The following is a 123,768-nucleotide window of genomic DNA, read 5'->3' as shown; positions in this document are numbered from 1 at the left end:
TGTTCTAATTGATGAAGTTCCTCTTTCCAGCTCATCTCTTAACTCGGCCTAAAGACCCTGGAGGCAAAGCATCCCCAGATGGGAACCCAACCATCCCCTTGAACCATAAGTACTGCCCTGAGCCCGCATGACCCTGCCTGACCGACCCGAAGACAGTGGTCCAGCCACCTGCCCGCACACACCATCTTTATTCCAATTTTCCTTCCGTAAACCTACAAGTCTTTTCAGCACAGTCTTGGAGACACTGTGTATGCTCTTGGTGCCGGCCTCCCTGAAATAAAGTCCTTTCTTGCTTCACCACCACGGATCTCTCTGCCTTTGGATTTGTCAGCAGCGAATGGCTGAAACTGGTCTGGTTTTACATAGCTTTATTTATTTTTAAAAAATGTTTATTTTTATTTAGAGAGAGAGCGCGCGCACATGTGCAGGGGAGGGACGGAGAAAGAGGGAGAGAGAGAATCTCAGACAGGCTCAGCACTGTCAGCGCAAAGCCCAGTGTGGGGCTCGAACTCGTGAACTGTGAGATCATGACCTGAGCCGAGATCAAGAGTCCCGTGCCCAACCAACTGGTCACGCAGGTGCCCTGAGGTTTTAAATAAACTTTATTTTTATTTTGTTTTAATTTTTTAAAAATATTTATTCATTTTTGAGAGACAGAGCATGAGTGGTGGAGGGGCAGAGAGAGAGGGAGACACAGAATCCGAAGCAGGCTCCGGGTTCCGAGCTGTCAGCACAGAGCCCGATGCGGGGCTCGAACCCACAAACTGTGAGATCACGACCCAAGCCAAAGTCAGACACTTAACCAACTGAGCCACCCAGGCACCCCATAAACTTTAAAAAAACAAACAAAAAAAGATATTATATAGGTAAAGAGTACAAGAAGGAAGAAAAACAATTAGAATCTCTAGTAGAAAAATTCCAAAACTGAAGAAGAAACTCTTTCTTAATTTATTTTTTTAGTAATCTCCACACCCAGCATGGGACTCGAACTCACGACTCCAAGATTAAGAATTGTTCTTCTGACTGAGCCAGCTGAGTGCTGCTAAGATTTTATTTTTAAGTAATCTCTACTCCCAATGTGAGGTTTGAACTCACCATCCAGAGATCAAGAGTCACATGCTCCATTGACTGAGCCAGCTGGGTGCCCCAAGAAACTCTTCATTTAAATGAAAAATAAGATAGGGATCCACGTGGGGTATGGAGCCTACCTGAAAAGAAAAGAAAAGAAAAGAAAAGAAAAGAAAAGAAAAGAAAAGAAAAGAAAAGAAAATCCTTACGTAATATTGATATGCTTTTTTTTTTTTTTTTTTTTAAGTAGGCTTTATGCCCAGCACAGAGCCGAATGCAGGGCCTGAACTCAGGACGCTGGGATCAAGAGTTAGGAGCTTAACTGACTGAGCCACTCAGGTGCCCCTAACTGATACACTTTTAATGAATGACCTTGAATGCTTGAAACGTTCTCCTGGACTGTAGGATTGCATGCGGGAAGTAGGACATGTACGGCTTGTGTTTTAGAGTCAACCTGTAGAAAATTCCAGAACACTTGGTTATGGTTGCAGGAAAGACTGTTGATACTCAAAATCTTAACTTTGTAACCGTGAGGCAAGAAGAGGTTGCCTGTGGAAGTGGAGAAAGAGGAGTTACGAGCTGGCTTCTCTCGCCAAAGACACTGATAAAATTAGAACAGAGGCTCACCTCTTTAAGAGAAATGAGTAATACAAAAACAAAAATATTTATACAAGTAGCGATCACTGGAAAAAGGGGACGAAGAAGTAGGGGTGAGTTAAAGGCCTCGCGTTGTGTGTCGGAAAGTCAATATTCGCTAAAGGCAATACAGAAAACAAATCCAAGTACGCTCGTTTTAGCTAGGGTTTTGGACATAACTTCCAGAAGAAGCAGGAACAGAAACCTTTAACGGTGCTTGTGTCTAGGTCGAAGGGGTGGGGTGGGGTGAGACTGGATGGGAAGGCGTGAGGCAGTGTTGTTTTCCATGGAAATCTCTGTTCTGCTGGATTTGCTATCAAGTGAACGCAGCATTTCAGTTGGTAGAAAGAAAAAAAAATTGCAAAAGAAAGCAGGAATCTTGCTGAGCGGGGGAGAGCCATGTGGCCTCCACCAGGCCTGGGGTCACACCTGCTAATGGAAAAAAACAGGGATTGGACCCTTGGAGACCGCACATCACCCTCTGAGCCTTTAACTTTGGCTTGAAAAATTCATTCAGTACATTTAACCTTTTTGCTCTTGGTTTGTGGCCAATGCGAGAATTAACTTGCATTTTTTTGGACACCAAGTGGAAGCGACTGGGGAAAAGAGGGAATCGTAGGAAAAATACCGAAAGGAAATCCGTCACTGTGATTTGTTTTCCTCTGGCTTTTTACGCTTTTCTTCTCAAATTTTCTACCATTATCACGAGAGAAAATAAGGCTTTAGGGGTTTGGGGGTTTTTGTTGTTGTTTTTTGTTTTGTTTTGTTTTGTTTTTAGAGGCCCAGTTTGATTGATATCGCTTATGTGCAGAGAAGGAATTTCCCACGGTCTGTAAGGGTGGGGGCTGGGAACGTTCCGCTGGCCTCGTATTTTCCGTGCCAGCGAAAGTTTGTTGAACGTGTTAAAAAAGACATCGCAGGCCCCAAATGGTATCACTCAGAGTCCCCAAAGCAGTGTTCTGTACACCATTTCTTTTAAGCTCCCCCAGAAATGTATGTAGTCCTAACGTCATCCAGGGATTTGGGGTCTGGCGGGAGAGGGCCACCACCCCCCTTCCTCATCCCTGTCGTTCAGGGAAGGATGAGGCCCTGTGCACAGTGAGACACCTTGCTCCCCACTCCCCCGCCACCCGAGAAAGCAGGCCTGCCTGGAACAATCCTTTCTTTTGCCAATAACTTTCTGGCCCCACCCTCCTCCCATAAAAGCCTCCTATTTTGTACTACCCTTCCCCGTGTCTCTCTCCTTGCTGGATCCCGTCCTGCTGCCCCATTCGTGAATGGTTTCTCTTTAATGAAACCAATGAGAGGGACCCCTGGCTGTGACTCTTGATCTCTGAGTCCTGGGTTCGAGCCCCACGTGGAGCTAAGAGATTACATAAAAAGAAAAAAAAAAGTGGGGGTGCCTGGTTGGCTCAGTCGGTTAAGCGTCTGACTTCGGCTCAGGTCACGATCTCATAGTTTGCAGGTTCGAGCCCTGCATCAGGCTCTGTGCTGATGGCTCCGAGCCTGGAGCCTGCTTCGGATTCTGTGTCCCTCGCTCTCTGCCCCTCCCCCGCTTGCACTCTGTCTCTCTCTCTCTCTCTCTCTCAAAAATAAATAAAACTGGGGCGCCTGGGTGGCGCAGTCGGTTAAGCGTCCGACTTCAGCCAGGTCACGATCTCGCGGTCCGTGAGTTCGAGCCCCGCGTCAGGCTCTGGGCTGATGGCTCAGAGCCTGGAGCCTGTTTCCGATTCTGTGTCTCCCTCTCTCTCTGCCCCTCCCCCGTTCATGCTCTGTCTCTCTCTGTCCCAAAAATAAATAAACGTTGAAAAAAAAATTAAAAAAAAAAATAAATAAAACATTAAATAAATAAAAAGTAATGCCAATGAGCTCTTCAAATTTACTTGGTTGCAATTTGTTTTTTTAACAAGAGTTTACATACACATTCCATAATTGATCGCTGAATTCACCCTAGAGTATTTTACACTGGGAATGCTTTAAAAGAAAAAAATTTTAATTTATTTATTTTAAGAGAGAGAGGGAGGGAGTGCTCGCATGCACACAAGTAGGGGAGGGGCAGAGAGAGAGAGAGAGAGGGAGACACAGAATCAGAAGCAGGCTCCAGGCTCTCAAGTGTCAGCACGGAGCCCGACGCAGGGCTTGAACCCATGAACAATGAGATCACGACGTGAGCAAAAGTCAGACCCTTAACCCACTGAGTCACCCAGGCACCCCTAAAATGTTTTTTAAGTTTATCTTTTATTTTTAGTGACCTCTACACCCAACATGGGGCTCGAACTCCCAACACAACCCCAAGATCAAGCACTCCATATTCTACCAGCGTGAGCCAGCCGGGTGCCCCTGTGACATTGATTTTTTTTGGGGGGGGGTTTATTTACTTATTTTGAGGGAGGGAGAGAGAGAGAGGGAGCACAAGCAGGGGAGGGGCAAAGAGAGTGAGAGAGAGAATCCCAAGCAGGCTCACGCTCTCAGCCCAGAGCCTGACGTGCGGCTCGATCTCACGAACCGTGAGATCATGTCCTGAACTGAAACCGAGAGTTGGATGCTTAACCGACTGAGTCAGCCGGCCCCTGTGACATTGACATTTTTGAATACAGGTCTGTTGTTTTCTAGACTGTGCAAAGGACTCACTCACTTCTGCGTGTGTCTCCTCTACTCTCCGTGCTATACGGCTTTACTTCCGACGGCAGGCACGTGGGTTTCCCACCCATCGACCAATTCTGCGACACCGACTGAGCGACCCATGTGATGGGTTTTTGGAGAGATGGGGGTTCGGAGCTGAGCTGACCCAAGGAAGAATTCTTGAGACGTCTTTGGTGCAAAAAACGGTGATTTTATTAAAGCACCCCTGGGGAGAAAGAGCTGCCCTGGGGCTGTGAAGGCTGCTTATATACTAAGGAGTTGGGGAGGTTTCCAGAAGGACTTTGATACGCCAAAGAGGACTCCTAAGATACCCAAGGCCCAGCCATGGTCAGGCTAAGGGTGTTTTCCCCTCCAGTGAGGCATCGACAGGAGGACGGTAGGGGCTTCCTGGAGAAATGTTCTCTGGATTTGCCTCAATGGGCTGCCGGTTATCAGGACATTTAACATCACTGCCATTTTTTTCTGCCTCTGTTCCCCACATCACTGTGGAGGGGAGGGTGACACTGGGGCTCCAGGAAACTGAGTCTACAGGTGTCTGGAGATGAGGCTATCGATAAGATTGCCTTTTTCTTGTATTTACTACGGTATTTGTAAACTGGTGGGAGGAGACTGAGGGCCGGCACGATTACTGTGATCTCTATCAGTTAACCATTCGTTTTTCTTTCCTCTCCTTTCTCGGGTGGCCGGGAGTGCCTGAGGAATGTCACACACATCCATCTGGGGGGCTGGGCAGGGCTAGCTTGCACTTGGCCCTGGGCTGGCCCGAGGCTCCCTCATCAGACGACCGACTCCATTCTGAGAGACAGCTGTGGGGCCTGCAGGTGAAGGAGGGGCTCTCCCCGCCCCCACACACTCCAGACACAGTCAACAAGTCCAAGTTGGCCCCTGTGCTTCTGGCTGGCGGGCTATCGGAGGTTCCCAAGACTTCCTCCTCGGGTTTGATTAATCTGTTCCAGCAGCTCACAGAACTCAAGAACGCAGTTCACTTACCAAGGTTTTATTACCAGAGGGCACGACTCCGGGACAGGCAGAGGGAGAGGTGCACCGGGCGAGGCGCGTGTAGGGGGGGCGCCCCCCTCCCCACACCTCCCCGTGTTCACCAGCCCAGGGGCTCCGGGGGTTTTATGGAGGCCTCGTTACACGAGGCCCCGTGGGTTAAATCCCCAGTCCTTGGTGACCGGACTCAATCTTTTAGTCCCTCTTCCCTCCCCGGAGGTGGGAGGCGGGGGAGAAAGTCCCAACCCTATCATCGCCAGGATTCTCCTGGCAACCAGCCCACCTTTAAGAGCTTCTATTAATCTAATTCATTAACATAAAGTCGGGTGCGGTTGACAGGGGCTGTTAGGACACCCGACACGCCTTTCACCTCTTTTGGTTCGGGAGCGATTTCCCCGGAACCCGGATGACAAACCCAAAGAGCCCAACAGATGCTCCCGTTGTCCTTATTGTTCCAAGGGTTTTAGGAGGTCTGTGCCAGAGATCAGGACAAGAGTGAAATTCTATATTTATTATAAATCACAAGAGCACAGAATGTCCCCTCATTTTTCTCCTACGGTTAAATTCAGGTTGCGCATTTTTATTTTATTTTTAAATATTTATTCATCTTTGGGGCGCCTGGGTGGCCCAGTTCAGGGTCCGACTTTGGCTCAGGTCGTGATCTCACGGTTCGTGGGTTCGAACCCCGCATCGGGCTCTGCGCTGTCAGCTCGGAGCCTGGAACCTGCTTCGGATTCTGGGTCCCTCTCTCTCTGCCCCTCCCCGCTGCTGCTTTTTCTCTCTCAAAAATAAATAAAGATTAAAAAAAAAAATGATGTCCTAGCCCAGGACATCAATTCACTCCATTACTGGTGATGCTAACTTTGATGCCCTTGCTCAAGGTCACGTGTACCAGGCTTCTCTACCCTAAAGTTACCATCGTCTTTGCAATGCACAAATAGTCTGCGGAAAGACATTTGAGACTTCTCCATCCTGTTCTCCATCAAACTTCTACCTAAAGATTTTAGCATCTGTAAGTGATTCTTGCCTGAATCAACGATGACTCTGTTGGTTTGAGATCAGATTTCTTACTTCTCCCTCTACACGTATTAAATACTTTCGACGGTAATCACCCTTCTCCCCCATCTATTTATTTTTGGCACAACCATGCACTCCTTACTCGGGTATTTTTTAATTTGTATTTTATTATTTTTTAAATCGTATTGCTTTATTTTGAGAGAGAGAGAGAGAGAGTGTGCACAAGTGGGGGGGGGGGGGCGGGGGAGAGGGAGAGAGAGAAACCCAAGCAGGCTCTGCACCTGGGGGGAAACCAAGAGTCGGAAGTTCAAACGACTGAGCAGCCCAGGCGCCCCTGTATTTTTTAATGTATTGTAATCCATTAAATTATTATCATTTTAATATTTATATTGTTCCCAATTTTTCCATCTGGTTCCTAGGTCCTCTACAGTTTCTGAGCGCTTCCTTCCCCGCCTACTGCCTTCGTCCTCCTCCTCCCCCCCCTCCTCTGTCTCTGCCTTCTCTCTTCTGTCACCGTACGATGTTCTAGGCACGCTTCGTCCTTCTGCAGCACCAGCTCTGGGACCAGCAGCCATTTCTTCGAGGAACTCTGTTTCCCGTCACGGACAAGGTTATTGAGAAGCCAAGGTCACAGAAGAACTCAGTTCTCCTGGAAGTGTCACTGACTGTAGGCTCCTTTGTCAGACAGAGGTAGGATATGTAAATAGTATATAATAAAAGTGTAATGTCACCCGTGATCCTGGTCCGACACCTCCAGGTTCCTCCTCATCACCCGCGCCGTGTTCGCATCCCCTCCCCCGTATGCCTATTCACGACACTGTGTTTCTACCACTGTTTACCACAGTTTATATTTGCTGCCCGTCTCCCTCACTTGAATGTCAAGTTCCCTGAGCGCGGGGGACGTGTCTGCCTTGAGCGCCCTTGTGTCTCGAGCGCCTTGCTTGGTGCGCGGTAGGCACTCTGTGTATTTGTTGGATGAACGGCTGCTTTTCCTCGGCTGGTCCCAAGGAGTGCCCCAAGGGGCCTTTTCAGGGGCTCTGCCCGTGCTCTCCCTGGTTAGGGCCTCCCCCTGCCTTGTGCTGCCCGCGCTCAGCCCGACCCTCGCCACCCCCATCATGTCACTCACCCCGCCGTCCTACTGTCAGCTTCCCGGGTGCGGGAACTGTGACCTATTTGCCTTTGTGTCCCCGAACCCGGCCAAGTGCCTTACCCACGGCAGGTGTATCCCGTGGACGTTCGCTGCATCAGACGAGTGATTTTGCTCAGACGCCACAAGCTGGAAGTGAAGGCACCAGAATTCAGACCTCCTCTCTCCTCGAAGCTTCCATTCCTTTCCACAGGGGAAAGAGGACCCAGCTTTGAAGACGAGGGAGGATGTCGTGAGCGAGGAGGCGGGGTCAGCATTTCAAGGCCCGGTGGGCAGTCGCCGGCCTTTCACCGGCTTCTTCGGCCTTTGCGCCTTCTCTGTTTCAGAGATTCCTGGGTCACGTGGTTTAACTTTTGTCCCAGCTCTCCATCCGTCACACACGTGTCGCACAGTAAGGAAGATTGAGCCCAGACAAGAACTGGGTGTCAGGAGGGGGCCAGGAGGTGAGTCTACCCTCTGGCCTTCTGGCCTGAAGCTCAGACTGGGCCGTGTCGGCCCCTGGCCCTTGGCACCTGCCGTAGCCTTGGCCCTGAGCTGACAGCTTCGCTCCGTCCGGGCTTGGCTCTATGCAGGAGGGAATGTGGTAAAAGGAAACATACCTCCCGACACCTCAATGGCAGCTGCCTCAGACCATTTAGGGAAGTCAAATGTAAATGCAGAAATTAGTTAAAAAAAAAAATCAAAAGCCTGTATGGCTGACAGCCATTCACCTCGTGGCCAGAGGTGAGCTGGGAAACGAGGAACCTGGATTCCGGGCTCCACTGGCTTCTGGACTTTGGCAACAGCCCTTTGGGTCTCGGAAGGGAAAACGAGCTGGAAAGAAATCCGACCTGGGTGGGGACAGCACTCTGCGGGAGCGGAGAGTTGGGGTCCCCTCGCGGCCCACTCTAAAGCAGTGTGTTTTTTCATTGTACGACTGTTTGTGGTAGAGAAACCGGACAAAACCTAACGTACACGTGCACCATTTTAGAAACAAGCTCTCACGTACACAGCAAAGTGGAAAACAAAAACGCGGAACGCACACACGTCTTGCACTCTTGTGCGTGCACAGCCTGTGCGTCTGGAAGGAGACACAAGAGACTGCTACCAACAGCTTCTTCGGTAGAAAAGGAATTGGGGGTGGGGCGGGGATGGGGCGGGAGGGGGGTGCCTGGGTGGCTCGGTCGGTTGAGTGTCCGACTCCTGATTTTGGTTCCGGTCGTGGTCCCAGGGTTGTGGGATCGAGCCCTCTGTCAGGCTCACGCATGGAGCGTGGAGCCTGCTTAGGGTTCTCTCTATCTCTCTCTCCCTCTCTCTTTCTGTCCCTCTCCCACTTGCACACATGCGTGTTTACTCTCTCGCTCAAAATAAATAAATAAACATTTAGAAAAAAAAAAAAAGAGTAGTGCCTGGGTGGCTCAGTCGGTTAAGCGTCCGACTTCGGCTCAGGTCATGATCTCGCGGTCCGTGAGTTCGAGCCCCACGTCGGGCTCTGTGCTGACAGCTCAGAGCCTGGAGCTGCTTCGGGTTCTGTGTCTCCCTCTCTCTCTCTGCCCCTCCCCTGCTCGTGCTCTGTCTGTCTCTGTCTCAAAAATAAATAAAACATTAAAAAAAAAAAAAAGAGTTGGACGCTTAACCGACTGAGCCACCCAGGCGCCCCTACACATATACATATTTAACACAGAGAGAGACAAATGTATATATATAATGGAGAAAGAGAGTTTTGTAGTTATAAATGTATATAAGCATATTTGTGTACACACCTATATATAAATGTTCCACTGTAGAAATATAAGCGGTCTAGTCAGGTCTGAAGGAGTTGAAAGTGAAATTACAAGCAGCCTCAAGGGCAGAGAACATATCTGCCAGGTCACTGCTGGTCCCCAGTGTCTAATGCACGGTTCCCGTGCTTGGGAGGAGCCCAGGGTCTGCTAAACAGCACGCCCACAGTGATCCCCACCTCATCTTGTGCTCGTGTCTAGTAGGCGGAATATTTCTTTTCCTTTTTTGCTTTTCCCTTTTTTTTTTTGAAGTAGGCTCCACACCAGCGTGGGGCTCAAACACACAACCTTGAGATCAAGAGTCACACGCTGTCCTGACCGAGCCGGCCGGGCACGCATAGGCTGGATATTTTTTAACTTTCGTGTTTTACTTCCTGTTCCACAGTTGTACATTTTAGCTTAGATAAAACACTGCTTTCTTATTTTATCTTTCTTGAGCCTTCCAAACAGGGCTGGGAGGTGAGGGCTGTTATCTGCATGTTACAGAATAAAAAATAAAATGAGGCTGAAAAGCTGGAGGCCTGGCCCAAATCTGCACGGCTGTGTACGAAGGGGATGGATTCCAAGCAGTCTTAACGGCGACGGGTGACATTCACTGGGCCTCTGCCGAGTGCCGGGCACTGTATGGATACAGTATTATTTAATTAAAAAAAATTTTTTTTAATATTTATTTGTTTTTGAAAGAGACAGAGGAGGGGAGGCTCAGAGAGAGAGGGAGACACTGAGCCATCAGCACAGATCCCGATGCAGGGCTCGAACCCACGAACTGCGAGATCATGACCTGAACTGGTCACTCAACCGACTGAGCCACCCAGGCGCCCCAGTATTATTTAATTTAATCCTTAGAAAAACTTCTCTGGTGATACAATGATGCCCATTGTACAGATGAAAGAGTAGATTCAGAGGTAAGGCAAACGTGTACAAGGCCAATGAGTCAAGGGCTAGAAATGGGTCCCTGGTTTTTTTTTTTAAGTTTATTTATTTTGAGAGAGAGAGAGGGCCTGCCAGTGGGGGAGAGGCCGAGGGAGAATCCCAAGCAGGCTCTGCACCGTCAGTGCCGAACTCTATCAGGAGCTCGAACCCATGAACCACGAGATCATGATCTGAGCCAGGATCTGATGCTTAACCACTGAGCCACCAGGCGCCCTGAGGGTCTCTGATTTGTGTCTGTTGCTTTTTCTGGAGCACGCGGCTCCTCCTTGAGGCGCTAGGGCACATTTTGGGGGGCATGTGCATCACTAGAGGGCCTGTGAAAACACCAGCTGCCGGGCCTTCTCCCCAGGGTTTCTGATTCTGCGTGGCTGGAAGGAGAATTCGCGTTTCAGGAGATGCTGCTGGTGAGGCTTTCTCTGCCTGTCCCTGCAGCTTCGGGGTCCTGCTCACGCTCCACTGGAGGGGGCCCCTGGATGGAGTCTAGGCCCTAAACCGATGCGTGACCCTCAGACCAGCAGGACTAAAAGCCTCCAGCTCGAGTTCAAGTTTGTTTGTTTTTTTTTTCACGTTCAAGTTCTTGTCTGTGCTGGAACCATGGGAGTTTTTACAATTCAAAAGCACCCCGGTAATCTTCAGCAGGAAAGGAGTTTACTGGAAGGCCAGAGGTAGCTTCTGGAACCACCAGAAAGGCTGGGTAAGAAACCTGCAGCATGGACAGGGGCCAAAGCTCACTGCCGATCTGCCCTGATGAGGACACACCTGCCACAGGCCGGGCAGGACAGACACACAGCCAGGAAGGCCAGCACCGCTGGCCCCAGACTCTGGAGGGCGCCACTGGCCCCAAGACGGATGATGCCATGTGCCCCCCCCCCCCAACCCCTGGTCAGCTGCAAGGGATGCTGGGAAAGCAAATCTCTGGCTTTGAGGCCTCCAGCGAGGGTGCAAAGCTCCATCTCCTAATGCCCCAGACGTGGTGATTAGACCTTGGGCCGCCATTGAACACCAAATGTCCACACCGATGGCAGCGTTGTCCCCGGGCTTTTGCTGGACGCTGAGGTTTGCTTCTATTCTTATGTTCTTGAGTCATGCTTGGGCTAGTCAGCCAATTCGTGAGGCGCTGTTCCCGCTAGCAGTCATTTGCTGAGCCCTCACTCGCATGCAAGGAGCTGTAAGAGGCAATTTGCTCGTACGGTTTTCACACACAGGAAATGGTAGCTGGATACAAGGAACGTATCCGGTGTCCTGCCCGGCCAGGCTTTATTCTGAGGAAACCTTTCAGGCTTCTCTCTTAAAGTGCCACAGAAGGACAGGCCCCGTTTTGCAGGGAGCTGAAAAAACCCCTGTGTTAAAGCATCCATCCACCTGACCTGTCGTTCCGGGCCCGCAACGCATCCCACTGGAGGGTGCGGGGGGCGGCAGGCGACAGGGACAGAACCAGCAAAGAGCTGAATCAGCAAAGAGCTCTGCAAAAGCTTGAAAGGCCACAGCGCTGAAGGAAAAGGTTTGGGGGGTGCCTGGGGGGCTCAGTCGGTTGGGCGACTTCGGCTCAGGTCATCTCAGGGCTCGTGGGTTCGAGGGTTCGAGCCCCACGTCAGGCTCTGTGCTGACGGCTCAGAGCCTGGAGCTGCTTCGGATTCTGTGTTTCTCTCTCCCCCCACCCCCCACTCATGCACTGCCTTTCTCTCTCTCTCAAATATAAACATTAAGAGAGAAAAGGAAAGGAAAGGAAAAGGAAAGAAAAAAGAAAAGGAAAGAAAAGAGAAAAGAAAGGCAAGGAAAAGAAAAGAAAAAAGAAAGAGAAACGAGCTTGGTTCTCAGTGCGGAAAAGGTTTCAAAGGAGCAGAGGCTTCCATGCTGGCCTCTGTGTCTCCAGCCCCTCCCCCACTCACAGCCATCCTGCACCCTGCTGCCAGAGAATCTTCCAGAAGCAGCATTTTACAAAAATTTGTTGGCTTATTTATTTACTTTTGAGAGAGAGTGAGACAGAGCATGAGTAGGAGAGGGGCAGAGAGAGAGGGAGACACAGAATCCGAAGCAGGCTCCAGGCTCTGAGCCGTCAGCCCAGAGCCCAAGGCGGGGCTCGAACTCACGAACTGTGAGCTCAGGACCTGAGCGGAAGTCCGAGGCTCAACTGACTGAGCTACCCAGGCGCCCCAAGAAGCAGCATCTTAGTCTGTCACAGGGTGGATCTGACCCCTCGCTGGCTCCCCTCATCCCTCTGGTCAGACTCATGTGCCCAGGGCAGGCGGGACCGCCCAGCCCCCTTCGCCCTGCTCCTGCCAGGCTGGCCGCCTATTGATGTCAGATGGCCTTGCTCATTGTCATCTCCGTGGCTGTGCTGTTCCCTACGGCCAGAAGCCCTTCCCAAACTTCTTTTCTTTCCAAACCTTTCCTGGTCTTCAAGGCTCAGCTCAGATTTCTCCTCTTTCTGACCACAGACTTTACCCTCCCCCTGTGGTTGTCTGTCCCATTGACTTGACTCATGCATTCATTCAGCCATCCATTCACTCAACAAAAATGTACCCGGGAGGTAGCAGGTGCCGTACTGGGTGTTGGTTGTCGAGAACAAGAGACTCCTATCTTCAAGACCATAAATGCCCGCCAATTAAAAAAACCTCAGCACACTCGTGCAAAGGGCCACGAAGGGAAGGATGTACTGTGTGGGCCATGAGAAAATGTCACAGGGCAAGTGGCAACATGGCCTCCCGGGAAGGAAATTCGTCACGCAGCAAAACTGGAATTGGAATTAGCCAGGGAGAGAGAAGTTTGTGAACATTCCCAGCTACGACTCTAAAACTCTTGGAAGAAAACACACCAGGGAAAAAGCTTGGCAATGATTTCTAGTCATTAGGAAAATGCAAATCAAAACCACAGTGAGATACCGCCTCACACCCATTGGAAACCTACAAAAGACCCACGAGATAAAAGTGTTGGCAGGGAGGCAGGGAAGGTGGGACCTTTGTGCCCTGATGGTGGGAACATAAAAGGGCGCAGCTGCTATAGAAAACAGCATGGCGGGGGCGCCTGGGTGGCTCAGTTGGTTGAGCATCCAACTCGGGCTCAGGTCATGATCTCGGGGTTCACGGGTTCGAGCCCCACGTCGGGCCCTGTGCTGCCAGCTCGGAGCCTAGAGCCTGCTTCGGATTCTGTGTCTCCCTCCCCTGCTTGTACTCTCTGTCTCTCTCTCTCTCTCTCTCTCTCAATAAAAAAAAAAAAAAAAAAAAAAAAAATTAAAAAATTTTTTAAATGGTTGAGATAAAAAATGGGTACAATGATAAATTTTATGTTATGCGTCTCTTACCACAATTTAAAATATTTTATAAATTTATTTTGAGAGAGAGAGAGAATCCCACGCAGGTTCCATGCTCATCACGGAGCCCCACGCAGGGCTCGAACTCACCAACTCCCCGACTGAGAGATCGTGACCTGAGCTGTAAGCCAGTCCGGCACTCAACCGACCCAGCCACCCATGCGCCCCCTACAATTAAAAAAAAATTTAACAACCAGTAAGAAATATGTTAACCTAGATAATATATGGGGCGGGGTGGGCAAGAGCATCCCCAGATGGCAGATGAAGGCCCCCCCCTGGGGTCCAGATGAGGGAACTGCCCGCCTTCAGACCGTCCTCAACGGCTCGGAGTTTACCCTGAGGACAGAGGGAAACCATTAAACCGGCCGGGAGCCCGGGAGGGAGGAGACTTGATCCGACAAAGATCACGCGAAGCAGCCGGGTTAGAGGCCCCGCAGCTGGCCGGGCGGGGAATGCTGGCGGTTTAGGCAAAGTGGGAGGCGGTGGGAACGGAGGGTGTGGGCTGCCTGGAGGCGCATTCGGCCTGAACCGGCACCGCGCACGACCTGGACGCCGTCCCGGAGGCGGAGGCGGAGGCGGGCTCTGGCGGCTCAGGCCTCTGGGTGGACGTGGGTGCCGCACGGACAGGGAGCCGCGGACCCCGGGGGAGGAAGGCATTGCAGACAAAGGCGCTGTCCTCTGCGAGATCTGGCTGGCACCCCGGGTGTTCCGGGCTGCAGCCAGGCTGAGGGTAGAAGCGATATTTTAAATACGTGGCATTTAAAGCCCAGGGAGAGGATCAAGGGGGGTGGGGAGAGTCAGGCTGAGCTCCCTGCACCCGGGGAGCTCTGAAAGCCTGGAAGGGGAGCAGTGCCCCCACCCCCACCAGCAGAGGGAGGCAGGGAGGGGGAGGGGTCCGCCGTGCAGATCTCACAGGCCGGTTAGGACAGCCTGGGCGCAGGTGGGGAAGCAGCGGTTGGACCCCAAGGGGAGAAGGTGGCAGATATTGGGGGCAGGGGGTAGCCAAAGGCCCCCCCCCACCCCGCCCCGGGGCCGGTGGGAGGGTGTTATCTAGATCTGATCAGTTTGTTGTTGTTGTTTGGGTTTTTTGGTCAAATATTTAAAATTCTCCCCTTCTGTTTTACTTGCAAAAGGAACGCATGCTTCTGGGACATGGCGGGAACCCTAGGGCCCTTCATCATAGAGGAATTCAAGGGCGCGGAAGGTTTGCACCGAGAGGGGACCCCATCCGGAGTTTCCGGGGTTGAAGCGCAGTTCTGTGTATTTGGGCTGTTGGGAGCTTACGTGGGAGGGATCAGAGCCGGGCTGTGTGTTGAAGGCGAGGGCCCGCAGGATTGGAGGTCTGGAGGGGGGGGGGAGGCTAAGTCCAAGCTGACAGCTGCCGTTTTTCAAACTCTGGAGCCCGAGGTGAGGTCCTCAGGGGAGAGAAGACTCCAAACAGGTGGCCGGCTGGCTCCTGGGGTCCCAGCATTGGCCTCCTGTGGCTCCTGTCCTGCTACTGACACAGCCCTGTCTCCCCGCCTGTTCCCGACCCAGCAGCCAGCTAAGCCTCTAAAACATTCCCTGAGATGACATCACTCCCCGACTTCAGATCCTTCCTCTTGTCACAAAGAGCGCCGCCGTAAAAGTCCTCACAGGGCCTCCCTGCCCTAGGTCGGGTGGCCCATCCCCTCCCAACTTGGCTGCTGTTGTCTCCCTCCAGCCCCGTGGGCTCTCAGCAGTTTTGCAAGCACCAGGTACGTGAGCCACAGGCCCCTTGCACTGGCTGTTCCCTGCACTAGGCCGGAGTCTCTCAACCTGGGCACTACTGACTCTTTGGGCCAGATGATTCCTTGTTGTGGGGGCCGTCCTGTGCATTGTAGGATGTCGAGGGCCCCTCCCTACTAGACTCTCCTCCAGCCTCAGTCGTGACAAGCAAACACATGTCTTCAGACATTGGCAAAAATCACCCCTTTGGGGTAAGAGGGCAGAATCCCCACTGGCTGAGAACCACTGGCCTGGGGCAAGCTTTCCCTAGACACCCACCTTGCGTCCTCCTCTTTCAAATCAGGGACACGTGGCAGGATCAGTGGGTACAGCATGTGATTTTTTTTTTTTTTTTTTTTAAGTAAGCTGTATGTCCAGTGTGGGGCTGGCTTGAACTCACAACTCTTGATCTTGGGGTTGTGAGTTCAAGCCCCACATTGGGCGTAGAGGGTACTTAGGGAAAAATCAAAACACAAAAAAAATTTGGGGTGCCTGGGCGGCTCAGTCGGTTAAGCGACCAACTCTTGATTTGGCTCAAGTCATGATGTCATGACTTGTGGGATCGAGCCCCACATGGGGCTCCGTGCGGAGCCTGCTTGAGATTCTCCATCTCCCTCTCTCTCTCCCCCTCCCCTGCTCGCACGCTGTCTCGCTTTCTCAAAATAAACAAACGTTAAAAAAGATGGAAAGGAGAAAAAATGGGCAAAAGATTTTCACAGACATTTCTCTAAAGAAGATGTGAGAACGGCCAATGAACACAGTTCCTCAAAATGTTAACTACAGGCTTCCGTACGACCCAGCAATTCCACACCCCGGTGTCTATCCGAGGAAATTAAAAACATGTTTACACAAAAGTCTGCACATGGAATGTTCAAAGCAGTATTCACAACCGCCAAAAAGTAGAAGCAACCCAAATGTCCATCAACTGACGAAAGGATACGTAACACGCGGTGGGGCCCCACAACGGAGTATGATTTGAGCATAAAAAGGGACGAAGTACGGGGCACCTGGGTGGCGCAGTCGGTTAAGCGTCCGACTTCAGCCAGGTCACGATCTCGCGGTCCGTGAGTTCGAGCCCCGCGTCGGGCTCTGGGCTGATGGCTCAGAGCCTGGAGCCTGTTTCCGATTCTGTGTCTCCCTCTCTCTCTGCCCCTCCCCCGTTCATGCTCTGTCTCTCTCTGTCCCAAAAATAAATAAACATTGAAAAAAAAAATTAAAAAAAAAAAAAAAGGGACGAAGTCCTCATGTGGGCTACAACATAGATGAGCCTTGAGAACATCGTGAAAGAAACCAGACCCAAAAGACCGCATATCACGATTCCACTTATATCACACTTCTGGAACAGGCAAATCCATAGAGACAAGGAAGAGCGGTTGCCTAGGGCTGGGAGAAGGGGGAATAGGGAATCGATTGCCCCTGGAGTTTCTTCCTGGGGTGATAAAAATGTTCTGAAATTGGCTGGTGGTGACGGTCGCACAACGTCGTGAATATCCTGAAAATCACCAAGTCTTAACACCCCAAAAGGGCAGAGTTGATGGCATACGGGTTACGTGTCGGTAAAGCTGCCATTCAAAAAGAGAGAGAGAGAGACTTCCGGTTGCCCGTCCTGCGTGTTAAGGAGCTTGGGGGTTGTCACTCCAGCCTAACAGGTAGAAAGCCGAACAGAGCAAACATCGACAACCCTTAGACTCATCTGAGAACTGAGGTCACGGCAGCAAGCTGCTGTCACCTCGAAATGGAGAGACGGACGGGCAGATACCAAGAATTACAACTTGCGTCTGACTTCCACTCTCAGGTCTCGATCTCACGGTGTGTGAGTTCGAGCCCGGAGTCGGGCTCTGCGCTGACAGCTCGGAGACTGGAATCTGCTTCGGATTCTGTGTTTCCCTCCCTCGCTCTCTCTCTTTCTAATAAATATTAAAAAAAAAATTTTTTTTAAGAATTACAACTTACCAGAGCAGAAACCTCCATCAGGTCGGGGGGACAACTGAGTGGCTCTTGAGGAATTGCTGGGGGCTCAGTGTAGACAAGTCCGAGAGTTAAAAACCCCAGGGAGAGGGGTGCCCGGCTAGCTCAGTGGGAAGAGAACTCAACTCTCTATCTCGGGATTGCGAGTTCGAGCCCCCCTCCTAGAGCCCCACTAGGTTCTTACAGCGAAGATGGGGAGGAAATCCCCCTCTGCGCCTCGCAGGAGAGGGAAAAGTAGCCGTTTTGAAATTCATCCGGAACATTCCGTCCTTCTTGCCAAGGCCTGGCCCCCAGAGAAGCTATTTTACCAGAGCCTAAACTACTGAAATGTAATCACAACGTAACTCACCTGGCAGAAGGGAAATACCCACTCCCAGCCCTCCCTGGTGGTTCTGGCCCTCCCAAGGGGGAGAAAGAACTGGAAGCTTGCTGCACCTGAAACTAATGTGTGTGATACATGTGGGTCAACTAGGCTCCAGGGTGGCTAGAGTATGCGACTCTTAATCTCCAGGTCGTGAGTTCAAGCCCCGTGCTTCAGGGCCTGGAGCCTGCTTCGGATTCTGTGTCTCTCTCTCTCTCTCTCTCTCTCTCTCTCTCTGCCCCTCCCCCACTCGTGCTCTGTCTCTCAAAAATAAACATTGAAACAATTTTTTGAACAAACAAACTTGGGGCGCCCGGTTGGCTCAGGGGGTAGAGCATCTGACTCTTGAATTTGAGGTCGTCAGTTGGAGCCTCATGCTGAGCGTAGAGATTATTTCAATAAATAAAACTTAAAAAGTAATCAACGAACAAACGAAACTCCAGTTAAAAACAGTAACTGAGAAGCACCTGTGAAGCTTACAGCCCAGGGAACCCAGGCTCACTAACAGGGCTCCCCTCCCCCACCCCTGGCGGCCGCATCACTAAAGGTCTATTTATAGCCCTCTCTTTCACCCCGAGCCTGCTGTCTGGCTTGCGGACAAAAATTTACAAGCCGTACTAAAAGTCAAAACACAGTATGAAGATAGACTCAGATACGGCAGAGAGGAAAATGTAAAACTGCGGCCGCCACTCGGAACCCTGGCTCTCTTTCTCTGCTTCCAAAAAGGATTCGCGTCTGATGTTGCAATTTTGGAAATTTGGACACAGAGTCGACAAGATCACATTTTTGGTGCCTTCCGTGGGAACCCGGCAGAGGCCTGCTTGGCAGGGGGCGTGGCTTCTTCCCGAAGTCACCCTTCTGCTTCTCAAGTTCCCAATGTCCTTTCCTGCCTGTCACAAATGGGATCTTTTTCAGAACTTGCCAGCAGAGGAGGCATTTAGGGTTTGTGGGAGTCTGGCATTCTGGTGTCTCTGTCGCGCAATTCACATAAAGGTCACGAAGGAGTCTGAGCAGGCTTTTTTCTTGGAGAATGAAGGCAACAGAGGCCACACTTGTCTCATTCCAGATCTTAAAAAGAATGTTTCTCCAGTCTCTTTTTTTTTTTTTAAAGCTTTTCTTTTTAAGGGAAGCCTGAGTGGCTCAGTCGGTTGAGCGCCTGACTTCGGCTCGGGTCATGATCTCAACAGTTTGTGGGTTCAAGCCCCGTGTTGGCTCTGTGCTGACAGCTCAGAACCTGCTTGGGATTCTCTCTCTCCCTCGCTCTCTGCCCCTCCCCCACTCACACTCTGTCGCTCTCAAAAAAAAAAAATAATAAATAAATAAATAGGGGCACCTGGGTGGCTCAGTCGGTTAAGTGGCCGACTTTGGCTCAGGTCTTGATCTCGCCCTCCGTGGGTTCGAGCCCCGCGTCGGGCTCTGTGCTGACAGCTCGGAGCCTGTTTCAGATTCTGTGTCTCCCTCCCTCTGACCCTCCCCTGTCCATGCTCTGTCTCTCCCTGTCTCAAAAATAAATAAAACATTTTAAATAAATAAATAAATAAATAAATGCACATTTAAAAAGTTAAAAATAGGGGCGCCTGGGTGGCTCAGTCGGTTGAGCGTCCGACTTCGGCTCAGGTCACGATCTCACGGTCCGTGAGTTCGAGCCTCGTGTCAGGCTCTGGGCTGACGGCTCGGAGCCTGGAGCCTGCTTCCGATTCTGTGTCTCCCTCTCTCTCTGCCCCTCCCCCGTTCATGCTCTGTCTCTCTCTGTCTCAAAAATGAATAAATGTTAAAAAAAATTAAAAAAATAAAAATTAAAAAAATTAAAAATAAATAAAAAATAAGAAAACACTGATTGTAACTCGTGTCTACCTATGTGCCTCTCACCAACCAGCTTCCCTGACAGCCCCAACATACAGTGATCACCATCCTGAATCTTGCATTAACTCTTTCTTGCTCCCCCGCCTTTATTAAAGTATGATCGACAGTTTAAATTATATATATTGAAGATATACAACATGGGGGCACCGGGCTGGCTCAGTCAGAAGAGCATGGGGCTTTTGATCTCCGAAGTCATGAGTTTGAGCCCCACGTTGAGTATGGAGGTACTTAAATACATAAACAAAACACAATTTTTAATGTGCACAACACAATAATTTGATATATGTATACGCTGCGAAATGATTACCCCCATCAAGCTAATTAACAGATCCATCACCTCATGTGTGTGGTGACAACAGGCGAAATCTGTTCCCTTGGCAAATTTCAAGCGCACAATACATCATTATCAAACTCTAGTCCCCGTGTTGTACATCAGGTCTCCAGAATTTGTTCATCTCATAACTGTAAGTGACCAACCTGTTCCCATTTCCCCCTTCCCCCAGCCCCTGGCCACCACCATTCACCTTTTTAAGATGCCACATGGGAGTGAGATCGGGTCGTTTTTACCTTTCTGCGTCTGGCTTCTCTTAGCATTGCGTCCTCTAGTCTCATCCACGCTGCTGCAAATGGCAGGGTTTCCTTCCTTTGTGAGGCTGAAGAAATCGCCATTGTATATACGCACCCCATTTCCTTTATCCATTCATCCATCAACGGACATTTGGTTCACTTCCCCGCCTTGGCGATCGTGAATAATGTCGCCGTAAAGATGGGGGTGCGGCTACCTTTTCGAGAGTGTGATTGCATTTCCTTTGGGTATATACCCAGAATCGCGAGTGCCGGATCATATAGTGGTTCTATTTTGAAGTTTTTGAGGAAACGCTAGACTGTCTTCCACGGCAGCTGTAAGCAATTTACCTTCCCACCAAACGCGCACCAGGTCGGCCTTGCTCCACGCTGTTGTCCGCACTTCATACCTTTTGCGGTTTTGATAGTAGCCATCCTAACAAGTGTGAAATGATGCCTCGTCGTAGCTTCGGTCAGCATCTCCCTCAGGTTCAGTGACGTTGAGCATCTTTTCGTACACCTGTTCTAAGCGGCGGGGGGACAGGCTTCCCGACGGATGCCTTGAACACTCTGAGGTTGGCAGCCCTTTGCTGACTTCTGAGCCTCGGTTGCTGTGCTCCCGGCCTCTCCCCCCCTTCTCCTGCCAATACCTCAGGATTGCGGGAGGGGTGGGGAAGTAGAGTGTCCCTTGGGCAGTGTCCTGCACCGCTGAGGGAGCTGGGTACCCGCTCACCATGCGTTCGCCTTAGCCCCTGGGAGACATCGCGGGCTGGGGTGGGAGGGCCTCTCTCCGCGCTGGGCTGTGCTGCCTTCGGGAAGGCGCCATGAGGGAACGTGAAACTGATCATCTTATCCATTTCAGCGTGTCTCAAATGTTTTCTTCCAACAGGGTGCTGGAACTTCGCTGGACCCCTGGACTCCCACAAAGGTACTCTCATCCCTGGCTGGTTTCCAAAATCAATATTCTGTGCCGGGATGATGTAGGTAACCTCTCTTCTGCCAACTCGTTGACATCACTTGGCATGGCTGTCTCTTGCGTGTATCACATACGTGCGTGGTGCTAAAATATTGCTTAATTTTAGTCAGCTATTAGCTTTATAAAAACGCTATCAAAAAAATAAAAATAAATAAAAGCAGTATCTTCTGAGATTTTTTTTTTTCGTTTAATATTCGATGTCTAAGATTCAACCATGTTGTCGTGGTTCAAATGACTGTATAATATTCCATTTGGCGATTACGCCATGATGTACATATTCGTTCTCCTGCCTGTAGACACTTGAGTTGTTCTCATGTGTTTGCCATTATAAACGCTGCTGTCGTGAACATGTTTGTACATGCTTCCTGGTGCTCAGATGAACTCTGAGCACAGAGTTAGGATTGGAATCCGAGGTCCGAGGTGGATAACGTCCAACTTTGCGAAGTGACGTCAAACTTTTCCAAGCAAATTTACACTTCCTCCCTTGAGCGGGACCCACCCTCTTGATCCTTATCCCCTCGATACTCGCTATTTTGCAAAATTCTTTATTCTGCCAGTCAGTTGGATGTAAAACAGTATCTAACTACAATTTTGATTTGAATTCCCTACTTACAGAGAAAGCTGAACATCTCATTGTTTGTGGCTTATCTCTGAAGCGCTGAGTTCTGTGTTTTTGTCCATTGTTTCTATCGGGTGATTAGTTCTTTCCTTATTCACTTCTAAAAGTGAGTAATTTTTATCCGAGCTGTCAGCACCGAGCCTGACGCGGGGCTGGAACCCACGAACCATGAGATCATGACCTCAGCTGAAGTCAGACGCTTAACCAACTGAGCCACCCAGGCACCCCATTTTTAGAAGTTTTTTTTTTTTTAATTTTTTTTTCAACGTTTTTTATTTATTTTTGGGACAGAGAGAGACAGAGAACGGGGGAGGGGCAGAGAGAGAGGGAGACACAGAATCAGAAACAGGCTCCAGGCTCCGAGCCATCAGCCCAGAGCCTGACGCGAGGCTCGAACTCTCAGACCGCGAGATCGTGACCTGGCTGAAGTCGGACGCTCAACCGACTGCGCCATCCAGGCGCCCCTAGAAGTTTTTAATGTATACTTTGTCAGTTGTATGGGTTGCAAACCTCTTTCCCCAGCTTTGCAACTTATTTATTCACTTTCCTCATGGCGTCTTTTGATGAACAGATGTTCTTAATTCTAATTTTTCTAAAAGTGATCTCTGCACCCAACATGGGGCTCAAACCCACAACCTGAGATCGAGAGGTGCATGCTCTACTGACTGATCCAGCCAAGTGCCCCCTTAATTTCAATTTCTTCAAATGTATTTTTGTTTTAGTTTGCACTTTTTGTGTGTCATATTTAATAAAATTTTCCCTAGCCCAACCTCAGAAAAACAGTCTATTTTAACTACAAATTTAAACTTTTTCTTTTGACATTTCAGTTTTCCATCCATCTGGGATTGTTTTTTTGTTTTTTGTTTTTTGTTTTTTAAAGTTCATTTAGTTATTTGCAGGAGGAGGGGCAGAGAGAGAGGAAGACAGAGAACCCCAAGCAGGTTCGGTGCCGACAGCACAGAGCACGATGTGGGGCTCGAACTCATGAATCGTGAGATCGTGACCTGAGCTGAAATCGGGAGTCTGATGCTTAACCACCTGAGCCACTCAGGTGCCCCTGGGATTGGGTTTTGAAGGTAGGATCCAATTTCATCTTTTTTCCCCATTTGGCCAGTTTTTTCCCCTCGTTAATGGAATAGTGCCTCTCCTCCCCACCGATCTGCCATTCCATTGCTATCATGTGTCATAATCTGTGCACGTACTGTAGGTCAATTAAGTAGGCTCTTAATTCTACGCCAGTACGTCTAACTCTCTGAGGGTACTAAGCCATTTTATTTACAATAGAATAGAATAGAATAGAATAGAATAGAATAGAAATAAATCTTGTTCTTTGGGAAGGTTCCCCTTTCTTACTCCTCCACCCGGTGGGTGTCCGGGGTTGGGAGAAAGGAGAGCAAGGAAGGACGGCTAAAAGGTACAGGGTTTTCTTTTGAGTGACGAACGTATTTTGGAACGAGACAGAGGTGGTGGCCGTGCCACCCCGTGAACGTACTGCACGTGCCCGACTTGTATACTTTAGTTCATTTTAAGCTTTGTGAATTTCGCCTCAATTAAAAACAAAAACAAAAACACATGGATTCCTGATCCACAGAAACTGTGATATAATAAATGCTTTTAAGCCATTAGATTTGGGGGTAATTTGTTACACAGCAATAGATCATATAATACACTCTGGTTACATTATTGGACTTCAAAAATATAGAAATAAGGGACGCCTGGCTCAGTTGTAAGGGCATGTAACTTTTAACCTCAGGGTTGTGAGTTTGAGCCCCACGTTGGGTGTAGAGATGACTTAAAAATAAACAAATAAATAAACGTGGGGCACCTGGGTGGCTCAACCGACTGGTTGAGTGTCCGATTTCTGCTCAGCTCATGATCTCATGATTCATGAGCTCGAGCCCCACGTCGGGCTCTGTGCTGACAGCTCGGAGCCTGGAGCCCCCGCTTCGGATTCTGTGTCTCCCTGTCTCTCTGCCCCTCCCTTGCTTGCTCTCTGTCTCTCTCTCAAAAATAATAAACATTAAAAAAAAATTAAAAAAAAAAAAGATACTCCTGCAAACCAACGGGACAGAACTGAACTGGTTTTGATTTGCATTTCCCTTCAACTTGTGATGTTGACCACCTTTTACATATACCCGTTGGCCAATCATATATCTTCTCCAGGAAAGTGTGTATTCAGGAATAGAACTGAGAGTCCAGAAATAAACCTATGTTTTATATCATCCATACAATCTATGGTCACTTTCGGTGTCTTTAAACAGACACACATAAAAACCCAGGTTATATATTGATCAGTGGATGAAAATGTTGTGACCAGAAGCTCTTAGGAATCTAACCCTGCTTTTCTCATATGAGTAAAAGTTCAACATTTGCTAATTCAGTGTCCATGGTGACTTCATAAAACATAATTATCAGGGGCACCTGGGTGGCTCAGTTGGTTGACCGTCTGATTCTTGATTCGGGCTCGGGTCATGATCTTATGGTTTGTGGGTTTGAGCCCTGAACTGGGCTTTGCACAGGCAGTATGGAGACTGCTTGGGATTCTCTGTCTCCTTCTCTCACTGCCCCTTCCCTATTCATGTGTGCTCTCTCTCTTTCTCTCTCAAAAATAAATAAACATTTAAACAATAAAAATATTGGGGCACCTGCGTGGCTCCGTTGGTTAAGCATCTGACTTTGGCTCTGGTCATGATCCTGTAGCTTGTGAGTTCGAGCCCCATGTTGGGCTCTGTGCTGACAGCTCAGATCCTGGAGCCTGCTTCAGAGTCTCTCTCTCTGCTCCTCCTCAGCTCATTCTCTGTCCCTCTCTCTCTCTCAAAAATAAATAAACATTCAAAAAAATTTTTTAAAAACCCAAAATATTAGTAAGAGCCTCAGAGACATATGGGGAGAATCAAAAAGTCTAATGTGCATATTAGTGACTACCGGAAGGAGAGAAAAGAGTGGAACAGAAAAAAAAATATTTGAAAGAATAATGTCTGAAAAGTTCCAAATATGGTGAAAGACGCACATTCACAAGATCAAACTTTTCTCAGGGAAAGCCAAACAGGATACATTTTAAAACTATGCTTAGGCACACCAGCGTCAAATGGCCGAAAAATCACAGATTTAGAAAAAAAAAAAAAAAAGGCTTGAAAGCACCCAGAGGGAAATAACACGAGGAAGCAATAATTCTGCAAATTTATCACAAGCTATGCAAGCCAGAAATCTAGGACATCTTCAAAGTGCTGAAAGATGAGCCCCAAAGCACAAGCAACATAATGAAAAACAAGCAGAACCACATCAAACCAAAAAGCTTCCGCATGGCAAAAGAAACCATCCGCATAACGAGGGACGCCTCGGGGGCTCATTCGGTTAAGCGCCCTAGTCTTGACTTCGGCTCAGGTCATGATCTCACTGACGTGGAACTGAGCCCCACAAAGGGCTCTGTCTGAGGGTGGAGACTTCTTGGGATTCTCTCCCTCTCTCTCTGCCCCTTCCCTGCTCTCTCTCTCTCTCAAAATAAATAAAGAAAAATAAATAAAATAAAGAAGCAATCGGCAACATGAAAAGACAGCCTACAGACTGGAAAAAGTATTTGCCAATCATACTCTGATAAGGGGTTCATATCCAAAATAAAGAACGCATACATCTCGATAGCAAACAAAATAAAACCCAAATAATCCAAGTAAAAAATGAGCAAAGACCCAAATAGACATTTTCCTGAAGAAGATATATGACTGGCCAACAGGTACATGGAAAGACGCTTGATCAAGATCACTAGCTGAAGGGAAACGCAAATCCAAACCACAGTGAAATTGCCTGTCAGGCGTATCGGAATGGCTATCATCAAAAAGACAAGAAATAACAAATGTTGGCGAGGATGCGGAGAAAAGGGGATCCTCACACATTGTTGGTGGGATTGTGAATTGGTGCACCCACCGTGGAAAACACCATGAAGTTTCTTCAAAAAATTACAAATAGAACTACATAATTCCACTTCCGGGAACATATCCAACGGAAACCAAAACACTATGTAGAAGAGGTGTCTGCACCCCCGTGTTCATTGCCTCATTTATTTGCAATAACCAAGACATGGAAACGACCCAAGTGTCCATTGGCAGATGAATGGAAGACAGATAAAGAAGTTGTCGGGATATAGAGATAGATAGATAGATAGATATAGATAGATATAGATCTATATATAATGGAATATTATTCAGCCAGAAAAAGGAGAAAATCCTTCCATGTGCAACAAGATGGGTGCATTAAAAAAATTTTTTTTTAATGTTATTTATTTTTTAGAGAGAAAGAGATACAGAGCACAAGTTGGGGAGGGGCGGAGAGAGAGGGAGACACAGAATCCCAAGCAGGCTCCAGGCTCCCAGCCGTCAGCACAGAGCCCGACGTGGGGCTCCCGCCCATGAACAGCGAGATATTGACCTGAACCGAAGTCAGACACGTAATGAACTGAGCCACCCAGATGCCCCAAGATGGGTGCATTTTGAGGGCATTCTGGTAAGTGAAATAAATCAGAGAGAGTAGAAACTGTACAATCTCACTTGTATATTGAATCTAAATAAACCAAAGTCCAGACTCATAGAAAAAGAGATCAGATTTGTGGTTACCAGAGGAGGAGGGTGGGGTGGGGGATTGGATGAGGGTGGTTTAAAGATACAAACCTCCAGTTATAAGACAAATACGTACTGGGGCTGTAATGTATCGATGACTATAGTTACCACTGTATGGTATATTTGAATGTTGTGAAGAGAGTAAATCCTACGAGTTCTCATCACAAGGAAAAAACTTAAAAAAAAAATCTATGAGATTATAACGTACTGTGGTGATCACTTCCCAATATATGTAAGTCAGGTCTTTATGCTTTAAACTTCTATATGTCGATTGTATCTCAGTAAAACTCGGGGGTGGGGGTGGGGGTGGGGAGAATGGGAGCAAAGAAAAAAAAGGGCTAAAATTAAAAAATAAACCTCACACCAGAATCTAATATCCAGTGAAGATACCCTTGAAGAATTAAAATGAAATAGGCAGGGGCGCCTGGGTGGCTCAGTCGGTTAAGCGGCCGACTTCAGCTCAGGTCACGATCTCGCGGTCCGTGAGTTCGAGCCCCGCGTCGGGCTCTGGGCTGACGGCTCGGAGCCTGGAGCCTGCTTCCGATTCTGTGTCTCCCTCTCTCTCTGCCCCTCCCCCGTTCATGCTCTGTCTCTCTCTGTCTCAAAAATAAATAAAACGTGGGGCGCCTGGGTGGCGCAGTCGGTTAAGCGTCCGACTTCAGCCAGGTCACGATCTTGCCGTCAGTGAGTTCGAGCCCCGCGTCGGGCTCTGGGCTGATGGCTCAGAGCCTGGAGCCTGTTTCCGATTCTGTGTCTCCCTCTCTCTCTGCCCCTCGCCCGTTCATGCTCTGTCTCTCTCAGTCCCAAAAATAAATAAACGTTGAAAAAAAATAAAAATAAAAAAAAAATAAATAAAACGTTAAAAAAAATTAAAAAAAAAAAATGGGGCGCCTGGGTGGCGCAGTCGGTTAAGCGTCCGACTTCAGCCAGGTCACGATCTCGCGGTCCGTGAGTTCGAGCCCCGCGTCGGGCTCTGGGCTGATGGCTCAGAGCCTGGAGCCTGTTTCCGATTCTGTGTCTCCCTCTCTCTCTGCCCCTCCCCCGTTCATGCTCTGTCTCTCTCTGTCCCCAAAATAAATAAACGTTGAAAAAAAAATTTTTTTTTAAAAAATTAAAAAAAAAATGAAATAGGCATTTGCGGATAAAAGAAAACAAAGATCACTCGTTGACAACAGCCTGACTCTTTAACAAATACTGAAGGAAGTTGTTTCGGCTGAAGGGAAGATACCAGAAGGAAACTCACACTTTGGGGGAAGAAATGAGAGCTTGGGAAATGCTAAATCTCCAGGCATAAAAATCAATTGATCAAGCAATCAATCAATCAATCTCTAAGTAAATACAAGACTCTTGTTTTTCTGTTCATTTCTTTGAAATACGACATGACTGTTGACAGCAAAAACAAAAACAAAACAAAACAAACCCCAAATTAACGAAACCATGAAAATAGTGGAATGAATCCAAAGAAAGTAGGAAACAATAACTAAACAGAGAAATTAATTAGAATTCAAACATGTAAAAATCAACATGGCCAAAAATTCATTGTTTAGAAGTAAAGAGACAACCCTATGGCAATATGGCTAAACGAAGAATAAATAAACAGTACAAGGCACAAAATGGTAGAACTCCAGAAACAGAAGAAATTAAGCAGATAATAATAATAAATAAAGATGATGGAAATAAGATAGAAATAACTTTATTTGATAACATGTTCCTAGGGAAATATGCCATTTACTAAAGCTAAGTCAAGAAGAGGGGCACCTGGCTGGCTCAGTTAATGGAGTGTGCAATGCCTGATCTTGGGATTATGAGTTCGAGTCCTATGTTGGGTGTAGAGATGACTTAAAATAAAATCTTTATATATACATATATGTACTTAAAAAAAAAAACTAAGTCAAGAAGAAACAGAAAAGATGACTAGTCCTATTGATAAGGAGACTGAATGGATATATATCTGTCTTCCCACAAGGAAAACACATCGCAGTTGGCCCTGACTATTTAAGGACAGTGTTGCCAAATAGAGGACAGGTAGTCTTGTATTATTCTGAAAGGTCAGGAAGTGGGGAAATAATCCCAAACACTTTTGAGGCTAGGAAAGCCTTGGACAAAATAAGTTTCATAGGAGTGCTTGGCTTGTTCAGTCGGAAGAGTGTGCAACTCTTGACCTCAGGGTCGTGAGTTTTAGCCTCACCTTGGGTGTAGAGATGACTAAAAAAGAGAAATAAACTTAGAAAATTTTTAAAAAGAAAAAAAGTATGTTTCATAAAATTTGATATTTATTCATAGTTAGATCTTACGGCAAACTAGATGTAGAAGGATACGTCCTTAACTTGATAAATGTTTATTTAAAGAAAAATAAAACTAGGGGCCCCTGGGTGGCTCCGTCGGTTGAGCGTCCGACTTCAGCTCAGGTCACGATCTCACAGCTCGTGGGTTCGAGCCCCACGTCGGGCTCTGGGCTGACGGCTCGGAGCCTGGAGCCTGCTTCCGATTCTGGGTCTCCCTTTCTCTCTGCTTCTTCCCCACTTGCACTCTGTCTTTCTCTCTCTTTCTCTCAAAAATAAATTGAAAAACATTTAAAATATTTTTAATAAAAAATAAAATAAAACTGTAATGTACATCATACTCATGGTGAAATAATGAAAGCATTCTTTTTTAAGATCATGAGCTCACAAAGGTGAGTCATTCTAGTAAACAACTTGTGCAAATTCGTCAGAGTACATAGAGTAACACAGGGAGTAAAGGGTTTTTTTTGTTGTTTTCCTTGTTTGTTTTTTTCTAAGTGAGCTCTACACCCTACGGGGGCTTGAACTCATAACCCTGAGATCAAAATTTGCATGCTCCACTGACTGAGCCAGCCAAGTGCCCCAGGAATAAAGGTTTTGATAACTGGGAAGGTAGAAACAGAGTCGGCATCATGTGTATGTGACATGACTCTTTATGTATGGAGCAAAAGTACTACATACAAATTAAGAGATTATTGAGAGATTATGGAGTTTGCTGGATATAAAATCAATATACAGAAATTATTTCGTTTCTGTACATCAAGATGTGAGAAGATGAGGTATGAAAAAAGATACTGTATTATATCTACAAAAAATATAAAGAATCAGAAATATAAAAAAATATAAGACTAGAGAGAATATAAAGGTGAGAGTCTGACTCTTGATTTCGGCTCAGGTCATGATCCCAGGGTTGTAGGATCGAGGTATGCGTGGGGCTCTGTGCTGAGCAAGGAGCCTGCTTGAGATTCTCTCTCTCCTCTGCTCCTCTTCCCTACTTACATGCATGATCTCTCTCCCTCTCAAATAAAAACAATTAATACACATAAACTATGATATATTAACTATATATAAATACACTAATTACATGAGCTATAGATTTAATGAAACTTTATTTTAAATCTTTATGTATTTTTGAAAGAGAGAGAGACAGAGCACGAGCAGGGGAAGGGCAAGAGAGACAGGGAGACACAGAATGCGAAGCAGGCTCCAGGCTCTGAGCTGTCAGCACAGAGCCTGACGCGGGGCTCGAACCCACGAACCGTGAGATCATGACCTGAGCCGGAGTCGGACGCTCAACCGACTGAGCCACCCAGACGCCCCCCGTTTACCTTTTTAAACTGAAGCATAGTTGGCAGTGTTCCACTGAAGTCAGGTGCACAGTAGTGAGTGGACGTGTCTATACGTTATGTTGCCTTCTCCACAAGTGTGGCTGCTTCCTGCCCCCGCAGGATACCGGGGGCTAGAATTCCCACGCTGCTTTTCATCCCCCAGGACTTCTTCATTCCAGAACTGGAAGCCTGGATGGGCCTCTCACCTCCCCTCCACCCACCATCCCCTTCCTCACCCCCTCTGGCCACCATGTTTGTTCTATTTATGGGTCTGATTCTGCCTTTCGTTTATTCATTCGTTTTGTTCTCACACGTATGTTAATGGGGGAGGGAACTTTTAGGAAGACTTCTCGTGGAGATTTATGAATTCACCGAAGCGTTTTCTTCTTAAACATGATTGAGTTTATTAAATAGTATGTGCCATGTGCTGAATGTTGGTCTCCCCCAAATGCCCACGTTGAAAACAAATCCCTAACGTTATTTGGAGGTGACGCTTTGGGGAGGTGCTTAGGTCACGAGGGTGAAGCCCTCTTGGGAGGGGTGTCTCATAGAAGACCCCCAAGGGCTCCCTGCCCCTTCTGAGCGTGAGGACGCAGTGAGAAGATGGCCATGTATGAACCCTCCTTGGGTACCAAATCTGTCAGTTGCCTTGATCTTGGATTCCCCAGCCTCCAGAGCTGTTTCGAGAAATCGCTGTTGCTTATAAGCCAGTCTACGGTATGGTTGTAGCAGCCCAGATCCAGACAGTATGCAAACAATCCTATTCTTACATGACTTCTGTGCAACCTCCTATCTTCCTACGCAACCCGAGAGACGTCTGCACTTACATTCACCAAGTGCTGGCGCTCAGTTTTTGGTGGTGGGATTTGGGAAGATTTGGCATTTCTTTCTACAGTGTTTCGAGTTTTATAATAAACGTATACCCTTCTTATAAAAATAAGTCATTTCTGGGCGCTTGGGCGGCTCAGTCGGTTGAGTGTCCGACTTCGGCTCAGGTCATGATCTCACAGTTTGTGGGTTCGAGCCCCGCGTAGGGCTCTGTGCCGACGGCTCGGAGCCTGGAGCCTGCTTCCGATTCTGTGTCTCCCTCTCTCTCTCTCAAATATGAATGTTAAAAAAAACTTTAAAAAAAAGAAGTCATGGGGCGCCTGGGTGGCGCAGTCGGTTAAGCGTCCGACTTCAGCCAGGTCACGATCTCGCGGTCCGTGAGTTCGAGCCCCGCGTCAGGCTTTGGGCTGATGGCTCAGAGCCTGGAGCCTGTTTCTGATTCTGTGTCTCCCTCTCTCTCTGCCCCTCCCCCATTCATGCTCTGTCTCTCTCTGTCCCAAAAAATAAATAAACATTGAAAAAAAAAAAATTAAAAAAAAAAAAAAAAAAAAAAAGAAGTCATTTCTTTCAAAACAACTTAAGATTGGGGTTAAAAATACCCAAATGGCATCTACGTAATCTTGGTGATGTTAATAGATCTTGGTCATAATACTTTCGATACCGTTCTTTGAAATACTTCAATTTCAAAGATGAATTTAAAACATTCAAAGTGAAGCGGAAATAACTTGCAGAGGACAGAGGAATGTTGATCTCCGAATGAACAAGAAACTAATGAAAAAAATATGAAGTGGCCAAAAACAATAAATTATTCCCAAATCCTTTAATTTTAGTTTTCAAACGTATTACAGCATCCAGAACCTTCTCATTGTTGGTTGGAGGCCAAAACAAAAACTGGTCAGTAGTGACTTGAGAAACGTGTAGGAAAAATACCCAAAGAAAACGTGCCTCCTGGTGGCGGCTTGAAGGGCAAGACGTTTTCTGCTTCTGTGGCGCGTCCGTTGCCGCACTTGTCCAAACCCCGGACCGGGAGAGGCAGACGGGTTAAAAAGCTGTCATGTGGAACACGCTTTAAGCTAAGGCAAGGGCAAGACCTGCTCGCCCAGGAAGCTGGTAAAAAGCACCACGGAGCACGTGGTAGGTATTTGTTCCGAGAATACGTGTACCCTCGGGGGGCGTCTCCCGCCTCTTCCCGGCCTGGGCAGGGGTTCCCACACTCAGCAGCAGCCCAGGCGAGTGGGCCAGACACAGCTGCCTCCCAGTAAAGCACTCAACGTCACGTTTTTGGCCAAAATTAGTAAACTTTATTTGAACTTCAAAAAAATAAAATAACAGACGAAAGGCAGCTTTAGCTTTGTTCTTCCATAGGATCAGATAGAATGACCCAAAGCAGGAACTACCCCTAGGAAGTTAAAATACCCTTTACCCCCAATCAAGCCACAGGCAAGGAGGGATCCTCAATTCGGGGACGGGCCCGGGCCCGGGGTGGGTGGGGTAGGAAGACCACCAGAGCCAGGCGAGTGGATTCTGAGACAGCACAAGTGGAGAACGAGACAAGAAGCCCCAGCGGAAATAGAACCAGAACGTCAACGAGGAACTTTGTCACAAGAACTATGTACAAGGGAGGCGGGCCGGGGGCCTGCGCCTCGTGAGGGCACCCCCCGGGCTGCCCTTCGCCCTGGCCGACGGCCGCTGCGCCCCGCTCACCCTCAGTTCTCCTCATCACTGTCGTCTGGGCTGATGGCCGGGCTGGTGAGGCTGTAGGTGGGGCTGGTGGGCGAGTAGCCGGGGGAGGTGGGCGAGTAGGTGGAGCCTTTGGGGGAGGTGGGCGAGTAGGTGGGGCTGGTGGGCGAGTACTTGGGGGAGGTGGGCGAGTAGGTGGGGCTGGTAGGCGAGTACTTGGGGGAGGTTGGGGTATAGACCGGAGAGGTTGGCGAGTAAGTAGGAGACGTTGGGGAATATTTTGGGGTGGTAGGTGAGTAGGTGGGGCTGGTGGGTGAGTACTTGGGGGAGGTGGGTGAGTACTTGGGGGAGGTGGGTGAGTACTTGGGGGAGGTCGGGGTGTACTCCGGGGAACTGGGGCTGTAAGAGGGACTGGTGGGGGTATACTTCGGCGAGGTGGGGCTATAGCTGGGGGAGCTGGGGCTGTAGCTGGGGGAGCTCGGGGTGTAGGTCGGAGACTGCGGTGTGTATCGTGGGCTTGACGGGGAGTAGCTGGGCGAGGTCGGGGAGTAGCTGGGTGAAGTCGGAGAGTAGCTGGGAGAGGTTGGGCTGTAGTTAGGGCTTGTCGGTGTGTAGTTGGGGCTCGTCGGGGAGTAGCTGGGTGATGTTGGGCTATAGCTGGGGGACGTTGGGGTATAATTGGGACTGGTCGGAGAGTAGTTAGGGCTGGTCGGGGAGTAGCTCGGGGATGTTGGGGAGTAGCTGGGGGATGTGGGAGAATAGCTGGGGGATGTGGGGGAGTAGCTGGGGGATGTGGGGGAGTAGCTGGGAGAGGTCGGGGAGTAGCTGGGAGAGGTCGGGGAGTAGCTGGGAGAAGTGGGAGAGTAGCTGGGAGAGGTCGGGGAGTAGCTGGGAGAGGTGGGAGAGTAGCTCGGGGAAGTTGGAGAGTAGCTGGGAGAGGTTGGGGAGTAGCTGGGAGAAGTCGGGGAGTAGCTGGGAGACGTTGGAGAGTAGCTGGGGGAGGTTGGGGAGTAGCTGGGTGACGTGGGGCTATAGTTAGGACTGGTGGGAGAGTAGGACGGAGAGGTCGGGGAATAGGAGGGCGAGGTAGGGGAGTAGGAGGGGCTCTGGGGTGTGTAGCCGCCGGGGGAGCGAGGCTCGTAGGCAGGAGACGTGGGTGAGTAGCTAGGAGACATGGCACCACCTGGAGGAGAAAAGCCGAGAGGAGCCACGTGAGGGAGAGTCACCCGGAGGGAAGGACCGGGACGAAATGAACTTGGCCCCCACAGACGGACAGGGCCTGCTCACCTGGTGAGGGGATGTAGGGGCTCGAGGGGCCCGGGGAGCCCGGCGAGCCTGGCGTGGGGGACCACGCAGGGGAGTAGCCTGGACTGAAGCCGCTGGCGTCCGAAGCAGCACTAGGGGAGAAGCCAGCCGCCCCTGGGGTCATCCCACTTCCTGTGGAGTGACAGACAGAGGAAACAGGCATTAAAACCAGAGCTGGAGCCCCCCCCCCCCCAACTTGCCCCACCCCACGCCTTCCGACACGGAGACTCCTCACCCTCCTGTGACCCCCCCAGGGGGCCCCTCTGCCAGCCGGGGTCACTCACCGACACTGGGAGACCAGGCGCCATAGGCCGGAGTGGCCCCCTGGTTCCAGGGAGTCATGGCCGGAGAAATCCCTCCCATGGGACTGGGCGCTGAGCCGAAGAACATGCCAGTGGCTGTGCGAGGAGGATGCACAGGGACTGGTGAGCACGGCGTCTGGGGACCGGCCTGTCCCCCCCACCCCTTGTCCCCCGAACCCTCCTACTCACGTCCGGCGGCCCCCAGGCCGGGGATGTTGGTGGGGATCTCCATGCCGTACTTGCACTTCTCCGCGTCGAGCAGGAGGTCAAAGCAGCCGGTGCCGGCCGGAGCGAGCTGGCCCAGCATGATGTTCTCAGACACCCCCTTCATGGGGTCGCTCTCTCCGTGCGCGGCCGCTTCCATGAGCACATCCACCTGAACGGCCGGACGACGGGGCCCCCGTGAGACCCGCCACTCCCAGTGCTCCGCGGCCGCCCGACGGGGCAAGGGCAGCGGCAACGCCTCCCCTCTTCCCACGGCGCTCCCTCCTCCTGCCCCCTCTGTCCGCCCCTGCTCCGTTCCGCCGTTACCGTTTCCTCAAAGGAGCATTTCATGAGAGGTCCCGTATCCTGGCGGTTAACCCCGTGTCGCGTGATGGCCATCAAGTGGCCACGACAGGTCATGGTATCACACAGGAGAGCCAAGTGGCGGTAATTGACGTAGGAACCGTCAAAGGAGATGACGTGGTAGAGCTCTCGCTCCAAGGCCTTCCGCACGGCTTCGATGCCCAGCACCTGGCACGGGGTTGGGGGTGAAGGGTCAAGACCGAGTGACCGTGCTCTCCTCTTGCCACCCGCCCCCCGCCCCCCGCCCAGAGGGACAGTCGGGAGTCGGTGCGGCCCAGACTCAACAGTGGACTCGGGCACGGATAACCCTGAGCGAGGAGATGCGGTGCGGGAGCTTCCGGGCTCGAGCGGCTCACCGTGAAGATCTCCACGATGTCGTTGGACGTGGTGCGCACAGGGTCCACGTCCTTCTCACTCAGCACCCGCATCAGGCTCACACCGTCGGTCTCCAGGATCCACTCCTGCAGGGCCTTGAATTCTCCGTCCTCCGTGATGATGATCTTCTTCTTGTTGTCCGTCTGCGGCAGGTGCATGTACACCTGCGGGGATGGCGTGAGCTCACTGGGGGCGGGGGGCGGGGCGGGAGCTCACTGGGGGCGGGACGGGGCGGGAGGGCCGACCTTGCTGATCTGCTCAATGCCCTGCAGGGTCATGTCCGTCAGCATGTTGGACTCGATGCAGCGCAGGAAAACGTCGTCGTCCATCTTGTCCACCACCTCTTCTTCCTGTGCCAAGAGCAGAGCCAGAGTCTCGGAACCCTCATCGCGTCCTGGGCTCCCTCACGCCCAACCTCAGCGCCCCCAGGGAACCCACGAGTCGAGTCAGGCGCCAGACCCTGCCCCCCTCCGTCCCACTGAGTTCCCTTTTATCGTGTTTTTACGATCCTAGTAAAAGAAACCTAAGGAAAACCACCCACACTCCACCCTCCTAACACAATTTCCGTGTGTGTGTGTGTGTGTGTGTGTGCGCGCGCGCGTGCGCGCGCATCTGTGCACACACGGCCCCAGGACTGTAACTGCACAAGCAGCACCACCCCCTGCCTTAATGGCACTCACTACTTGCCCAGGCCGCTACTTCCTGGACAAATGAGCTCGTTCGTGGAGATCTAGAGCGTAAGATGCCGAGACACGTCAAAATCCTGGAGCCTACTCTCCGATAGTTCGACAGTAAGTTCTGAGTTTTTGTTATCAATACACCAGGCACCCCACATGCTGAGCAGTATTTTCGGAGCGGTGCTCAGGAGGGAAGTCACCGGTCCAACGTTTCCCTGGGTCTTGTGATACCCACTGGCACGCCACTTTCCACGGGACACGGCAATTTTGCTGTCAACCTGCCCCTGGCTCTGCCCTCATGCAGGAGCCTCCCGGGAGGAAAGCCCAGTGACTCCCCTGCTTCGACACCATCTGTTTTCTCGACAGGGCCGCTGCCCCGGTTTTCCAAGGCTCCTGCGGCTGAAAGTCTGGGAATCCCTGCTCCTCCCCCACTCCCCATCCCTACGGCAGCCGGCGTGCCTGGTCCCTCAACGCTTCCATCGGGACTTCTCTGGCCGAACGAGGCTTCACAGCCTTCCACACCCGACGCTGCCGACCCCCTAGGGCGTCCGTACCTCCTGCATCTTGTTCTCGTCGCTGTTCATGATGCGGATCCGCAGCACCAGCTTCTCCGCGTTATCGTCGTTAAAGATGCAATTCAAGTCATCGCCAAAACCTGGTGGGGAGCAAGAACTGTGAGAAAGACGGCCGCGACCACACCTCGCAGTCACTGTTCATCCACAGCTCTCCCGGATGGGGCTCCTTCTGGCTTCTCCTCCCTCTCACAGAACCGTCTAGAAGGGGGGAAACACTGAGCACGGAAGGCAGAGAGGGAGGGTGGCTCGCTGGGGATGGGTGGGCGGTGACGTGACAGACGGGGAGCCCAGGCAGGACCCCGAGCCGGGCCTGCCCCCGCCGCCTCACCAGCATTGATCTTTTCGGCAATCTGCTCCATGGTCAGCTTCCGGTCAGTCATGTGCTTCCGGTCCAGCTCCACCCGCAAAAGCCAGGGGGAGATTCGGGCCACGTCAAAGTCAGGCATCTCATAGTAGACGTTCACCCACTCCTGGTCCTCGGCCACCACTGTGCTCTGGGGGTTGGGGTCGTAGTAGATGGCTGTGTTGGCGGTCACCTTCCTCAACGTCGTATGCTCCAGGCGGCACAGAATGTCCTGGGACAAAGAGGGACTGATGACACGGCACGTGGGTGGCTCCAAAGGCCCCTCCAAACCCTCTGTAGGGAGGAGTTATTCCAGGATGAGAGTTCTCCTTTTCATCCTGCCAGGAAGTCCATCGACCCACCCACCCCCTACCTTGGCCCTCTCGGCGTCCCGAGCAGACTGGCCCAGCAGGAAGACCGTGAGGGACGGGGTCTTTGGTTTCTTGGAAATGTTGATCAGCTCCTTGAGTCGCGGCACGCCCAGGGTCACGTTCTTGGCAGACACACCGGCGTAGTGGAAGGTGTTCAAGGTCATCTGGGTGGCGGGTTCTCCAAGGGACTGTGCAGCCAGGGCCCCCACCATCTCCCCGGGATGGGCCTGCGGAGTAAGAAAGGCCAGCCTCAGAATCAGCAAACCCCTCCCTTCTGGCCGAGAACGAGACGCAGTCAGGACGGGGACAGAGGCGTCTGCACGAGGCAGAGACTTAAAGTGGAGTCCCGCGTACCCCTCCCTTCCTCAGTGCCTCAAGTGACACACGTTTGCCCCCGGGGGTGCACACCCAGAAAAAGGCTCTCCCATCCAAAACCCCCATTTCTAAAGTACGCCAACATTACAGGCTAAATGTTCGCTCTATAGCAGTTTTCCGAATGGGAAGCTCCCAATTGTCATCGAGGTTATGAGCGCAAAAAATTTAACCTTTCAACGCGAATCATACGGTACGTAGCCTCTTCAGACCGACTTCTTTCGCTTAGATACAAGTTACCGTATCGTCTTCTGATAGCTGGGCCCCTCACGGCTTTCATCACAGAATAATACTCCTTTGTACGGGTTTAGCAGTTTGGTTTACCCATTCGTCAGTGGACGGACTTTCGGCCTGTTTCCGCCGCCTGGCTATTAGAAATGATGGGGCCCTTGGGGCGCCTGGGTGGCGCAGTCGGTTAAGCGTCCGACTTCAGCCAGGTCACGATCTCGCGGTCCGTGAGTTCGAGCCCCGCGTCGGGCTCTGGGCTGATGGCTCGGAGCCTGGAGCCTGTTTCCGGTTCTGTGTCTCCCTCTCTCTCTGCCCCTCCCCCGTTCATGCTCTCTCTCTGTCGCAAAAATAAATAAACGTTGAAAAAAAAAAAAAATTTAAAAAAAAAAAAAAAGAAATGATGGGGCCCTGAACACTTGTACTGGGTTTTGTGGACACACACTCCGCCGTCTCTTGGGGACACTCCTAGTGGGACTGCTGGTTCAAACGGGAACTCTGTGTCCCACCTGGAGAGGAGCAGCGGGCCCTGATCCCCAGCAGCGGTCCAGGAGACTTCTGATTCCTCCACATCCGCGCCCGCCGTCCCTTTATTCCCCACTGTAGCCATCCTAAACTCGTGGGGCGTGAACCGGTAGCTCACCGTGGCTTTCACCCACAGTTCCTTGACGGCTGAGGACGTCGAGCATCTCTTCACGTGTTTACCGCTCGCTTACGTGAACTCTTCGGGGGAAAGGTCTACCCGAATCCTTTGACGTTTTTCTTTTTGTTTTTCTTTTTGTTGCCGACTCTCAATAGCCCTTCGTGTATTTTTCATACACAACCTTGTCACGTATGCGATTTGCAAATGTTTCCTCCTGCTCTGGATTGTCTTCTCATTTTCTTGCTGGTATCCTCGGATACGGGATTTACGTCAAATATATTCGGAAGTACGCCTATAATTATAACGCCTCTCTCTTCCCGCTACTCCGTAAAATCCTTAAAGACGGTGATGGTGTGGCGCCTGGCTGGCTCAGTCAGTCAGGCGTCTGACTCTTCATTTCTGCTCAGGTCATGATCTCACAACCGTGAGTTTGAGCCTCACGTGGGGCTCTGTGCTGACAACGCGGGGTCTGCCTGGGATTCTCTCTCTTCCTCTCTCTGCCCCTCTCCCACTCATGCTCTCTAAATAAATAAAGTTAAAAAAAACAAAACCGAACCACTGGTAGTATACCTAGTTGCTGTCCTGCTCACGCTCCCCGATCCCCTACCTCCACCTAAACTGGAACTCGGCACACGGCAGGCACTCGAAGAAAATAAAGAACAATCCTCCCGTTTCATAGCGCAACCACGCAGCTTCTTTCCTGTACAACTGCCTGTCCTAGAGTGGTCACTCTGTCCCTCCAAGGCCCAGTTTTCGTGTCTGAAACATGGGGCTCCCAAGTTGCCGGGTGGTCTCGGGACCGCTAAGAACTGAAGCAGCCCCTCCGTGAACAAGCGCCATCATCGGCGGGGGGGTGGGGGGGGCTGCTCTCAGAGCCCAGACGCGTCAGCAGGTCAAAGGAGAAGAGCAAGGCTGAGAACACCACTCACGATGGCTTGGTTGAACTTGGACTCGATCTCTCCGAGCAGCCAGTCGAAGGCCTCCCCGCTGAGCCGGAACTCCTCGGCCATGCGGCGGGAGCACAGCGTGGAGCGCAGGTGGATATTGAAGAGAAGCGTGGCGTTCTCCTGGGCTTGCCGGCTCAGGGGGTCGTCCCCATTCACGATCACCAGCTTCTTGCTCAATTCCTTGACTCCTGGGACGGCCAAAGGAGGTAAAGAAGTTGCAGACCGGGGCCCAGCTCCCTCCTGTCCCCCCGCCCGGCCCGGAGACCCCAGAGCAGCTACTCACCCTCTACGACCTTGATGGGGTGCAGGTCGGAGGGGAGGCGAGGGTTGATGTGGAAGATCTTCTGAGCGTTCCAGATCATGCGCAGCAGGTTGCAGGGGAGGACCACCTGTGGGAGGACGAGAGGGAGCAAGGATCGCGAGTGGTCACAGTCTCTCGGGGGCGGCAGCTCGCCAGCCCAGCCTTCCGGCCCACGCGTACCTTGCTGTCGCCGGTTGGGAAGATGACCCTGAGCACCTCCCGATCCTCACGCATCCGCTCAAATTCGCGCTCCAGCTCGTTCTGAATGTGCGCGTTGCTCAGCACGTCCTTCACCAGGTCCTCCTGCAGAGTCCGCCGCAGGGCCCTCTCGTTGGTATAATCGAAGCGGAACCTGCGTGCGGCAGGAGGTGGCGTCAAGGGGCAGGCGGGCCCAGGGCCTGACCCCTGCCCGGGGCACCGAGGCTCCCGAAGGGGCAAGGTCTGCACAACGGGGCTGTGGAGGCGAGACTCTCGGGCAGGGAAACTGCAAAAAGGACCTGGGGCGGGGCAGCCCGTCTGGGTTTGCTCTGTCGGGTCATCGGGCACGGGCCGGGGACGGGTCTCAGGTCTGTTCCCCACCCGCCCACTCCCACCACGCGGCGTCCGTCACCCGGGTGGGCGCGGGGCTCTGGGGGATCGAGCTGCCTGCGAGGCACAGTCCAGGCGAGCAGTCTGTGTGCAGGGAGGGGGGGCCCCCAGGAGGCGAGAACCACCCCCTGCCTCCTCCTCACTTCTTCTCAAAAGCCTTGTTGGACGGCTTGAGGGTGGCCAGGTTCTGGAACTCGACGCTCTCGCCGGCCAGGCCGTCCTCGCCGTAGCGGAGCTGCACCACCTGGTTGATGGAGTTGCGCACGGTGGCGTCGTACTTCACCATCACCGACTCCATGGACTTGATGAGCCGCCGCTGGATGTACCCTGCGAGGAGGTCACCGGGGCCTCACCACGGGCCGCAGGGCAACGAGGCGAACACGTGGCCCGAAGAGCCTCTCTCAGAGCGAGCCCTGCCGGCGGCCCGAGGGCCTCAGCCCACCCGAACCTCAGAGGGGGCAGCCGGTAGCCCCCTGGCCCCCGAGGCCTCTCCGTGAAAGCCAAGCCTACCACCGACCGGAACCGGGCCCAAAAGAGTCCCTTAGGAACCAGCCACCGGACGGGGCCCAGAAGAGTGCCCTAGGAACCAGCCCCTGCGTCACAGTGCACGACAGAGACCCTGAGCTCCTCCCCTGCACATGGAAGGCTGCAGGGCCGTCACACGGGGGCGACTCCCTGGCTGTGGCTGTCGTTCCCCCCACGAGGGACAAACCACATGTCCAGGAGAACGCCTACCCCTCCCTCCATGCCCTGCACCCGCCCCCTTCCCCCCCCCCCCCCGGCCGATACGCACGGGCCCGAAGGCCTCACCAGTCTCAGCTGTCTTGACAGCAGTATCGATGAGCCCCTCGCGACCCCCCATGGCATGGAAGAAGAACTCGGTGGGCGTGAGGCCGGCCAGGTAGGAGTTCTCCACGAAGCCTCGGCTCTCGGGCCCGTAGTCGTCCTTGATGAAGTGGGGCAGGGTCCGGTGCTTGAAGCCGAACGGGATCCGCTTGCCCTCTACGTTCTGCTGCCCGACGACGGCGATGACCTGGGAAGTGAGAGGCAGGGTGCACCCGGCGCCCTCTGCACCAGGAGCGGGGGCTCCCCGCACTACCCCCTCCGCCGCTCCCAGCCTTCTCTGTAGCCCAGATCTGGAAAGACAGGGCTCCCCACCTGGGAGATGTTGATCTTGGAACCTTTGGCCCCGGACACGACCATAGACTTGAAGTTGTTGTATTCAGACAGGGACTTCTGGGCGGAGGAGCCGGTCTTGTCTCGGGCGTCGTTGAGAATGCGGTTCACCTGGTTCTCAAACGTCTGCCGCAGAGTATTCCCCGGGGTGGGCTCCAGCTCATTGTTATGAGCCTTCTCGATGACCTGGGTACGTGGGCAGGGGCAGACCTCAGTGCCCGTCCTACTCCCTTTCCCTCACACCCGCTGGGCTCTCGCAGACATCACGTTCAAAGTCTCTGAGTGTTCTGCCCACCTCTATCACATCCTGCTTGGCCTTCTTGATCGTGTTCTGAATGTCCTGGTAAGTTTTAGAGTCCGCAATGGAGTCCCCGATGCCAATGGTATGACCTAGGGAGAAGGAGAAGCATCAACACCCTCTGAGGGCTCCCCAAAGACCTGGGATGCAATCACAGCCAAGAGAGTGCCAAACCCAAGCAGGGAAGAGAAAAGGCTGGAGAAGAGCAGTAAAAAGACGGAGTAAGGCTTCAAAGCAGGTTTGCTAGAGCCTTCTACTCACCCTCGATGAGCAGCCAGTTGTTAATGACGGTCTGAATGTTGGAGTAGAAGAGGCGAGTGATGTCGTGACCCATCTCCAGGTACGAGATGTGGACCAGCGAGCCGGCAGACGTGCCCAGGGACTTCTTACACAAGATGCCCATGATCAGCTCCCCGTTCTCCACCACCACCTGTGCACAAAGCACCCTCTCAAGGCCCCCGCAGTGGCTCCCCTGGAAATCCCACGGATTTCAGCCAGAAGGCCAAGAGGCAAGGTGGCGGCCAGGTCCGAATGCTGTTCCCACACACGCAGAGACCAGGTCCTACCTTGGTGTCCCCGGGAGAGATGTGCTTGTAGGGACCACTGTCCTCATCGTCGGGATGGGTGCTGTGGGTGCGGATGCAGTTGATGTGGCCCGGTATGATGAGGGAGAAGATCTGCTTGCCCGTCCACAGGGGACGGGGCTTCAGAATGGCTGGCTGCGGGACCTTCCCGTCCCACGTGGACAGGAACATCAGGAGGTTCATCACCTCACCCTGGGAGGGAAGAGCAGGCCAACAGACTTCAGAACTGCAGGCCCCGCTCTTGGGAATGTCACCTGCCCGAGGGTGACAGCCAGATTCTGGAGGCAGAGAGATGCCAGGAAGTGTTTTCCAACATTTTAATTGAAAATACAATAACTAGACTTTGGGTTTTTCTTCTTTTAAACAACAAGTACAAATTACTTTAAATAATTAGGAAGTAACCGGGGCGCCCGGGTGGCTGTCAGTTGTGTCCAACTTCGGCTCAGGTCATGACCTCGCGGTTCATGAGTTTGAGCCCCGTGTCGGGCTCGATGCTGTCAGGGTGGAGCCCTGCCTCGGCTCCTCCGGCTCCTTCTCTCTCTGCCCCTCCCCACTCATGCTCTCTCGCTCTCAAAAATAAACGAGCAAAAAACGAATTGAACAGCGAGCTAAAGTGGTAAACGTTTCGGCCCGTGATCCGCCTGACCCCATTTGCCTTCTGCCTCACATGCAGGTCTGTGTGACGCGAGTCAAGGCAAGAGTGCTGGCTGTCCCTCCCAATCATCCCCTCGCCGCCCTGGGGCCCCTCTGCCCGTCCCGAGTCAGGCTCCCTCCCCAGGGGCACACACCCGCTCCAAGAAGACGTCTCTCTTTGTGAATTTGCGCACTGCGGTGAGCGTGTCCTGCACGATGCCCATGACGGGGCGATTGCTCTGGGGGGTGACAATCATGCGTGGCACCATGGCGAGCTCCTGGATCTCCGCCCGGGTCTCCAGAGACTGTGGCAGGTGCAAGTTCATCTCGTCCCCGTCAAAATCAGCATTGTACGGAGTGGTCACGCTGCGGTGACAGACGGAAGCCGGGGTCAGGAAGACGCCTGCAGGGAGGCGTCAGGGAGCAGCCCGGCCCCGCCTGCCTCCCTCAGCCAGGGCGCTGACCTCAGATTCAAGCGGAAAGTCGACCAGGGCAGGATGCGGACCCGATGCCCCATCATGGACATTTTGTGCAAAGTCGGCTGACGGTTGAAGATAACAATGTCTCCGTCGCACATGTGCCGCTCCACCTGTCGGAGGAAGCGTGGACAGGTCTTAGGGAAGGCGCTATGAGGAGGAGGACAGGACTGTGGGCCTGAAATGCTCTACACGTGGAAACAGACGACACTGGGGGGTTAATTTCACATGGAACACGTGTCAACCACAAGCTTCGGGCCGGGTTATCAGCGATGACGAGGCACAGTCATCCACCAGCCTCAGGGAACTCAGCTGTGAGAGAAAGCCCAGAGACCCTGGACACGAAGCCTCCTGTTCTGTTCCTCCCCTGGATCTCCCTTCCCTGCCACATACACCCCTCGCGCCGCGCTCGGGTTTATGCGACCCCCACCCCAGATGCCCACGGCCAGCAGCTCTCAGAGTCTCCACGCACCTGGATCCTGACCAAGAGGACAGGATCCCCCCGCCCCCAGGGCCCCCTGCCAGAGAGCTTCCCGCTCAGGGGACAGAGGCCCTGGCCTGTCACGTGCCTTGTAGCCGGTCTGCAGGTGAAGGTCACTGGGCTTGGGGTGGAAACGCAGGTCGATACGATCGCCGTTGTCCCGGATGATGTACTTGGCGCCCGGGTACTGGCTGTTCCCCCTGCGCACCAGCTCCTGAAGTCTAAGGAGGACAGAGGCACGATGAACACACACCTCCCGGGAGCCCCCGCTGCCTCACTCAACCGGAGCTCTCGGTGCGGGCCCACTCCCCGCGTGTGTCCACAGCCCTCCCGGCAGGGTCCCAACGCGGAGCCCACCTGTCGATGTTGAAGGGCGTGACGATCTCCGCAAAAGTCATGTTGGCAGCGATGGAGCGGGGCACGCCGACCTGGTCGATGGAGAGGTTGGGGTCGGGGGTGATGACGGTGCGGGCCGAGAAGTCCACTCGCTTGCCCATCAGGTTCCCCCGGACCCGGCCTTCCTTGCCCTTCAACCGCTGCTTCAGGGACTTGAGGGGGCGACCGGACTTCTGCATGGCCTGTGAGGACATACGGGGAGGCGGCCGCAGTCAGCACGGCCCCTCCTCCGGGGCAGGGACGCAGGGGCGCAGGGCAGGCGGGGGGGCGTGCAGACTCACGCGGGGCAGGCCGGGCAGCTCGTTGTCCACCATGGTGGCCACGTGGAACTGGAGGAGCTTCACGTCCTCGGCGATGACATGTGCCGCCGCGCCGTTCTGCTCGTTCCGCCGCAGCTGGTTGTTGATCTTCACGATGTCGGCCAGCTTGTGCGTCAGGTCGTCCTGCGGCGGAAAGTCGGCATCCTCACCGCCAGGTGCTCGGGGTCTCCCTCACCCCCGGGCGGGCGGGCCCTGCCCATCCCTCCCCTCCCAGGTACAGAGGCACCTCTGTGACCGTCACCGCATTAAGGGCCTCGTTGAAAGGCGCACGGCTAGCAAGCGGCGGTCACCCCTGCACGCCCGCACCCGCGCTGTTCCCTGTCCCCCCCCCCCCCCCATCCCCCCGGACAGGCAGGGTCCCCGGGCCGCCGACCTGGTTGCGGGCGGAGCCCTGCATCACGACGGCGGGCCGCACGGACAGCGGGGGCACGGGCAGCACCGTAACGATCATCCACTCGGGCCGTGCGAAGCGGGGCTCCATGCCCAGCACGAAACACTCCTCGTCGGAGATGCGCTTGAAGATCTCGTGCACGCGCTCGGGGCTCAGCAGGATCTTCTTCTCCTGCGAGTCCTCGTTGACGTGCTTCCACTCGGCATACAGCTCGAGGCCGGAGCGCCGGATCCTGGGCTGGTACCGCCCGCAGCCACCGTGGCCCTTCCAGACAGAGGGGGGGCCGTCAGAGCCGGGAGGTGCCGGCGCCCCTGTGCCCTCCCGCTGTCTTCTGCCGCCCCACCCACCCCGCGCGGCATCCCCGACGGCCGCTACCTTCTCCTTGGCCAGGTCCTCGTCGCCCTCCGGCTGCTCCACACCGAACTTATTGTCCATCTCCTCTCCGCCCTCGCAGATGTTCTTGCCCTTGCACAGGTCGTACACGTGTGTGAGCCGCTTCTTGGGTTGCCCCTTGGACTTGGCCAGAATGTCCTTGATCTTCGGGTTGTTCTGGGGACACGGCAGAGCAGGGTCGGTTGGGCCTGCTCCTCGGCCCCCCCAGGCATCCCCTCCCCCGGGGCCGGGGCCAGGGCCGCCCCCCCCCCCCCGCCCCCACTCACAGAGTCCACGAGAAGTTTGGAGCAGAAGAAGCAGACACAGCGCAGAACTTTCATCGTCTTCACCAGGAAGCCCACGTGAAACACAGGTTTGGCCAGCTCAATGTGGCCAAAGTGGCCAGGGCATTCTGTCATGTTTCCTGTGGGGACACACACCTCAGAGACCAGGTCCCCAGGTGTCCACCCTCAGGCCGGGGCCCAAGGAGCCCAGCCTCCTGCTCCCTTTGGGGCGCCGCGCCAGCCCCCCAGCACTCACCTGCACAGGTCTGGCAGCGGCCAGTCCGCTCGATCACCCCCTGCCTTGGATCCATCAGCCCCCCAAGCTTGGGGCGGCCTCCCTCCGTCGTCTCGGGGTATTTGATACCCCCCTCGGTCACGGACATTCGTTTCTACAGAGAAAAAGACCAATAACAACTAAACAGGATTCCTACTTTCCGGCTTTCATATGCTAAGGCCTCGAAGAACCCCAACCACCCAGAGCAGAGAGAGCCGGGTACAGCCCGGGGTGAGGGGAACAGGGCATCAGTGTGTGTGCTCCTCTGCGAGTGACAGAGCCAGAGTATCGGGGTCCCAGCCACTGCCAGAGTGGGAGGGGGCGCTCACGCTAGCGGGCCGTGGACCCCAGCCCCCAGAGAAGCTGGCTAGCTCTTGGACTCAAGCTCCAGACGCCCCTCCAGACCGAATTCCGGTCTCTGGCACCCCCAGGATGCAGCCCCAAAGCTGAAAACAAGCCCAGAATCCGAGCCCCTAGCAGGAACCCCTCTGGACGGCACCCCGCCGTGACAGCGCACGTGTCCTGCCCCGAGACGGGGCCTGCCGGACAACCGGCTCTCATCCTTGTCACCTCCTCCTCCCCAACAAGGGCCCGGCCAGCTCTCCAGAACCCTTCCTCTTCAGATGGAGAGCTCGTGGTAAGACGGGAAAGGCAGGTGCGGGAGTGGAAGGTCGGTGAGAATGATCCGGAGAAGTGTACCCAGGCGCCCCAGGAGAGGGAGGCAGAACCCGGGGTGGGATGCTGACAGGGGCGGGAGCGGGGGACAGACGAGTTCAGAGGCCTGTGTGTGTTAGAGAAGAGATCTCGGCCCTGGGCGAGAGGCGGGCTAAGGAAACCTTTACTTTTCACACCCTGAAAACCAAGGGCTTTGCAATGAGCTGGGTTTGGCCCACTCGACTTCCAGAGCGAACTTAAACCTAATAAAAGCTTTGATCAGCACGTCAACTTCAGGCCGGCACCAACCGCGCTCAGTGCACCTTGTCTGTCTAACCCTAACTGCTCACCTTCCAGGAATGAGGTCCTGTCCTTAGACAGGAGAAACCTGAGGCTGCGTGAAGGGACTTGTCCAAGGCCTCTACCTCCAGGAGCCACCGGAAGTCGGACCCAAGCCTCTGTGGGCCAATCACAGTCCGTCCCGTGGCCCGGTAAGCACCTAAGCTCTGGGGTACAGCTTCTCGGTGGCAAGCACAGCACTGGCTGACTGGTCTTCTCTTCACAGCTGACCGATAGGCACCACAGTCCCATTTTACAGATTACAACACCGAGGGGCCCAAGGACACGGGGCTAGAAAGGAACGGGGCCAGGATCACCTGTGCGTCCTTTCTAGTGCATCATGCCGAGAAAACGGACAGTGGGTTCTAACTGGCACAACGTGGCGACTCCACCTCCTTCCACTACGGCCACCACCAAGTCCCCGAAACCACGCCAGACGGCCCAAGGAGCTGCACTCTGCCCAAGCCAGCGGAGCCGGCCAGTCTGAGCTTGTGGGCCCGTGACGCTCGGCAGGTGGGCCACTTCACCAAGCCTCATATCCTTCCCACCTAAGAGGGGGCACTCACGTCAGAAGCCAGTACCTGCCCTTCCTCACCCTCAGGCGCAAAATGGTTGAGAGAGCACGGGCTGGGGCCGGAGACCTCTGGTTTGCAATCCTGGCTCCACCATTTACCAACTACGCAACTTCATTTACCTGCTTAAACCCAGCACGTGACAGGTGCTCAGTAAATGACAGCGCTCATGATCTAATCACTCGGCAAGCTCTGGTCACTTTCACCTCCTAAACGGGTTCTGAATCTCGCCCCTCTTCTCCAACCCCACAAGCCCTGCCTCAGGTCAGGCCTTTCCTTTGCCGTCTACATCAGAGCATTCCTTCAGTGGCCAGCCTGCCTCTCGTCAATCCGTCCACACACGTGGGGTGCTCCTCTTAAAATGGAAATCTGATCTTTGTACCCTCCTGTCCTCGGAATGACATCCAAGCTCAGTAGGAGTAAGCAGAGCTTACAAAATGGGTTTTATGATGTTTCTACCTTCCTTTCTTTTCCCACCTGGGTAACAGACTCCCCTGCGGTCTCCCCATCCGCCAGCACGTGTGCTGCCCTCCTGCCCTCCTCATTGTCTTCTGGAAGGCCCTTCCCCTCAAGGCAAATTGCTATTTAAAGACCCAGCTCAGGCATTGCTTCTTCCAGAAAGCCTTTCCACAGCCTCCCCAAGACAGACCGGCACCCCTCCTCTAGGCTTCCATAACCCCTCTCCCACTGCACCCCTCCTAATGCAATCAAATTACCTACTGGGGGGGGGGGGTCTGTTTTCCCACAGATGATAAGCATCACTCGGCAGACAGCATTTCTCTCTCGTCCTGGATCCCACGGCCCCTAATGAATGTTTGTGAGACGAACTCCACCGCTCAGGACCCTCCAGTACAGGGAAGTGTGTTCAAAGAACTTGGAAAAAAGACTGGCCCCTGCCAGCCAAGCCCGCGATCCCCTCATAACGGGTCTGACCAGCCATGCTGAGCAGAAACCTAACGGTCTACTGATGTGAGGCTGAGAAGGCTCTGAGCACCCACAACGTTCATCAGGAAGACCAGGCTGGGGTGACTGGATTCCCAGAGCTGGAACCCCTTCAGCTGCATCGTGTCTTGTGAGAAAACGAAAGGCTCTGCTCACCTTGAAGGAAACACGGGAAAGCAGAAGCGGGCCTGACTCTGGCTGCCACAAGGGTCACTAGAGAGCTCAGGGCGATCAAGCTCAAAACTTTGTGGCTTTCTCTGCTCCGAGCCCAAGCCCGCCGAGCCACCCACCTGCAAGGACTATTCTGCCTGCAGGTACTGGGAAGCAGCTGCGGGCTGTCCTGGAATGTTCTGGAATATCTCTCTACCAGAAGGTAACACACTTCATTTTGGATTATATATATATACATGACATCAGCCCGCAGCCTTTCATCCAAACCCTGGTTCTCATGACCTACGTAAGGGGGAGGCTCCTGAGGGGGTGGCTGGTCCCAGAGGGTGGCCCTGAGGTCACAGAACAGAAGCCTGCCACAGAGTCTCAGGAAACACTCATTCTCTTTTCTCTGCCTTTAGAGAAACACACTTGGAGGGGCGCCTGCGTGGCTCAGTCGGTTAGGAATCTGTCTCTTGATCTTGGCTCAGGTCACGATCTCATGGTTTGTGAGACTGAGCCCCGCGTCGGGCTCTGAGCTGACAGTGCAGAGCCTGTTTGGGATTCGCTCGCTCGCTCTCTCTCTCTCTCTCTCTCTCTGCCCCTCCCCAACCTGCATGTGTGCTCTCTCAAAATAGATAAACATGAAAGAAAGAAAAGAAAAGAAAAGAAAAGAAAAGAAAAGAAAAGAAAAGAAAAGAAAAGAAAAGAAAGAGAAAGAAAAAGAAAAAGAAAAAGAAAAAGAAAAAGAAAAAGAAAGAAGGGAGGGAGGGAGGCAAGGGAGGCAAGGAAGGAAAGAAGGAAGGAAGGAAGGAAGGAAGGAAGGAAGGAAGGAAAGAAGAAAACACTTGTCCTTGGAACCGGGCTTTGGGCCACTTGTACAGATGCGGTACCCACCCTGCCCCCGCGACATCTATGCTCCAACCACAGAGATCTCTCAAAATTCCTTTCCTTCACATGCCCCCTTCCCGGTACACTTCTTTCCGTTCTTTAAGATCCAATCCAATGTCCCCTCTCCGTAACGGTCACTGAGCTGTCCCTGGCCTCATCCACACCCCAAGAGGTGCTCGGCCGCCGTCTTTCCTTGTTTCCTCCCGTCTCTCGCACCGGCCCGCAGTCCTTGAGGGCAAGGATCATGTTGCCCAGTGGCCAGCATGTGATAGGGCTCAGCAAGTAGCTGCTGCAAGTACAGGAAGTCCTTCCTTAGATTATAAGTAACGTGAGGACGAGAATAAGCTTCTGATCCGCCGACATAACCCACACGTGTCAGAATCTATTACTGTTTTAAATCCTTCTTGGAGTAAGTTGGGGTGTAAATAAATAAAGTTATACTCTTCCTGGCAGATGGCTGCTTTTAACGAAAAGGAGCCAATCTCGTCACATGGGACGGAGCACCCGTCTCCCCTGACTTGGTACCGGCTTTGCAGGAAAGTCCCAGCACCAGCCCTCCTTGCGTCCTCGCCCTCACTCCGCAACATCCAAACCCGCCACAATGGCCGAGAGAGCAGCTCTGTCTTACGGCCATTTTTTTTTTAAGGTTATTTATTTATTTTGAGACAGAGACAGCGTGAGTAGGGGAGGAGCAAGAGGAGGGGGAGAGAGAATCCTAAGCAGGCTCTGCACCGTCAGCACACAGCCCGATGTGGGGCTCGAACTCACAAAACCGCGAGATCACGACCTGAGCTGAAACCGAGAGTCGGACGCTTAACCGACTGAGCGACCCAGGCGCCCCGTCTTACAGCCAATTCTAAGAGCCCTCAGTACCTCGACACACAGCCCTACTCTTAAATACTACCTGTTCCATAAGAGGTCCCTTGCCCGCCGGTCCTCCTACCCAAAGTGGAGCTGTTATTCCCTCAAACTACAAGAGCACCATATAAACTGCAAGCCATGCAGGGTAAAATCACTTTCCCATAAGCCTGCCCACCAGAGATGACCCCCCCCCCGGCCCCCGTCCAGTTTTGCGAACAGCTGGCCTGCCACACGCTTTTTAAAATGCAAGTATGTTCCGGGGCACCTGGATGGCTCAGGTCACGATCTCTCAGGTTCGTGCATCTGGCTCTGGGCTGACAGCTCAGAGCCTGGAGCTGCTTCGGATTCTGTGTGTGAGTGTGTGTGTGTGTATGTGTGTGTGTCTCTCTCTCTGCCCATCCCCCAGTCACACTGTCTCTCTAAAATGAATAAACCTTAACATTTTTTTAAATAAAAAAATAAAATGCAACTATGTTCCTATTTTTACATAAACAGGGTCTCATTCTGCACACTGTTCAGTAACATTTATCCGATTCCTAAACTTTATTGGTTCCTAGTGCCCTTGGTGTGTCAGTAATTTTCACAGCACTCCCTGGGCCAAGAGAGATCCACTTACTAAGCACCTAAATCCAAACAACTCACTAAACATCTATATCCTACCTACTCAATAGCCATTTGAAACGATACACATAAATTGAGAAAAAGATTCCAATATTTTAGAAAGAAAAATATTTTTATTTCCTAGATAACCACAATTACTTACGACACCTGTTGGGCACGGTACTACTTGGCAGATCTTGGAACCAGATTGGTCAGCACCACCCCGATTTCTTGCTCTAGACTGATTTTTTCCCCCTGTATCTATTAGCTGCTGCTAAAAACCCAGCTTCCCAAAGATATGACGTCACTGAAAGGGATCTGGCGCCATCTAACGCTGAAAGGCAGCTACCAGGAACTCCAAATTCCCAAGACATCAGACACATGGAGCTGAGCTCTGGCGCTTCTCCTGAAAATTTAAAACCCCTCACTGGGCCCCTGAGAGTTCGCCGAGGTGGCTCAGCACAGTTTGGGGAACAGGGAACTCAGCCTAACGGGAAGATCTTTCCTCTTCTAGGAATACACGCCCAGAGTTACTCCCTAAGATTCCTATCAGTAAACATCTAGGCAATTTATAATTTCAAACAATATCCTTGTCAAACGACGTTGTGATAAAAATCCTCCCACACATATCTTTGTGAACTTGGCAATTATTTCATTCTCTCATTCATTTAACGGGCTCTAATTACACACGAGGATTATGTGCTGGGCACGATTTGAGAGGCTGACGTTACAGAGGTGAATACAAGGTCCCTCACAAAATTTACATCCTCCTGAGGGAGCGAGGAACAGAAAAACTAATCCTTTCAGGTTGTGACAGGCTATGAGGTAAAATAAGGTCAAGACCAAGGGTTAGAGGGGTGCCTGGCTGGCTCAGTCGGTGGAGCACATAACTCTTGATCTCGGGGTTGTAAATTCGGGCCCCACGTTGGGTGTCGAGATTATTTAAAAATAAAAAAAATGAGAAAGCCAAGAGCCAGGGGTTAGAGAATGCCCAGGTCAGGAAAGCACCCCGTAACAATAGGCTATCTGAGCAGAGAACACACGGACAGAAAGGCAGAAGCCTGGGGAGCTGCGGGCAATGCCCTAAGCAGCAGGAGCAGTGAATAATAAAGTCCCCGAGGCAGGAATGAACTCATACTGTTGGAAGAATGGGCACATGGGTGTGGTTAAAGAGCGAAAGAGTCTGGCGAGGAGCTGGAGAGGCAGGCAGGGGGCAGGTAATGCAGGACCCCGCGGGTCAGAGTAAGCCGCTCGGACCCTTCGGAGAGGACTGGGCGCAGGGAAGAGCCCGGGGAAAAAAGAGCTCTCTAGCCGCTCTGCGCACCGCAGAGGGAACAGCTAGCAGCCGGGGCTACTGCCCGGAAAGACGAGGGCGGCGCGGACCCTGCCGGTCCAGATGGAGATGGTCACAAATGGCTGGATTCCAGGCCTATTTTGAAAGGCAGAGCCGACAGACTGGCAGATGGACCAAGTGGAAGTTGTGAGAAGGCGAGGAATCAAAGACGGCTTTTGGGTTTCTGGCCCGAGGAAGTGCATGAATGGTAGAGGCGCTTGGCGAACCGGGCAAGACCCGGGGAGGGGCACGCTCAAGAGGAGAAATTCAAGAGGTTTTCATTTCAGGATACGTCATTAGAAGCGGTAGGTCCGGAGCAAGGTATGTGCATATTAAACAACATCAACTTGTCGGACGGTCCTCCAAAAAGGCGACACCAGTTTATTAGTCTCCTACCAACAGCGGCTAAGCGTGCTCACTTCCCAGGATTTGGGCCAGCAGAGAACCAGCAGATAAAGAAAAAACACTTCATCTAAATTTGCATGTTTTTATTAGTAAGCTGAATATTTTTTATTGGCCACTTGCACTACTTCTGTGAACTGTCTGTATCCTTTTTCTGCTTGCCTAACAGGTGTGTGCTTTCCTTACTGGTTTATAAACGTTCCTTGTGTATTAAGAAATCTGACCTTGTCTATCACCGTGCAAATACTGTTTCCCAATCTGCTTTTCAGCTGTCCCCGGTGCCTCCGATAAAGAGAAGCACCTCTTATTTTCAAGTAGTGAAACGTGCCCGGCTCTTCCCTGTATATAAAATGCTTAGCTCAGTGCCTATCATGTGCCCCGCCTATAATTCATTCATTCCTATTGAGGGGTTCTGTCCCCGGAACCGGCCCCCACAAGGCTTCTGTATGTCTCTAGGGCTTCCTAGTTTATCTTTCTAGACTTAAACCTTAACTCCACCTGGAATTTCTTTGGAATGGTGCGTTTACGAGGTCCTGACTCCTGACACAACTTTCAATTCACGTGGCTGAGCCCTGTCCTCCGGCAAAACGATCTCCATCCCCAAACACAGCCATTCAACTCCATTCTCTCCAGCCCACTGGCTCCCTCCAGTTCCCTCCACAAAGGAGTCCAAGTCACCAACAGTTCTCCCCCAGAACTCCCCTCCTCCCTGATCTCTCCTGCTTCCCTTCTTAGCCCTCCTCTTCCTCGGCAATGGGTTCTTCACAGGGCAACCGAAGTAGGAGTAGTCCGTTTTGTTTGTCTTTTTTTTTTTTTAACGTAAACTTGATGTCCCTCTCCTACTTCTAATTCTCCAATGGCTTCCTATGAAAAATAGAATTAAACCCCAGGATTCCTTACCATGATTTCCAACATCTCACCTGGCCTGCCGGGTCTCATGCTTCTCCAGCCCATTTCCACAACCGTCCTCACTCGGCTGAACCCCAGTCACACACGCACAATTCTTTGAAGCCCCTGGGGCCACACCAAATTCATGCCTCCCTCAGGCCCTTTGCACCTGCTGTTTCCTCTGTCTGAAGAGCTCTTGTCCCCCAATTTGTGGCCTAGACTACTGGCTGCTTCTCCTCATCCAGGTAATGTCACCTCCCCAGGCAGGGCCTGTGGACCCTGACACTACCCCATCTACAGGAACTTCACACCTCGTGGCAGCGCGCACCGCTTCACTCCAAAGTACTCGCCATTAACGGAATCCCCTCGTTCATTCATTTATGTGTTTAGTGTCTGCTCTGCGTCTATCCCACGACAGGCGTTCAATTCATACTTGCAGAAGGGGAGAGGAGAAAAAGATCTGGGGTCCGGCTTCGTATCCAAACTTGAAAAGCCTCCCCCCCCCACCCCCCCAGAAGTCCTTCTGCATCTACTCCCTCCCGGCTGCGACCAGTCCGCCCCGGCGGCCCGTGCTCCAGGCCCGTCCCCCAGGCCACCGTGGAGCCCCGCCCGCGGCGCGGCAGAGCGCAGAGGGAGGGCAGGCCGCTTACCAGTTCATCCGGACTGAGGACTCCGAACTGCACTCGCTTGATGGTGCGCAGCGGGCATGCGCTGTCCCCGGAGGGGGGGCCACCCCCGTGCATCGCGGAGGCGGGCGCGCTGCGCAGGCGCAAACCTCTCTACAAAAACCCTGCGCCGCCTCCGCCTAGGTGCTCAGACCCCGTCGGGGCGGCCACCGGGAAGGACCTCCCCGAGTTGGGAGGAAAAAGCCGGAGGAGGGAAAGGTGGGGGAGGGAAGAAGGCGGGGAAGTGAAAAGGAGCGAAAGGAGCTCTCCTCCCCCTTTCCGGAGATTTTTCGTCTCCCAAAAAGGAAAAAAAAGAGGGAGGGGGAAAGGAAAAGGTTTCGGGGGGAGGAAGAAGAAAAAGGGTAACGAATAAATAAGTAACCAGGCTCCTGAACGGCAGAGGTTACGGCAGTTTGTCTCTCCCCCTTCCGGGAGCCGCCTTCTTCTCCAACCGTCCCGGCCGCGCTCTCGGCGCTTCTGAGGAGCGAACTGGCCGAATGACGCCCTTTATAGATTCGCCCCTGCATCCCCGCCCCTTCCTTTCCCGCCCTCCCTTGCGCTACGGGGTCGCCTGCGCCGGCCTGCACGGAGCGCGCGCTCGAGTCGTTGGTCCTCCCTCCCCGGCACCCAGGTTGGGCGGCCTTTTGAAGCGACAAGGGGGAGGGGGACTTTTTTTTTTTTTTTTACCCCGCCGCCTCCCCTTTCTGCTTCCCTCCAGGCCGAGATTTAAGGTGTGAAGGATCTAGGGGAAATATAGGCCGCTTTTATTCTAGTTTGGACTGTGCTTTCGTCTTCAGCAAAAGTCTCCCCCCCCCTCCCGCTGGAAAATGGTCTGTTCGGCGAATCGGTAATAAAGGAGGCGGGGCCGGTAGGGTCCTCCCAAGAGGGTTCCTGGAGGGAGGGGGGGGGGCGGCGGGGAGAGCGTTGGTACCGTCCTTGGTCATGAATATGCAGTAACCACGCTGAATATGCATGAATCGATCAAGATGGCGAAGCCAATCGCCTGTCCGGAAGTAGCTGATGTTTGTGGAGCGGCCTCCTGGGACGGGTGGGCACCTCCGGGCCTCAAATGGAGCGCCGCCCGGAACTCGGGTCCTGGGTCACCCCCCCCCCTCCCCCCGGCTCTGAGCCGCTCGAAGAGGCCTGGACTCTGGGCTCGGGGAGCCTTCTCCGGAAGGAGGCTGGCCACTGTCCGGGAGAGATCACGGGACCGCCACAATCCAGGAAAAGCAGATTAGCCACGGGGCGGGACACAGAAGTCCTGCGGGATTCGGGGTCAAGGCATCTGAATGTTAGGACATCCTCCCCCTTCCAGAATATTTCAGAAATAAGACTGGCGGGGGGAGAGGGGGGAGAGGGGGCAAGGATCCCAAGGGATTCTCCAATGAGAGCCGAGTAGGGCTCTCGCTCTCCTTCCAAAGCAGAGATGACACCAACGGCACAGCCACATTCAGAGTGATCCTTGTTTGATGTCAATGTCACGTCACCACCCCGGGGGTGGGGGGAGCATAACCATGAGGAAAGGAAACTGTCTCTCAGGGAAAAAGGCACACTCCCTCACGCCGGCCGCTGGCTCTGGCCGCTGGCCTGAAAGCCCCAAACAGCCCAGCCCCAGTGCTCCTCTGTCTGCTACTGAGGGGGAAATCCTCCCCGTGGTTCACCGCCGGCCTGCCTCACCCCTTTGATGTGCTCCTCAGACCTTACTTACCCCACAGTCACGTCCTGATCCCCAAGCCCCAGCCTAGACTCCACATCTCTTGATCCCCACGCTCGTCCCAGCTCTTCCAGACAGTCCCTTCTCCACTGAGTCCCCAGGTCACCCTTGACTCCCAAGGGGTGCCCCTCTCCCATCTCCAGTTCTTTCCCGGTCACGTGCCCTCCCCTGCTTGCCTGCCAGTCTCTCCTTCTCCTTCTATTTCCCCCTGCCCCCCCCACCCCCAACCCCCAGGCTCTCAAGTTCGATGTCACTCCTCCACCTGCCCTTCCTTCTCACAGCTGAGGTTCTGGGCGGTGATGATGGCAATGCTACCCAACACCACCCCTGCCCCCATGATGTCAGAAGGTGCCACTGTCTCATAGAGCACGTAGTACTGCAGCATCAGGGCCACCACCACCTCGGAGTGCAGGACGGCGCACACCAGGGCGGGGTGGACCTTGGTGACCGCGTAGCTCACGCACACAAAGGAGACCAGGGCCAGGATCCCCACCGCCCCCACGCAGCTCCAGCTCAGAGGGTCGTTGGGCAGCACAGGGGTCTGCAGTACAAAGAGGCCTGGCACAGAGCCCACCAGCCCCACCAAGCCAAACAGGAAGGCCACCGTCAGGAGGCAAGAGGGGAAGTCCAGAGAGCGGTATACCAGCAGCCCCAGCGACAGCGCCAGGCCGCCCAGGAAGGCGAGCACGTAGCCCAGGGCGGTGTAGAGGCCCGTGGTCCCCTCCTGCAGTGTCCCTAGTCCCGGTCCCACAATGATGATGAGTCCCAGGGTGCTGCCCAACAGGCCACACCAGTCGTAGCCGCTGAGACCCTGGCTCTCGAGGCAGAGGGCGAGGAGGGCAGAGCACATTGTGGAAGAGCCCTTGCGGACCGTGGCAGCGTTGCCGGCCGGCACCACCTGAACCGCACTGTAGGCGCATCCGATGCTGAGGACGTTGAGCAGGGCGTGGAGGCAGGCCCGGGCCCGGACTTCGGGAGGTCCCAACAGAGGGTCGCCGCGCAGTTTAAGTAGTAGGGCAATGGGGAGGTGGAAGAGACATCGACAGATGAGCAGCTCCAGTGAGGGGAAGTGGGAAGCCTGGTAAGCCATACGAGAGAAGGGGCCCACGAAGCCAGCGGGCAGGCCCCCACCCAGCAGGGCCACAAGCAGGCCCTTGGTGGCATCGGAGGGCCGGCAGCGCTGGTGCGAGGGGAGGCTGGGCGGAGTGGAGGGCGGCGATGGCTGGGTGAAGTCGGGCAGGTTGAAGTAGGGGTGACTGCCGGCCTGTTAGGGAGAAAGGAGCTCGGGCATTAGGGCAGCCATAGCCCAGGGGACCGGGGGCAGGGCGAACGCCAGGCTGGGCTGTGGGACCCGTCTCTCGGGACAGTAGAGGGGTGGGCCGTCTCGCTGAGGAGCTCTTGGGAGCTAGAAAGGGCCTGAATGTGGATGAGGTGATACAGCGTGGGCCTTGGGCCTCTAAAGCAGGAAGCAGGGGGTGAGCGGTCCAGGGGCATCGTGTTTCTCTGGGTAAATTCCTGGGAGAAGAAAAGGAGGACCGGGGGGGGGGGGGTGCCCTGTTGGTCTGGGGAAGGGGAGGCAGCCTCAGATGCCGTGCGTCTGTGTGATGTCACAGGTTCCAGGGACATCTGGGTACACCATTGTGAGTTTCATTTGGGGGTGTCTCTAGCACAGCTGGGAAGTTTGGGGGGAAGAGACCAAAGGGAGCAGCCAGGAGCTACGGGGAAGGGGGCTCTGTCTCCCTGACCCCCGCACTCACCATCTTTCCTCCGACCTCCTCCTCTATGCCTGGCTCAGGGGGCCTGGGCCCTTCGGAGCTCCAGCCCTTGTGACCTGGATGGAGTGGGAGCGGGGTTCTTCTCTGGAACCTTCCTGAGGTGGGGGCAGGAGGTTCTCCCCTGGAACCTTCCTGAGGCAGGGGTGGGGGTGGGGTAGGGGTGGGGTGGGGGTGGGCCTAGTTTCTCTCGTGGTTTCCAGCCCTGCTTGCTTTGTGTCTGTCTCTGCGCCTCCGAAGTGGGTCTCCTTCTCTTTTTCTCTGGAGGAGTAGCTCTGTGATGAGACTTGTTTGGTTTTAAATGAACTCGTTTATGTCTCACCTTGTTTCCAAAGAAAGGTTTTGCGGGAGGGAGCTGAGGGTCGACCGCTCTGTCTCCCCCGAGTTGTGGATTTTTGAACACCAGGGAGGAGTCTCTGGGACTGTCCCTCTGGAGTTTCAGGAATGTGTTTCTTGTGTGTGCTTTTCACCTGGTGTTTTGTCGGTGCCGCCCCGGGAGGCGCACACCAGGGCCTCTGCATTTACGCAGAAGTATATAGATGTGGATATTTCTGCCGGTGGGGACAAAATACCAAGCTGCGTGGTCATCTGCACTGGTAGTCATTTACGTGTGTCTGCTCCTTAGGGCTGGGGCCTGCCCGGGCCGCGGCCTGGTGGGGGTCCCTGCGCGTTTCTGGGAAGGGTGGGTGGGCACGTGCGTGTGTCCGGGGCTGCCCCTGTGCGTGTGCTGAGCCCGGGTCTGAGGGACCCACCCGGCCGGATCGCGAGCCTGCCATGTTGTGTGTCCGCGGAGAGGGTGTGCGTGCTCCGGGCGCTGTGCCCCGCCGAGTGAAGGGCGTGCAGGGGGCGGGAGGGAGGGGGGCGTCCCTCGCTAGGCAGCGGGTGGTCGTGCGGCCCGGCGGGGGTGCCGCAGCCAGCCCCGCGCCCGCTCGGTGCCCGCCCGTCCGGCGGCCCTGCGCCGCGCGGGTCCCGTCCCGCGATCGGTCCGGGCCGAGGCCGTCGGGCGCGCTCGCCCGGAGCCCGAGCCCGGAGCCCTGCGTCGGTGTCGGCTGCGCTGCGCCGGCCTCCTCTCGGCGGCGGCGGCGGCGCTGGGGGGGTACTGTTTCCGGGGGTGGGGGTGGGGGTAGGACCGGGGCGGGGGGAGCCGATGATGTCAGCGGCGGCGGCGGCGGCGGCGGCGGGGCCGGGCCGGGGCCGGGCGCTGGGGGGGCCGGGGCCGGAGCCGGAGCCGGAGCCGGAGCTGGAGGCGGGCGAGAGCGGAGCGGCCGGGGGCGGCCACGGGGATGAGCCGGGCCTGGCGGACTCGGCGCCATCGCAGTCAGGTGGGCCCCGGGGCGAACCGGGCAGGGCCAGGGCGGACCGGAGCCAACAGCCGGGCCCCCTCCCCGCTGCCCGGCGCCGCGGGGGCCCGGGCCGCGCCCCGCGCCGCGACCGCTCCCTTTGGGGTTGACCTGGGGGCTCCGGGGTCGGGGGCTGAGCCTAGCCCCGCCTCCAGGCGCGCGCGGCGCTGGGGGGCGGCTAAGGGGGCCCCGGTGCGGCGGCCGGTCCGGCGGCGGCGGCGGCGGCGGCGGCCGGTGGAGGGGGGGGCGCGATCGCCCGGGGCCGGGGAGGGGGGCCCCCCGCGCCCTCCCCTTCGGAAGGGTTAATTCTGCAGCCCGGCGCCCCCCTCCCCCCCGTGGGGCAGGTTGGGGGTGGGGTGGGGCGGGTGTGAGCCCGGGCCGGCGCTGCAAGCTGCCGGGAGGGCGATGGCGTAGGAGCCAGGCGGAGAGGGGGAGGGGTGGGCCGCCCAGCGCCCCAGAGTTGGGGTGTGCGGGGTGCGCGGGGCGGGCAGGGGCCCCGGAGCCATCGTGCCGTCGGGGCAGGGTCGTGGCTGTGAGTCCTGGAGATTGTGTATCTCCCGCTGTGTTGTGGGGCAAGGTAAACCTGTCCTGGGCACCACTGTTTGCTGGTCCGGCAGCCAGGGGTCCGGGTAGGGCCCTCCGTGGGCCACGGGGACAGGAAGCCTCGTGGAGGGGCGTCCGATGGTGTGGGGGACAGAATTACAAGATGCGGCCCGGTGGCTTTGGGTGACAGGTCCGCATTGGGGAGCGGGGCAATGATACATGCGGAGTTTGTCAGATGGGTGGTTTTCTGTAGGTTTGAGACCCGCGTGTGTTTTCTTGCACGTATGTGTCTTTTGCTGTACACATGAACTATTTCTGAACTGTTGTTTTCTGCATAGCTGTCGTGGTTAGTGTGCGTGCTTGTGGAGGGCACCAGAGTGCAGCGTGCACGCGCGCCCCTTTGGAGGGGGCGGTTGTGTACCTTTGAGTCAGAAGGCGTCACGTCCGGGTCCCCTTTCTGTGGCCCTGCCGAGGTGTGGTCCGGTGTCAGCGAGGTCGCCCCCCCCCCCCCCGCAGGTTGGGTTTGTGTGTCTGTGTGTGGAGTGAGTTGTAAGTGGAGAGCACGTCTAGAACTCAGGTCCCGAGGATCTGTGGGGAGTGGGGGCCCCCAGGGTGTGTCCCAGGTACTTGTGGGGCAGCGGGCACCGGCGTTCGAGGGGCTGGGGGGGGGGTGTGTGTGTGTGGAAAGCGCAGGTTGTGTTTATGGGATCGTGGGCAGCCGAGCGAGGGGAAGGCTGTGTGTTTATAACGTTCTCTATGGGATTCTTTTGTGACGTTGTTTGTGGGAGCCCGTCCGTGCTGTTGGACCAGGAGGCGAGCTGGTCAGAAAACACTTGTGGGGAGGGAGGTGGCGTGACAAGGGCAATGTGGGCCTCAGACTGGAGAGATCAGCCGCCAGCCTTGTGTGCAGCCTGCCTTCCGCGCTGGAGTGGCCGCGTGAGGCTGCTGTGGGGATACGGGAGGAGGAAGGCCGGGAGATAAATATGGGGCAGACAAGGGCAGGCCTGGGAGCTGTCGGGTGGCCCAGCTGGTCCCCGTGCGGGGTCTGAGCGCTTGGCCCCTCAACGGCCCGCCCGGCGTGTCAGGGTCACCGGGAGGAGAGGCCTGGCGGCCGCAAGGAAACCAAGCTGGGACGCAGCGCCTTCTTGGCCGTGTTTACGTAAAGGCCGGGTGTGACTCTTGTCACTGAAAGGAAAAAGAAACACGAAGTTTGCAGTCCCCTCCTCCTGCTTCACCCTCTCTCTGCCCCCCTGGCGGGGATCTCTGCTTTTCCTGCTCTCTGTGACGCACACTGGGCCGCTCCCGCCACTGTGGAGGGGTCTGGGAATGGAATTCGCTCACTAGGCAGATTGCTCAGAACAGGTTTTCCTCACCTTTGGTGGCTGGGCCCTTCTGTAGATGTGTGTGTGTGCGTGCGTGTGTGCGTGTGTGTGTGTGTGTGTGCTGTGCCTGGCCTGGCTGGGGGGAGGGTGATTGTGCAGGGGGTGGGTGGGGAGGGCACCACAGCGGGGGCCCTCTTGTCAGATGGGAGTGGGGGGTGCTGTCTGCTGTGTGAGGCCTGAACAACAGGTGCACCGTGGCCTGGTGGGGGGGAAGGAGGCCTGGGAGTGAGGAGTTCGGGCCCTGCCTCGACCTCACCGGCACTTTCCCCGAGTGAGCCTCAGGTCCTCATCTGTAAAATGGGGCTAATTACCTGCCCTGCCTATCTTCCAACAGGGGCGTAAGTGGCACTATGGGAGATGTACCTGGTAAGTAGCTACGGTTTGGGGGCTACGCCTGTGCCAGCCGCTGGGGGTCCCCTCCTCGGGGCTTGGCTGATGACAATAGTAGTAAGCCCGTATTTGGCGCCCGCTGGGTACCAGGACGCTGTCCTCTGTACTTTCACATATGATCGTTCATTTACTCTCTGCAAACCCCCATGGAGGTAGGTGTCCTGATTACCCCCCTTTTTCAGATGGGACAGCTGAGGCCCAGAGAAGTTAAGTAATTTGCTCAAAGTCACTTAGCTGCTAAGAGGTAAAGCTGGATTTGAACCCTGGCAGTCAGCTTCTAGATCATGTGTGCTTACACACTGTTTTCTGCTGCCTTTCTGAAGCTTTCTGCGGGCCTCTCTGTGCACCCCCCACCTACACACACACGCACAGACACACACGCACACACACTTCTCCCCAGTTTCTCCAGAATTTAGCACCTGTACCAGTCGGTGTCGTGTCGGAAGACCAGTGTGCTGAGACAGTGACTCGGACAGTCTTGGCCTTGGGAGTGAGAACCTAATCTAATATCTGCTGCTGGGTGCCGGCCATGGGGGCACAGAACGTTGATAAGCCAGGCACAGGAGGGATTGTCCTTGCCCTGTGGGTCAGGGAGGGCCGAGAGGGAGGTGGCATTTGAGTTACATCTGCACATTTTGGAGGGCTTTGGGGAAGAGGTTAGGGAAGGTTGCATTTATGCCAGGAGGGTAAAGGCAGGGGGCTGTGGGGCGCGTTGGGGGGGTGGGGGGGAGCGCCCTGGGTGCTCGAGGGGAGTCCAACACCGGGCAAGATTGGAAAGGAAGATTGGAATTGGACCCTTGAGTGTCTGGCTGAGGAATCTGAACCTCATTTCCGAGTGAGTGGAGACCAGCGGAGGTTTCTGGGGACGCGGACCGTCAGGGAGAGGAGGCCTGGAGGCGGGAGAAGAGCCTTGGGCCACGCAAGTGTTAACTGGGGCCTGAGCTTGCTCGGGGGCCAGAGGCGGGTTGAAGGGAAGGTTTCCAGAGCCATTCCCGAGCTGGGCCGCAGATCCGACCCAGCCTGGTGACGGCTGGATGCGGGGAGTGGAGGAAAGGGCGGGGTCAGTCGTGACACAGTTAGCACTCAGCACGTGAGCCCTTCTGTGATTTCTGTAACCCGCCGGCCAGCCGTAGGCCCCTCCAGAGCAGGATCAGGGCCGTGGCAGGGGGAAAAGATTTAGCATCTGGGTTCACATAAGCCCAGATTTGAATTCTGACTCTGGTGCTCACAAGCTGTGTGACCTTGAGCAGGACGTGCCCCTCCACGAGCCTCGGTTTCCTCATCTGTCCAACTGGGATCATATAAATACTGACTCTGGGTGGCTGTTTTGAGGAAGTCGTTCCGTGAGACAGCCCACGGAAAGCACTGGAAGTATATCAGGCAAAGCGTGAGGGCCCCAGAAGGGGTCGAGTTATATGCGTCATCCCGGCTGCTGGCCAGCTCAGTCTGGCACTGAGGGATGGCTCCTTTCCTGGGGGTGGACAGACCCCAGGAAGACCCTGAAGAAGGCAGATTCATTCATTCACCAATTTTAAATCTCCCCTTGTACCAGGCACCGGTCTAAGCACCGGTGACAGCAGTGAAAACAGCAGTAAGAATCTCTCTCCCTTGGAGCTTACGTTCTAGAAATACATGAATAGTACGCCTTGCTAAGTGCCAAGGAGAAGGGGGAAGGGAGGGGGTAGGAAGTCTGGGGAGGTGGGGGTGGCCACCAAGGCCTCCAGGAGATGGTGACTTGAGTCAAGGCTTCAAGGAGGTGGGGCGGCGAGGCCCGGGGCTGCCCGAGGGAAGAACATTCTGGGCAGGGGGGACAGCAAGAGACAGAGCACGTCTGGTGGCGGTGCACAGAGCCCCACGTCAGTCACGCCGCCCAGATCACACAGCTGGTCAAGAGTGGAGGGACCCGTGAAAACAAACAAGAAACTAAAAAACCACAGAGCCGCCAAACTTCCCATGAAGCTGAATTTCTTCTCTACGGCTTCCCCCTGCCCCCGCCCCCCATTTTCCGGGACTGAGTTCCGAGATAATAAGAACCAGCATTAACTGAACTTTCAGCACGTACCTAGTACTGCCCTGGGTCCTGCCGGCCAGGAGCACGTTCGTCCTCACGACCCTGCCAAGTGGGAACCGCTCCTTATCCCCCCGCCTTACAGACAAGGAAACTGAGATACGGAGGGGTGAAGCGACCGGCCCCGGGTCACGTGACTGCCGTCTTCACCTCCCGTCAAACCTCGTAGGGTAGCGGTTGAACTCCGGGGAGCTGGGTCCAAACCCCGAGACCAGGGGCAGGTCGCCCCCGGCACCGCGTTCTCTCCACTCCCAGGTGAGGGGGTTGGCGTATTTCAAGCCTCAGTTTCCTCCTCTGTACAGCGGGGTTGACGATAGCCCCCGCTGCGGCCATCTGGGGGCCTTGCAAGTGTCCAAATGACACTTGAGTGCAGATAAAATGCTTCGCACTGTGCTCCTCACATAAGGATGTCACACACAGCAGCTACAAGTTCCATGATGATGATGGAACTGGTCGCCGAGGGCCAGGCCAGCTCGGGACCTCCGTGGTTCTAAGAAGCCCTCACGGGCCTCGTCCAAGCATTTTGGCAGTCGGCACGCGGCCACGCCTCAGGAGGCACCAAGCCCGCGTGCCCGTGCAGGTGGCCAGGCCTGGCCGAGGGGGGCCGGGGGGGCTGGAACTGAACTTCTGTCCTGCTTGCCTGTACAGACAGGCCTGCTACCTCCGGAGGAAGGGGCCCCTCCTTGAACTTTTTTCCCTTCCTCTCATTTTCACAAAGGTACTAGATGGGCCGGCGGGGGCCCTAGCGGGTGCTGTTTTTCTATCCACTCTCCTCACAACACTGGCGACAGCAAATGCGTGGGGTTTTCCCACACCGACCAAGGCTCTGACGCCAGCTGGGCGTCCTGCAGCTCAGCTCAATTCTGACCCTGTCTCCCTGGAGGTACCGTCAGATCCCACAGGTTAAGGACTCAGTCCCGTGAGACCGCCCGCTTCGGACGTCAGTCACCCACAAGCCTGGGCCTCTGACCAGCTGTAAATCGGGGTTTCCCATGCCCCCCCCCTTCAGCTTTGAAAATTTGCCAGGGTGGCTCATGGAACGGAGGGAGACGCTTACTTAGGGTTTACCGGTTTATTGTATAATAAAGGATACGGTAATACAGGCGAACGGCCAAATGAAGGAGATACATAGGGCGAAATCTGGAGAGGCCCTGAGCACAGGACCTGCCGCCTCCCCGGGTTGGGGTTCACCACCCTCCTGTCCCATGGATGTTCACCGACCTAGAAGCTCTCTGAACCCCACAGGCTAGAGATTTTCATGGAAGCCTCAGCACGTAGTCACGATCCGTGATTAACTCAGTCTCCAGCCCCTCTCCCCTCCGTGGCGGATGGATGTGGGCTGAACGTTTCAAGCTTCCACTCATGGTTTGGTATTTCTGGTGACCGGCCCCCATCCCGAAGCTTTCCAGGAGACTACCAAGGTCACCTCATTAGAACAAAAGACGCTCCTGTCACCCAGGAAATTCCAAGGGATTGAGGAGCCCTGTGTCAGGGCTCAGGGTCAACCACCAAATGTTAGCAACAAAGATGCTCCCAGCACCCTTAGCACTTGGGAAATTAGAGGAGTTTGAGGAGCTCTGTGTCAGGAATGGGGATGAAGACCAATTATGTACGTATTTTTTATTGTATCATAAATATCACAGCTATAAACTGGTCCTTCATCGTGAGGGGCTATAGTACAGAATACCGGCTTTGTTTTTTGGGGTTGTTGTTGTTGTTAATGTTTATTGATTTTTGAGAGAGAGGGTGTGAGCAGGGGCAAGGGCAGAGAGAGACAGAGACAGAGACAGAGACAGAATCCGAAGCAGGCTCCGGGCTCTGAGCTCTCAGCACAGAGCCCGATGTGGGGCTCGAACCCATGAACCGTGAGATCATGACCTGAGCTGAAGTCGGACACTTAACCAACTGAACCACCCAGGCGTCCCCAGAATACAGACTTTGTCACCACACTCTCCTGGTATCAGATTTCAGCCCTCCTATTAACTGGCCACACATCTCTAACTCAAGTCTGTCCATTAAAAACGGGGAAGCCAGGGCGCCTGGCTGGCTCAGTCGATGCAACGCTTGACCTCAGAGTTGTGAGTTCGAGCCCCACGTTGGGTGTAGGGATTACTTAAAATCCTTAAAATGGGGAAGCTAAGCACTACCTTGTAGGATAGTGATGAGGAGCAGAGGAGGTAATACAAGGAAGGTACTGGATCTTAAGGGTCCCAGGGGGCCAGCGGCTACCTTGGAAGCGAGTGGGAAGCCTTTCTCTCTTGTCACTTTACAGCCAGAACTGGACCCCAGGCCACATGCAGGGCGGCTGGCGGGGGCAGGGGCGCTTCTGCAGGATTCCCAACCCCTGTGCAATGTGGCAATGTTACGGGGAACACCTGGCCCGGTACTGCTGTGTGCCTAGCACTTGGGGCTGTTAGAGCTTTTGAATATCACCCCCCCCCCATTGCCACCTTCCTCCTCCAGGAGGAATCAGAGCATGAAGTGGGCTGTGGCAGGGAGGCCTTTCAGCCCAGATGCTAAAGAGCCTTTTGGGGGCGGGTAATGAGGAACCCCAGATGCGGTATATCTCAGAGGACATGTGTGACCCAGGGCATTTGGAAGGAGAGTGTTCCTGGGTTTCATGCAGGGTGGATGAGGGGCCCAGAGCTCTGCCCTCGGGTCTGTAGGTCTGGCTCTGTGATCAGCGCCACCCACCCCCCCCACCCCGGTTATTATCAGCTGTGTGTGACTTTGGCTATGTCACCGTACGGCTCTGGAACTTGGATCTTCAACTGAAAAATGGGACCCCAAAGCCCTGACTGTGCCCACAGTGGCTGTGAGGTGCTTTCTGTGCGGTGACCACAACGGCTCAAATTTGGGGTGCCTGCTATTCCTTTCGGATGAGCCTTCTAGCAAGAGGTGAGGTAGGGGGTGTCTTTCTCTCCCCCCCCCCTTTTAAGCCAAAGTCCCAAAGCCACCAGCTTTCAGAGTAAGGAGTGGGACCCAAGCCTCCTCACTCTCGGTCTGGCGGCCTTTTTCCAGTGCCCTCCAGAGACGGCAGCGAGCTGGCACGTATGTATGAACCCATGGTCTTTGGTGGTCACCTGGCACCAGAAACCCCCTCTAAGATTTGTGGGCCTGGTGTGTGTGTGTGTGTGTGTGTGTGTGTGTGTGTGCGCGCGTGCGTGCAATCCTCTCTTAAGTGGAATGTCTAAGCAGTTTGGTCCAATGAAAAAAAAAAGCTCTAGCAAATCTATTTTGATGGGGAAATGAGACTCTTATAATGAAAGACAACATGCAAATCTTTGATTTTCTTTGAGCCCCGAAGATTGGGCCAAAGGGACTTGAGACTGATCCGAGAGGCTCCCCTGGACCTATGGGACTGAACTACGCCACCGCCGTCGTGTTGTTTTGAGGTGAATTGGGACTATGCGAATTGCCTTGTGCCTGTACTCTGGGCCGGCAGGCAGGGGTCTGCAATTATCTGCGTGTGACCTCCTAGGTCCAATCGGATGCAGCTAGACAAATAACCTGACAGGTCCCCGGTAAGGGTCAGGGTCTCCAGAGCAGCCCCGGGCGTCCTCTTTGACCCCAAGAGCTGTGGCCGCCCCCCCCCCTTCCTGGGGTCCTTTCCTTCCCGGCTCCCTTCCTGAGAACACGGTTTCTGTGTCTCCGCAGAAGGAAGAGGCCCCACAGAAGGGACTCGCTGAGCCAGCCCCGCTCTGCTCCATGTTGACTGTGCCCTCAGGTGAGACGTTTCGAGAGTCTGAGGCTGGGAGAAGTCGGACGGGAGGCAAGGGCAGTCATGTTTTTCTAGACGCGGGCGTCCTGTGAAGGGGTCACCAGTCCCCGTGGGGGCTCCCTCTTCCTCCCGCCAGGAGAGAAGTGGCCACTGCTTTCCTCTCTGTCTGTGGCTTTGGAGGCTTTCACCCTTGACCTTCATCGTGACCTGAGCCACTCCTAGCCTCTTCCAGCCCCAGAGGTTCGACGTACTACTGTCGGATGCCCGCCAGACTCGCGTGGCTAAGATTAACCCCTGCCTTCTGTGACCGGAAGGTTGTCAGTCTCCCACTGGTCTCTGACCAACAAGCCTCCGCTGCCCTCCCCGCTCACCCCCCCCCTTCCTGTTCTCTTCTGTCTAGGCCGGCGCCATGCCCCCCCCAGCAGAGGTGACGGACCCGTCCCATGCCCCCGCCGTCTTGCGCCAGCTCAACGAGCAGCGGCTCCGTGGCCTCTTCTGTGACGTCACCCTCATAGCTGGAGACACCAAGTTCCCCGCGCACCGCAGTGTCCTGGCCGCGTCTAGTCCTTTCTTCAGAGAGGCCCTGCTCGCTTCGGCTCCGCTGCCCCTCCCACCAGTGACTGGGGGCCCTGCCCCCAACCCGGCCACCAGCACAGCTGCCTCCTCCTCGTCCTCCTCGTCCTCCTCTTCTTCCTCTTCCTCCTCGTCTTCTTCCTCTTCCTCGTCTTCTCCCCCTCCGGCCTCACCCCCCACTTCCTCCCCACCCCGGGTCCTGGAGCTGCCGGGGGTCCCAGCCGCCGCCTTCTCTGATGTCCTCAACTTCATCTATAGCGCCCGGCTCGCACTCCCAGGCGGCGGAGGGGACGGGGCAGCGGTGGCAGAGATCGGGGCTCTGGGGCGGCGTCTGGGCATCTCCCGCCTGCAGGGCCTGGGGGAGGGAGGCGATGCCTGGGTACCTCCTGCCCCAGCCCCCATGGCCAGCTCGCAGCCTGAAGACGACAGCTTCGGGCCCGGGCCTAGGCCGGCAGGGGACTGGGAGGGCGACAGGGCCGAGGCCCAGGCCTCTGACTCCCAGCCCCCGCTGTCCCGGCGGCCCCTCCCCTGCCCCCGATGTGGGAAGAGTTTCATCCATCCCAAGCGGCTGCAGACCCACGAGGCTCAGTGCCGACGGGGGGCCGGCCCTCGAGGGCCTGCGGGGCTGGGCTCCGGGGGCTCCGGCCCCAGTGGTCCTGCGGGAGTGGATGCCTCAGCCCTGCCCCCGCCGGTGGGCTTCCGAGGTGGCCCTGAGCACGTGGTGAAGGTGGTGGGTGGCCACGTGCTGTACGTGTGCGCGGCCTGCGAGCGTTCCTACGTGACCCTGTCCAGCCTGAAGCGGCACAGCAACGTGCACTCCTGGCGGAGGAAGTACCCCTGCCGCTACTGTGAGAAGGTGTTCGCCCTGGCTGAGTACCGAACCAAGCACGAGGTGTGGCACACTGGGGAGCGCAGGTGAGCGCGGGGGTCCTGGAGATCGGGGCGCGGGTGGCGGCGCAGGGTCAGGAGGCCGCGCGCGCGAGGGGACCACTGACAAGGGAAGGAGGGGGGCCGAGAGAGTCACCGAGAGGCTGGCCTGCTCACCCACTCGCCCCTGCTCGCCTGCTCGTGGTCGCTCACGCACCTGCCTCCCCCCTGCCTCCGCTCCCTCCGTGAACGCTCACCAGCGCCCCCAGGCCCCCAGATGCTCCGGGTGGGGTGGGGCCTGGTGCTGTGCCCGAGGCCGAGGCCGAGGCCGAGGAGGGCAGAAGAAGCTGTCCTCCCAGGACAAGACTGTGGGGAGCGCGGGCCTGTCCGGTAGTTGTGACACGTGTCTCCGTAATACGTCCCCGTTCATAAGACGTGTCCCCGTTCTGTCCCCGGAGCTGTGAGTTAGGCGAGGTGCGTGCTTCTTCCCGGTCCACAGATGGAGCAGCTGGGGCCTGGTGACTCCCAGCCACCCGGGGGGGCCCTGAGCTAGGACGAGGGGGGGGTGTTCCTCCCCGGAAGCTGGCAGGACAGGACAGGCAGCAGGAAAGGAGGGCGAGGGAATGGCTGGGGGAGTTCTAGGTCTGAGCGGAGGACGTGGGAAGCTGAGGCCCTGGCTGCCGGGCCCCTGACTCCAGCGTCTCTGTCCCTGCCCTGTTCCCTGCTGTCCCGGCCCAGGTACCAGTGCATCTTCTGCTGGGAGACCTTTGTCACTTATTATAACCTGAAGACCCACCAGCGAGCCTTCCATGGCATTAGCCCCGGCCTCTTAGCCAGTGAGAAGACACCCAATGGAGGCTACAAGCCCAAGCTCAATACCCTCAAGCTGTACCGCCTGCTCCCCATGCGGGCAGCCAAGCGGCCCTATAAGACCTACAGCCAGGGAGCCCCCGAGGCCCCCCTTTCTCCGAGCCTCGGCACGCCGGCCCCTGTAGCAATGCCTGCCAGCCCACCACCCGGCCCCCCACCCGCCCCCCAGCCCGGCCCCCCACCCTCTGTTATCACTTTTGCCCACCCAGCCCCCTCGGTCATCGTGCACGGGGGCGGGAGCGGTGGTGGAGCAGGGGGGGGCCCGGCCAGCGCCGGGGGAGCCCAGGCCGCCTCGGTCATCACTTACACCGCTCCCCCGAGGCCCCCCAAAAAACGTGAGTACCCGCCTCCTCCCCCTCAGCCTGCAGCCACACCGACCAGCCCCGCCACGGCGGGCAGCCCGGCCACAGCCGCGGGGCCGGCCACAGCCACGGAGGAGGCCAAGGGCCGGAACCCACGGGCCGGAAGGACACTGACCTACACGGCCAAGCCAGCCGGCGGGCTTGGCGGGGGTGGGGGTCCCCCCGCGGGGCCTGGCCGGGGCCCCTCTCAGCTACAGGCTCCACCTCCACTGTGTCAGATCACTGTGCGAATCGGGGAGGAGGCCATTGTCAAGCGCCGCATCTCAGAGACTGACCTGCGTCCCGGGGAGCTGAGCGGAGAGGAGGTGGAGGAGAGCGAGGACGACGACGACGACGAGGACGACGACGACGACGAGGACGACGACGACGACGACGACGACGAGGAAGCGAGCGCCGGCGGGGAGGACCAGCTCTGGAGGCCCTACTACTCCTACAAGCCCAAGCGCAAGGCCGGAGCCGCGGGCGCGGGCAGCACCGGGGGCAGCGCGCTGCCCAGAGGCCGCCGGCAGCCCCGCTGGAGACAGAAGTCGGAGCGCCGGAGCTGGGAGGACACCCCGGCGGCGGCGGCGGCGGCGGCCGAGGGCCCCGCGGGGCGCGCCCGGGGCGAGCGGAGGCACCGCTGCGGGGACTGCGCCCAGACCTTCGCCACCCTGCGGAAGCTGCGCAAGCACCAGGAGGCGCACGGCGGCGGCGCGCACGGCTCCCGGGCCGGCCGGCGGCCCTCCACCCGCTTCGCCTGCCCTCACTGCGCCAAGGTGTGCAAGACGGCGGCCGCCCTGAGCCGCCACGCGCAGAGGCACGCCGCCGAGCGGCCCGGGGGCACCCCCACGCCCGTCATCGCCTACTCCAAGGGCAGCGCTGCCACCAGACCCGGGGATGTCAAGGAGGAGGCCCCCCAGGAGATGCAAGTCTCCTCTTCCAGCGGGGAGGCAGGGGGCGGGGGCGCGGCCGCGGAGGAAGCTTCCGAGACCGCGTCTCTCCAGGACCCTGTCATCTCCGGGGGTGAGGAGCCCCCGCTGGTGGCAGGAGGGGGCACCTATGCCTATCCGCCCGTGCAGGAATTTCCACTGGCTCTGATCGGGAGCGGCAGGGAACCTAGTGGTGGGAGGGGCAAAGCGGGGAGCGAGGGGCCGGTGGGGGTCGGGGAGGGGGACCGCGTGGAGGGGATGGGGGCCGCCAAAGTCACCTTCTACCCCGAGCCCTACCCACTGGTCTATGGCCCCCAGCTCCTTGCCGCCTACCCTTATAACTTCAGCAACTTGACCGCACTCCCGGTTGCTCTCAACATGGTCCTACCTGACGAGAAGGGTGGGGGCGCCCTCCCCTTCCTTCCAGGGGTCTTTGGCTACGCAGTCAATCCTCAAGCAGCACCCCCTACGCCCCCGACTCCACCTCCCCCGACTCTTCCTCCCCCAGTCCCCCCTAAGGGAGAGGGGGAAAGGGCGGGGCTTGAGAGAACCCAGAAGGGAGATGTGGGGTGAGCTCTGGGCCCACCTCCCCCCTTTCACCAGATGCCACCCTCCCTGAACCCCCTGCCACTACCAGCTCCCTGGCTTCCCTGCCCCTTGGGAGCCCCTCCACACTCTTGTGCAGGGACTTGGGGGCCCCTGGAGCTCAGGGGTCAGGCTGCTTTGTGTGAGATTGTAGTTTTCCCGTCTCCTGGGGAGGGATCTTTGGTGGCTCCCCTCTCGGTTCTCCTCCAGGGAATGGCCTCCGCGAGGGGCAGGGCCAGCCCCCATCCCTTCTTCAGCCCTTGGGGCAACTGAGCAATATACTTATAGGAATCTCTACTCACGGCCCCCACCAGCTCTGAATGTCTAACCCACCCTCCTGATTCGTAAACCCGGGGGAGGGGGGGAACCATCTCTCTCGCCTAGTGACCTCCCCTCGTTGTGCAGCTTTCTCCAAGCCCCTGCCTAGATGCTTCCTAGCACATTCCATTCTCTGTGGCCCAGGGCCTGGACCAGACCATTGTGATACCCGACACCCACCCATCTGGGAGCTTGGCTCCAGGTTCCATTCTTCCCAGGGGTGGGGCTCTGTGTCCCTGTTCCCTTCACGTTATGACGCCATGCCTTCTTTGGCTTCCATGCCTTTGGATCTTCCACATTCCTCCTCATTCTCCTAGACTCTGGAGATGGCCTCTTCCCATCCAGGTCAAGGAGGTGTTGGGGGGAGGGCTACCCATCTGTTCCACGGCTGAGCATTTCCCCAGCCCAGGGCAGCACTAATCTCAGCCCTATCTTGACCCTCAAATCCAGTGAGCCCCAGATTCTTCTTCCAAGGCAAAGAGGTGAGTAGATCACACCTCTTCCTGCCTCTACCTATGGCCTCTTCTGGGCTAAATCAGATTTGGGGGCCAGGAGGGAGGAGCTCCATATGGGATGGGGAAGAGAATCTACTTTCTCCCTGGTTTTTTGTTTTTTTTTTTCCTGATGGTTTCTCCCAGACTAGACCAAATAGCCAGAAAAGTGATGGGGGTTGGATGGGTGGGTAAGCCCAAGATTTGCACATGACCTCCCGTCCTTACTTTTACCTCCATCTTCCCCAGTGTCGCTTCCCTCACCATTCACTCCAGGTGGTTTTTGGGGAACCATCCTACTCCCTTGGTGGGCTTTGGGGTATCCCCACCAATCTTTCCTCCAAAATAGCACCTTACACCCCATCTTTGACTCAGTTCCCCACACCCAAAGATCCCAGCCTAGGGATGGGGTGCAGGGACCCGAAACAGTCCCTAATCCCTAATTTGCACTAGTTAACCCTGGTCAGGGGTCCGTATGTTTCCTTCCAGCGGGGGAGTTGAAGAAACGTTTGCTCCTAATTCTCTTTGATGACCGGGCGTCCCCACTCTGTGATTGGATGAACATTTCCCATCCCACCCACCTCCTCCCCCCCCCCCCCAAATAAAAACAGCTCACAAGGGGAGAGCCAGTTTGGGGGAGGAAATTTGACAAATGGGAATTACAGGAGTGCAGTTTAAAAAGGGGAAAGGCTGCCGTCACCTAAATGGCAGCTTTTTCCCAGCTACTGTTTTCTGGGGCCAAGATGGCCGCCCTCTCAACGATGCTGAAAGGGCAAGACCATGGCTTTTGGAGGGAGGTGAGCTCGAGGGAAGGACCAGGAGCATCTGACCCTCCTAGCATATAGGAAGGGGGAGGTTTCTGACAGGCTCCTGAATGTTAACCATGGAGGAGTATCACTCCTCCACTCCTCCTCTGTCTCTTTGCACTTTTCTTGGTCTTGGCCACAGTCCGAGTGAAGAGTTTCCTACTGAATGTACCAAGTTCCAATTTTTAAGGGGGAAAAATGCTTAAAACGGGAAAATGCAAAAAAAAAAAATCACTAAAAAATTCCCACAAATCTTGTTTCTGGCACTTTAGAAAAACTGCGAAAAAAGAACATAATAAAAAATACATATATATATCTACACACAAATTTTATATATATATCTACACACACATATATATATACACCTACACACACACACACACACACACACACACACACACACACACATACACACAGCGGAACCACAAGAGAGACAGAAAGGCCTTGGAGGCAGGGAGCAGATGCTACAATTGCTTCCCCTAGATCCTTAACCTGCACTCCTCTGAGGCAAAAAGGCACAGGAAATGGAAGGAGTTGAGGGTGGACCGGGCAATTCGAATTTCAGAACAGGTCAAAATTCCAAAACTGTGGACATTTTGGGAGAACTGAGATTGTAGACTTTTTTTTTTTTTTTTTTTTTTTTTTAATGACGATTTAGGAAAATAGTTTCCAGAATGTGGTCGTTCTGGGCAATCAATGAGATTGTGGCAAAATCGGAGATTAAAAATATGTATCTGAGCTGGGGAACCTGAATATTGTGAATTTCAGAGGTTGGAAATTTGGGATTTTGCAATCTCGTCTTTTGAAAGTCATTCGGGTCTTGTCAGTTTGTGCCCTCTTTCCCCATGCTCCCTGGGAAGAGGGGTGACGGAGGAATGGGAAGGCCACTGGTTCTGTGCCACAGCACGCAAGGTTTAGAATTCTACAGACTATAGCTCTATATGTAGTGAGGACCCAGATTTAGAGAAACTGACCAATATTTATCTCCGCATCTGTGTGTGTGTCCAACTCTCTAGGCCAATAAACCAACAAGACAAACAAACTGTCCTCCTCAGTAGTACGCCAAGCGCACTTGTTTTCGTGGCTGGTGGGTCGGCCGGACAGGGACACGCTTGCCCTGTCCCACAGGGATCCTGGGAGCTGCAGCTGTATTATCCCTCTTGGGGCCACAGCTTCCAGCAACCGAGGAGGCGTGAGGGCCTGGTGACCCTACGTGCTTCACCATAATGGCCGCAGCCACCAGGCTCAAGCTGACTTTGGTCTGACCTCCAGGCAGAAACATGAACTCAGTCCAGTTCACACAGCCTGCTGGGCACAAGATGCTAGTGGCCCATGCGCCTTAAACCAGGAGCAACCCTGTCTCCAAATTGAAAGGAAACCGACGCACAAAACAAGTGACAGTCATGGGATACGGCCAGCTTTCTTTTTCCACTCCTAGCCCCCCACTACCTTCAACTCCTCATCCCCCCCCCCTCCCCTCCCCTTTACTTTGTCTAATGGGACAGGCAAGTAAAATGAGGGAAGTCGTGGGTCAGGTGGGTGGGGGCTTTGAAGAATTCTGGTACAAATAACCTTGACCAGACCAGGCAGCCACTAACCCTCAGGTTGCTGCCAACAGGGGAGTCAGGCCTGGTGTTACCATACTTTTAATTTCCCTCCCCCAAGGGAAGCCGGAAATCCAAATTTCTCTGTGCACTATCCAAACTTTTAAAGTAGCGAACTCACACTGAAACCTGTGAGGTCAACAACACAGGTCAAACAAAACACACCAGTTGGCAACCTCTGATGTCTGCTGTATCGTGCGTTTGCTCCCATCTTGTCACACGACCCTCAGACTAAGGGAGTAGGTCCTGTCATTCGCCTCATTTCACGGATGTGGAAACGTAGGCCCAGAGCAGTTCAATAGCTTAGCTTATCCAAAGTTTGAGCACCAAAGCTGAAACCTGAAGGAAGGATTTTAAAGGGCTCTTCCCCCCTCCCCTTATTACAAATGCATCCTTTTAGACATAACCTTTTTTTTAACCTAAAGATAATACTTATTACAAAAAAAATAAATTACAGAAAGGTGAAAACAAAGATCACTAGTCTCAACATGCAAACATAAGCACTATTATTTGGTGCATTTCCTTCCAGGAAAAAACAACAACACTAACAAACAAACAAACAAAAAAAACCCTATTCACTCAACAGACGTTAAGCACCTACAATCCTATAGGTCAGGACCTGTGCTAGGAGCTGGGGCTATTACAGTGAACAAGGCACAGTTCCTGCCCTCAAAAGGCTTACAGTCTAGTTCTTGTTCTTTGTTCCATTATACTGGGAAGCTAGTGTTGCTATCCGAAGGAACTTCTACAAGAAACCAAAGACTAAATAAACTGATAGTGCATGTCTAGCGGGGCCCAAGGCTTCGGTCGGCCCCGTCCCACTTCGGCTCGCTCCCCATAAAGGCAATGACCTGGAAGGGCCGGATTCCTAGTGGAGTCGAGAGGCAGAAAGGGACAGGACTCGAGAGTACCGCCGGACTCTCAATGCAGCCCGCAGAGGACCTGGGTCTTGGCCCTCTGTCCTCAAGGAAAGGGGTCGGCAGGGGGCAAGTGGTACGAGGCATCCAGGAAGATGACGAGGGTCCCAACGCTCGTGAAGATGATGAAGGTCCAGAGGAAAAGGCGATCCACTACCATGGCCACAAATTGCCAGTCTTCCTTCAGCTGGGGGTAGGCAGAGTAAACTGTTTCTGAGCTGCAGACCCCCAGGGAAGGTCTGCCCGCTACCCTTACCCTGTCCTACGAGCTCTGAGACAGGGGCGGGCGGTGGGACAGAGGAAAGCGAAACTGCGGGCGATGGATGGAGTGAAGAGCCAGTCGGAAAACAGGGGGCGGAACCAAAGGAGGCAAGCTTCCAATCAGAAACCAAACCGAGTGCTAGGGGCGGAGCCTGGATTGGCGGGTGGAGCCAAGGCCACCCAGGCCCTGCCCTGCTCCACCCTCATTGGACTTACCGCGTCGTGGTCCTCCTGTTCCTGCAGCTGTCGAGCGATGTAGCTGATCGAGGAAACGACCTCCCGCAGCTCGGGAGGCAGGCCCACAGCCCGGTTTGGGCCATCGATAAATCGCCGCAGGTCCGGGGCAGACAGTTCAGGCTGGAACCTGGAAGAGGCGGGACAGTTTGGCCACGCTCTAGGCTCCATCCCAATTCCCTCCTCCAACATTCTTGTCAGTTTTCGAAACGTGAGAGGGCCCTCTAGGCTCTCCCCGTCAGCGACGACCTCTCCAGTCTTCCGCAATTCCTCCCATCCCTCTACGCTTTAGTTTCCGCCTTTCCGCAAAGTAGGCGGCAGAAGGGGTACTACACTTCCCATGATGCTCAAGGGCATCTTCCGGGACCTTAAGCCGCCTGCCTCTGCACAGCCTTCTGGGAACGGTAGTTCACGCTCTCCCTTCCTTGTAGGCGACGGAGAGTAGGTACTACCTGTTGGGTTTGGGGAAGAGAAAATCGTTCGGTGGCTTCCGGATGAAATATTCATCTGTTCCTCGACCCCAGCCACTTGCTGGAGAGTCCCTGAGGGCTACAGGAGGTGGCTCCGGCATCAGGTCTCTCTCAGGTTTGGGCCTCTTCAGACCCAGGTATGGAGGGAGTTTGTGGATGAAGATCTGCTGAGTAGAAAGGCATATTGGTCGTGGGGGGCTGGGGGGGGCGCTCTCATGCTTTCAGACGGGAAGGGAAGTAGCTCACCGTCCCCAACCACCTGCCCATCCCTGCGCATGCGTGCGCGCGTCCCCCAGCTGCACAGCGAGGAAATGCAACCACACGGCCTTAACTTAAGTGGGTTGGAGGCATCCTGCCCCGAAAACAAAGTTCCGAGGGCTTCCACCCTGATAGGACCTGACCCCGAGGATGTTTCCCTGCGACCCAGGGATGGGCAGTATTGATGAAGCCAATATGGGATCTAGGACATGATAATGTCAGGAGGGTAAAGTTGACTGTGCAACCTTTCAACCCCCAACTGGCCTTGGCACTTGAACACTCTACCAGGGGTCGTAGTTATCGCTCAGGTCTGTGAAGTTGGTAGGAGAGAGGAGTGGCACCTGCACAAAAAGACGAATGCTAGGACTGAGAGTTAACACTGATTGGAGAAGGACATCTTACCTGACGGACCCAAATGGGCATTTGGTGGGTGTGGGGTGAGCGATGGTGCAGGTTGAGGACTACGACGCTAAGGATGACTGAGAAAGTGACGAGCACCATGGTGAACATGAGGTACTTGATAATGATGGGGACAGACAGGGAGGTCTCAGGAACTTTGTCTGCCAGCAGCAGCAGGAACACAGTCAGGGTCAGCAGGGCAAAGATCGAGAGCCCCATCTTCTCTCCTTGCGGGGCAGAGAGGAAGGTGGAAGGATTAGGCTTTGCCAGAAGGCGATTTCCATGGCATAATCAGTGACCATGTCTCCAGCCCACTCAAGGACAGGCTTTTGGAAGGGCCAACTGCAGGCAGATGAGTCCTACAACGATAACCTCCAGCTCGGACTTACTCTCCTAAACTCCAGATTTATAGCCACCTGCCAATTTAACTTCTCCACCTGGATGTCCAAGAGACATCTCAAAATTAACCTGTCCAAAACCTAATCCCGTGACCACCAACCCCTCCCACAGCCTTTCCCCCTTCAGAAGTGACAAATCCATCTTTTCTGTGGCTCTCAGTCCTGCTCAACTCTCCTCCCTCTCTCTTAACCCATACCCAATCCATAGCAAACCCTACTGGTTTTCCTTTCAAAATATATCCATACAAAGTACCATTACCTCAGGTCTGAGTTATTATAAAGGCCTCCTCGGGGCGCCTGGGTGGCTCAGTTGGTTAAGCGTGCGACTTCTGCTCAGGTCATGGGTTCGTGAGTTCGAGCCCCACCTGGGGCTCTCTGCTGTCAGCCCGGAGCCCGCTTCAGATCCTCTGTACCCGGCCCCCCCCCCCCCAGATCTCTGCTCCTCCCCCACTCACACGCACTGTTTCTCTCTCCTCAAAAATAAATAAACATTAAGAAATAAAGAAATTTAAAAAAAATAGAAGGCTTCCTCTTTGCTTCATTGTCTTTACCCCTGCTGACTGTTCTCAACAGAGCAGAGCCAGACTGATCCTGTTAAAATGGAAATCAGATACATCCCTTTCCTTCTCAGAACCTTCCAGTGGCTTCTCATCTTCCTCGGCATAAAAGCCAAAGTGTTTAGTATGGTTGACAAGGCCTTCCGCTAACTCTCTGACCTTATCTCCTACTGTTTTCTTTCTCGCTTACTTCATTCAGTCGTTCTGGCTACTTCTCGAATACGCAAGGCTCACTCCCACTCCAGAGTCCGCATTCACTGCTAACTGCACCTGATACATTCTTCCCCCCAGATATCTGCCAGGGAACATTCTCTCAACCCCTTCACTCTTTGTTCAAATACTGATCCAATATTTCCTTTTTAGTGAGGCACTGGCTGACCATTCTATTCCTTAAGATTTTATTTATTTTTATTTTTTAGACAGAGAGATAGAGATAGCACGAGCAGGGAAGAGACAGAGACAGAGACAGAGAGAGGGAGAGAGAGGGGGAGAGGGAGAGGGAGAGGGGGAGGGGGAGAGGGGACGAGGTGATAGGGAGAGGGAGAGGGATATGGAAGAGGGAGAGTGCTAAGTGAGAGTGGATGTAGGGAGAAATCGTAAGCAGTCTCCCTTCTCACACCATATCCTTCCATTGTTCTTGATCCCATGACCCTGGGATCATGACCTGAGCTGAAATCAAGAGGTGGTCCCTCATCTGACTGAGCCACCAAGGCGCCCCTTAAGATTTTAAGTAATCTCTACACCCCCCATGGGGTTTGAACTCACAACCCTGAGATCAAGAGTCACGTGCTATACCGACCGAGCCAGCCAGGCACCCCTGACCATTCTAGTTTAAATTACAACCCCTGCCCCCATTCTCATCCTCCCTAACCGCTTTTCCTACTTTATTTTCCTCTTTAGGACTTGTCCTCTCCCAGTATACACCCTAATAGATTTATTTATTTTGGTTGTTGGCTGTTTCCCCCACTAGACCATAAACTCCAGGAGGGCAGAGATTTTTGTCTCTTTTATTCACTGAGGTAGCTCCAGTGCCTCGCACGTTATAGATGCTCAACAAATATCATTGCACGAATGAACAGACCAACCCTTGTAGCTTTTTTAAGGAACTAAATAGCAATTTGAAGGATCTAAAAATGAAACAAAGTATATAAGGATGTGCCAGGTGGCTGATTATTCTCGGGGCATACAACAGGCACCTCAAACTTCAAGGAAGGTATGGAAATAAATAACTTTTATGGTCTGTTCTACTTTAGTCCTATAATATTGGGTTCCAAGATTTGCCCTGCTCAGGGAGGAAGTAGAAGTTACATTTGGAAGTGTGTTCTAGAGCTGGATCACTCTCCTTTCTAGACGGAGAACTCAATGCCAGAGAGAAGGAAAGAGTGCTTTAAATACCAGCGTTGAGGATTTCTGTCTGTGAATCAGGCTGGCACCAACTCTCTCTGACTGCCTAATGTCGGGCAAGTGCCTTAAACTCTCTCAGCCTCTTTGTCTTCCTCTGTAAAATGGGAAGACAGTTCAGTACTTATCTCCCGGAGTTGTAAAGATTAGAATTGAATTAATATATGCAACATGTTCATTATACTACTTCTAGCAAGGCTCAAAAATAGTAAAAATAATACTAATGCTTACACAGAACTTACTTGGTGCCGGGCACGGTTCTATTAACTCAATTCATCCTCAGAATAATCCTATCAGGTCGAGACAACAATTGTCCCCATTTCCAGATCAGGAAATTGAGACACAGAGAGAGGAAAGAATTTGCCCAAGGTTACTCTGCTGCCTCCTAGAAAAATGTCACTATTGTTTCGAAGGGGGATAGGAGGCCAAGGGACTAGTAGGTGTCTGGAAAAGAGGGGAGTGAGCTGGGGAGGATACCAGGAATGGGAGAAGGATAAAGGAGAATTGTCTAATCCCAGGAGCTTGTTGGTCCCAAGAAGGAGATCCTAGGATTCTGAAAGGGAAGAGGCAGAAGTTACTGGATGGAGAGAAGTGGGGAGGTTGGCAGGGCCCTTCCCTCCCTTACCTGCATCTGGAGGCAGGTAGAAGACGAAGATGGCCAGGAGAGTGATGAGGATGCACGGGGCAATGACATTGACCAGGTAGAAGAGAGGCTTCCGACGAATGATGAGGTAGAAGGTGACTTCTTCCCACTGTCCTTCCCCGCCTCCCCTCAGATCCGCCGGAGGCTGGATTAGCCGAGAAGGCTTGTGGATAATTTCCCACTGGCCATTCTCTGGGAGGAAGGAGAGGGGAAGAGAGAAGAACAGGACACAGATGTAGGACCTGACCTTACCGGTGCCAGATACGGCTTCATCTGCCACATCCTAACCCTCAGGTGGCTGATGTGATAAGGGGCTAGCTGTGGACACCGGGTTGGGCAGCCCATCTCTGATAAACGTGAACAAGTCTCAGTTTTCCATATCTGTGAAACTTGTCTTGCTGACCCCACAGGCTGTCTCGGGCATTGCTGATGGGGGGTGGGGGGGGTGGAGAGGGGGCGGTATTTATCAGCCTGTTAGAAACCGGAAAGCATAAAGCCCATGGACGTGGGAGCCATGCCCGCTCACCAATGAAGGTCCCTTCATGAATGTACACTTCCTGCCGTTTCTGCTCGTCAGGACCCAACGCGGTCTGCAGGCTGACCTCTGAGCTGTCATAGCTGTAAGAACTGAACACCATGGTGCAGTTCTGCCAGTCGAAGGGGAAGTAGGTGACCTGGATGGAGGGGGGGGGGGAGTGATGTGGGGTGGGGGGTGTCACCAGGGCTGCCAGAGAACTGTTGCGGGGGTGGGGGGGTGCTGGGGGAGTTGGAAGGTCACAGACGAATTGGAAGGTTATTAGGGGAGGCCTTGGCCAACGGAAGCGGGATCACTGAGAAAGACTGGAAGTCAGGGACAGTGACGGGAGGAGAAGAAACAACGGGAAATCGGGCCACCTGGGTGGCTCAGTCGGTTAGGTGTCTGACTTCAGCTCAGGTCACGATCACGTGGTTTGTGGGTTCCAGCCCTGCGGCAGGCTCTGTGCTGACAGCTCAGAGCCTGGAGCCTGCTTAGATTCAGTGTCTCCCTCTCTCTCTGCCCCTCCCCCGCTCACGCTCTGTCTCGCTCTGGCTCTCTCTCAAGAATAAAAAAACATTAAAAAAAACACACACACAACAACGGAAAATCAGGAGGGCGGGAGAGATGTGAGGTTGAGGGCATATGGGAGGAGGGAGGGGCGTCAGCCTCGGGAGAAGCAAGGTTTCTGTGAGCCCTGAGCTTCCCAGGGGGAGCCCGGCCACCTCGATGCTGCAGCTGCTGCGGTAGAGGCCTGGAGGCTGCCAGCGCACGGAGCCGTCGGAGGACACAACCACGTTCAAGTCCAGAGCAACGCCAAAATTTCCGTCGTTGCTGCGGGTGAAGGGTCTTCTCAGCTGCCAGGATCAGGACCCCGCCCTCCGGAGACCCCGCCCTCCGGAGACCCCGCCCTCCGGAGACCCCGCCCTCCGGAGACCCCGCCCTCCGGAGACCCCGCCCTCCGGAGACCCCGCCCTCCGGAGACCCCGCCCTCCGGAGACCCCGCCCTCCGGAGACCCCGCCCACCTCCCGGTCTTTGGGAAGACCCTACTTGTTTAGGAGCACCACGTCCGGTAGCCACACGGATGCAGCCGCGATGCGCAGTGAATCGATGCCCTCGTGCTCTGCGGGGTCCCAGCTCAGCCTGTAGTCAGTCCACCCCTGTGGAAGCAGAGACCGAGGGGCTGTCCGGGGCTGGAGGCTGGGAGGGGACTGGGGATGGCCGAAGGAAGCCCGGGAAGGGAGTGCCAGGGAGGGAAGCCGGCAGGCAGGGACTAGGGTTCTGGAAGTCGGGGTTCTGATCCCGGCTGCACCTTTACTGGCTGGGACCCCGTCGGCTAATTTCCCCTTCCCCCACTGAGCAGGTGGCACTAACTAGCCACTAAAACAGTGTTTTTCAAACTACAGCTGGCGACCCTTCAGCGGGTCTGGAATCAAATAAGCGGCCCCTGGGGGGGGCTTAGTTAAACGTCAATCTTTGGCTCAGGTCATGATCTCACAGTTCGTGAGTTCCAGCCCCGCGTCAGGCTCTGGGCTGACCGCTCAGAGCCCGGAGACTGCTTCCGCCTCTGTGTCTCTCTCTGTCTCTCTGCCCCTCCCCTGCTTGTGCACACACACTCTCAAAAATAAATAAAAAACTTGGTGTACCCAAAGTGTGAAAAAAAATTAGAATATGGAATGCAACTCTCATAGTAAATATACGTATTGTTTCCTGAAGCTTCCCTTTGGGTCATGTGCTCCGAGGTCGTGATTCTTAGAAATAATACTCTTACTGAGCGGGACGTTGGAGGAAATTGTAAAGGCAGCGGGACGCCCTTTCCCACCCCACGGGGTCTCCGTACCAGGTCTAAGTACACCTTTGTGCTCATCTCTTCATCCTTCTCGTTCTAGAAGGGAAAAATTTCAAGGGTAGAGGTGACGTGAATAGAGAGCAATGAAGGGGCTCGGAGGGTCAAGCTCCCTCCGGAAACCCCTCTTTTTCCGGAGTCCCACTCTCTCGGGTCCAAGCCCTGCCTCCAAGATGCTGCCCTGGTTTGAGCCCCGCCTCTATCTCAGAAACTTCCGGCCGTCTACCCGGCCAGCCAATTCAGCTACCAGTCCGCCCACCCCCGGCCCCGCCCATAGCCTGCAGTTCACCCAACCCTGCATCTCCGGCCGCTGCGGTCTCTTGACCCGGCCCCGCACCAAGCTCCGCCCCAGCCTGCGACCCCGCCTCAAGACCCGCCCCCCCAGCGTGCCGTGGAGTCCCGGCTTCACTTCAGGATCCGCCCGCAGTCCGGCTCGCCGCCCTAGCCCGCCCCACCCCTGGCCTGTCCGGCGGCCACGCCCACAGCTTGTCCATTGGCCCGATTTCGACCCAATCTCGGCTCACGGCCTATCTCCCGGCCCGGCCACGCCCCCAGCCGTTCTGCAAGTCGGACCTCAAACCCCGGCGTGCGCCCTCACCAGGCTGATGAGCTGCGCCAGGCTGAGGCCAATGGTGACCCCGACACGGTCTCCCACCTCCCGCGCCGGCCGCACCGAGCTATCGTAGCCCGAGAAAAGCTTCTCGAGGAGCCGGCCCTCCGCCTCCGAGCCATGGGCGCCTGGAAGAGGAGGGCACTGAGTGAAGCCACCGTGCCCTGCCACGACCCCTGGTCCTGTCACTGCTCCTCTGTGGCCCGCACTTACCCGGGGCGAGCGGTGCCCCCATCGCCCCCAGCAGCAGCAGCAGCAGCGCCCCTGAGGTCATAGCCCGGCCGCGTAGCTCAGTGACTTCGCTCCGTTCGCCAGCGCAGGGGAAGTGACGAGGCGCCCAGGAATGTGCACCTGTTGTTGGGGGGCAGCCGCCAGCCCACCCGCCCCGCCCCTGGGACTTGGTCCCGCCCCAAGCAACTGCCAATGCCCGCCACCCACAGATGACAGACAACGTGTAAATCGTTGTACAAATCGTCTTTAATTGAGAAAGCATGGAGTGGAGACCCTGTCCCCTGGGAGCAGAGCCAGGAGACGGGTGGAGCCTGAGCGGGGTCTGTGTGGGTGAGGGGAATATGCGCCCCTCTTGCAACAAGCCAGAAATAGAGCCTGAGGAAAAGTGACCAGCCTCTGAGCCCCAGCCCCTCCCTTTAGGGCCCTCTCCTCTACCCTGCCCAGGTCTGAGGCTACTCAGAGTGTCCCTCCTAGTCACTGGTGGCTTCCTGGTCTTTTCCAGGCCTGCCCCAAGCTCTCCACGCTTTTTTGGGAAAATCTAGTCAGGCCCTTTTTGGGTACCTAAAACTTAGCTGAGGTTATAAGCTGTAAGTGAAGCAAGTTCTAGTCAGTTAGAAGCTCTGGGGGGTATATGAGGTCTAGAGCCCCGAGAGGCTCTCGCCCTCCTTGGCCTGATTTGTAGGGGAGTGGGGTGGAACTTATTGCTGAACTGGGGTCTCTGCACTGGGGGATCAAGGTTGTGTCCCTCCTCTTATCCTTTTTATTCTAGACTCATTACCCTAAAGACCTCAGCTTTAAAGGGGACCTGGGAGGAATTCCTGCTGAGGTAGCTAAGTGTTCATGTCCCCCCCCCCCCAACCCAAGCACAGCCGAAACATGCCATGGTTGTGGCCCCCTGCCCATCCCAACTCCCTACTGTGAGCCAAGGATTCCTGCCCAAACTCCTCTGCCCTTCCTCAGACTCTGTTTCCCCGGCGGGACCCCAGCTGAGTTGCAGGAGCTAGAAACTGCATGTATAAATAAGGTTAGCATTCTATAGGAAGAATCAGATTTTTAGAAAACCTAGGAAAAACAAGAAGTGTTTCTTGATTCACCAAGAAACGCATTACTAGAGAAGGTAGGAGGATGGGTCTAGAGCTTCCTCTATATGAGCATTAATATGGCTATTCAGGCCTCGTTTCCATCCTGGAGGAAAGGGCTGAGTCCTGGTCTACGTCCTAGAGCCGAGATTCAGGAGGAAGTATGGCTCCATATGTGTCTAGAACACCACGCTCTAGCAGTGGGTGTCTTTGGGATAAGAAAGTTAAAACTGTGGTGTTCCGGGACCGGTCCTAGTTCAGGCCAAGGCCAGCAGCCGGACGGGGCTCATACCCAGCCCCTCTCTACCTGGAAACCAGGGGGTCCATCTGGGTCAAGGACAGAAGCCTGATGGATCCAGAACAGAGCCTGGCAGCATGCCAGCATTCCAGCCCAGAGCCTGAGTGCAAAAAGGGCCCTGGCTAGGGTGCCTGGTGTTCCAGAACCTGTCCTGAACAAGGCAGAAGGCGGAGGAGGGAAAAAAGGAAACTGATCCTGAGCTCCAGTAGACCTATAAATCTATGGTTCAGTGGCAATGAAAAGGGCACAGGGCTCCAGGAACTGGCTGAGCCCCGGGGTGGGGAATATTTATGTCCTGGTTCTGTCATTTTGGGAACCCGGGCGCCTTCTTGGGAAAAGGCTTTGCGGGGCTGTGGGTGCGGAAGGAAAGAAGGGATCGGCCAGGACCACTGTCAGCCTCCCCCTCTCTGAACTCCCAGGCCCGAGGAGCAGGGAAGCCTGGGGAGTCACGACCAGCCCCTTGGCTCCCTCAGGATCGAGCACCGGGTGGGACCTGGCTGCTCAGGGCGTGAGTGTGGCGGCATGGGTGGGGGCGGGGCTGGGAGCAGGGCTGGGAGACAGGCTGTGGCTGTGGCTGGCTCCGTGCAAGTGCCAGGAGCCTCCAGTCCACGGACTACATTTCAGGGGGCAGGGGGACTGGAAGGGGAGGTCTCAGGGACACTGTGGAGAGAAGGCTCCCGGTACATGGCCACTGTGAAGGGGAGAGAGAGGAGCAGGAAGGAGAATTAGGCACGGAGAGACGTGGGAAGAATCCGCTTTGAAAGGGCTCCCATCCCCTACACCCATCCTCTGGGAATCCCAACCCCCAGGAGAAGGGCTCCCCAAAGTCCCGGGGACCAGGGGCCAGAGCCTTCCTGGTTTGACCCCTCATAACAGGTGTCCTCTTTAACACCCGTAGTACCTTAGCTGTGTGTCACTCAATGTTCACATCGACGCCAGCACCCTCCCCCCGACGTCCTTTCCTTGAGTCCATCCATACTCACCTTCCAGGAGCTTGGGCACAAAGTGGGCCGCTGCCTTGGTCTTCTTGACCCGATTTCCCTTCATGACTCGGCCCTCCTTGTCCAGGCCCAGGTACCAGGCCCGGCCAGAGCGGCGCTGGCGATAGAGAGCAGAGGCGTACAGGACGTAGTAATTCTCGAAGACGCATTCCTTAAAGCGACACTCAGCTGTGAAATGCGGCTGACAAGACAAAGAGCCAGAAAGGCACACAGAGACAGAGACGAAAAGACTGATCACTGGACAGAAGGGAGCCCCGAGAAGAAGCAGCCAGGGGGCGCCTGGGTGGCTCTGTCGGTTGAGCGTCCCGCTTCGGCTCAGGTCATGATCTCACAGCTCAAGATTTCGAGCCCTGCGTCGGGCTCTGTGCAGACAGCTCGGAGCCTGGAGCCTGCTTTGGATTCTGCGTCTCCCTCTCTCTCTCTCTCTCTCTGCCCCTCCCCTGCTCTCTCTCTCTAAAATAAATAAACTTAAAAAAAAAAAAAAAAAAGAACCAGTCAGGATACAACCCCTGCGTTTTGGGCTGGAGGGCCAACTTCTTACTCCGTGTAGAAACTAGGAGAAAAGGGGAACGAGGGAGCATCTGGTCAGCACCCCCCCCCCAGGAGGTGGGGGTGGGGCCTGGAATAAGATACCTGCTCTCTACTCTCCTTCCAGCCTCTCTTGCCAGCCCCTCTCCGGGCTGAGTCTGGCGAAGTTCAGTAACCATGAAATCTGGAGGGAGTAGGATGTGCAGGAGTTCCAAAAGGCCGGAAGAGTTGGCCAAAGAGCCTGGTGGTTCTTGGGGGGCTACGCGGGCAGCAGGGATGGGAGGGACCCTAGCGGAGGTGCTCTGCGGTGGGCAATAACAGCACATCAGCAAGAGCTGGCGGGAGAGGGAGTCCTAGCGGTAGTTAAGGCTGTAGCTGGGGAGCCCTGGCAGGGGCGGCGATCCCCTGGCCACTCGGCCTCAGTGTCTCACCGAGCTGTAGAGCAGCCCCTCGGCGTTCATGGCCATGTAGTGACCCAGCTTGGCACTCTGGATGGTGACCACACGGAGCCCCACGGGGATCAGGTTGAAGTGGGCTGGGGGTGGAGAGAGGGGGCATCAGTGTCCCGAGCCTCAGACCCCCATCCTGGCTCCCCTGCTTCCCTTGGTGGTGGTGGGGGGGGGGTGTCAAAGAGCCAGACGGAGAATGACAGCGCTTGAAGCAGGCACAGGATGGCCACCTCCTAGCCCCGCTCTCCCCTCCCCTCCCACCCAGCAGCTGGCTTCCTCTCTCACTGAAAGAGCTGGTGTCTTCTGGGGTGCCCTGGATGGTCCCGTCAGGATTCGCCTGGAGGTAGAAACCCTGGCGGCAGAACAATTTGGTGACGATGCCTTTGAGCTGAGGCTCTGGAGAGAGAGACATTCATCTTTGAAAATGACATCTCTGTTCCCAGAAACATCCCTACACTTGGCGGGATCAGAGGAGAGAACCAGGGGAGACTGGAGGGGAGGACGCAGGTCCCAGGGCCCCAGCCCTCAGCCCCTCTAAGCACGCTCTCAGCCACCTCTCTTGGACTCGGGAGGAAGCTGGGGGGGGGTGGGGCCCTTCTGCTTCCTCTAACCCCCAGCTTTCTGTTTAATTTATTGAAATTTATTTAAATGGCTTAATTCCTACCCTACAGCTCAACCACCAGTGGGGGAGGGGAGAAGAGTTGGAAAAGGAAGGGGAGATCCATCCAAAAGCAGAGGGCGGAGGGCACCAGGCTGGACCGCCGAAGGGGCAGTGTGCTCGCGGCCGTGGGGGGCGGCCAGGTGACCACGGGGTAGGGGCGCCCCCTCGGGAGTGGGGGTGGGGCTGGGGCTGACGCTGACTCAGCACCTGCTGCTGCGGCTGCCGCTCGCTTGGCGCGGGCCTTGCCTTGGCCCAGTGCCGGCCTGTCTGACACTGACCCATCTGTCTGTCTGTCTGTCTGTCAGTCTGCTGGCTCGCGGGGGGGCCAGCCCTCCCCGAGGCTCAGCCTCTCCCTTTCAGCCAGGTAACCCGCCTGAGGTGGGGGACGTGCGGTACCAAAGCGAGGAAACCGGAGAAGGGGGCCCGGGAGCCGGCGAGGCAGGCTGAGTCACGTGGGGGCCGGGTCCCACTCAGAGGGTGGGCTGCGGACCGTACCAAGCGGAGGGCCGGCGGCGGGGGGAGGAGGGCACGAGGGGGCTGCCCCTGGGGGAGCTGGGAGCCGGCGGGAGCGGGGCCAGAGGGCCTCCTGCCAGCCGCGCCTGGACGGGGACCACGCGCTAACCCTCCCAACTCTCCTTCCCCCGTCGCTTGCGCTCGGCCGACTTCCCTGTACCCCCTTGTAGGTGGTACGACCCCCCAGTCTCCCAGCGGGTCTCCAGCCCGGTACTGGGTCGGAGCTGCTCGCGCCGGAGGCTCCCCCGATCGTGTGGGAGCCCCCTTCGGAGTCGCGGAGGGGGTGATGGGGGGGGTGGCCGGCTCCCCTCTCGAAGCGCAGGTCACAGAGGCGGGCGCACAGAGGGGCGGGCTGGCGAGGTAGCTGCAAGGACACCCGGGGGAGAGCTGGGGAGATTGGCGCCGCGCCAGGCAGGCTCGGCCAGCGGGAACCGAGCCAAGGCGTGGAGGGGCGGGAGGACCGGGGCGGGGGCGGGGCTGCCAGAGCTGCAGAAACCCTCGGGGTGACCCAGGCGTCCGGAACCCCCAGGCCCCTGCGCTCGGGATTGAAAGAATCGCGAGAGCCGGCACGTAGGCGGCGGACGGTGGGGGTGGGGACTCCTGTGTTGGGGGGGGGGGGGAGGAGTGGGGGGCCGAGCCGGAGCCGCGAGGCATCGGAGCGCCAGCCCCAGCCCCTCAAGCCTTCCCCTTGCCCTCGACAGCAAGGAGACTCGGGGGTATGGGCAAAAGAGAAGGGAAACTGAGGCACGATCTGGCAGGAGCTGTGTCGTCCTGGCCCACCCCACCTCTCACTTTCGGGGAGTCCCCCTCAGTCGGGCCCCATCCTTCGGCGTCCCTGGCCTCAACCTCCCAGACCCGGAGACCCCGCTCCAGCCACTCACCAGGGCCGCGGTCCGGCCGCGCGGGCCGCCCCCCGCACAGTCGCACCTTGGACAGAAGGATGACGAGCTGCTTCTGGCAAAGGGACTTGGTGCCGCGGGGACACACGCGCCGCTGCGCCGACACCGGCCGGCTGCCCCCGGGCTCGCGGACCTCCCGCTTCTGCCGGATCAGGCTACTGGCCAGCGCCGCCATGGCGCCCCGGGAGGAGACACCCCCAAACCGGCAGGCGCCCCCAGCGCGCTCACCGGGGCATGCTCTTGACGCTGGGGTCCCAACTCACCGCCCCACCCACTGGAGCTGAGGGGAAGCCCCAGGGCCCCTGCCCCCCGCCGCCCCTCGGCCGCCAGCTCCCACCCTTGGGCCCCGTGCTAGCCCCACTGGACCCAGCAGCCTATGTATCTCTGTTGACCCCACCCTCGACTTTTGCCCCCTACTGAAAACTACCCCCTTTCCCTGTTCTCCGGTGTCCCTGTCCCCTCTTCCCTTATCCCAAAGTCAAGACCCTCAAAATTTCCAAGATGTGGTTGCAATACCCCCAAGCACCACTCCACCCTATTTTGGGGACCTGCACTCCTGCCAAACCCACCCTTGTAATCTAAAGGGTGTGGGTCCTTAGCTTTGACTCATCCCTACTGGGGCACTGCCAATGTCAGGGAGGAACCCAACCTTGGTGTCTTTGCCACCTTCTAAGTGGGTCCCCCACTTTTTTCCCCTGAAGTCCCCCAAAACTATGTCTGGGAAAGCCCAGGCTGTCCCCCGCTCAGCGACTAGGGGTTCCCCGACCCTGTCTCTGGGCAATACCTTTTTTTCACATGGTTCCCAGCTGCTGAACCCCCTTCCTCACCTTGTTACCCCCCACTCCTTTCGAAGTCACCTCCAAATCCACCCTTCCTAGTGGGTTCACCAGGTAGGTGGTTGTCTGGAGGGCCTCTGTCACCTCGCGACAAGGAGCATCCGTTGTTTCCCGCCGCCCCCCCCCCCCGGGTTGCCCCTTAATTTCCTCAGGGACAGCTGGTGCTTGTTTAGATCCCACGCCCTCCAATCCAACCAGCCCCCCGAGAGGCGTGCACCCACGTTATCACCAGTCCCCGAATGTGAACAGGCTCCCTACAAGTCAGGGCGCGTCAGAGCTTTCTGCGACAGGGCTTCCCCGGGACAGCCTATAGCACCCTCTTCCTTCCCCGACGCCCCTCAACCTGTCCTGTCTTGTTGATCCGGCGACGGGTGGCTCTGGCTCCGGTTCCTGGCTCCTCCCTCCCTGTCCCTCGCGAGCGGAGCCTCCCTCCACGCCGGGCTAGGCGCCCCGGACCCCCAGGAAGGAGGGAGGGTGTCTCCGCAGAGCGCCCTGGTCCGGCGGAGTCAGAGCCCCGGGCCTGGCGGCTGGCCCCAGCAGAGCGGCGGCGGCGGCGGCGGCGGCAGCGGCAGTGGGGAGCTGAGGCAGCGGCGGCGACAGCGGCTCCCCCTCCTCCGAGAGCCGGCCCGGGGGCGGGGCAGGGGGCGGAGACGCCGGGGAGGAGGGGGGGGGGGTGAAGCCGGGCGGGAGGAACCCCGGGGTTCCTCGGAGGCAGGGAGTGGGGACGGTCTCAGAGGCAGGCGGAGCCGAGGCAAGGCCGCACGTCTTGGGGTTCAGAGGAGGAGGGGCAAGGAGGCGACTCCACTGAGCGGATCCCTGGATGGGAGGAGAGGATGGGCTTAAGATGGATGGAATGGCGGACGCTGGGAGAATGGAGAAGGGGACCCTACTGCCCCGGATGGGAGGGCAGAACTGAAGGGGGAAAGTGGGGGAGAGTAGGTAGAGGTGGTGGTGAGGTCTAGCCTGGGGCCGAATCCGGCCTTCATAATCTCCGATTTTGTGTGAGCCAGATTGGTCAGTCCCTGGTCTCCGTGCCTTCTTTCTGCGTTTTGTCAGCAATATGCCCCCCTCCCCCTTCCCTATTGACTCCTGAGAGAAAAGACCGTAAGAATTGGGGAAGATGGTTGCCTGAGGAAGCACCGGGCGGGGAGGGGTGCTGGCCACAGATCTGAGGAGCAGACAGGCCAGAAGTGGGACGACCACAGGTCAGGGGCCGGGGACGGGGCAGGAGGGTGGGGAACGACCCGCGAGGAAGCCTTCTAGACTGATCTTCGGGCCCAGGACGCTCAGCCTGCCTTGCAGGCGAGGGGCCGGCGGCCCCCCACCACACCCCGCCTGCCAACAGAAGCACTTTCCACGCGGGTAGGAGCAGCGTCTTTAATGGGCCCCGCCTCCCACGCCAGCTAAGCCGCCCCCCTTGCGCGCAGCCTTGGCCTCCTCCACCGCGGCGCGCAGGGCGCGGGCAGGGTCCCCGCGGAGGCCGGCCAACGCCCCGAGCAGCCCAGCGGCGCCATCCCCCGCACGGAGCTTTCGGCCGCTCAGGAAATAGTGGGGCAGCGTCCCGGCCTCGAGCACACGGCCCAGCTCATCCAGCAGCCCGAGGCAGCAGGCGCCCGCGTTCTCCGGCCGCGCGAGATAGAGCGCGGGCAGCCGCTCGCACGCCCAGTAGAGCAACGTCCGCAGGAGGTAGGGCGCCGCGGCCCGGGTCCCGGCCACCAGCGGGCGCAGCAGCGCCTGGGCCGCCGCGTGCGCTTGCAGCAGCGGAGCGGGTATGCGCGCCTTGAGCGCCAGCTCCTGGCGGGCGAAGCAGAGCTGCCAGCCGGAGGCGCCTGGCTGCTCGCTGTGGCCGCCGGGCACCAGGTAGAAGGATGACGACTCGGAGGCCAGCGGGCCGGCCCACGAGTGGCTCCGAGCGCCCTCGGGCCAGCCGGCCACCGACACCACGGGAATCAGGTCGAAGAGCAGGAGGTGGCGCGGGGGCTCCGGCGTAGCCAGGAGGACGGTGGTGAACCCCGCGTGGCGGGCTGCGTGGACCAAGCGCGGGGCACCCGGGACCGGGCACAGGGACTCGGCGACGGCGGCCAGTGAGGCAAAGAACCACGCGGCCACCTGGGCGGGGCAAAGTGTGGGCCATGCCTCCCACCCCTCCGTCTGCTGCAGGCCTGGGCTAACGACGGCTGCTTTCGTGACGTCACCATTCAGGTTTTCCAGCGGGGTGGGAAAGCCAAGATCCATGATGCCTTGCCCAGGCGGCTCTTGCCCCGAAACGTTAGGAGGTGATTTTTCCAAAGCCTCGTTTGGATCAGCCTCAGTGACAGAACCGTGCGGCTGGTCCACGGAGCTTTGCTGGCTCTTGGGACTTCCTTCACTTTCGGTTCGGTGGGTGGAATCACGTCCTCCTGGGACTGGAGGTCCTAGGCAATCCTGCCATGCCTCCCGGACCGAGGTTCCGCGTATGCGCTCTGGGAGGCACAGCCACGCGTAAGAGGAGTCCACGTCCAGTCGCAGCTCCTGCCCGGTGCCGTCTAGCGAAAACACGGGCACTAGGAGTGTAAAGCCGGCGTCGTAATGAGGTCCCCGGACGTAGGGACCTAAGGGTGCAGGTCCCAGATCCAGGGAGCCCTCGCGAATCCCGCCACGAAGCAGCAAGAGCTCCGCTTGGGGAGGAAAGCGGGGGTCCCGGCGGTGAATAAGACCTACAAGAAAAGACAGGATCGGGAGGGCACGACCCAAAGCCGGGCGGGGCCGGGGCGGGGCGGGGTGGGACTGGACGGGGCGGGACTGAGAGCTGCGAGCACCCGAAGGCAGGGAGAGTTACTTACCCAGCAAAGAGAAGACAAAGTCCTTGGCCCGGAGGAGGTCTGGCCCCGGCTTGGGCGCGTCACTCCAGCTTTCCTGCACACCCAGCTCCTGGATCAGCTGGGTTAGTTCCTGCAGCTGCGCCCCAGAGCAAAAGTCGATGTCCGTGAGCGGCCGGGCGGGGGCTGGGGGCGGCGGGCCCCACCAGGGCGCACTCCCCCAGACCGCGGAAGCCATGCAGCTCAATCGTTTGGGGCTAGGGGAAAACACGGACGGGAGGAAGCTTAGACGGGCCGTTCCTTTGCTGCCAAAAAGTCGCCCGCGTTCTTCTCGCTTCCCCAGGCGGAGCGAGCCCAAGCACAGTTCGTCAATGGGTCTGCAGATGGAGGGCTCTAAATTGAGTCTCGAAAACGAACCAGTAAATACCTCCTCCGGCGTTGCCCTTTTCTCACACGCTGGTCCCCGCCCCCGTGGAGCGGCTCACCTGACTCAGCAGGTAAAAAGTCGCCGTTAGGCCCCTCCTGCGGGATGAAATAGTCTCCGCCGCCGCCCCTTGTCTACCTCCACTCACCTATTCGGGAAGGGAAGAGGCTGTGGCCTGCGGCTTCCCTCTCAGGGGCAGCTGCAAGGGCTGGGAAGGGAACGGATGGAAAGGTTCAACAGGTGTCTTCTTCCTGTAGCTCCTAGGGCCACGCCCCCCATTGCGACCACGCCCCCTTCTGGCGGCCGGCCTGGTGGTTCCGGGCCGGCCTCGCCTCCAGCCAGAGCTCAGTCACTCTTCCCTGTGCTGAGATCTCGCGCTGTCCTGGGGGTTGTAGTTTGTCTTCCGAGCTACCAGGGCGTTGGGGCCACGCCCCCACATCCTTTCCTGTTCCGCTGAAGTAGTGCCTGATGGAAGTTGTAGTTTCTATGGAGATCAACTGTTCGTGACTTTCGAGCCCAGGTCAGCCAGGCACAAAAAGATCCCGTGGGGTTGGGACAGAGGATGGATCTGAACAGCAGATAATAGTGGGGGACACACCCCAGAGCCCGGGGAGAAATAGGGGTCTCCGCATCCCTTGTGTGAGTGGAGGAGCCCTAATCGCTTAGACCTAGGAGGGTTCGTCCATGCGATCCTAACTGCATTTTATTTTATTTTTTAAGTTTATTTTGAGAGAGAGAGAATCCCAAGCATTGTCGGTGAAGACCCCTCAATATGGGACCGGAACTCACAAACCTCGAGATCGTGACCTGAGTGGATTGGCGTGCTTAGCCGACTGAGCTACCCAGGTGCCCCCCATAACTGCATTTTAGAGAAGACACTGCAGCCTACGAAGGTTGCCCATGATAGAGCTGAGCCAGAGGGGTGTCGGAAAGCGGCTCGCAGCTGGGTGGGGAGGCATCTCTTTGGAGTCAGGGGTAAGCAAGAACACACAGGAGGTGACCCAGGAATACACATCTGGCTCAGGGAAGGGACCTGCATATTAATGATGCCCACCTCAGACACGAGTGAGGGCAGGGAAAAAAAACAAACAAACCACTTTGGCATCTGCCAGCTCGTGTATGTACATGGAAGAGTTATCAGGACCAAAAAATCAAGTCCAGAGGAAAATCCCAGCTGGGCTGGGGCAGGGCAAGGGGAAATTGTCAAGAGAAGAAATGGCTTTCAGTTACCACGGCTATCAGAGGCACAGCTTAAGTCGGGGATGAGACTAGGAGCCAGAACGAGAAGACAGAGCCACAGGAAACCAGGGACAGGCTCACAGCTCAGAGCGACCCATGGCTGGAGCAGGTGCCCTCCCCTCTCCTCCCACCCTGGGGCCTGGGTCTGAAGTGAGATAAGCCTGAGTCAATGGCAAGAGAATGAAGCAGACACACCGAGAAAAATTATAGTGGCCTGTGGAGGGGGCCTCTCAGAATCCAGAGCTCAATTTGGGGAGCCCAGACATCAGGGGTTCCTAGTCATTGACAAAGAGAACCCTTCTCCCTCGGCCACCTCGAGCCCCAAAACACAGCCCAGAACTGGGGAGGCAGGTTCCCATATATCTGGCTGTGACCCGAGAGACCTGATTGAGAAAACTGAGGACGAGGCTCTATCTCACAGTTTTGGGGTGATCAGGCAAAGGGTACCCCTACATCTTCCCTCCTCCCCAGAGGGTGACCTCTCAGTCACACTAAAAACAACGAAGTTCTCCGGGTTCTGGGGGAGCTTTGACGATGGTGGGTTTGGGCGACTAGGGAAAGGAAAAGTTTCTCTAAACTCTAAATAAAGCACTGCCGTCCATCAGGATTTTCTGCGACGATGGAAATGTTCTGAATCTGTGCCGTCCAATATAGTAGCCACCCGTGCCTATTGGGCCCTTGAAATGTAGATGCTGAGACTGAGGAACAGGATTTTACTCTTTTTGTTTTTGCTTTGCTTTCATTTTTTTAAAGTGGGGGGCTTGAACTCATGAGCCCGCGATCAAGAATTACGCGCCCCACCTACTGTGCCGGGCGCCCCTGAAGTTTGTTTACTTTTTGTTAAATTACGTTTTAATCGCCATATGTGGCCAGTGGCTACTGTATCGGACAATACAGCTCGAGGGCCTTGGGGACAATGGGTTTCGCTACGTGGCAATGCAGGAGCAGGGACAAGGCTAGCACCAGTCTTCCTGAGGCCCCGTGGCTGGCCAGCGTCGGGAATGGGGCTGGGGTGGATGTCCTCAATCAGCCACAGAACACTTCTCTCGTCTCTTTATTCCCAATGCACCTTTGTCCCCTCTTTTTCCAGGGTCCTCACCACACACTGATGTCCCCACTCCCTGATGGTCTCCGGTGAGTTGCTGGGTGCCTCTTGGCGAACGCGCCTGGGAGACAGAGCTTCGCACTTGTCCCTGCCCAGCTGTCTTTGGCGGGCGTCAAAGACCACGTGCCCTACCCGGGTGCCCGACCCAGGACAGTAGGGCTTCCAGTTGTTTCGGGGAGGCATAGACTTCTGGTGATAGTTCTGGCAGGCTGACGGGATGGTGCCCACGGGACGATACACCCAGTCTTGGCTGCCTGCCCGCCGGGGGGATGGCTGCAGCTCGATCAGCACGGGTACCTCTGAGAAGGTGTGCAGGTCACTGTAGACCACCTGGGGTTTGGAGGAGTAGGAGTTCTGACTCAGTGGAACAGAAATCCATGATAGGTGCTGCTCTGGACCCTCCTTCCGAGGAGCCTCCTCGGGTACAAATGACTTTGTCATTTGTGTTGACTTTGGGGTCTGAGGTAGGCCCGAGACCTGGACAGTGTCAGTACCTAGGACAAGGCCTGGGTTCTTGTGGTGGTGGGGACTTGGGGTAAGGCACGAATCCTTGCAGAGGCCCGATCCCCCAGTAAGGCCTTGAGTCCTGGGGAGGCCATGGTCTTGGGTAAGGGCTGGGCCCTTGTGGGGGCCAGGATCTTGATTGATTCCTGGGTACTTGTGGAAGTTAGGGTCTTGGGTGCGTTCTGGGCTCCTGTGAATTCCAACATCTTGTATATGGCCACATCTCCTTTCGACTTCAGTGGCTTGTGTAAGGCCTGGATTCTTATGGAGATCAGAATCTTGAGTAAGGCCTACGCTTCTGTAGACTCCAGAATCTTGGGGAAGGCCTGGGTTCTTGTAGTCTCCTGAGTCTTGGGTAAGGCCTGAGCCCTTATGAAGGCCAGAGCTTTGGACCAAGCCTGGGCTTTTGTTGACTCCAGAGTCTTGGGCAAGGTATGGGCTCTTACGTGGGCAAGAATCTTGGGGAAGGTCTAGACTCCTAGAGACTCCCGACTCGTTGGCATCACCTGTGCTCTTATAACCTCCAGAATCTTGAGAAGGGCCTGGGCTGTTATGGAGACCAGTTGTTTGGGAGCAATCTTGACTTTTACAGAGTATAGTCTCTTGGTTTTGTTCTAGATTCCTACAGACTCCAGAGTTTTGCATAAAGCCTGAGCTCCTCTGAATGTCAGAAGTTTGGGGAAATGGTGTGTTTTTGTGGAGGTCAGAAGGTTGGGTGAGACATGGGCTCCTAGAGATACCTTCATCTTGAATAGGACCTAGATTCTTCTGGGGGCCAGAATCTTGGGTAAGGACTAGATTCTTGGGAAGTCCAGAGTCTTGGGAAGGGCTTGGACTCTTGTAAAGATAGGGGTCTTGGGGAAGGCCTGGGGGCTTGTTCAGGCCAAGATCTTGAACAAAGCCTGGGTTCTTGTAGGGGCCTGGATTTGGGGCAAGGCCTGGGTTCCTAGGAACTCTTGAGTCTCTTGAAAGGTTTGGAGTCCTTTGGAGGTCAGAGTTTTGGTTGAGGCCCGGACTCTCGTGAAGTTCAGGGGCCTGGGGTTGGATTGGGGGTTGGAACGTCTCGGAGAGCTGGGGAGGGATGGGAAACTGGGAAGAGGGGGTGGATGGAGAAGACTTGGAGGTTGGGGGATTTTGATGGTTGGAGAGTTGACGGAGGACAAAGGATTTGGGAGGCATAAGAGGCAGAGATAGAGTGCATGGTGGAGGAATAGTGCCCAGCACGCTCTGGCCACCGGTCGGAGAATGAACGCAAGGTTGTGAAGGTATGGCATCCTTGGAGTAGACCACGCACTTGGGGTAGACTGGAGTCTGGGAGTCTGTGTGTTTCCTCTCAGAGCTGCAAGGGTGGAAGCTGCAGTAAGGGAAGGTCTTGGGCTGTAGGAACTTGTCTTTGGCGTCATTTGAGATCTTCCATTCCATATTCCCCAACTCCAGGTAACCCAGTATGGACCCTGCGGAGGGCTTGGCACTGTCCCCACTATGTGGCTTCGGTGTTTGCTCCGCTGCCCCAGAACTGCCCAGACCCTGCCCCTCTTGGGCCCTGGGGAGGGTGCCCGAGTCCTTTCTGGAATACCCAGAGTTCTGGGGCGGGCACACGTGGCATAAGTTCTGCTTTGCCCTGCGGGCATCGTAGACCACCTGGCCAGCGGAGAGGCCTTGGCTGAAGGCAGTCGGGGTAGAGGGAATAGGAGTTAGGATGGGGGTAGGTATGGTGGCAGAGACAGAGATAGGAATAGGGACAGGAGCGGTAGTCAGGGTCATGACCAGAGCTGAGGTTGGGACAGAGATTGAGCCAGGGGCTGGGGTAGCAGCTGGGGGAGGCACTGGGGCAGAGGCGGGAGCAGGGAGCAGGGTGTGAGGGGTGGGGGTATAGGTCACACGAGCATGGGCCGGAGGGAAGGCTGGGGCATGGGCTATTGTGTGCCCGGGACTGTGACCCAGGGAATGGGCTGAGGGGTGCTCAGGGCCATGGGCCTGGGCAGCAGTGTGCTGGGTGTGCTCAGGGGTGAGGCCTGGGGGATGTGGAGGGGCCTGGGCTGAGGCATGCTCGGGGGCAGGGGCTGGGGAGAGGATCTGGGCTTGGGGGTCGGGGTGCTCAGGAGTGAGGGCCGGGGAGGAGGGCTGGGCCTGGAGGGGGTTGTGCTCAGGGGTGTGGGCTGGGGGGGAGATCTGGGCCGGGGCCGGGGCCTGGGCCGAGTCGTAGTCTGGGGTCTTAGTCTCGCTCTCGGGCAAGTGGAGGGGAGCCATGTCTGCCTTGCTCATCCTGGGGAACTGGGAAGGTGTCTCGTGCCTGGAGAGGAAGGGCGCCCGGGCCTCTGAGGCTGTGACCTGAGGGGCCTCCCCGGCTCCCATCACCGCTTCCTTCCACAGTCCCCTTGGCGCGTCCACAGGACACCCTGCGTGTCCACCCCGAGGCGGCATCCGGCGGCACCCGGAGGCCTTCTCGTCTTTCGTGTCCACCCTCCAGGAGTCCCGGTGGTCGGGGCGCCCCGGCAGGAAGCGACGATGGTAGCCGGAAGAGACTCTCGAGCACAGGTTCTTGGGGTCCTCGGAGCGGCACGCGCACGTGGGACGGTTGCCCACGCCTCTGGCTTGCTTGTCTGCAGGGAAATCGGGATGGGACGAGGCCCGGCTTCCTGAGGGGCCCGAGAAAGGGGGACAGGCCCACATCCCCTTGAGGCCACGCTGGGGCCCGCTCACCTTTGGGGAAGAGGTGACGGAAAAGGAGCCGCAGGTTGCTCTTCAGATGCCTCCAGAGCTGAGGGACACGGGGAGGGGGGAGTCCGGAAGCGCGGTGAGCCCCGAAGGCCCGCTGCCCTCCCGCCTCGGCCCCTTTGAGGCCCCGCCCCCCGCCCCCGGTGCCCAGCCCTGCCCTGACCAGAGTCACCACGTTGATCCCCACGTTGAGCAAGATGAAGCTGCCCAGAATCAGAAGAATTGAGTCTCCGAGGTCCTGGCACTTCCTGGGGTGGGTGCTAGAGCACCCCGGCGCTCCGGGGCGGGCTCGCTGTCCCATGGCCGGGGGGGTCCCAGGACTGCCTGGGCCCCCTGGCCCCCACATACTCGCTAGGAGCCAGGCTCCTCTGGCGGGGGAGGGGGAGAAGGACTGGGTCACAATGGGGCCGGGCGGCTGGGGTCACAATGAGGGAGGGCCGGGGACAGTGTGCCCTGGTAACTAGGTCACCCGAGCCCTAGACGGTCAGGTGGGGCCTGGAAGCCGGCGTGCCCGCCCCGCGGCCCTGGCTGGGTCCCCCACTGCCCGCTGCCTCGCTCCATCAAACACGCACATTCCATCCCCTTGGCGGCTCCTGAGGCCGGGGAGACCTTGGCCTCGGAGCCCTGGGGAAGGCCCGGCTGGACCCCAGAGCCCTGGCATGCTTCCTGCCCTTCGCCGGGCCGTGGTCCCGGCTCTGCCCACACGTGGAACCCACGGGTCTGGAATCTGACCTCACGGTCTCGCGTGGGGCAGTGCCTCTGAGCCCGCTTTGGGATCAGGGCGACAGGGACCCAGCGTAGGTGCTCAGGGACCCGTGGTTTGGAGTCTGCCGCTGCAAGATGTCCTTAGTGCGTGGCACGGGACGGGGGGCGGGGGGGGGGCGTGGCCGCCGCCGAGAAGGGGACACTGGCTTCTCGTGTCGGGAAGCCAAGAGCAGGGCCCCGGGCTGGCAGGAGGAGGGGGCGATTCCAAGCCACAGAACATCACAGCGCTTCCTGGACCTTGTTGCTCTTTATTCCTCTCTCCACGCCCCCCCCACCGCCCGTGTTCCCCGCCGGTCAGTGGAGTTTCCCGTTCCGGCTCCTGTGCAGGGCGGGCCTGGAGGCCGAGGTGCAGGGGGGCGGCAGGGAGCTGGCCCGCGCTCTGCTCTCCTGGACCTGCCGCTTCAGCTCCAGGCTGTCGTATACCTGGTAGCTGCCATTGGCCCCCGGGGTCCGGCTGAGTGGCCTGAAGGTGGGCTGGGCTGGGGGCGGCTCGGGAGCCTGGACTTCGGGCGGGGGCCGGGAGGAGCGGGGCAGCAGGGCTGAGCCGGGAGCCGGGGCCCGTCGGTGGGAGGTCTCGCCCAGCACGGTGAGGGATGCGGTGGTCAGAGGGTGCCGGGCGGGCGTTGCCTCGGTGCATTCGCCCGTCCGGCGCCGAACCTCGTGGGGGTCCCGGGCGCCGTAGCCCAAGTGCCCCGTGGATGGGTGGGGGCTGCGGTTGGACTGGCTGTGAGCGTGGCCAGGGAGGCTCTGCCGGTGGGCCTGGGGGGAGCAGGGCTCCCGGGCCTCGGGCCGGGACCCCCGGGGCACCAGGGCACAGGGGGGTCCGGAGCCCTCCAGACCACGCCGCCACTGATCCCGGGAGTCATGGAGTAGCTGGGCCCCTGAGGGGTAAGGGCTGTGTCCCGCGGGGACCCGGGAGGGGCCGGGGGGCAGCCGGCGGACGGGTGGTGGAGACGGGGTCCGCTGCTCAGCCTCCAGATTGCCCCAGATGCGGGACTGGGGGCAGTGGGGCCCGTAGGACTGCAGCCTCAGCTCCGGCTTGGCCTCCACGCGCTTGGGCATGCGGCGCGGCTCAGGTGACAGGTACAGAGGAGGTGGTGGCAGGCCGGCCAGGATCCCACCCTGGCGGCCCCACGGCCCCAAGTTGGAGGGCAGGCCCACCGGCTGGGAGAGCCCTCCCCAGCCCCGCCGTGGGTACTTGGGGTGCGGGAAGGATAGGTCATCCTCCTCCAGGCAGGAGTCGAGGTTGTCCTCATCAAAGGAGGGCACTGGCCGCAGCTGTGACATCTTGTGGCTGTGACAGTGACTGTGGAAGACGGAGCGGTTGGGGGGGAAATGCCTATGGTTCCTCAGTCCCCACTGGTGGCTGCAGGGGCGGTGGTGGCCGGGGTGCCGGCCACGGCGGTGGCTGCAGCGGCGGTGGCGGCGACAGCTGCAGCGGGGGCTGCGGAGACAGCGGTAGGAGGAAGAGCGATGGCAGGTGGGCCGGGCCATCTTCACTTCTACAGGGTCCAGGGCACAGTGGATGTGAACGTCTTGGGTCTTGGCCGGGGCGTCTTTGGGGGAACCTTCGGAAGCCTGGAAGATCTCATCTGGGGGCGACGAGAGTCCGTGAGGACAGGGTGAATGTCAGAAGAGCTCGGGGTTGGGAACAGTGTGGCCTGGGTTTCTAGGGTGGTGACGGTGGCATCGGGCGGAGGGGTGTCCCCTACCTCTCTTGCTGCCATACTCACTTTTCAGATGAATCCAATGTATCATCTTGTCTAAGGCATTCTGGAGTCCATGCCACATCTGGGGGTACGGTGGGGTAGGAGTGAAGACCACGCCCGCCCCCAGCCCTCTCCACCCCGGGGGGGACGGGGTGGCCCACGGCCATGCCGTCACTGACCGCAGTTACCACGTTGATCCCAATGTTGACAAGAATGACGAGACCCAGCAGCAGGAGCAGTAAGTCGTTGGCACCCTGGGGAGCTTCTTGGTATGGACTGCAGGACCCCAGGCTGTCATAATAGAGCTGGTTTTCCATGGTGGGGGGGTCCTAGGGCCACCTGGGCCACCGCGCCCCCCCCCCACCCGCCCCGACCACACTGTGCTCATGCCAGGACCTGGGGACACCTACCAGCTGGTGAGGCTGTTGGGTCACAATGAGGCACATGGCAGCTCCTTGATCCACTTGGCTTGCTCTTTACATGGCCGTCTCTGACCTTGGCTGCGACCTGATGGGAGTCCAGTCCCCAGATACCCCAGAGCTCCCTTTGTCTCTCTGTCTCCATAGGGCTTTGCTTAAGTCAACACCTGATTGCGGATTTGCAAAATATGGTAGCTGTGGGCACAAGACAGTCTTCATAGGGACCGAATCAGCCAGAAAGGATTTCCTCCAGTGCATTGTTCTTTCGAGACCTTAGGGCAGCTTAGTAGCCTGAAGGAACTCTCCACCCGCGCCCACTTGGGGCCAGCAGCTAAGGTGACAGCGAGAGTCCCCTCTAGGGTTGCAGTTTTCTCTCCCTGTCCTGCCAGTGGCTGCAGCCATAGGCGTGGTGGTCACTGAACCCAGCGACCGCTTCGCTTCAGAGCAAGACTGACCACCGCCTTGCCGGGGTCGCTCCGCCAGGGACCACCGCCAACCGTGGTCTCTCCCCTTCCTAACCAACTGCCCTGGCACTGGCCCATCCCTCCAAGTTGAAACACTGTTGGCTCCCACCTTAAGAAAAAAACTCATGAAATACACAAAGCACCGCACAGATGTAATTGTCGATGTGCCAAAAGGAGTCTTCTTTTAAACCAGGTTCGTCGCTGGGGGTCCGTGCAAGTGGTGCCCCGGGGACCTCTAGTCTTTTGTTGGCTTGAGGAACAACTCAGCAAAAATAAAGGAAGAGCCGAGGGGCAGGGCGTTTCCCCTCCAGCCTCCAAACGCCTAGTAGGGACACACTCACTGAAGGGAATCAGCTTAAAGCAGGCTCATTCACAAAGGGCCTTCCAGGACTCCACCTTCTCTGGAAGGTGAGGTCCAAGCTGCTTCCGCCTGGGCACCTGCCCTCACGTGGCTTCCCTTCCCTAAGGTCGTGCCTGTGCACGCGTACGTGGGTGCATGCCTGTGACCCCAACTGTCTAGGAGTGGGGTAGGGCCTGGGTTTCCCTGCTCTCTGTGGATGGAATATTCTGATGAGTTCACACGGCAAGCTGAGGAAGGTGGGAGATTCTGCTGGGCCAGGCTGACTCGGTGGCCGTGAAATCTACCCGCGGGAGCAGTGCCCGGAGCCTCAGGGGCCGCGAGGTTGATCCCTGGTGTCTGTGTGACCGCGAATAAGTCCCTTATCCTCTCTGAGCCTCGCTCTCCTCATTGTGACAGGCAGGTGCTAATCAGAGGAGCGAAGTCACAGAGAATGTCCCCAGGATTTCATCCTCTGCTCTGAGCCTGCTCTGGGGTACGAGAATCTCAGGTCCCGGCCGGGAAATTCTGAAGGCCTGGATCTCTCGGTCGGCCGGCCACCCTCCAAGAAACCAGGGCTTAAGAGGCAACCACACCGCGCGCCCTGTGGCTGCAGCCTACCTCTGGCGGAAGCCAGGCCGCTCGAGGGCTAGGGCCATGGGGATGGGGTCCCCCTCTAGTGCAGGTCTGCCTGAGGATCTAGGGAGGGATTTGGGGGGCCTTCTCTGGGCACCAAGGGAAACAGGGGAGCTACAGGTGGGAACGTTGGAAGGAAGAAAGAGCTGCGGGCAGGGCCCAGGGCAGCCAAGAGGTGGATGAGGGTCCTTAGGGCTCTCTAGGCCCTGTTGCCAGGGAGAGCGTTGTCTTAGCGACCAGGGCTTTTGGGTGCCGTGGGGGCCCTGGCACCCCCCTCCCCCCCACACCATCACAAACCACCTCCTCTCTTCCTTTTATTGGTCTCCTGGTCACCTCTCTGCCAGGGAACCGTATACCCAGTCCTTGCCCGTCCCCTCGGCATTGCTGGACTTGGAGATCAGCGGGTAGCAGTGGGACAGGGCCTCTACCTCGCGGGTCAGCTCCCGGAGGCGCCGCCTCACTTCTCGGGCGTCATACAATACGCGGCGCGAGGAGGGGCGCCCGGGGAGGTCGGGGACGATTGCGGGGCCCCGGGCAGGGGGCGGGGCCGGAGGGGCAGGGGCGCCCTGCTCCTGCTCGGCCTGGGCCCCCGCCCCCGCGCCCGCCCCACAGTTGTCGTGGCTCAGGGCCTTTGGGCTCGGGGGTGGGGGGTTCACCGGGTACACGTAGGCCTCCAGGCCCAGCTCCGACCGCATCTCTCCTTTGAGGGGCTTTCCTTCTACGGTCTGCTGGAAGCGAATGGTGTGGGGAGCCCAGAGCCCCTGGGTGGATTGGAAGCTTTCCCAGTCTGCGCAGTGATCCCAGTTGTGGGAGCAGACTGCTGGGTGCCGATGTGGGGGCTTCTCCTCGTCGTCGGTGTCGGGGGCCCAGGCGACCGGGTGGTGCCCCCGGCGCCTCGAGGAGCCCCTGTGGCGATGGCGGCGAGTGGGTGGGGGGGTCACGGTCATTTTCACGGGGTCCATGGTGCATCGAAGGTGGACCGCAGGGGCGCTCTGTTTCGGAGGCTGGGTCTGCTTCTCAGGTGAGGATGGCTTAGAAGCTTCTGTGGATCGAGGGGAGGCGAGAGGCTGGGCGGGGGGGAGGCTGGTTCCTCCAGGGATGGGGAGGGCAGGGTGCGGGGTGGGAGGAGAGGGGGCACCGCCGTGGGGTCTGAGAGGGGAGAGCTGGAGGGGAAGGGGCCGGCTCAGGGTCAGGCCTGGAGACCCCTGGGTCCTGCCTCTCCTATGCCCCCAGCAGCCTCCGCTTACCTTTCTCACAAACGACATGGAACACCCGACGTAAGAAGGCGCGGAGTCTGCGCCAGAGCTAGGCGATGGAGAACACAATGACCCCAGGCAGGCCCCAGCCACCAGGCCCTCCCCCAGCCCTCCTGCCGACCCCCTCCCACCAGAACCGCCCTGACCAGCGTCACCATATTGATGCCAATGTTAATGCAGATGATGAGACCCAGCAGCAACAGGATGGGGTTGCCCAGGTCCTGACAGCTGTTGGTGCTGGAGCTGGGATATGAGGCCCACCCAGGCCGTGGCCGCTCAGCCATGGCCATGGGGGTCCCTAGGGCCACCGGGGCCCCTAGGCCCCCAGCCCACTGTGCCCACAGCGTCTGCCCGCCCGCCCGCCCGCCCGCCCGTCCCAGAAGCTCCTGGGGGTAAGCGGGTCACAATGATGCCGGGGCTCTCCCTCACAATGCGCCAAGAGGGAGAGTCTTGGGCCCGTGGCTGACCCTCTGGCCTGTCTGCTGCCCGCCCCCATCAGCCCCTGCCCGCTCCTCCTCTACACCAGCCTCAGCCCCTGCCCACACCTGGGCCCCGAACGGAACTCCCCAAACAACCCTGCCACCATAGCAGCCTCACCCCAGCACCCTCTCCCCCTTTCTCTCAGCCCTCGAAGCCATCAGCCGAGATGGGCTGTGGGCTCCGACTGCCTCCCCGGCGCGGGCAGGGGGGCCGCCCGACGGCTCGTTTCCTCGGGCCCCCACCCCCATCAGAGCACGCACGAACAACAGTTAAATTTTTATATTTACAATATTCTCTTCATCTTTTGCCAGGTTTAAAAATGTGTACAGAGCCGCGAAGGGTTGGGGCAGGGACATGGGATTGTCAGGGGGTTGTTCTGGGGAGAGGGGCTGGGCATTGGAGTCCGTGGCTGAATCGTGGGGTCCCCCAGCCCCCCTCCCGTGCCCCAGCTTGGGGGGGGGCATCTGTCTACAGGGTTCGGGGCCCAGGTCCCTAGCATTTAGAGGACGTGGCTGTTTGGAGAGGAGCTAGACCAGGCAAGGGAAGGGGGCATTGAAAAGAACTAAGTCTCCATGGGGGGAGGTGGGAGAAGGGACAGTCAGGAGGCAAGGGCTTTGGGGAGCCAAGGCCAGGGGTTCTGGACCCGGGTGTGGAAGACGGCACCCCACCCCCTACTCAAGTTTGGCACAAACCCGCAAAATGCCAGCAGGCGAGGATGTTCCTCCTGCTGGTGTCCCTTCAAACCCTTCCTGACGACGCTCCTGTCCCCAGAGGCCCAAGCCCTTTGTCCCGGGGCACCTCCTTCCCGGGCAGTCACCTCACACATGTCCTTTCAGACTCTCCCTGCTGCTGTCTGCCCAGGCCCCACCCCCCACTGCCCCTCCATCTGTTCCTGGGCACGGCTGACCTCATTCTCTCCCCAACCTGTCCCTCGAAGCCTCGCCCCCCTGCTCTCCGCCCGCGCCTTTCCTTGAGCCCTGGCCGGCTGAGGGAAGGGGGGGCCAGGTCAGAGAAGGGGAGGACATCCAAGGGGAGAAGGTGGTCTGACATCGAGACGGGATGGCTTTAAAGAGGGAGACGGGGTTGGGGGATTAGGACACCGAGGCACCGAGGGAGGGGATGAGACACAGTGAAGAGCGGAGACACAGGCGGGACCCTTGTAGCTGCCACTTCCCCTCCCCCCCCACCCCGTGTCCCCCCCTGTCTCCACAGTTACCTGCCCTGGCCCAGGACTGGGGAATCCTTGGCACGTTTTGAGGGTCTTCCCCCCACCCCACCCCTCAAACCCACCTACGCAGTTTGGCACGGATGAGCAATGATCTGAGGACTGAGGGAAAGGCTGTCCTCAGACCCCAGTGAGGGCTTTGGTCAAACATGCATGGCCTCTGTGGGTGGCACGCCATGCCCCCCCCCCCAACTTAGCATCTCTTGGAGAGGGGCAGAGCTCTGCCCCCAGGAGTTGTACATCCCCCCACCCCCACCCCCAGCTTCTGTCTGTCGGGAGTCTGTCCCCACCTGCCCGGTGGGGAGGAACGGGGCGCTAGGCCTTCTTGGACCTGGCAGGGAGGCCAAGGAGCGCCGGAGAGCCGGGGGCCGTCCGCATGGGAACACACACATCCACATGCAAGAAGGCGTTTCCACCCAGAGAAATGTGTCCCGGGCCCGTGGGGAAACAAGTTCCCCAGGGAGCACGGGGGTGCACGGATCTCCTCCCTCCCTCCCTCCCCCTGGCAGGGAATCTGTGTCTGTCGTCTGCGAAGGCCAGGCCCACCCAGAGAACGTGCTTCATCTGACATATGCCAGGGGTGGGGGGAATAAACATGCTTGGCTGGGGCAGAGGGGGGTGGGGCAGGGAGCCGGGGTGGGGGTGGGCGGGGGGACTGTGATTTCCTCGCTGCTTCCCAGGCACCACCCTGCTGCGTCTGTCCGGCGGCCAAGGGTCACGGGTCCGTGAACACGCCATTTCCAGGGTCTCCATGGGGTGGGGGAGGGGAGGAGGTGGGAGAAGGCAGGAGGGAACGGGATTCTGGGGTACAAATCCCCGCAGAAACTCTTCGAGGGGGCCAACATGTGTCCAGGGCGGCAAAAAAAAAACCTCACCCTGCACATGGCAAAACGCACCCCCTCGTGAGAAAGCACACCTCCACGTGGGAAAATACTTCCACGTTTCCGCACACCTAAGACTGGTGTCCCAATGGAGGGGACGAAACGCCCCCCCCGAGTTGTTCCGAGGCCCAGGTCCAGAGAAGAGAAAGGGCCTCTCGGCATCCTGGCGAGGAAAACCCGTGTCCACCTCATGCTCCTCCGCGCGTGACGCCCCCCTCTCCCCGCCCCCGCCACTCCCCGCGCAGGAAAAGCCTGTCGCCCGCCGAGCGGTCCTCCCTGCCTCCCGAGCGGCACTGCCCGCCGGCGGGGGGGTGGGGGGTGGGGGGTTGCTGGGGGTGGGGGGACGGCTGGGGAGGAGGAGGGCCTCCCCCCGCCGCCCCCTATACCCGAGTGGTGGAGTGGGGGTGCGGTAGCGTGTTGTTGTGGCTGGTAGCGGTGGGGGGCGGCGGGGGGAAGGGCCCGAAGGGGTGGAGGGAGGGGGGCGGCGGCGGCGGCGGGGGCCCCAGGCCGCTGGGCAGCAGGGTCAGGGCCCCGGGGGCCAGCAGAGGCACGTCGTCCGGCGCCCGGCGCAGGGCCAGGGTGTAGTCGGGCGGGCAGGCGGGGCGCAGGGCCTCGGCGGGGTCCGCCCCGACGCCGCCCGCCCGCTTCAGCTGCAGCGACACGAGCTCCTCCTCGGGCGGCAGCTCGCGGCCGGCGGCGGGCAGCAGGGCGCCCCCTCCCGGCACGCCGGAGCCCGAGCCGCCCGGGGGGCTGAGCCGCCGGCACCGCAGCTCCTGCCGCCGGTCCCGCTTGTAGTAGAGCGCGGCGAAGGCGAGGATGTTGAGGAAGAGGAGCGAGGCGCCCACGGCCACCGTGACGCTGAGCTCCGTGGAGTAGTCTCGGGAGTCCCCGGGGAAGCGGTCGTAGGCCCGGGGCCCCGGCTCGGGCTCGGGCTCGGGCGGCAGCGTGGCGGGCGGCGGGGGCCGGCGGGTGCCCGGGGCGCCGGGCGGGGGACGCGGCGGCCAGCGCGTGGCGTAGGGCGGCAGGCGCGTGGTGGTGGTGAAGAGCTCCGTGTGCAGGTTGTGCAGGTGCGGCACGAGCTCCAGCCAGAAGGCCACCTTGTTGGCGCGGTAGTTGTCGCGCACGCGCGGCTTCAGGCCGATGTGCAGGTACTGCTTCTCCTTGCTGTTGAACTTACTCCACACGACCTCCTCGAAGCGGTTGGGCTTGGTGTGGATGAACTTGGTGTCCTGCGGCACCGGCTGGTTGGGGTCGCTGTGGGCACAGGAGGGCAGGGAGAGGGGGAGTGAGGGGGAGGCCCCGAGGGGGAGGGTGTGGGGGAGGGTGTGTGTGTGTGCGCGTGCGCGCGCGCGGGCGCGCGCTCCAAAGAGATGCAGAGAGCCCGGGACACGGAAGGAAAGCCAGAGAACACGAGACAGGAAGAGAGACAGCGAGAGAGGCAGCAGCTGCGACTGAGTGAGATGGACACATTTTAGAGGGGCGCCTGGGTGGCTCAGTAGGTTAAGCGTCCGACTCGGCTCAGGTCTTGATCTCACATCTCCTGGGTTCGAGCCCCGCATCGGGCTCTGGGCTGACAGCTCAGAGCCTGGAGCCTGCTTCGGATTCTGTGTCTCCATCCCCCTCTCTCTCCGTCTGTCTCTCTGCCCCTCCCCTGCTCGCGCTCTGTCTGTAGCTCTCAAAAATAAATAAAAACGTCAGAAACCGAGAGTCGAAGACACAGGAGAGAAACCAGCAGGCAAAAGGTAAACAGAAGAGAGAGAGGGAGAGGCATCCGTGGATTCGAAGAGACGGTGAGAGAGAGCCGGACAGACACAAATCCCCACACACGCTCACATACACAGCCCAGAGCATCAGACCGAGAGCAGAGTGTCCGGAGAGAGGGAGGAGGAGGGCGGGAGAGACAGACCCGGAGCCAAAGCCGCCAAGCGAGCCGCCCCACCCCGCGAAGGACAGGGCCCTCTCTGTCGGACCCCGCGGACGGTCAGTGCGTGACACTGAGGAGGCGTCCAGCAGGTGCCTGGGCGGAGAAGGGTCAGGGTTAGATGCCGGAATGACGACTGTGTGGGGGGCGCGAGGGAGACCGCGCGGAGGATGGAGGGTGTGCGCGCCTTGGCCTGCAGGGGGCGCCCCACCCGGCCCCGCCGGCCCTCACCCGGTCTTGGCGAAGTTGGTCCAGTAGGTCATGACCACGGCGCTGAGCATGACGTCATTCTTGGAGAAGTTGCAGGGGAAGAGGTCGGTGGCGCCCACCATGGGCACGCCGAAGACGTAGGGTAGTTCGTCCCCGTGCGCTGCGTCCGCCCACTCGGGCCGGCCCTCCGCCTGGCAGTGGTGGTAGAAGGTATAAAAGTAGACCGGGGACTGGTAGTCAGCGTGCAGCTTGGCGGTGGCCACGGCCGGCGCCACCCACTGGTGGTCTGTAAAGAGCGCGAGCAGCGTCTTTCGGCGCATCTCGCCGTTGTCCCGGTCGGCCCAGTCCGTGTACATGAACTTGATGGTCTCTCGAAGCACATCCTTGCCCTCCGGATAGCCATACAGGTTGTCCACGAAGTTGGAGACGGTGAAGTCAAAGGCGCTGGCGGAGACGCCGTCCTCGCTCTCCGCCGAGTCCTCTACGAACTTGAGGCCTTCTCCTTGGTTGACACCAATGAGCATGTCATAGTTGAGGAATTCTCCCTGCTGCATGAGGATCTCAGGGTCATCGGGGACGACGTCACCGTCCACCACGGGCCCGAAGGCGATGTGGTAGCTGGGGAGAAGGGGTCAGGGTCTCATCACCTGCCCCCTGGCCTCCTCTCAGCTCATAGCCTGCTGAGCCCTGTGCTCGCAAGACCCTTCTCCCCTACTTAAAAATCTCCTGAGTCTTTCAGGGCGATTGGCCTCTCGGGAAGTCGTCCCTGAAGCACCTCATGGCACCGTGCGCCCCCTCGCTCTGTTTGGGCACCTCCACTTAGGGACGGCTTCCGAGAGAAGAAGGCGGGGCCGGTAGGGGGGCCCGAAGCCCACCTCTCCTTGCCTGCGGCCACCTCTCACCCTCAACCTCCTTGGAACCAACAAGGCAAGTGAAGGCCTGGCCCGGGCCCTCTCCCACCCCCATACCGGGCGGGCTGCACATCCTGGTCCACCAGCTCCCGGGAAGGCTTCCGGCGCAGACACTCCACGGCCTCGGCGCTGTCCTCGCGGTCGCAGCCCACCTTGGCCGCCAGCAGCCGCGTGTACTTGAGCGGCTGGTAGTTGACCGACCAGCTGGAGATGGCGGTGCCGCTCTGGGCGATGGCCTTCTGGAACAACCCTGGCAGGGACAGGCAGACCTCAGGCTGGGCTGTGTTAGCCCAAGGCGGGAAGGGGGGGGCCCCCGGGAGCATCCGAGTGTGGCAAAGGGGACGGGGGGAGGGGGCAGGCGGCGGGGTCGCTGGTACCTTCCGAATGGTGAGAGAGGATCAGAAGGTTGACACAGGAGGCCCCCGCTCCAGATCCAAAGATGGTGATGCGCTCGGGGTCACCCCCAAAGTGGGCAACGTTTTCGCTGAGCCAGCGCAGGGCCTGGATCTGGTCCAGGAGGCCGTAGTTCCCTTTCGCAGCCTGGTCCCCGGTGCTGAGAAAACCTGGGAGGAGAGGAGGAGAGGGCCTTCCTGGGGGTGTCGCAGCACCCCGGCCCCCTCTCTGGGCAGCCCAGTCTAGCCCAGAAGCCCTTCCGCTTCTGCCGGGTCGAGGGGAACACCGCCCGCCAGGGCCCCCTCCCAGACTCCAGCCCCTAGAGTTGGCCGTCCACCCTCACCGAGCACCCCAAGTCGGTAGTTGAGCGTGGCTACAATGACGTTCCCATAGGCGGCCAGGACGGAGCCGTCGAACATGTTGCCGGTGCCCTCCATGTAGGAGCCGCCGTGCAGAAACAGCATCACGGGCTTCTTCCCAGAGTCCCGGATATCTGCGTGGGGAGGGGGCGGGCGGTGGGCCAGGGTCGGGGGACAAGAGCACAGTCAGACCAGAAGCAGCACCGCCCAGCTCCCGGGGCTACGGACGACCGGCCCGGAGCTCAGGGGACGTGTCGCTCCCATCCCTGGGGGGGCAAGACCGGATTCCCCTCCCCCCCCTCCCCGTCTAGCCCTGGCCGAAGGTCCCTCCTCACCTCCTGCCAGTCTGCCCCACGGCACGTCTCCCAATGCCACACAGACCTTCCGGGAAGCCTAAGAGGCCGGGGTGAGCGGGGGACCCTCCCCAGGGCACCTGCTGGACCCGGGGGACCCCCCAACCCACACACACACGCAGCAAATCGCCTTCCCACTCCTAGGGAGACCAGACTCCCAAGTCTGGCGCTAGGGATGCTGGGAGGGTCCTGGCGGCTCCTCAGACTCAGGCCTTGGGCCTCATGTCCACGTGGTAGCCTGGTCTGTGGGTGAGGGGGTGCCAGCCTAGGGTCCCTGGGGGCTTGGTCTCCTCCCCGCCCTAATTCCTTTCTAGGTCACCTCCCCAGTTACCATGGCAACCCCCAGCCTAATTACTGTGCAGGAGGAGGCAGGGTGGGAGAGAGCCTGCCTGATAAAGCCAGGGCCCGGCTCTGTACTCTCAGACCCCCCCCCCCACCCCCTGCAACAAACTGGCCTGACCCTGGGTTCTGCACCGGACATCCCTCTTGCCATGTCCCTAAAGGATCCCATCAATCACTGCCACGTACGGTAGGCCCTTGAGGCCCTCCAGACCACACCGAGGAGTGACAGATTCCAGAAGAGGGTGGGAGCCTGGGAGGGCCCGCCACAGTGGTCCCCAGGGCTATGGCAAGTACCCTCCCTTGCAGCCCCTCCCACACGATTCAGCCACAGCGCCAGGCTGGGGTCACCCATGGCCCCACGGGCCCTCCTCCTTCTTGACACCTGCCATGTCTGACTAGCCTGGGCATTCAACAAACGAGAGCCGGGCCTGGGCCTCCACAGCCCATCCCCAGGGCCTCTGCTCACCTCCCTCCTGCTGGGAACTTTGCTCCTGCCACGAGGTCAGCCCGCAGGCCACTGAGACACTCCCCTCCACCCCTACGGACAGCTTTCCAGCCTCCAGTCTCTCGGGACCTTCTCTGCCACCTCACCCTGCCCCTTGGGCTCTGCCCTGTCTGCGCCCTCTCCAAACCTCGTTCTCCCACTTGCTCCAGACTCGGGCTGGAGTCCGCCCTGCAAGGCTCTCTCTTAAAGTCCTCAGTTCTCCCCCTCCTCCCCACCCGGCACCTCCACTCCCAGCGTGGGAGGAGGGGGGGGTCAGAAAGGGAAGGAGCAGGGAGGGGAGCTGGGGGCGACAAGAATTCAAAACCAACAACAAAAAACAGGATCAAGAAAGAAGAAAGAAAGAAAAAAACAACAACCAAAAAACAAGAAGCTCTCGGGGGGCAGATTCGACAAGAAAAGAAAAAAAAAAAACCCAAAAACCAAAAAGATCCATTTTTTTTTTTTTCGGAAAAAAAGAAAAAAAGAAAAAAGTTCTTTGCATTTTTTTTTCTTTTCAAAATTTTGCGGTGAAACTCCAAGATATCGGGCCCTGCTTTCAAAAATTTCCAAATTCTTTCATTTGCTTCGAATGTTTGCGTTTCCTGCATCTGCTAGGCTTTTGGAAATCATAGCAGGCTTTTGGTTCTGCCGTTTCAACTGGGCCACCAATTTGCCAACTTTAGATTTTTGTCTGTTTCAAATGGAGTTTTGCTCCAGATTAAAGTTTGTGTGGCTTTTTTGTTTTCTCCCTCAAATGTTACTTGTCACGAGTGGCAAACCAGCCCAAATTTCTGTCAAACGCTAAACATCCAATTGTGTTTTCACTTTCATTTTTGCTGCGTTTAGCTTTCCTTGCAGGTTCGCTAGTGGGTCCAACATGGTTCAGATTGCGTTTGCAGTTTTCGCAATTCTCGTTTCCAATTATTACAAATTTTTCTTTTCTTTTCTTTTTCGTTTTTAGTTGGGGACAACGACTTAGGGGCCTGGAGGGCTGCGGGGGCATTTAGTTAGGGGCAGGGCCGTGACCGTCCTCTTATCAGCAACCACATGCAGCAGCCGGATTTTTAAATCTACCTGTGTCCGGCGGATTGAGCGTCGCCTCGTCACGTTTTTTTGTGAGCGGACCTAAGACCGGGAACACAAAACAGAGAAAAAAGGACAATTTTGTGGGGAAAGATGGGGGTCGGGGGGAGGTGGTGGATGGGGAGGGGAGGGCAGAAAGCAGAAAAGGGGAGGGTGGGGGCAGAAAAAATAAGCCGAAAAAAGCAAAATTTGGTCGCAAGAAAAAGAAACCAAGAAAAGAGAAAAACGTTTCTACAACCCGATTTTGTTCCCCTTCCCGGAAAAAGTCATGCCCCAAAGAAAAGGCTGGTTTTGGAGGTGGGGGGGGGGGGGGCGGGGCCTGAGTGGGCTGAAGCCTGTTTTAAAGACATTGACTTGGCTTGTCGAAGTGTTTGCTAATCGCTGGAAATTAAGCGGTGTTAGAGGTGGGGGTGGGGAGGGGAGGGGAGGCCCACCCGAGCCCGGGTCACCAAGGCCAGCTGTACCACGGGGCCACCACTCGCACAGGCCCTCTTCAGGGCCCGCGCGGCACCTGCCTGCTCCCCCAGACTGAGAGATGGGGGCTGCAGCGGAAAGGACCGATCCGGGGGGCAGAGCAGAGACCCCCCCCTCCCGAGCTCGCAGCCCCTGGAGGCCCTCAGCTGCCCACCGGAGGGCTGGGGGTAGGTCAGTCGGGCCGCCCGCCCGCCTGTCCAGCCTCTCACCCGCCAGCACGCCTCTCCCTTCCGCACTCACGGGCCTGGCTTCTCACCCCACCTCCCCAGTGTGGGGCGAAGCAGGGAAAGGGGTCATCAGGTCTTGCCCTCCATTCCACCTCTTCCCTCTGCACCCCCCAACCTCCCCCCTTACCCAGGCCTACTCTCCCCCACCCCGGTCCAGACCGGTAAACTTCCCACCGGGGTCGTGAGCACCTCCCCCCACCCCACCCCCATCCCGCCACTGCTCTAACGCCAGAAAGCGCCCCCTCCCCAGTTCGGGGTTCGGTCCCCACATAGGGAACAGGAAACCCAGTGACCTGAGCCAGCCTGACACATAGGGTGCCAGCCAGAAGGTGCCGGGAGGCACAAAGTGTGCCCCTTGTCAAGGAAAGGCCCCAGACTGGGCTCGCAGTTTGGTTTCAGGTTTCTTCCAGACTGGGGAGTGGTCAGGGGAGAGCTAGAGCCCAGGAATCGGAGGGGTCCCCCCCGTCCCCCCGGCTGATGGATCTCTCCGCATTGACATAAGGACCAGCGCGGGGAGGGACGGGTCCGCAAGGCCTAAGCCAGTCTCTGGAAGGCTTCTCCCAGCTAGCGGTGATGGCCCCATAGGGACCCAGTAGGATCAGGAAGCGACTGGGGATGAAGTCACCAGGGCACATGTGGGCGTGAGAATGTTGTGCGTCCGTGCCCGCGCGTGCGCGAGCGCGAGGGCGCGCCTGCCTGAGTCAACCTCTTCCTCCCGGAGCTGATGTGAGGATTCAGTGAGATCACCTGAATGTGTCAGGCCCCAAGCAGGTCTGTGATAAGAGACGGTTAAAAATACAGAAGGTGTGGGCGTGGGTGGCGTGGGGGCAGGGTGGACAGCCCATTGGTGGGAAGTACCGGGTGGACGACTCACAGGCCATCGTTAGGGGTAGGTAGGCTGTCAGGGTGGGTGGCCCGTGAGAGGGCAGGGGGGCGGGGGGTGGACGGCCCTCACGTGGAGGGGGTCGCGGTATTGGGGAGGAGGTGTGGGGTGCATTGAGGTGCTTGGAATCTGGGTAGGATTGCAGTAGATGAGACTTCTGAGCGTCGTGGGCATGGGTTGCTAGGAGGCATGGTTTCTATGGGAAGGGTGGTTACGATGTTGGGGTGCATGGCTGGTACAAGGAACACAGGGTGGCTGGAACGGAATGTGTTGGGCGTGAGGTGTCCGAGCACTGGATCTGTGGGTAGGGGAAAGGGCCGTTGGGCGCACTGTCACAGCCTGAGTCGTGATGCGAGTCCCTTCCTGGGACTAGGAAGGGTTGGGGTAACCGACGCCTGGGAAGTGTTGAGGGTGCTGGGGACTGTGGTGTGAATGGCCACCTGCGGGGTTACTCGGGTAAGCGCTCTCGCTAGGTCACGTGATCCATAGGTGGCGGTGTGGGGGTGTTCTGGAGTAATGATATGGGGGTGTTCATGGACATAGACGGAAGCAGTGATACAAGGATATCATATAAGGACAGCTGGAAGGTACCCTGAGAGATACCCCGTGTGCTGAAGGCTGGCCCGGGGAGAACTTTCCGGGCAGTGTGCTGGGGGCCGTGTGCCCTGCCGGGGCGCACCTCACGAGGGCAGCCCGCTCTAGAGCCCTGAGGGAAAGATGTTCTGATGGGGATGGGTGTGCTGGGCTCTGAATGGAGGGGCCCCTGGCGAGGCGGGGGAGGGGGGGGGTCCCTGATCCTTCAGGGGTGCACAGGGGTCAGGGGACAGAGCTGTCTGAAGAGGAGACCCTGAGCTCGGGTGAGGCCCTCTGGATGTGATGTGGGAGGTGGCAGTCTGTCCAAGCACACCTGGAGGAAAGGGAGTCTCTGTCTGTCTTGAGGGGCAGAAGTCACTAAAGTGGGTATTCCTCGGGAGGAGCCCAGGCCTGGGCGTGGGAGGTGGCACAGAGCTGGAGTGGGCGTCTAGGCAGGTAACAGGTGCTTCCGATGCCTCGTCACCCTCAGGGGCCACTCTGTGCGCGCCTTTGCGGGGATGGGGTCGCTAAGCCCCCCAGAGAACGTCCGGGGTGGCTGTCTGTGGGATGCGTTCCTGGGACTGCCCGCCAGGTGCCCGGGGCCACCCTGGGAGGGCACTCGGCGCCTGCAGGCACACAGCGCCTCTCACGGCCCCCCCGCAAAGGCCAGCAGGTGCCGGCGCCCGAGGGTCCGCATGCGCCTTTGTGGCCTGCGTCCACGGGGTGCCCCGCCTGGTGCCCGCGCCCTTACCGTCCTCGGTGGGCACGTAGAGGTTCAGATACAGGCAGTCCTCGCTCTGGTTCTGCACGTAGGTGGCGGCCGCCTCCAAGTTGTCGGTGAACCACACAGGCAGCATGATTGCGGGCAGCGCCCCGTGCAGGTTCTGCGGGCAGGCGGGCGGCAGGGTGGTGGCGTTGCGCACGCCGGGCCACGAGGCGGGGGCCTCGGGCGGCTGGAAGCGGCGGGCGCCCAAGGGTGGCGTGGCGTAGGGTACGCCCAAAAACTGCACGACGGGGCCCAGGATCTCGTTGTTGAGCTCACGGCGCACGCCGCGCACTCGCCCATAGGCCGTGTTCACCACTGGGAAGCGCTCCTCCCCGAGGCTGCTGAGGCCCAGGCCCGGGCCACCCGGGGAGCCGCCAGGACCCCCTCCCCCCCGTTGAGCCCCTGCCAGCCCCACCAGACACAGCGCCAGGAGCCACATGCTGATCGGGGGACCCCCCCTCCCTCCCCGGGACCCCCCCCCTCGGAGAGAGAGAGAAGGGGGGGGAGAGGGAGGGAGGCCCCCCTTGCCCCAGGAGGGGGGAAGGGGGTGGGGGAAAGGAGGGAGGAGGGGGGTGGGGAGGGACCTGGGTTAGACTGGACAGAGAAGGGGTCTGTTCCTCTCCATGGAGGGGGCGAGGGGTGGGGAAGGGGAAAGAAATGGGAGAAGGTGAAGGCAGGCCCGACCTGCCGGGGGGAGGAGGGACGGGGTATGCAAGAGACAGACAGACAGACAGACAGACAGAACAATACGGAGAAGTGGAAGAAGGGAAGGGAAATTGGACAGGGCAGACAGAAGGGAATGGGGAAAACAAGAGACAAGTGGTTAGTGACTTGGAATCCACACCAAGTTGCCCCCCTTCTTCCACCGTCCGGCCCCCTAGCGCCTCCCCCTCCCACCCCAACACCCCACCCCCAAAGCAGGGACCCAGATAGAAAAGTCTAAGGCTAGGGTAGGGTCAAGATGCAGCACAGGTCCAGGACAGAGCCAGAGGAGAAGCAGGCCAGCTCCCCAGAACCAGCCTGCCCCCCACCCTTCCAGCTGCTTTGTCCCTCCTAGGCAGGCGTTGCTGGGGGACTCAGGAGTCCCAGTTCCCACCTCCCTGGGAGGGATGAGAGAGACAAGGAAGAGAAAATAAAAATACCAAGTCATTAATTAGCAGGAAGTGGCGGGTTTGTTTATACGTGTTAATTACTCCTCAGCTGTAATTTCCAGGCACTGAACCCCCACCCCGGCCAGACTCGGGCCCTTCTTGGGACCACAGGAGCCCAGCACCTTTTCCTTCCTTCCACAGCCCATTCCCTAAGAATCTGTGCAACAGTGGGGGGGGGGGGGGGCCCCTTTCCCCCAGGTGTTCCTCATTCCTTCCATCAGGAGTTAAGGTGCCTTGAGGCAGGGCCTCGAGTAGGCAGGGGATGCTGGAGGGGCAAATCCGGGGACAGATGCGTGATCCTGCGGCCGGTTGCCGGGCGACGGGATGCTGCCCCGCAATGTTACCTCGGCAACCGGCTGCAGCTTTAACCCTAGAGGGGGGTCTGGAGGAAGAGGGGAAGGGGCTGGCTTGGTCGCGGGGTACATTCAGGGCATGAGGGCAGAGGCGTGAGTTTTCCCCAACCTTAGCATAGAGAAAGAAGTGTGTATGTTGAGGGGAGCGGGAGATTGGGGCCTGGAGAACCCTAAAAGATCCGCCTCTTGCCCCTTGTGGGCCAATCAGAGCCTAGCCCTAGTGACCAGGCCTCTGGCTGGGGAGAAGGGGTGCTGAGGTGGGTTTGGAGGGCATCACATGCGTCCACCCACTGCCCCCCTCCCACAGTCTCCAACAGCCTTGGGCCCCAGACGCCTCTTCCATGCGTGGCATTTTGACCTCCGTCCTGGGGGAGGGGGGGTCAAACCTCGGCTTTCTGCTCACCCCATCTCAGCTACTGATGTCCCCTTCCCCTTGCCAGCCCCCCCACAGTTGCTGCTCTGATGCCTGGATGCCCAGGACAGCAGGGACAGGACAAGAGACGAGATCAGACCAAAGGGGCAGACACCCAGGTCATTCCAGCAAGCGCCCCCTGTCCCCCCCCCCCCCCAACAGCCGCCAGAGCTGTTTGCTGACGCGGGGTTTTCGGAGCCAGGCGCCAGCCCGCGGGTGGCTCTCTGCAGGTGTCAATTTATTCCAGAGCTGAGGACACAGGAATCCTTACCACACACACCCAGCCGTGCCCTCCCCCTCTTCAGGTCCTCTTAAGCTCCTGTTCCCCCGTCACCAGGAGGGGGCTTGGGGCTGGCTCCCTCAGGATCTCCTCTGTCCAAGCCAGGCTGGGTTCTGCTTGCATGGCCCTGCCTCCCCCTCCCCCTCCTACTAACATGGTCTGTTTCTGCCCCCCCCCCCCTTTAAGGTACTTTGGGCCCCTGGCCTCCTCACTGCCAGCTTCTCTCCCTTCCCTCCCCTCACCTCTCTCCTCTCCATGATGCTCCCTCGGAGCATCTTTCCCGGCCTCTTCCAGCTTGCTCTCGTTTCTGCCTTCAGTCCTTTCCCCTTCTCTCTTCTACGAATCTTTCCACATCTCCCTCCTCGCCGTGGCTCATCTCTCTCTCTCTCCTTCAAACCTCTTCCCCAAATTTCTCCCTTAAGCCCCTTCTACTTCTCTCTCTCTCTCCCCTCTTTCCCTATCTCTGTCTCCCCCATTTTCTCGCCCCATCTCTGTCTGCCACATCTTTCTCCCCCTCCTTCTCCCTATCCCTCTGCCTTGCTCTCTCCATTCCTGCCCAGGCCTGACTCCCCCAGCCGGGGAGAATTGAGGGAGGGGGGCTCAGGCCGCAGGCCCCCCCCCCCCTCTTCCTGCAGTGGGGAAAATGGCTTGGCCGGGAAGGGGAGAAGGAGGGGGAGGGGGAGATGGGAACACACGGGGTCTGTGGGCCCATTCAAAGGATCATTCATGGGCTGGAGAGAGGCAGAGACAAAGAGACCGAGACGCAGAGACACGGCGAGAGCATCCCTAGGCGGAGACACGCAGACAGAGCAGGCTGGGGGGAAACCAGGCGCAGGGAGAGAGATGGGGAAAAGGAGACCCCAGTGGACCGCCACGCACCCCCCTCCACCCGGCCCGGCTTAGCTCCTACCTGGCTCAGCCCTGGGGCCGTGGTGCCTCCATCCAGGGCTCCGAGTAGGGGGCGGATGGGCTTCGGGAGGGGGGCGGCGGCCTCTGAGCCCCCGCGGCCCCGCAGGCCCAGCCCCCGCCCGCAGCGCCTCACCGGGCGGGGGAGGGGGATCGCCCCAGCCCCGGGGGGCGGGGCCGGGATCCAGTCGATCCCCGGGGAAAGGAGAGGTAGGGGATGGGGTCAGGAGGAACCCGAGAACAGGGAACCCCGCAGTGGGGCCGGCGGAGCGAAGAGGGGGCAACGAGACAGGACTGGATTGGGGATCCACTGGCTCCGTGGGCCGGCTTCGAGGGACCAGAAGGTGGTACAGGCGGAAGATCCTAAGGGATCGGGTGCGGGAGGAGGTGTCCACGGCAATCCCCAGGGGCCCGGAGCCCGGGAGCGCAGGATCCGCGGTGCAGGGGCAGGGATCCAGCCGGAATCCTCGGGGAGGGGGAGGGATCTAGTCGATCCCGAGGGCGGGCGGGAGGGGGAGGTCCAGGGAGTCAGAGGAGGGCGGGAGCCGGGTCTGGAGCCCCGGGGTGGGGGTCGGCAGGGCTCCTAGGAGGGGCAACGGGGGTAAAGGGGAGGCTTCGGGGGACGCTCAGCAGCCAGGAGGCCCGGACTCCTGGCTCCGCGCGCCAGGGCCCGCCCGCCCCGCGTCCATCCCAGCCCGAGAGTGATGATCCGCCGGCGGAGCAGCCGCAGCAGCCCCGCGCGTCACCGCGCGGCCGCCTCCCCCGCCCCCTGCGGAGAGAGCGGCGCACACCCCTCGCTCGTACCCGCCTGCCCGCCCGCCCTCCAGAGTGTGGGGGGATTGGAGACGGGAGAAGGGGGCGGGAGCGGACAGACCGACGGATGAACGAAGCGGGCCGGGGCAGGGTGGAGACATCGCCCCCACCGGGTCTCCCACCCTCCGGGCTCCCGCGGTTGGTGGGTTGGGGGCGGGTGGGGGGGGGGGGGGGGAGGGTGAACTCAAGGGGGCGGGGCATCACACGAAGAAGGCGGGGCCTTGGGTCCGTGGGAGGGGCCATCTCGACAGTGGGCGGGGTTCTGACGGCGGTGGGTGGGGCTTGGTTACCCGAGCGGCCGCCTCCTTGTGAGAGTAGGCCTGGTTTAAAGCTGAAAAGGAGGAGCCAGTGGGGAAAGGGGCGGAACTCCGCGTGGGGACCGGGATCTTTGGAAATTGGCCGGAGGTGGGAGGGGGTAGGTATCGGAAGGAGCGATCAACTTTGAAAGTGGGCCAATCCGTGACGCAAATCCTCTAGTCCCGCCTCCGCGCCCCGCCCCTCACTGCTCCGCTCCTCCGACCCTGATTGGTTCTTGTTTCTCCGCCCGCCACGCGGCTTCGCCACTCAGCAGAGCTTTTACAAAGGCGCAAGTACCCGGGTGAGGACCTGGACGCCGGAATGAACACGTCCCGGATTGGGCACTTTTGGACATTATTTGCATGGGAGATTGGGATTGGCTGGCCTCTTGGGTGGCCTGGGCGGTGTTCCTCCGGCGCGTGACCATCCACTGCCATGGCCGGGCCGGGGGCTGCTTTCCGCCGCTTGGCCGCCTTGTCCGGAGCCGGGGCCTTAGGCTTGGCCTCCTACGGGGCGCACGGTCAGGGGGCTGGGGTCGACCTTCGGGGTCTAGTGCAGGGGCGGGGTCTATGGGAAGTGCCGGCTTTCCCCTCCACCGGACAGCCCTCTGCCTGGTCCAGTTTGGTCCCCAGAAGCGCCCATGTGCGTTTGCACCAATGAGACGCCTTCTGGGGGCATCCACCTGGGCCCTCCCTCCACCCGGGAGTCGGGGCGGTGGAGGCAGGTGCTCGGACTGGTAACCTTTGCCTCTCCTTCCACAGGCGCCCAGTTCCCGGATGCCTACGGGAAGGAGGTGAAGGGACTTGGGGCTGCCCAGCTTCCGGGTCTAGGAGCGCCCCAAGTCTGGGCTCGCTGAGGGAAGTAGGGGAGGGGCGGAGCACCGAGGGCGGCGAGCGTGTGCCGTGGGTGCTGGTGGGACAGGCGAGCCGGGACTTTAGCGGGGGGACGAACTTTTTCCGATGTGCCCCCACGGGATGCAGGCACCAGCGTTGCTTAAGAAGTGCCTTCCCCCACCCCGCCTTCCATTTCTCTTTTTCTTACAGCTCTTCGACAAGGCCAACAAACACCACTTCTTCCACAGCCTGGCTCTGTTAGGGGTGCCCCATTGCAGAAAGCCCCTCTGGGTAATCCTACCCCCATGCCCAACCCTGACCATGCCCCACCAGCTCCCTCCGTCGGCCCTGTTCTTACTGGCCTGTATTCTTGTGTCTCCTTCAGGCCGGGTTACTGCTAGCCTCTGGAACCACATTATTCTGCACCAGCTTTTACTACCAGGCTCTGAGTGGAGACCCCAGCATCCAGACTTTGGCCCCCGTGGGAGGGAGCCTGTTAATCTTGGGCTGGCTTGCCTTGGCCCTTTGAACTTCTTTGTAATTGATTGCTGGGTACTTCTTTAAGAGTTGGAGCAGGGAGGGGATTAAAAGGGAAAGGCAAATAAAGAACTCAAGTCTTTGTTCGTGTAACCTCTTGGAGAAAGAAGGGTAAGCATTGTCCACCTCTGGACTCCTTCCCTTTCCTGAGACTGAATCTTGGGTCTGGGGATTCTGTTCATTCGAGGTTAGCTTGTTAGGAGGTTCTGAAACCGGTGGGCGTCAGAGTCCTAAAGAATGTTGGAAATACTGCAGAATCTTTCCGAAGCACTCTTTGGGCCCAAGTCACCGTGCGGTTCTGCTGCCCACTAGAACTGAAGGTTACTGTAGGGTAAAGTTTTCAGGCCTGCCAGGCCACACATTTATTGAACATTCACTCTAGAAGTCAGAGTTGAGGCAAGGCAGCTCAGGACTAGTGCCATTAGTTACAAAACTTTTTGGGGTTCAATGCAGGGACAGATCATCATGTATGGGGGCGCATAAAAGGCTTCAGTGCTTGAGATGATCCTTAAAAGAGCTCTGTTGTGGGGCCGCCTGGGTGGCTCAGTCCATTAAGCGCCCAACTCTTGATCTCAGATCAGGTCATGATCTCACGGTTCATGGGTTCGAGCCCTGCGTCGGGCTCTGCACTGACAGCACTGAGCAGGGTTGGGATTCTGTCCCCCTCTTGCACTCTCTGCACTCTCTCTTCCTCTCGCTCAAAAACAAACTTAGGGGAACCTGGGTGGCTCGGTTGGTTAAGCGTCCTGTCTCAGCTCAGGGCATGATCTCGTGGTCCGTGAGTTCGAGCCCCACATCAGGCTCTGTGCTGACAGCTCAGAGCCAGGAGCCAGCTTCCCATTCTGTGTCTTCCTCTCTCTCTCTCTGTCCCTCCCCTCCCAAAATAAATAAACTTAGGGGCGCCTGGGTGGCTCAGTCGGTGAAGTGCCCTATTTCCGCTCAGGTCATGAACTCGCAGTCTGTGAGTTTGAGCCCCACGTCAGGCTCTGTGCTAACAGCTCAGAGCCAATAGCCTGCTTCTGATTCTGTGACTTCCTCTCCCTCTGCCATTCCCCTGCTCGCGCTCGTGCACTCTCTCTCTCAAAAATAAACATTAACAAAATTTTTTTTAAATAAATAAACTTAAAAAGAAGACTCTGTTGTGGAGGAGACCATGAACAGAGACAGAGGTGGGGAAGGGGGGGCAGAGTGGGGCTCCACGATCTGTGTGGGCCGAGTTTCAAAGTAGTAAAAACGGGCTTTAACAGCTCAACATACAAATGGGTGGTTGTGAGTTGTGCTCTGAACGCGCAGGAAAAGAGCAGGGAGGCAGCGGGACAGTGGGGTCGTGGAGGGTGTGTCCCCCTTCCGATGGGAGGGCCTCACAGAGGAGGTCCCGTTGAAGCTGGAGCTAACCAGGTACAGAGTTGGAGGGGAAGCCTGTCCTAGGTGGAAAGGCAAGCTGGCGAAACGGGCTAGAAAGGAGCAGTCCAAAATCATTGAGGCAGGAGAAAATCAGGCAGGGGGGAGGGTGGTTGGAGAAAGAGCAAAAACCATGTGGCTGATGGGTAGTGATGAGGGCCCCCAGGTACTCCGTGCAGGCCTTGCAGGGAGTAGTAAAGCGCTTGAAATCTGTCTGTAGAGCAACAGTGAGTTGTTGAAAGGTTTCAAGTAAGAGAAGGCTAGGCTCTTTTATACATGTAATTTTTATGGATTTATCTAGAGAGAGACAGGAGGAGGGGCAGAGAGAGAGAATCCTGACTTGGGGCTCGAACTCATGAAACCACGAGATCATGATCTGAGCCAAAACCAAGAGTTGGATGCTCAACCCACTCAACCCAGGCGCCCGTGATTTGTACGCTTAAAAGATCTGGAGGAAGCCAGGGTGGCCACAGGCCAGTCAGGAAGGCCAGGGATGAGATGATGGTGGTGGCTTGGCTTAGGGTGGAAGAGGTGGTGGAAAGGGTCCGATCCAGGATGTATTTTGAGGGTCGTACCGACAGGAACTGCTAATGGGTTGGATGTAAGGGTGAAACGAGCGGGAGGTTTCCGGTTTACACACCTAGTGGTTGGAGGTGCTGTTACTCAGATGAGAAGAACGGAAGGAGGGGGAAGATGAGGGGGAGGCAGTCAGTTTGGGGCAGGTTGCTTCTGAAATGCCTGGGACACATCCAAGTAGGTTGTTGGGGAGCTCGGGGAAGTGTGGGGGCTTGGGAAAGATCTGGACTCAGGTTTACTCAGCACCCCTCTTCTGGCCGGTCTCCCATCCCCTCTCTTCCCCACAAATGCCCTCGGAAGGATCCATGGATCGCTTAGAGGTCTTGGTTGCCTGATCCAACGGACGATTTTCTTTCTTTTTCTTTTTTTTTTCTTTCTTTCTTTTTTAAAATTAGGCTCCACGCTGGGCGTGAAACCCAACAGGGGGCTTGATTGCAGGACCCCAAGATCAAGACCTGAGCTGAAATCAAGAATCGGACCCCAATCAACTGAGCCATCCAGGCACCTCCCTTCTTTTTTTTTTTTTTTTTTTTTTTTTAAGTAGGTTCCATGCTCAATGTGGGGCTTGAACTCACAACCCTGAGATCAAGCGTCCCACACTGTACCGACTGAGCCAGGCTGGTGCCCTCGATGGTTGACTTAATCTTGTCTTTAGCCTCTGCAGCATTTGACACAGTTGGCCACACTGTCCTTAAAATACATCCTGTTGTTTCTAGGACACCCCTCCTGGTTTTCCCTCTGGCTGTGACTGCCTGGCTGGCTTCTCTATCCACTTTAAACCAATGGTTTTCAAATTTTAATGGAAAAAAGTTAGAGCTCACAAATTTTTTTTAAAAATTTTAATGTGTATTTTTTTTTTTTAATTTTTTTTTCAACGTTTGTTTATTTATTTTTGGGACAGAGAGAGACAGAGCATGAACGGGGGAGGGGCAGAGAGAGACGGAGACACAGAATCGGAAACAGGCTCCAGGCTCTGAGCCATCAGCCCAGAGCCCGACGCGGGGCTCGAACTCACGGACCGCGAGATCGTGACCCGGCTGAAGT

The 123,768-nt window shown here is 57.0% G+C and overlaps 11 protein-coding genes across 15 annotated transcripts; 2 read left to right on the top strand and 9 right to left on the bottom strand.

Annotated features, from left to right (window-relative positions):
- Positions 1-31,933: 31,933 nt before the first annotated feature.
- POLR2A (RNA polymerase II subunit A) lies at positions 31,934-54,393 on the bottom strand. Its single transcript, XM_030296065.1, has 29 exons — positions 53,894-54,393; positions 45,594-45,726; positions 45,341-45,477; positions 45,057-45,230; positions 44,664-44,945; positions 44,252-44,413; positions 43,932-44,152; positions 43,663-43,795; positions 43,082-43,206; positions 42,773-42,983; positions 41,967-42,176; positions 41,662-41,830; positions 41,398-41,492; positions 41,085-41,288; positions 40,737-40,959; positions 40,070-40,253; positions 39,519-39,690; positions 39,321-39,426; positions 39,020-39,225; positions 36,853-37,077; positions 36,465-36,711; positions 36,116-36,216; positions 35,130-35,234; positions 34,866-35,048; positions 34,474-34,677; positions 34,132-34,318; positions 33,925-34,038; positions 33,623-33,772; positions 31,934-33,518 (listed from the first exon to the last, which is right to left on the bottom strand). Exons 1-29 carry the CDS (start codon positions 53,984-53,986, stop codon positions 32,362-32,364), a joined length of 5,913 nt encoding a protein of 1,970 aa, XP_030151925.1. The 5' UTR covers positions 53,987-54,393; the 3' UTR covers positions 31,934-32,361.
- A 1,477-nt stretch (positions 54,394-55,870) lies between these two features.
- Positions 55,871-59,240, bottom strand: SLC35G6 (solute carrier family 35 member G6). The gene is made up of 4 exons (XM_032591195.1): positions 59,114-59,240; positions 58,267-58,493; positions 57,003-57,137; positions 55,871-56,886 (listed from the first exon to the last, which is right to left on the bottom strand). Exons 1-4 carry the CDS (start codon positions 59,238-59,240, stop codon positions 55,873-55,875), a joined length of 1,503 nt encoding a protein of 500 aa, XP_032447086.1. The 3' UTR covers positions 55,871-55,872.
- Positions 58,627-72,931, top strand: ZBTB4 (zinc finger and BTB domain containing 4). Of its 5 annotated transcripts, XM_030296069.1 has the most exons (6): positions 58,648-58,716; positions 60,994-61,025; positions 66,417-66,512; positions 66,775-66,844; positions 67,239-68,326; positions 69,017-72,931. In XM_030296069.1, exons 5-6 carry the CDS (start codon positions 67,248-67,250, stop codon positions 70,989-70,991), a joined length of 3,054 nt encoding a protein of 1,017 aa, XP_030151929.1. In that variant the 5' UTR covers positions 58,648-58,716; positions 60,994-61,025; positions 66,417-66,512; positions 66,775-66,844; positions 67,239-67,247; the 3' UTR covers positions 70,992-72,931. The 5 variants fall into 5 exon arrangements, with proteins under 5 accessions (XP_030151927.1, XP_030151930.1, XP_030151932.1 ...); XM_030296067.1 differs by lacking the exon at positions 60,994-61,025 and having other exon boundaries at positions 58,627-58,716; XM_030296070.1 differs by lacking the exon at positions 60,994-61,025 and having other exon boundaries at positions 58,632-58,716; positions 66,425-66,512.
- A 306-nt stretch (positions 72,932-73,237) lies between these two features.
- On the bottom strand, positions 73,238-83,005 carry CHRNB1 (cholinergic receptor nicotinic beta 1 subunit). Its single transcript, XM_030296073.1, has 11 exons — positions 82,945-83,005; positions 82,720-82,859; positions 82,116-82,160; positions 81,326-81,435; positions 81,000-81,108; positions 80,287-80,434; positions 79,743-79,952; positions 76,765-76,988; positions 76,087-76,268; positions 75,617-75,764; positions 73,238-75,326 (listed from the first exon to the last, which is right to left on the bottom strand). The coding sequence occupies exons 1-11, from the start codon at positions 83,003-83,005 to the stop codon at positions 75,186-75,188; spliced, it is 1,518 nt and encodes a 505-aa protein (XP_030151933.1). The 3' UTR covers positions 73,238-75,185.
- Positions 83,006-83,190: 185 nt separating this feature from the next.
- On the bottom strand, positions 83,191-88,565 carry FGF11 (fibroblast growth factor 11). The gene is made up of 5 exons (XM_030296850.1): positions 88,373-88,565; positions 86,603-86,713; positions 86,300-86,403; positions 85,323-85,521; positions 83,191-85,030 (listed from the first exon to the last, which is right to left on the bottom strand). Exons 1-5 carry the CDS (start codon positions 88,563-88,565, stop codon positions 84,960-84,962), a joined length of 678 nt encoding a protein of 225 aa, XP_030152710.1. The 3' UTR covers positions 83,191-84,959.
- A 2,038-nt stretch (positions 88,566-90,603) lies between these two features.
- On the bottom strand, positions 90,604-92,834 carry TMEM102 (transmembrane protein 102). Its single transcript, XM_030296729.1, has 3 exons — positions 92,597-92,834; positions 92,049-92,281; positions 90,604-91,922 (listed from the first exon to the last, which is right to left on the bottom strand). The coding sequence occupies exons 2-3, from the start codon at positions 92,260-92,262 to the stop codon at positions 90,604-90,606; spliced, it is 1,533 nt and encodes a 510-aa protein (XP_030152589.1). The 5' UTR covers positions 92,263-92,281; positions 92,597-92,834.
- A 1,948-nt stretch (positions 92,835-94,782) lies between these two features.
- SPEM3 (SPEM family member 3) lies at positions 94,783-98,315 on the bottom strand. Its single transcript, XM_030296280.1, is given in 4 exon segments — positions 94,783-94,821; positions 94,823-97,899; positions 98,000-98,057; positions 98,178-98,315. Coding segments are annotated over 4 exon segments (3,312 nt in total).
- A 758-nt stretch (positions 98,316-99,073) lies between these two features.
- Positions 99,074-100,805, bottom strand: SPEM2 (SPEM family member 2). The gene is made up of 3 exons (XM_030296668.1): positions 100,668-100,805; positions 100,513-100,570; positions 99,074-100,371 (listed from the first exon to the last, which is right to left on the bottom strand). Exons 1-3 carry the CDS (start codon positions 100,803-100,805, stop codon positions 99,074-99,076), a joined length of 1,494 nt encoding a protein of 497 aa, XP_030152528.1.
- Positions 100,806-102,673: 1,868 nt separating this feature from the next.
- SPEM1 (spermatid maturation 1) lies at positions 102,674-103,890 on the bottom strand. The gene is made up of 3 exons (XM_030294731.1): positions 103,747-103,890; positions 103,592-103,649; positions 102,674-103,386 (listed from the first exon to the last, which is right to left on the bottom strand). The coding sequence occupies exons 1-3, from the start codon at positions 103,888-103,890 to the stop codon at positions 102,674-102,676; spliced, it is 915 nt and encodes a 304-aa protein (XP_030150591.1).
- A 1,631-nt stretch (positions 103,891-105,521) lies between these two features.
- On the bottom strand, positions 105,522-115,658 carry NLGN2 (neuroligin 2). Its single transcript, XM_030296696.1, has 7 exons — positions 115,151-115,658; positions 112,234-112,284; positions 109,965-110,114; positions 109,606-109,791; positions 109,286-109,478; positions 108,339-108,935; positions 105,522-107,440 (listed from the first exon to the last, which is right to left on the bottom strand). The coding sequence occupies exons 1-7, from the start codon at positions 115,602-115,604 to the stop codon at positions 106,567-106,569; spliced, it is 2,505 nt and encodes an 834-aa protein (XP_030152556.1). The 5' UTR covers positions 115,605-115,658; the 3' UTR covers positions 105,522-106,566.
- A 4,127-nt stretch (positions 115,659-119,785) lies between these two features.
- TMEM256 (transmembrane protein 256) lies at positions 119,786-120,829 on the top strand. The gene is made up of 4 exons (XM_030295585.1): positions 119,786-119,897; positions 120,139-120,170; positions 120,421-120,501; positions 120,596-120,829. The coding sequence occupies exons 1-4, from the start codon at positions 119,813-119,815 to the stop codon at positions 120,737-120,739; spliced, it is 342 nt and encodes a 113-aa protein (XP_030151445.1). The 5' UTR covers positions 119,786-119,812; the 3' UTR covers positions 120,740-120,829.
- The last annotated feature ends 2,939 nt before the right edge of the window (positions 120,830-123,768 follow it).

Source organism: Lynx canadensis, chromosome E1 (genome assembly GCF_007474595.2).
Source record: "Lynx canadensis isolate LIC74 chromosome E1, mLynCan4.pri.v2, whole genome shotgun sequence".
NCBI lineage: Eukaryota > Metazoa > Chordata > Mammalia > Carnivora > Felidae > Lynx > Lynx canadensis.
This window is presented reverse-complemented; position numbering and strand designations above follow the sequence as displayed.

Coding starts and splice junctions, on each gene's coding strand:
- POLR2A (XM_030296065.1), bottom strand. CDS start 53,986: ATGCACGGGGGTGGCCCCCCCTCCGGGGACAGCGCATGCCCGCTGCGC. Junction 44,946..45,056: donor AGGACCTGGCCAAGGAGAAG/GTAGCGGCCGTC, acceptor TCTGTCTGGAAG/GGCCACGGTGGCTGCGGGCG. Junction 36,217..36,464: donor TGCCGAAAAGATCAATGCTG/GTGAGGCGGCGG, acceptor GCTCCCCACCAG/GTTTTGGCGATGACTTGAAT.
- SLC35G6 (XM_032591195.1), bottom strand. CDS start 59,240: ATGGCTCCGGGGCCCCTGCCCGCCCCGCGCACCCCGCACACCCCAACT. Junction 58,494..59,113: donor CCCGGCAGCTTGCAGCGCCG/GCCCGGGCTCAC, acceptor CCCCGGAAACAG/TACCCCCCCAGCGCCGCCGC. Junction 57,138..58,266: donor GCACGACCACCCGCTGCCTA/GCGAGGGACGCC, acceptor TTCTTCTCCCAG/GAATTTACCCAGAGAAACAC.
- ZBTB4 (XM_030296067.1), top strand. CDS start 67,248: ATGCCCCCCCCAGCAGAGGTGACGGACCCGTCCCATGCCCCCGCCGTC. Junction 68,327..69,016: donor TGGCACACTGGGGAGCGCAG/GTGAGCGCGGGG, acceptor GTCCCGGCCCAG/GTACCAGTGCATCTTCTGCT.
- CHRNB1 (XM_030296073.1), bottom strand. CDS start 83,005: ATGACCTCAGGGGCGCTGCTGCTGCTGCTGCTGGGGGCGATGGGGGCA. Junction 76,989..79,742: donor CTACCTGCCTCCAGATGCAG/GTAAGGGAGGGA, acceptor CTGCCCCGCAAG/GAGAGAAGATGGGGCTCTCG. Junction 75,765..76,086: donor CTCTTCCCCAAACCCAACAG/GTAGTACCTACT, acceptor CGCCTCTTCCAG/GTTCCAGCCTGAACTGTCTG.
- FGF11 (XM_030296850.1), bottom strand. CDS start 88,565: ATGGCGGCGCTGGCCAGTAGCCTGATCCGGCAGAAGCGGGAGGTCCGC. Junction 86,404..86,602: donor AGAAGACACCAGCTCTTTCA/GTGAGAGAGGAA, acceptor CTCCACCCCCAG/CCCACTTCAACCTGATCCCC. Junction 85,522..86,299: donor AGGGGCTGCTCTACAGCTCG/GTGAGACACTGA, acceptor TTGTCTTGTCAG/CCGCATTTCACAGCTGAGTG.
- TMEM102 (XM_030296729.1), bottom strand. CDS start 92,262: ATGGCTTCCGCGGTCTGGGGGAGTGCGCCCTGGTGGGGCCCGCCGCCC. Junction 91,923..92,048: donor CTTTGTCTTCTCTTTGCTGG/GTAAGTAACTCT, acceptor CTTTTCTTGTAG/GTCTTATTCACCGCCGGGAC.
- SPEM2 (XM_030296668.1), bottom strand. CDS start 100,805: ATGGAAAACCAGCTCTATTATGACAGCCTGGGGTCCTGCAGTCCATAC. Junction 100,571..100,667: donor GGATCAACGTGGTAACTGCG/GTCAGTGACGGC, acceptor CCGTACCCCCAG/ATGTGGCATGGACTCCAGAA. Junction 100,372..100,512: donor ACATTGGATTCATCTGAAAA/GTGAGTATGGCA, acceptor CGTCGCCCCCAG/ATGAGATCTTCCAGGCTTCC.
- SPEM1 (XM_030294731.1), bottom strand. CDS start 103,890: ATGGCCATGGCTGAGCGGCCACGGCCTGGGTGGGCCTCATATCCCAGC. Junction 103,650..103,746: donor GCATCAATATGGTGACGCTG/GTCAGGGCGGTT, acceptor TCCATCGCCTAG/CTCTGGCGCAGACTCCGCGC. Junction 103,387..103,591: donor CCATGTCGTTTGTGAGAAAG/GTAAGCGGAGGC, acceptor CTCGATCCACAG/AAGCTTCTAAGCCATCCTCA.
- NLGN2 (XM_030296696.1), bottom strand. CDS start 115,604: ATGTGGCTCCTGGCGCTGTGTCTGGTGGGGCTGGCAGGGGCTCAACGG. Junction 110,115..112,233: donor GCTCAATCCGCCGGACACAG/GTAGATTTAAAA, acceptor CTCCCCACGCAG/ATATCCGGGACTCTGGGAAG. Junction 107,441..108,338: donor ACCAACTTCGCCAAGACCGG/GTGAGGGCCGGC, acceptor CTGTGCCCACAG/CGACCCCAACCAGCCGGTGC.
- TMEM256 (XM_030295585.1), top strand. CDS start 119,813: ATGGCCGGGCCGGGGGCTGCTTTCCGCCGCTTGGCCGCCTTGTCCGGA. Junction 120,171..120,420: donor CGGATGCCTACGGGAAGGAG/GTGAAGGGACTT, acceptor TTTTTCTTACAG/CTCTTCGACAAGGCCAACAA. Junction 120,502..120,595: donor ATTGCAGAAAGCCCCTCTGG/GTAATCCTACCC, acceptor TGTCTCCTTCAG/GCCGGGTTACTGCTAGCCTC.